Source organism: Manacus candei, unplaced genomic scaffold, assembly GCF_025592945.1.
Source record: "Manacus candei isolate 608988 ecotype Guabito, Panama unplaced genomic scaffold, ASM2559294v1 h1tg000063l, whole genome shotgun sequence".
Taxonomy (NCBI): domain Eukaryota; kingdom Metazoa; phylum Chordata; class Aves; order Passeriformes; family Pipridae; genus Manacus; species Manacus candei.
The window spans coordinates 3,892,333-4,030,391 of record NW_026138111.1 but is presented as its reverse complement, the minus strand read 5'-3'; the positions used below and the strand labels follow the sequence as shown (position 1 = coordinate 4,030,391).

General features: G+C 39.1%; 1 protein-coding gene across 2 annotated transcripts; it reads right to left on the bottom strand.

The window, feature by feature from the left end:
- Positions 1 to 16,444: 16,444 nt before the first annotated feature.
- CPNE8 (copine 8) lies at positions 16,445 to 124,552 on the bottom strand. Of its 2 annotated transcripts, none has more exons than XM_051805021.1 (20): positions 123,736 to 124,552; positions 110,282 to 110,322; positions 103,638 to 103,684; positions 93,269 to 93,372; positions 92,739 to 92,778; positions 90,594 to 90,670; positions 85,101 to 85,164; positions 82,398 to 82,501; positions 80,726 to 80,830; positions 78,765 to 78,806; positions 72,224 to 72,299; positions 69,541 to 69,594; positions 66,712 to 66,773; positions 63,006 to 63,052; positions 62,164 to 62,345; positions 60,102 to 60,229; positions 56,525 to 56,627; positions 53,691 to 53,748; positions 50,954 to 51,027; positions 16,445 to 17,294 (listed from the first exon to the last, which is right to left on the bottom strand). In XM_051805021.1, exons 1-20 carry the CDS (start codon positions 123,873 to 123,875, stop codon positions 17,253 to 17,255), a joined length of 1,590 nt encoding a protein of 529 aa, XP_051660981.1. In that variant the 5' UTR covers positions 123,876 to 124,552; the 3' UTR covers positions 16,445 to 17,252. The 2 variants fall into 2 exon arrangements, with proteins under 2 accessions (XP_051660981.1, XP_051660979.1); XM_051805019.1 differs by lacking the exon at positions 16,445 to 17,294 and adding an exon at positions 43,961 to 45,924.
- Positions 124,553 to 138,059: the final 13,507 nt, after the last annotated feature.

Sequence of the window (138,059 nt, the reverse complement as noted above, 5' to 3'; positions counted from 1 at the left end):
TGTTGGACTTTTTAGGTTTTTGCTCCCAAGGGATTTGCTTTGGTCTCGAGTATTGGAGGACATTTTCACAGAGGCTTTTGAGGAAGTTTTAAAATTCCTAATAACAACACCACACACAAAAGTCCATCCCTCGTTGTGGTGACGAAGATACAAGTCATGGGGAGGAGGAGCACAGAAACCCACACCAACATTGAAGCACATGAAACTGCATTCAGCTGGCTCCTCACTTTCCCTTGCAGGGAAAAGGTTTTGGCACCAAAGGAAGACATTACTGATTGGTGAAAGGCAAGATCTGCTTGCAGTTCTGGTTCCCAGTCCCCTGTACTGAAATCACTGGGCACAATATGTGGGTCAGTGGCCTGGATTGTTGTCCGCTCCCATCACTGGGAAACATCCACTTAAGGCAGGTGGAGAAACAGCTATAATTTTGTTGAAATTAAGTTTGCTTGTTTTTTTTTCATTCAAGGTAGGATTAGACCATCCAGATTTTCTTGTTCTGCCAGTGAGAAATTTTCTTGGAAAATATTGCTAGGGGAGACTCTGGATTTATTGTAAGCAATGTATTAATCAGCAACAAATATGAATAATTAGTTTGCTGAACAAATCATATATGTCTTTACAGGCAACAAAATTGCTGGTAGAAATAAAACAGCATAAAAATGTATGAAAGACCTAATGGAAAAGAATGAGTACTTTAATAAAGCAGAGGTTTACTGCATTCAGGAAGTATTTATATTATTAGACATTAGTAAAGATGGGCTGTATTGCTTGGTTTAATTCTTCTTCAGTTAACTAAAAGAGTCAAAGTGGAATACTGAAAGTTGAAAGTGAGATACTGAAGGCTTATGATACCTGTGAAAGTCTGAAGCCAGACTGACGGTTTGCAGGGAGGAGGCCTTCCCTCTGCTTTCCTGCAGCATCAGAAAACTTATCCTCCTTCTTTTTTTTTATTTTTAACACCCCCTCTGCAGCTCCTACAGTGATTAAATTCCACACAATTCTGAGGGATTGTAACAATGCTGTGAGAATAACAACAATCAGTATATCAAAAATGTGCTATGGAGTACTTGGAGGTAGATCCAGGACCTGAGCCAGAAAAGGACCATTATATCTTAGCTGTTAGATACATTTCCCTTTACAGTAAATAACCCCCTAAGCATTCTAGGACTTAAAAACTCTGGGTATAACTTTTCAGTGTGTCTGCAGTAACACCAGACCCCAAACAATTGTACCAACTAAAGCAATTTGCAATTGAGAACAGCCACCAGCACATAAGCTGTGATTCTAGCATCAAATAAATATTTTCTCATGCTCGTTATGCCCACCAGGCTTGCAAGAAACCTAGCCATAAAGGAAAATAAGCTGATGCTGTTGTTTTTACTAGGAGCAGGAGGGACTGAAGGCGAGAGAGCAGGGACTGGGGAATCAGATCCAAACCATTTTTGCGTGCCAGGTGAGCAGGGTGGGTGTTGCCCCAAGCTCTGATGCTCAGCTAACAGCTCTCAAGGAGGGCTAGGTCACTTTCAGGTTACTGTGTTTCTTGTTCCCACAGTTTCCTTGGAGAAAGTTTCATGCTCCAACGCAGCTGTGTGACTCTGACCAGGAGCCTGACCTCCCCACCTGCTCCTTATGCTTTGTGTTTCCCCAAGGATGTGCATACAGCCCTGCTAATCACATATATCTCACTGGTGGTAGAGATTTTGTGGCCATCACAGGCTCTCATTTAACCCGGTTAAAAATCAGCAGATGACCATATTATTTGCAGGTCAAAGAGGCTTTTTGGCAGCACTGGGAGTGCTACCCAGAGAGCAGCTGCGAGATGGGGAAGGCAGAATCATCAGCCAAATGTCAGACTTCACATCTAAGGTGATTTGGTACTTCCCTGAAACTAGCACGCTCTGGCTTTGAGGGAAGGATCAGGAAGTGGCAATTTTTTTTAAATAACAAACTATTTTTGAAAGAGATCTTCTGTAAAGAGTGAATGCAGCCAATGGTGTCAACGGGATCTAGGAAACATTGACAGGCATAGTTCCAGCTATGAGTATGGAAAGATTCAAACGGCAAACTCCTTCCTGGGAAGCTCTTGTACCCCATTTTGTGCTTTAGCAACAGTTAGGCGCATCTGATTCATGATCTGACTTTAATCCCAGTGATGGCTTAGAGGCTCTATAGATTTCTTTGTTACTGGTGGCTGCTGTCACAGGAGATGTGGATGTGACATTGTTCATTAGCCTGTACAATGGCTGATGGTGTGATGCTGCATCTCAGTTGCTGAGCTTGGGCATGGAGCACCTTGATCATTATTTAGCTCTGGAGAGACTTGAAGAGCTGCTGTAGGTGTTTTTCCTCCATTTTCTAGCTTCCACCTTGATGGAACATTCAGATTTGTGTCTCATTACCCAACATTTCTGTTGCTGCTGAGATAGTGGAGGGCTTTGGAGGGAAATTGCAGAATGTTGTGAGTACTGAAGCCTTCTTTTCTGTCACTCAGACTCCTCAGTTTCCCTGTTCTACCGCTGTTCTCTAGTCAAGGTGGTGATGACAGTGCTAAGAAAAAGAGGTCTATGGTAATGGAAAGGGTTGGGAATTGCAGCAGTAGTGAAGACAAAAACATTCCAGTTTTGTCTTTTCTTTTGCTATCTTAAGTGATACCACGGTTCACTGGCATGGATTTAACTGCATTTTATCCCTTATAGCTGGTCATATATCTAGATATAAGAAACAATGGAGGAATGAAATCCTGAAGTGCCTGCATAAGGAGTCTCCAGCGTAACAGAAATACAGAAAAATTGTTCATGCTTTAAATTAAATTTGGAAATTTGGTCCACCCCTGTCTTTTATTTCCCAAGATAATAATTGCACAGTACAACTGAGCTTTTGCCAGAATCCAGTTTTTAATCATCATTGACAAGTTAATAATTTCCCCAATTTTAGGATCCTGCACAGTATGCCTCCCTTTCATGGCGGCCTCCTCTCCCAGCCTCTGCTGCAGTGTCTCAGTTTGGAGGAGGCACTGCTGCCGGTGAGTCAGCGCACAGCAGGTACTCCTCTGTCAGGAAGAGTGGCTCTCCCCCACTCAGTATTCAGGTTCTCAGTGAAAGGAAATGTCTTCAGTGGAAGGCTGAAATAAGACATTTTCTTATTCTAATGAAAAAACAGGTGTCCTATTCCCCAGGTGAGAGGCAAGTCCAGTAACCGTAGAGGTGGTACTGGCATCCCAAAGGCCATCTTCTAGATGTGCCTTTTCTAGCTGCTTTTCTTTTTTTTCCTGAATTCTATCTTGGATGTGAGCCTGAGAGAAGAGTACCTGTTCAAAAACAAGGCCAGAGCCAAGATGCTGACCTGTGATACCACCATAGCTGAGTTGCACAAGAGGAGAGTTGGATGAGACTGTGAGGCCGTGGCTCATCCACATCACCTCTGTCCCCTTTGCCCATGCTGTGCCACCACTGCTGCCTCAGCCTTCAGAAAGCAGATAGGAGAGGAGCTCTGGATAAAGCCGGTGATGGACTGCAAAAACAGAGGCAGAAGGGAAGTGCCTCAGCCACAGAGGGAGGATGAGGAACTGAGAGTGACTTTGTCAAGAGTACTGCATGAACTACCTAAATGCAAACCAGGACCAAGAAATCACAACAGATATTTTTTCCCGTGTGTCACGATTTAACCCCAGCCAGCAACCAAGCACCATACAGCCACTCACTTACTCCCCCCTAAAAAAGGCTTTATCAATGTACACCTTAGGGAGCAAAGATAGTAGTTGCCTACCATGAAAGGGATGAATGATGGAAATGACCCTTTGGTAATCTAAAACCTCTAGAAAATCAAGGTGTCTCCCCGTGGATAATGAAACAGAAAGAGTCTGTCCACAATTTAGAGGAATCCTTTGGGCCTCCAAGGTATGAGTATGCTCAGGAGAAACAAATTAGAATATCACACCAGCCCTCAACCAAATGCAGCAGGCGAAGAGATAGCAAGAGAATGTAAGAAAGGTCATTGAGCAGTGAGTTCAGGGAGGCTCCCTTTCTGCTCCACATTTGGGGAATTTTTAAGAACTATGGAGGAAAACTATTGAGAGAACTAGCTCCAAAGAGTTTTGCAGCTTTATCATTTCAGGTCAAAAAACCCCCAGGAAACTAACATTGTCTCTTAAATCTTTAAGATGTCAGTAAATAAATGATGTGATTTTCAGAACTGTAAAAATCTCATTTTTTCTGCTGACTTCAGCTGGTGCACTGGATGCTCAGCACTTCTGGAAATAATATCATTTGTTTGCCAAGCCATGGGAAGAAAAGCTGAGCAGGCCGACTTGAAGTTCTTGTTCTTGCAAATATGAATATGAAGCAGGATATAAAAATACAAACTGAATATGAATTGAATTGGAATGTGAAACTTAGTAGTCTTCCCTCAGGAACATCATTCTTTGGAAAAAGAGAAAAATGCACATAAAGACAAATTGGTAAACACCACAGGAAAGGAGGAAGGATGGAACTTGCTTGGCATTATCATTATTTCCTGTCTTGGAGCTGGTCTGCCTCTGCCTTCACTTAGTGGTATTTGTTGTAGTTCTGCATTGAACTAATTGCTTCCAGCCCTGGGGGCTGTCATGGAAATGTAGGCAGTGCTAATGCCTTGACTGTTAATTAACATGATAGCAAAGTGGTTGAGGAAGGGAATAAAATGTCAAACAGTGGAAAAAAACGAATATGAAAAATGCTGGATTCTGGTGCGTGAGAAGGGCAGGAGCAGGCTGGCACTGCTGCCGGAGGAGAGGGGCTTCTCGGCGGAGCTCGGACTGTCCTTGCCCCCTGCAGCCACGTGTCAGCCTCCACCAGCCTGCTCTGCACAGCACGGGTGACATTCTGAGGGTACTGCACAACTCTTGGTCTCTGTGACGTGTTTTTATCAAGAGTTGCAGTTAATAGATAAAAAAATTAAGCAATGAGTACATGCAGATATGATGCGTATAACGTGGAAGGGGTTATGAAAGTGTTTCACTCAACTTGACTTTTTCTGCATGATTTTTTCTTCTGTAATATTCCATAGGAAAACAAAATCCCTTGGTCAGTTAACCTGAAATAGTCTTGATTAATTTCCCTTCCACTGCAGTGTCCCAGTAATTGGGAAAACTTGAAATGGGACATGAGAGAAGTAACCCCATGGCATGCTGATGCCAAAAGGTAGTAAAAAGAATGTGAGATCCCAAAATATGTTTTATCTAACCTGATACCCACTGGGAGAGCCAGAGACTAGTGTCTGATGAAATGAAAACCTTTTGTCCTGGCCAACATAAAATTAAGTTCAGGAATGGTTGATACATTGATTTCTCAGTTCTAATTTGGAATGAAAAAAGCGTCAAAATGACAGGCTCTCTACAACACAAAAATATGATGACAATATTTTGGTCATTTCTTCAAAAGATTGGTGTTTTCTTTTTTTCTGAGCAGTAATTCACACATTTTAATTCAAACATTCTGATAGAAAAGTGTTTATATAGATATTAATTCTAAGAAGAGACTTCCTACTACAGACCACCGCTCAGAGTCCCTTTGTTGTATAGTTTGCCTAGCAAAGCATTTCATCATGCAGAAGGGAGAAATGCCTAAATATACTTTCTGATGAAAAGAGAGAAAAATAAGATTCAGAGGCTGAACAAGATGTCAACACTATGGGGGAAAAGAAGTCATCAAAAAGCTGCTGAAGAAGAATCGCAGACAATACAGTTGAAATGATCTGTGATGAACTTCTACGTAGTTTTCTCATTACTGCACTGAAAAAAACTTTACAAAGGGAGGCTGATATCAGTGTTTCAGGCAAGGAAAGTAAAGTGGAGGATGGTGACTCTCTGTCTCACCGTGTGAGCCAAGAGCAGAGCCCAGGCTTGTCAGGCACAACTGAATGTACCTTTTACAAGACTGGGTCCTTTTCTTCTGTGACATGACATGAAGCCTAGAGTGGCTTTTCTCTCTGGATCCTGACACAAGACATGAGTCAGAATGATGAAAAACAATGATCCATCATATGGACTTCTTTTGTAAATCAAGCTATGCATTGCATTAATATTTCTGCAAACCTGTTTGGCAATGCATTGTGAAGCCTTGACATATGCCTAAGAGATAAAACACACAAGCTGTGGACTCCATGTTCCTTGTCCTGAAGTACTATCCACAGTGATATATTGTGAGCTGCTGAGTTACCTGTGAGATCACTGGGCTCTAAATGCCAAAACACCAGCATATCCCACCACTTCCAGCCGTCGTCAAGGGAAGAAGGATTTAATGAATTTGAGAACTGGATGCAATAATACTGTGAATTTAGGGACAGGAGGGACCACTGTGATGTTAGTTGACCTAATTGTTAATTGACACAATTTCACTCAGTATCAGCAATGCATAAAAGTACTGCTCTTGCTCCACAGCTGATCACCATCAGGCCACTAACTTGCAGCTGAATGGAAGGGCATCTTTGGGAATAAGGCTGCTTAGCACTGTGTTCAAAGATGCTGTGCTGATCTGTTTCCAGAACTTAATGAATTTTCAGTTTTTTGAAATCTTAATTCTCAGTCTTGTTTAAACTGTGGTTTCTTCTTACCAACCTCCAGATGCAGGTGAGCCTGTGAAATACACTCTCATTTCTATGCTCTGTAATACAGTGTAAGGTGCTTAGCCCAGAACTACATCATGTGAAACATTGCTGTAATTTCTAAAAAATTATATTTATGTGTATCTGCCTATTTTCTCTTTTGGCCATTTATGTAGAATTATGCTGAAAGTGCCTTCCTGAAAGGTACTAACCATTTTTTTAGTATGTGTGTCAACAGATCAGCTCCTGCCTCACACTTTCCCTTGAGGACCTCATAGAGAGCGGCTGCAACAGCCAGGCTGAGTGTTGGGGCAGTTCTAGACATCTGCTTTGTAAGCAGGGAATTGAAGATGCTTCACTTTGCATAACCTTTGCCTTATGGTCAGAAATGCTTTTTTTTTTTTTTTTTTTGGAAGCCAGACATGGTTGTTCTTCTGTGACACTGTTCATATTTAAACCTCCCACTCAGGAATATATTTGGGTTTATTTTAGTGAGCATATTGTTAACAGAAGTTGCTCAGTAACAACCAACTTTCACATCCAGCTATGCTTTCTTTATTTCTCAATGCCATGGGATTTCACATGATGTGTATTTTCATGGGATTAGTATCAATGTGATTTTCTATATCCCTAGTGTATCTCAGCTCATTATCACATTTACCCAACCCTATTACCCCATTTCATATCTAACTTTCTAAATTCCTTAGCTTGTTTAGACTTCCCTCAACACTGGCTTTCTTTCTATTTAAGAACATTTGCACCCTGGCTTGAACAACAAGATACACCAGACGAAACATCCTTCAAAACCCAGACTTTGGATGAGCTCCAAGGATTGGATGTGCTGTGACAAGGAGGAAGATGAGGAAGAGGGCGTCCCAGAGCCACATGTCCCAATTTCCAGAGGGATGTGCCAGGGGGAGGATCTGGGGGGGAATAAATCTGGGATTGGATGGGATCATACCTTAAATTGTGGTTTAAGTTATGATAACCTGGACATGTGCGCACGTCTCTGTACCCTCATGGTGGAATGCCTTCTATTAAAACTACTCTATTATCCTATCTCCATAAAAGAGTATGACGTAATAAACACCTGAAGAAAAGTACCAAGATCAGTGCTTACAAAGCCATAGTGCTGTCTACTCTCTTATATGGTTCCGAATCATGGGTCATCTACCGCCACCACCTGCGACTCCTAGAACGCTTCCATCAACGCTGCCTCCGTACAATCCTAAACATCCACTGGTCAGATTATGTGACCAATACATCTGTTCTAGAGCAAGCAGCAGTCACAAGTATAGAGGCCATGTTGCTGAGAACACAGCTGCGATGGGCAGGACACGTCTCCAGGATGAAGGACCACCGCCTCCCTAAGATCTTGCTTTATGGTGAACTTGCCACTGGTTGCCGCATGAGTGGAGCCCCAAAGAAAAGATACAAGGACTCCCTGAAACAACATCTCAGCCTTGGCCATATTGATCATCATAACTGGTCTACTCTGGCCTCCAATTTGGAGGCCTAGAGACACACCATCTATAACGCTGCTGCTTCAAGAACGCCCACAGGATCACTCTCGAGGAGAAAAGACAACGCAGAAAGAACCATACGTTGTAGAATATACCACCTAAGGAGTCTTTCTGCTGTGCCTTTTGCAATGGACATGTCTATCTTGTGGCCTTTTTAGCCACCAGCGTGCTTGTAATAAATGTGGATAGAGCCTTTCCCAAATCTTCGTTCGCAAGCCCAGCCATGATTATCCTATCTCTATAATAATTGCCTGGTAAGTCTATTGTCTGGCTCCCTCGTGATTCTTTCAGGCAACAGTTTTTGGCTTTCATTCATTTTGTAAGAATGTCTCTTGCCTTCTACTCAGAAGAGGTATCCATTTGTGTATCACCATATTCTCACTCCCAGAACATGGAAGAATTCTCCTGCTATTTAGAAGCCAACTCAAATGTAATGGCTCTTATACCTCCATGCTAATATCTATCTGCTAGATCAGCTTATGATGTACCTACTGTAAAAAGCAAGCTGAATGCTGTGCCCTAGAATCAGACTGTCACTAATTGGTTTTGTATTTGTTTGCTATGATTACATTTTCCTCATTTCCAGTATCTGTTTTGAAACACAATATTAGTTCATTTATTTCCTGTGTCACAAACCAATCTCATGGTGAACATTGCTTTGCAAGTGTATTGACATAGTATTTCTCATGAGAGCTTTGTCCTGCTGTTATCTTTGTGCTATTTTTTTTAATGGTAGAAGTGTTACCCTTTTATAAAGTAAGTTGCTTTGATTGCAAATAGAAGAATTTGCCCCTTGTGCTGAATATATTTGCATTTTATTGTGACTGTTGTCCTCTTGTTTATGGCTTCTGGACCTAGCTGTGTGTTCACCCTGGGCTCTGTCTTTGTTTCTCCTTAGGTGCACATCTGCACTGCTGCTGTCTGATGTCTCGGGAATCACATCATAGCTTTCCTTCTGTAATGTTTCAAGTCAAGTCCCTTTCTGACAGTGCCTTGCTGATTTGTAATGCCCAAAGTACTCTCAGTTCTAGTTAGTCCATGTGGTAACATAGCTCAAACTTTGTGTGTCCTTTACTATCCTTGCTTTGGCTCCCCAAGGGCTGTGTACTGGGGAAACTGTGGGAGTGCAGGGACTTAAATGGGATTTTTAAAAATTAATATGAGGAGCCTCACTGCCTCTTCCGATGCTTAAGTAACTTTTGAAATCTGTCCTCTGACATTAGTTCTTCTCATTTAAGTGTTTTTGAGAATGTAGTTATTGCACACACAAGGATTTTAATCTGCGAAGTTTCTCTCCTGTGCCTCTCACAAGCTTTGAAAGCTCACAGTCATCTTCTCAGCGGCTCTGCCACCTGCAGCTTTGCACTAAGCAGTTCAGAGCATCCTGTTGTTCCCTTTTTATCTGAAGGCTGACCTTATTCCGGAGTAGCAGAGAGAAGAAGTGACACACAACGAGATCGTTGGACACTTCCCTCAAGCACCATCCATCTTGCTCCGTTCAAGTTTTAGCACTTGGTCTCAGGGAAATCTTATCCTTCAAGACTACAAGGGATCATCTTTATTATCTGTAATGCTCTTCACACACAGCCACGGGATTTCAATAAAGAGTTTCTGCACCTGCTCTGTGTCTTTCTTTGCAGTAGAAAATATCTAGACAGATACTAACTTTTGATTTAAAGCTTTCTGCTGAATGGGATGTTGCTGTGTTTCTAGGTATATGTTTCCAGTGGCTAATTATTTTCACCTAAAGATTTACACATGGTGTCTTGCCTGAGGACACAGCAATGCTTCCAGAGGAAACTTCTGACGCAGAGGCCAAGAACAAGGCACAGGCAGAGGTGACGGATCTTTTTGCTCTAGGGATGACGCTGGTCCTTGGCCCTTTCACTCTGATCATTGTTTTTATTGAGCGGGGGAAAATTCTTCTAGTGTCCCAACACACTCCGTTTGAAGGTGTAATGGTTTGGTCTAGGCCTCTTCCCGGCAACCAGGTCAAAACTAAGGACATATCATATCCCAGTATTCCATTCTATTTCTTTATGTAAACAGACATATAAGTAGAAGGGGAGAGAAGGTTGAGCTCTTCTTCTCTTTCAGTGTACTTGGAGAAAGCAGCCCTTCCTGTGGCTCCTCCAGCCGTGGGGGTGTGGGCCTGTGGTTTGTCGAGAGGCTACTGCCTTCTTTCCGAGTTCAAGAGGGAGATGCGGTGACTGAGAGGTTTCTGTTTTTCTCAAGGAAAGTACTGAGATTTTGTTTTGCTAGTTCTTTATTGTCTGTGTGGTTTTGGGTTTTTTTTCTTTTTCTTCTTTTTGTGGGTGTTTGGGGTTCTCTTTTTATGAGTATATAGTATTATAACTGTACATAAATGTAATATATGTAAATATATATGTATATATATATTGCATTAGTTCTGTTATTTCGGTTCTCTTGGGGTTTTTTCCTTCCCCTTGGTTTGAGGGGGGGAAGTTTTTGCTATGATGTTGGGGACTTGGCAGGGAGTCAGCTCCAAACTGCCACAGAAGGTCTTCCCTGGAAGCAGGAATTCATGCCACCCCCTCAGAAGGTACCTTGATCCCTCCATGGATTTGACCAAAGCCAGTGTTCTCCCCCTCTGGAGATTTACAACCATGGGCAGAAGCTCCATGTCTTTCCTTTCATCACTTTCAGCAGCTGCTCCGATAGATTTTGCTCAAGGGGAATATAAAGCAACTGAGGAGAAAAAGTCTCCAAGTCCATGTAGACAAAGAGCATGTTCTTCCTTAACCTTACAACATACAATTTTTAAAACTGAACTTTTTTAAGCTCTTATCAATACACTTTTTAAAAAAATTTAGTTATTCTTGAAAACATTTCATGTAGCCTTTTGAAAGCACTGAACCCAAGATTCAGCCAAGCATAAATCGTGGTGATCCACCAAGTGAATTTGGGCTGCCAGAAGGTGTAAGGAGCTCTGTACAACTCTCCTGTGCTCATCAGACTTTCTCAGGAACACATCCAATGTTTTGGGCATATTTTTGCATTTCAAAGTTATTAATAAAGATATGGAATAGCAATAGCCTAGGCACTATTCATCTGGGAGGCCATGAACCATGTGTACCTCAAGCTACAGAGAGGAGATGGTGGCTTTTGAGGATCTGGATGGTCAGGATTATGTTTCAATTAACAAGTGAGACAGTGACAGAGCAGGCGCTGCATCTACATGTGCACATCTCTTTCTATGCTGGGAAAGTTGCTGTGCCCATCTCAGAAGTGTGCTTCTGCCAGGGTGGAGAGCAGAAACTGTTGCAGGACATGCATGCTCCAAAGTTGGAAAGTCCAAAAAAGAAAAATGGGCTGAATGTTGCCATTCTTCTTCAACTTGTAGAGCAAAATGTGCAGGTGACAGTGAAAGTGTTCCATAGCTGGGTAGTCCTTGCTGTAAAATTCAGTATGGGATTGTCCAGTCAGTCTCAGCTGAGTGTCCAGTGAGACCCAGGATGGCTGCTGGCTCTGACACTGTCTGCAACTCTCTGCTTCTGCTTTCTGATTCCAGCACTCACCTGACCTGTCCTTCTAGACCTCAGCAAGAAATGACAAAATCACCATATGACACATATTGTCAGGTGGGGATTTGGGATGGAGGCTGCTTCAGCACCACATGAATGAGTGAGCCTCCCATGTCAGAGCGTGTTTCTTAGTTTAGATGTAACAGGCTACAGTTGCTCCAGATGTTTATCCCTGAGCCTCTGTGCTCACTAGAAAGCCATTTGCTTTACTGCTTGTTCTTTGATGCCCTCCTGTGACTTTCTGCGGGTGACTGATGGCACCACAGGGGCACCAGTGGGTAAGGAGGAGTTGTGTCATGAAGGGAAACATTTACACAGCGTGAGCAGGCAAGCAACATAAATTGCTTTAGAAACATCACTGCTGGTGCTAAGCTACAGAGCTTGGCCCACATGTCATGCTTGTATCACAGACGTATTGCCCAAATGATTTTGGAATCAAGGTCTTTGAATGTGTCTCACCTCAATCAATGCACCTTAGGGACTAAAAATTCACTCATGTTATTACTAAATTCTGTTAATTTTAGTAATGGGTCTTAGTACCGAGGTCCCACTTGCTAGCCACTGAAGCAAGAGGTGATGATTTTCTTTTCAAAGTGAAAGGATGTGGTAGGACTCCTAAATAAACCTCCTCAATCACTACTAGAAGTGGGACCATGACAGTGGTCAGATGTTCACCGTTACATTGGTTTATGATAACAACAGTCTCTGCCTGTTGTTATCTTGCTGCACTTTCAGACAGGTTAATAACAAACCTACAGAGCAAGCCTTGGAGAGAAAGAAATGACATTTTATTATTGTTATTAATTATTTTCATTATGATAGCTTCTAGCAGTGGAGGCACAGAATGGGTCCCTGCTGGGGAAAGCACTCTGCAGGCACAGTGGAAAGGCAATCCCTGCTCCAAGCAGAGTAAACATTAAGCAAAAAGATTATGAGAGCAGAGACTAGGTCTCAGTGTCATAAAGCTCTTATTTCTTTCTGCAAGAGTGAAAACATGAAAATCAAAGATTATTGCCTGACAGATGTTTCCATAAAGCAATAAAACAAGCAGGGAGAAAAGCAGTCTTGCATGAAGACAATAATTTCCCTTTGGATGCTCAACTGCTGCTTCACTGGGAAGTTTTCCATGTCCTGCTCCACCCCCCTGAATAGTACCATTCTTTGTGAGCAATTTCTTGAAGCCAATGAGGGAAAACCATGAGACAAGAAAACCTTTGGAGTGAGAAATCTCCACAACACAACTCTTCAACCCTGTGCATTCTCTGCAACCTCCTCTGCCTCTTGTGGGGAAACTGCTCACAAAGGACTGTTTCAATACTCAACAAAAATAACTTCTCCATGTTCTCTGCAAAGCCATGTGTCAAAACTACTCCAGGTATTTTACTAATGGCACAGTGCCCATGTGCAGTGTAATGTTGGGTCCAAAACAAGCTCTTAGCCCCTCCATACCAGCAACAACACTTATATAAGGGTGAGTAATGCCCTAAACAGCTAAAGCTCTCTGGTGCTATTTTCTACTCAATACCAGTACATGTGAGCTAGGGTCTGGTTTCGGAGTTGAAACTGCTTATTTCATCCCCCAGCATTTCTGTGGCCAGTAGGGAAAAGGCAGTAATGCAAATTTCTCTTTTGTGGTATAAACTGAGGAAAGCTTCATTTAGTAATGTCCATGTATTATTGAAACATTTATCACTTTGGTCTTTCTCAGAACTGGTTCTCATCAATTTATGATGTGCCTTACATTTTGCCACCTACATTTTCTTACTTTTGGTAAATCTTTTAAATGCAACCTGAAAAGTTAAAATACCAGTCGCAAGCTACTTTACATGTCCCTGGGTGTTCGAACGACTCTGCTGATCAGGATTGGGAAAATCGTATCTGAAAACCCCAATCCCTCTCTTCTGATGGTGCTGATCCCAATTCCACCACCCTCCCTCTCCACCAGGACACCCAGCCACAGATCAGGCACTGAAATAAGACCTGAGGGATGTGGAAAGAAAACAGTTTTGGGTATCTCCCTCTGTCTCCTCTGACCACCTTGGCAACCAGGCAGTAGACAGCACTGTCTGGGGCACATGAGGTTTGGAGCCAGCCAGCATCTGACTGCACGGCTGTGGTGAACGACTGCAGCAGTGGGACCTCCTGCCTGGATAGGGGGTTGAGATGTGTGGCAAGTGCTGCGAGCTGCTCCTCTGGCTCTGATATCGGAGTCTGGATGGTCTGAAAAAGCCTGACTGGACCCTGGCCAGAAGAAGCTCCTCAGCCACCCTCCTTCACCCCCTGTGGTTGACCAGCTGCTTCCAGATACCATGAGGGCAGTGAACACCTAGAAAGTCAGTGAGGAAGGATGGTGTTTCTCCCTGCCCCTCAATGAACACTGCTGGCATGGGGACAGCTGGGGTGTGGCATGCTTCTCATGTCCATCACCCCAACAGGTCTCACTCTGCACCAAATTCCAGATTTGAAGATTTAAGAGCTGCTACCCCCCATCAGGAAGGAGTTGGTTCTTTACAATGTATGTTTTATTTATAGATTAACATTAGCATTTGCAAGAGGAATGACTTGGGCTCTGAGTTATCACTTCCTATTAACCTGAAATTATTGAGTGTCTGAAATTCATGAGGAAACTTAGTGAGCAAAAGGTATAAGAAAAATGTTCCTCTCCTTCCTTGAAACACAGAGAATAAACAACCTCCTCCCTTTGGAGAGCTGTGCACAGAAATGTCAAACAAAAATGTCGGCAACTGTCTTTTAAACAAGCATTATCCATTTTCCACCTCGTATATGTACAGCTCTTAATATATATTGCATAACATGTACATTATCAGATTCCTATTTGCCATTAATAAATTATTTATATTGCACAAAAGGGCAGATCCTGCAGTGCTCTGTTGTGCTTTACTGCCCTTTGTCCTATGAATGTGTTCCCTCCAGCAACAACACAGCAGCCTTGGGGTTTTGTTTGAACAGGTTTCGAGAGATCTGATCAAAAAAATAAGTACCCTTTCAGCTACACAGTGCTGGGCATGGGGATGAGAGAGGCTGAATGGCTCCTTTGCCCCACTGCTGTGGGGCCAGCCCCATTCCCATCCTCAACAGTGGAGTTCCGTAGTGGCTTGCAGGTTGCTTGGGCCATAGGGCAAGGCTCATCATGCCAAGTTTAGACACTTACAATTTAGACATCTTCTTAATCTGACTGCCAAGGTCCCTCCTTCATCCTGCCTGGGTGCCAGCTGCCCCACACAGAGATGGCTGAACAGTCAATAAACAGACGGGCTGAGCTGCTCTCCCATCTTTCTCAGTGATAACAGGGAGAGCTCCACTGACTAGCTCATGAGATAATGTTTAACTTCTTTTTAGGTGTATAATTGATCCAGCATGAAGCTTAGGTTGTGAGGAGGATGGCAGTCCTCATACCTCCAGGGTAGACCCTGCAACCTGTAATTTCACAGAAGGCCCCTTGCTGCCCTTGAGCCCAGATACTGGGGCAAGGCAAAGGAAAGAAGCTTACTCTCATCTTATAAACGCTACATCTGAAATGCAATATTTTTAGTGCCTCATTTTCAAGCATTCTTCCTCTTCATTCAGCCAAATCAGGAATAATCACTTGCATTTATATAGCAACTTTTAGGCAGAAGTCTAAAGTGCTTTACAGATCCAAGATGGCTCTTTACATTGCTTTTTATTTAATCCTCCTTATGCTCTGGATAGGGACAATCTGGTATCAATCAATTCTTTCTGCGCTTATGAACTTTCATGATCTCTGACTGACAACTTTAATAATCATCTTTATGAAGCCTAGGCAGCATCCAGAACAGCACCTAAATGGACCCCAGGAGCTGTAATTAAAATTAAGCCGCCCATGGGTTGCTTTGATTACAACAGGGCAGGCCAGCTTAACCTTCAATTTATGCTGACTTGAAAGATGGCTCATACGGAGAACCTGTTTGCCAGACATAGATTTGAATTAATTATGCTGATTCTCTGGTTTTATTTTACTATTTGATTAGGCTTACAAATGAAATCACAGTCCCATCCTTCACAGGGGCTTTGGTGTGAATGCCAAGTCCCAGCAGCCCACTGTGGGGTACCTGTAGGCTTTCTATCTGTTCTCCAGGACAAGGGATGTGTTTGGGCATCTGTGGGAGGTGGTGGCCAGTCACGCACCCACTGCTGAGCTATTGCTGGCAGCAAACACAAAGCTCCTAATTTGATCTCAGAACTGATGGACTGCAAATGTGTACTCAGCATGAGCAACCCTGGCAAAGCCCAGCTCAGCCTGATCCACTCATTCCTCCTGCTTCTTACAAACTGAGCAGGTTTTCAGACATTCCTTGTCTTTCAGCTGCATAGAATAGGCTGTTAATTAGCAGCAACAGTATCTGAAAAAATAATCAGAAAATATGATTTCTTAGGTAAGGTACTTCTGTGTACCACAATACAGCTTCACATAGGGCATTTTGCATAAGTTAAACCAGGTGTCTCACATGTTGTGTAGCTTGAAAAGCCAGACCTGAAACGTGGTGGATGCGTTTCAGCAAGGCTATAATTTTGTTATAGTCACTTTCCGAAAATGTCAAAACAGAGATGTGAAACCTCCCCATCAACAAATTTACCAAACCCACAGGTATCAGTCGAGCAGCATGTAGCATTGATTTTTATGAAACTTCTTGAGTTAACTTAATAATTGTATTTTTCTTTCATTTTCTGCGGAGGTCAATAACTACAACGATCCCAGTGGAGGCAGAAAACTGGAATGCTTTATTGGACTCACAAGTTCATATTTAAAGGGTTTAGGATCTACGTATTCAACACGGGGTTGTAACTATTACAATTAATTACAAACGGGGGGGGGGGGGGGGGGGAAGGGGGGTTCAGGGAATGACATAAGGGAAAAACCCGGGTTAACAAACTTGGGGTTGTTTCATCAAAGGGGAAACCCTATTTTATCTTGGGGGAATTACAAGGGAAAAAAGGTATTCAGGTTTGCAGAATGCACAGGATCCAGGGAACACAAAGGGAGAGATAAAACACAAAAGGTTTTCTGCACAAGTTTGATGAGATCAGGGTATGGTCTCTCTGGCTTGGGCAGGGCATGTGATAACATCATGCAAGGAGTCTTTTCACATTCTGCTGGAGAAGGCAGGAAGAATCCACAGGGATGAGGTCAAAGAAAAAGGGGTTTTCCCAGCTTCCATAGCCCATGACTTTTTGCAAAGACCACTCAAATATCTCTCTGCAGATACTGTATTTTGGAATCCAACAATTTTCTTTTCTAAAAGCCTTTATCATCACCAACTGAACTACAGTCTCCCTTATACAGTATTGCTTTCCCACAGCTTGGCAAAGTACATGGAGCTAGGGGATTTCTTCAAATACCTGGTTGTCCTCTGTGCCATGGTTTAGCCCCAGCTGACAATTCAGTCCCATGCTGCTACTCACTCACTCCTCCACAGTGGCATGGAGGAGAGAATCAGAAGGGTAGAAGTGAGAAAACTTGTGGGTTGAGATAAAGACAGTTCAATGGATAAAGGAAAGCTGAACACACAAGCAAAGCAAAACAACGAATTAATTCACCACTTCCCATGGGCAGGAAGACATTCAGTCATTTCCAGGAAAGTGGGGCTCCATCATGCATAGCAGTGACCTGGAAAGACAAACACCATCATTCTGACTGCTCTCCTCCTCTTCCTTCTTCTTCCTCCAGCTTTATATGCCAAGCATGATACCATATGATCGGGAATATCCCCTGGGTCAGTTGGGGTCAGCTGTCCTGGCTGTGTCCCCTCCTTGTGCACCCCCAGCCTCCTCACTGGTGGGGTAAGGGGCAGAAAAGGCCTTGACTGTGTAAATTCAGCAGTGGCTAAAACATCCCTGAATTGTCAGCACTGTTTCCAGCACAACTGCACAGTATACCAGCTATTGTGAAAAAATTAGCTATACTTCAGCCAAAGCAACCACACTGACAAAATATTATCCTTTTACAGCAGCAAAGACATTCCATGTACTTTTTCTGCATCTGTGGTAGACCTAGACTGTGTTTTTCATAGGCATCTTTTAATGCAGTACAGATAAAATAAAGCTACTATGCTCTTTTATCGGTAAGCACGGCACAAAACAGGCTTGAAGTCTCTTGATGCTTCTCATTAGTTCATGAACAGATGTGTGGGTTGAGATCATAAAATACTAGACTGGAGTGACTGCCAGTGCCCAAGACCATGTGTATGTTGTTCCTATCACTGTTGATCCCTGGGATACTGCTGTCCCCAGCTGCCTAACTCTGGCTTGCCAGGGACTGGCTTGCCAGGGCAAAGCAGGTACTTTGCACCTCTTTGTGAGGCAGTATCCAGGTGTCCTGACTTGAGGAACCAGAGGAGAAATTCTTATCTCTCCTTGCATCTGCAAAGTGGCGGCTGTCAGAGATGGATCCCTCTTGAGGTTAAGGGCATCCTGTGAGCATCCCACAGCACCAGCCCAAGGTCTACAGTACTCCTGTAGAGGATAGGAAGTATTGGCCGGGTCCCAGCTTATTCTTTGCACGCAATTTTTAAAGTTTCCCCTTAAACTAAAGGCTTTTTAAAACAGTGCTCTTGCAAGTTGAGGTGGTTGATCTGATAATTCCTGCTGCTCTCCTGCTGAACTGAGGATGTCCTTATAGAAAATTACTTCCCATCTTTTGTAAGGTTTTTGGTCCAGCACCCAAGCAGCTTCTTCAAACACAACCTTAAACACAGCAGAGCGGTGAGTGTTTTGGTACGAAGGCTTTGGAGAGTTTAAGCCCAAAATTCCTCTCCCGTCAACTTCAGGCACTCAACTCTTGCAGCGAGAGCCACAGGGCTGCAGTTGGAGTACGTCTTACTCTGAAAAGAGAATCAGGACTTTGCCAGGTATTTGGATTATCCTGTACTGTGTTCCCAATATTTTAGGAAGGCTTTATATATGGGGCCTGAGCTTTATTTCTTCATTTCCACAGATTATTAAACTGTCAGTCTTCATATTGCTGGTGAAATCCTATTAAAAAGTTTCAAATTATCATTACAAATTGAATCTTCTCCCATGTGTCTCATGTACTGTGAATTAAAGCCAGAAGGATTGGTATAGTAATTAGTCCTTGAAATAATTTTATCTGCAGTGCTTTGATGCCTTTTAATATTTGGTGAGTTAATGACAGAGCTCTTCCTAGCAGCTTTTCTGTCTCTGCATTTTTGTGATGCCATTTGAAATGGGAATTGGTTTAACTGGGAAAGGCCTGGGTACAATCATCTGCAGTAGGTGAGGAATGCCTTTGGATGATGACTATGAAGATAAGGAAAGGAGAAGGGCCAGGCTTTGCCTTGCTTTCAGAGACCCTTGCAACCTGCCAAGCCTGCCTTCCCTATGCCCTTCAACAGCAAGGGAGGAGCCCAGAGCTTGCCTTTGCCTTACATCTACATGACCTACATGACCTCCCAAAGATGTTTCTCAGTGACTGGGTACAATCCTGCATCTTCTGGGATCATGTTACCTGCATATGTCACCCTTCTGCTAAGTTCTGACCTATGTCAGCCTGGACCATGTCTCATTTCCAGGGCAGCTTCTCAAAAACATCCCCTTCAGTGCTGACTTGACCTGTAGAAATCTCAGCCACCAAATCAGGCCTAGTCAATGAACAACAAATTTCAAAGAAAGGCTTAAACAAGCAAGGCTGTGAAGGGAGGAGGAGAAGGAAGAACCACGGCTACACAAATTTTGGAAGCATGAATTTTCCCCAGTGACAAACCTATCATTAGTAGCTAGCTGCTAGTGTTTCTGGAGGTAGGCAGACTCTAACCCCTCTTGTGGGGGTTCTGCTTTAATCCCAGTCTTGTGATGGCTCAGGGAAGGTGGGAAACTGGTTTAGAAGCTTCACAGGCATGATGGTTGGAAAGCCCTTCTGGAGGCATCCAGGCCATCCTTGAGGACAAGTGGGACAAAGCACAGTCAGGCCCATCAATCTTCCATCTACCCGAATCTTGAAGATCTCCATAGATGGGGCTTCCACAGCCCCCATGGGCAGCCTCTCCATCACTGATCTGATGAAGAGTGCAGCCTTACCATGGGTGACATGCCAGGCAGCAAGGCTTGGTGTGTCCTCTCCCACCAGCACCACTTCTGCCACTGCCATGGGGGATTTTGCTCCTCTGCTTTGAATACAGAGAGTTGGGTTTGACTGCTAAAGCTGTTCTGCACTGCTACTGGGAGGCAGTGCTCTTGGAGGCTCAGCTCTTGGAGGTGGTACAGGGATACTGCCTTTTTTCCCTCTGGATGTCAGGAGAAGGTAAGGCTGCAGTTGTTACCATTAAGGATGTGAATATATCTTTGCACAGGCAGGTTAAGTTTTAGTTTACCTCCTGCTGTGTCAGTGAAATGTTAGGAAGATAAAGTGCATTATGAAGCACCACATAGAGCCCAGGTAGATGGGAGAGGTCAGTCAATAGTTCAAGTCCACTTGAAATCTTTTAAGTTTCATTTTATAATTCAAATTAATATGGTCATTTTCATGGCTGCTTGTATTATGCTATTGCTTTCTTCCTAAAGTTCTTTCAGCATCATCAGTGTGCAGTTGATAGGCTGCTGTTAACTGCTAAGGGACAGATTATTATGTGTAATGGCCCTTAGACAAAGAAAGCGGGAGAACCGAACCAAACAGAATTAAGTCAATTGGCTTCAAGTAACAGATTTCGGTACCCAAAGAAAGATAATAAATAATAGTTCGTGAAAAAAACACTTCAAAACGCTAAATAGTTCAGGAGAATTGTCAGTTCCTTGTGCCAAATGATGTTATGATACAATTCTACCAGCATGTAGTCACACGGCAAATTGTAGCAGGAGACCGATGTGGATTATTTCAGCTCTTCAGTAAACTCATACAAAAAATAAGTACAGAGAAAATGGGCATGAGGTCAAGTGAGCAAGGACGAATATCAAAGGACAGCATGTGCTGGAAGGGAGAAAATCAAATTCAAGAGAAAAAGAAATAAAGAATAGCAAACCCCACAATCTGTGGAGTCATTACTGGAAAGAGAAATATCAGAGGACACATTGGTTCACTACTCACTGCAGAAGAAAAGCTAATGGCAAGCGGTACTGAGGAGACAGAATGCCTTTTTTGAGAGTTTTCACAAGAGGCTCCAGTAGTGATCAAACAGCTAATGTAACAAAGGGGAAATGATACAAATTCAGGCTAAAAGGAAAGAACAGGAAAGTGAAAGATGTTAGAAAGTACAGAAATACATAAAATATTTTCAAATTATTGAAGCCTGATGGAATTTGAAAGTTGGATACTCTCCAAGGATACTTCAAGAACTGCATATACAATTTCAGAGTAGAAGTGAGGAACCAAGAAACTCCATAAAAGAAAATTGTATCTCTCACTAAGAAAAGACAGAAGAAGGGTCTAGTAAAATGCACATAATTTGACTTATTTCTGAGTCCCAGAAGAAGCACTGAAACAAACAAACATCCTATTTTTAAATGCTTCAAATATATCAAATATACAAGTAATAGCCCCTGTAAATTTGTCATACACTAATTGTGTGTATTGATGTGTTTGATACCATCTTACATGGGGTTTTCAGTAGTGAGCTAGATGGATAACACCTAGAAAATGCTGAGAGTGAGCACAGTCCTTCTGGTCAAAGGAAAGGAATTTGAAAGGGCCAGTGGAACTTGACAAATCAACAAATGGTTACAGGACTGGTGCCACAGGCAGGGGTTTGGTTACTTAGACAGTGGTCCAACTTTGAGAAACTTGAACTACTGTGAGCTGATGGTGCCTGAAGGGCAGTACAAAGGAATTCCAGCCATTCCAGCCAGTGAGTTGCCTTAATTTGGGGCCCAACTTAACTACCTCTTTGCAAATCCACCCACCAAGGGGGATAAACAAGCAGAGTTAGAGGGGGATGCCTGCAGGGTTGTGATCTTATTGGCATCGTCATGGAATCGGCATGTCATGGAATGGCTCCTGTGGTTGGAGTGTTGTAATGGAAGCATAGAGGCTCCTTAGGAAGAACAGGCAGGAGAGATGAGGGGAGGGTGTTACCCTCTATGTCAATGACCATCTGTCTGGGCAGATAGGGATGTTCTCACACTCAAAAGTCCTGATCTTCATGGGGGACTTCAACCATCCTGATATCTGTAGGAAGGACAACACAGCAATGCATATCCAGAAGGTTCCTGGACCTCTTCTCCTTCTCCAAATTATAGAGTAGCCAACAAGGAGAGCTGCTATGCCGGACCTTGTTCTAACCAACAGAGAGGCTGGTGGAGCATATGAAGCTCAAGGGCAGCCTGGGCTGTAGTGACCATGAAGTGGAAGAGTTTGAGATCCTTGGGACAGTGAAGAGGGTGCACAGCAAGCTCAATACCCTGGACTTCAGCAGAGTAGATTTGGCCTATTCAGGAATCTGTTTGGTAGAGTGTCAGGGGATAAAGCCCTAGAGGGAAGAGGGATACAGGAAAGATGGTTAATATTCAAGAATTTACTCCAGACACCTCTCCTGCCATGTGGAGTGGGTATTACCAAGATATCAGCAAGTGCTTGTGGCAGCTCTTTGATTTCTTCCACTGCTGATGTGGAAGCAACTTCAAAGGGTCCAGGCCAGTTCCCTGTTTGTACTCCCTCAGCACCTGCATCCATGGGTACTCCAGGAGGGATCCCTCTGCCCTGATCTCAGCTGTGGCAGCTCTCCCACTCCCTACCCCAGCAGTACTTCTCCTCTTTGGTGTGGGGACCAGCATGATCATGGTTGTAGGCAACCTGACCAGTTTTGTTCCTGGAGACACTAAAGAAGTAGACAAACAAAATATAACCAGTCCAATGTGGATGTAGGTGAGACTGAGACAAAAGCTGTTGCAGGGCATATAGGAATTAATTCAGGTAATTGTCAAACACCGTCAATAAAATGATGGAGATAAAAATGGTTTACATGCATCCTGCATAACAGGTCTTAACAATCTGGCCTTTTCTTCCTGGTTCATTTTTAAGAGACATACAAGGAATTTTAATCCTAGTTAGGGTACTGAACAGTGTCCTTCAATTGATTCTAATTATCATAAACACTGTCAATGTTTTCCAAGTTTCAGTACTCAGATGCAGTGAGCAAAGCCTGCTCCAGAAAAAATCAGAAAATCAGACTGAACAATGTGAAAATTAATTCATGATTGCTGTCAAGGAACTTGGATATAATAAAGGAGGAAGAAAGTGTTTCTTGTAAACCTAATATTAAAACATTGTTCCTTTCTGTTCTTCTGCAAAGAACATTTTAATGGGACTCTGGAGGTGAAAAATGCATTAAAAACAATTATCTCTGTAATTGCTATCTTGCTTCTCTTGACCTCAGAACGCACAATCTTGCACTCACTGTTGGGGAATTATTCCTGCAGATGCCTAGGTAAATGGGGTCAAATATGTGAGACATTTAAGATTAGCGGATAATAGGAAAGTAGAGTGATCAGAGGCTACAGGTACATTTTTACTTGTAGAGGAATTGTGCAGAGGTTGAACTCCCAGCATTTCTCACCCCATCACCCTGAGCACTCACACAATCACTGTGTCTCTGGCACTGAACAGCGGATATTGAGGCTATCTGATTGCAGCTGTACTCTGAACTACTTCCAAACACTGCATTATTTACGATTGCAATTGAGCACACACAAGCAACTGAGGCTGGTTCCCACCTACTGGTACCTGGCACTCAGCCCAAAAAAACCTGACAATGGCCTTTGTGTTAGATGATGAACCTCGCCACAGATTTGCTGTGCAAGCTGCCAATTTCCAATGGGAGATATATTAAAACAACAAAGACAAAAGCTTAATCCCACCCTTTTAAATATGACTAGATTAATATTTGTGGCAATTGAATTACTGAATTAGGATTCAGGATTCATTCTTCAAACTGTGCTGTTGGAGAAGGGCTCCCCAGTACTCTCATGGAAATCATCCAGTTGAGTTAAATGAAAGCTGGTAGCAGGACTTCTTGGAAACCTAACCCTTTTCTGCTTTTGCACTGAAAAGTAGGGAAGTATCATCTCATTTCTTTTATTTCAGTTCTTCTGGCAGGATGGCTCTCGATGCTCAGCCACCTCAGCACTGGTGGCTGCATCCCTGTTGCCTTGCCAGCTGCAGCAAGGTGAGGGAGAGCCAATGCTTGTGCAACTGCTCTGTGCACCCTGAACGTGTAAGGGCAGATATGGCTCTGGTTCTGTCCACTCAGCTGGAGCTGTCACAGCATCACTGACACACCTGACACAAGTGTCATGGGGCTGGAGGCAGCTGAGGGCAGTTCAGTACTACATGGCTGTTGGAAGGATGCAAACGCTCAGATGCTCTGACCTAGAAGTTGCCATGAGCTATCCCCATCACAGCTGCTATTTTTAATCATTTTAACCATTGCAAAGAATTCAACAAGAGGGGCTAAGGTACTCATTAGCTGTCCCTGGCCCATGGTGCTCAACTGGAGAATCTGATGATGAAAAGCCTTTTTTTTCCCATTATAAAAATGGGTGTCAGGCACCGAGCTGCCATAAGTGGCCCAGGGAATCTCTTCCCACACCTTTTGCATAAGACAAATAGTATTTCTAGATCTTTTTGACTGCAAGGCAAGTATGGAGAGTACTCTGAAAAATATACCACTCTCCCCCTTAATTTGCAGAGACCCAGAAGCACCAGCTTGCGGCATATCCACCAGCCTGGGACAGTGTCTACCACATTTACCTGAATGGAACACTAAATGTCATGTCTGGCCACGTCACAAGGAGCTGACCTGAGAAGGCTGGAGAGGGTGTCCTGTTTCTTTCTTGGAGGTAAGAGTATTAAGCTATACCTAATGTGCTAGGACAGACAGGGCTGAATGCCCTGGAGAGAATTAAAGCCCATCACAAACAGGGAATCAGGGACCATACAGGGAAAGAGGGACTCTTGGACTCTACTTTTGACTTAAACTGAGAGGAGATGACTGAAAACAGCATGTGAGTCAGGGTTTATCTATAGGTATGACAGCTACCTGCAAGTAGCTCTATACTAATAAGTGTGTCAGCTTGACATGACGCAGTTACAGCAATCTCCTCTTCCATGTAGACAAGAGAAACTGCAAAGGAAATGATCTGCCTCTACAAGATAAACTTGTAAGAATCTCTTTACAGGAATTGAGTGTAGACTCTTTAGAGAAAAACTCCTGCTGGCTCCTCCTCAGAAGGAGAAATGACCTGACCTCCCAGCAATGCCTGTGCTGCCTCCAGCTGAATCTCTAGCTCCCAGGCAGAAGAGAATTAGATGGCCAAAGTTACAATTCGTGGGTCATGTTGGCAGTGAAGCTGCTCTTGGATGGTGTCAACTGAGTTTGCCAGAGATACGAAATGTGTATTTGAGATCAGTGGGTACTAGCAGGTTTATTGGGTTGGTCTCACTCCTGAGAGCTTTAAGGATATATTATTTTATTTCTGGTTGCACTTTCAATGCCTCTTGCTTCCAGAAATGGTTTTTCTTTCTCTCTGCCTTGCAGTGTATTAGTCAGAATCCTTTTCAGAGGCTCCTTTATACATTGAAATTGGTTTTAGAAGCAGGCACCTTGCCAGTTATTTTTCTCCCATTTTCTTGGGAAAGGATCAGACATTCATTGTCCTTGTATTTGTAACCATGGTAAAATATCTTACCTTATCTTTTCTGGTGCTTATGTGGTAACACTGCTGTTTTCTCCTGGAAGTATGTCAAGTTGCCTCCCCAAGCTTTTAAGTCTATTAACATTTTCATAGGTACTTTTCCTACAGATATATATGAGTTGAACTACACAATCTTCTCAGCAGATTTTGGGCATTGTGTTTTGTAATGACATAAGTTCTGTGCTTACATGATCAAGGCTGGAGATCAGTGATTTTTCTTGGTAGATATAAAAGAGAAAGGAGAAATAATATTCTCCTGCCCAAGAAATGTGAATACCTCCAAGCAACGCTAAATCCCTGGGGCCTATCTGCTGCAGAGAAACACACTGTATTTTCTCCAGAGATGTGCCAATCAAAAAGGAGAACTTTTTGGTGCTGAAAAATAACAGCAAAGTATAGAAAAATAGGAAAGTATAGGTATGTGGAAATTATGTGAAAGAATAAAGTATTGTATGAGGAAAACAAAGACTGTAAGAAGAAGTGTAAATGTTCTTGATATATTACCAGGCAATGAGGACTAAAAGAAAATATATTGGAGGGGTATTGCAAACTACTACCTCCTGTATTAAACAATTATCTTCTATTAAGATCTTCAACACAGCAAATTTTCTTGCTTAAGCCTGTGACCCCACTCAATTTCAATTGACTAAACACAACTAAATCAGTTTAGGACATCTTTAAAAATGACCTGAAAGGGAAAGAAGCCACACCAGTTCTGCTTCATTACCAAGTAAGCACCCTTTTCTTAACATCACACAGAAGGGTATAATACTTCCTGTTGGCTTTTTATTTTTTGGTTTTTCTTTGTTCTTTGGGAATTTCTAATTGATTTTCACAGGGTATTTTTGTACTTTTAGGTGTGTACATTTATAATCAGATCATACAAGTAATTTCTCTGCGAGACTGGAGAGCAAATGTGTTGGTAATACAAAGAAAGTGACATTTGAACAACTGAGAGAGGTAGAAGCTTTTAGTTAAACTATTTTAAAAGGTTTGACTTTGTTTTCAGGGTTTACTACCTCCAGCTTCCCACAGTGCTGTTTGTATCAGCAACAGTGTGGCCAGCAGGACAAGCACAGGGATCATTCACCTGTGCTGGGCACTGGTGAGGATGCACCTCGAATCCTGTGCTCTGTTCTGGGCCCCCTCACTACAAGAAAGACGTTGAGGTGCTGAAGCATGTCTGGAGAAGGGCAATGGAGCTGATGAAGGGACTGAAGCACAAGTCTGACTAGGAGCAGCTGAGGCATCTGGGGGTGTTTAGCCTGGAGACAAGGGGGCTCAGGGGAGACCTTACCACGCTCTACAACTAGCCAGGCGGGTGTTGGTGTCTTCTCTCGGGTAACAAGTACTAGGACAAGAGGAAATGGTCCTAAGTTGTGCCACGGGAGTTTTAGATAGAACATTAGGAAAAATATCTTCACTGAAAGGATTATCAAGTGCTGGAACAGGCTGCCCAAGGAAGTGGTGGAGTCACCATACCTGGAGATATTTAAGAGAGATATCGATGTGGCCCTTAGGGACATGGTTTAGATATGGGCTTGTCAGTTCTGGGGTAGTGGTTGAACTTGATCTTAAAGGTCTTTTCCAACTTAAACAATTCTATGATTCTGTTGTATTGCTGTCTGCAGGCAGAGGTAGAGCCCAGTGAGCTGGACTATGAAAAGATCCAGCATTGCAGGCAAGCACAGCATCTCACTTTGTCCTGGGCCCTTCACCCCGCAACATAGCCCACATCCTCATGCACCTGCAGGGAAGGTTCAAGCCTCTTACATTATTGGGATGGTTGGTTTAAGATTCACTATTTTTAACTAAAATTGAGGATGAAAGAGAATGACATGAGCTGTCTTGGTAGGGATGAAAGACCCAGAGCTGTCAGAGGGCAACCATAGTCTACATTGTAAATACTCACATCTGAACTGGTCTTCCTTTATAGTCACCAGAGAGAAACAGGCACAGCCTGTGTGAACACTCCATTCTAATGAAGCTGCCTGAAATAGTCCAACTGAGTCACACCCTATAAGAGTCCATTTCTCACTCTTCACTAGAAAGGGAGCTCTGGGTGATGGACTCATCTATAGATATTTGCACCACAGACATCTAACATTAGGGCAGATGAATCCTTTGATTCCTCTGTAGCTGGCTTCAGTTCCAACACCTCCTGCCTCTATGTGTATTTTTTCCTGTCTTCAGAAGTACTGTATGACTTATAAGCTTCTTTGGGAAAGAACAAATAAAATTGATCAAAAATGAACCATGCCCTCTTGATACAGCAAATAGATTTGGATGAAATGAGATGAGATGAAAACCTGTCAGTATTTAAAGCCCTTGTAAATGGATAATTTTGGCACAGTTGTGCTAGTCTACAGCCTGTCTGCTGCTGTTGAGTTCAGAAGTGGCCTCTTTCTCCTTTTATAGCAGACATTGATTTCTACCATGGTACAGACATGCAAATTTCTTTGCCAGAGAAATTGATCTTTGGAGGTGTGCAGGGTCCAGAAAACCTATTGACTGCTCTGAAAATTGAGGTCACTCAAGTTGTAGCCAAAACAGGCTCCCAGAAGCAGTGTTCAGAGCTCTCCCAGCAGTTTTCCTTTCCCTGGATGTTTGAGTCTAATGAACATTCAAGCTGGTGTTAATGATCTTCTAAAAGTGTTCATGCTCTGAATATCCCAGCCAGCAACAACTCTTTAAAGAGGTAGGCAGTGACCCAATACAACAGAACATCCTATTCATACAAGCACTTTCTTATGTTTAATTTCCTTCCACAGTGAGTTGGCTTTCATGTTTGTCCAGAAGGACATTAGTTTTGGTGATTCTCCATCAGCTCTGAGCTCTTTTCTCCTTGGATGTTGGACTGTTGGTACAACCAGTTTGGCATGATGGGACCAAAAGCTGAGAGAGAGAACAAAATATATGGTATGTGATCCAAGGTCTTTAGAAAACAACTTCACAGTTATTTTACTAAGAAGTGGTCTGTGGTCCTTGGTCCATTACAATCAGAAGGAAATCTTGTAGGGCTTTGGGATCCCAGAGGAGAAATTAAAACAGATTCAATCAGTAAAGGACAGCTTAAGAGTTGAAGGAAAAGCCACGTTTTCCATGGCTAACCACAAGCATGAAAATTGTGTTCACAATTGACTGGTGGCACAAAGGTAGGACAGGAATAGATCATTTAGCACAACTGGTGGAACCTGGCAAAATCCAGATTTAAGCAAAAAAAAAAAAAAAGTCCAAGGTTAATAGAGTCTTTAAACTAAAAGATCCCCATCCTTGGTGCCAATGGCAGACAGTGGGGCCCTGTTGTAACTGAGTGTTTTAGGTCACTCAAAGAATTACCAGCAAGGGTATTGGCAAAGCAGGTTTAATATAAAAGGGAAAGCGTAACAAAGTGTGTTGGCAAGGTTCACTCTACTACTTACTAGATGGCTAAAGCACACAGAGAAAAATCAGACTAAAATAAAAAAATCAATCAGTCTAAAACAAAAATCAATCTAAAATGATCTACATGGAGGCTGAGGATGGGAAAAGGGTAAGGATGGGAAAGGGTAAGGATGAAAAGGAAGGAGGGAAAACCTCCTGCTGAGTCACAAAGTTCAGAGTGGACCTCCTTGCCAAACTTTGCCATGGACTTGACCAGTGGTTCAGGCATAAAGGTTTTAACAACACTTAAACTTCATTACATTTTATTGATAGCCTAACTTAAACAATTTAACAAAAGATTCTGTGGAATTTACTATAAGTACAACAGTAACTCACTTATAGGCCTAACTTACTTATGAATCTAACATACTTAACAATCTAAGAGAGCAACATTCACAGTACATTTGCTACAGTGTATTCACACTTGCATGCACACAGACCTGAAGGAGTTTATTCAAGGTGAAAAATCCCCTGTGAAAAATCCCTCTTGCATTCAGTGAAATACACGTTAGATGCCTTGCCTCTTCTCAATGGGCAATGGGTAGAGCCTCAAGGAGTGGGGGTATCAGCTCAATAATCACTTTTCAACAACAGTCCTCCAAGTATGGTAAACTTGAGAATTCACTGGCTCTGAGAAGTGTCCCACTCAGGGGTACATTGCTGGTTACACACCACTGCAGTCCAGGAGAGCTCAAAGGGTCTCACTTAAGACCGCTATTTATAGAGTTGCAAGAGAGCTGGCTTTAGTCACAGTAATTTTCCATCCTGGCTGCAATTTGGGTTGGTAACTCTCTTTGAAAGGTCAATAACAAAACTGTTGTTCCATTTGGGTTGTTATTCAGACTAGAAAAATTAGTTCCTAAGGCTGTTTGTGAAAACCAGGAGCCTGTTTGACAGATCTAGTTTCTGGGAGAAGACAGTGCTTCTGACAAGCTCAAGACCAGCTTAGCCCAGGTGCCGAGGCGTAAGGAGCATTTCTGAGGTCGTAGTGTGGCTCGAGTGTGGGGGGTGGTTGTGCCACCACAGGCCAGAAGGACCATTTTCTTCTCCTGCATGAATGGCCATGTGCTTTGGTGAGTGGGCAAAGCAGGCATCACCCTGCTGGGGATAGTGGGGCTCACAGGCTGCAGGCAAAGTCTTGGTAGCACTTTGGGAGCAGTGAGCGGCAAAGATTTATTGCCTAGCCTATAAGGCCTATTTTCTGTTATCAGTTTTAATTTGGACAGGGCTTGCATTGTGCTCTTTCACTGTATCATCCTGTCCTTTGGGGAGAAGGCTCACAGAAGCACCTGATTTATCTTCCCTCTAGCACTTATTGCTTTGTGCTTACTGCTGCATCCCCTTCTGTGTCTTAACTAAAGCCTAATACATCCAACCTTCTTGGTCCCTTCACACAGCAGTCCCAAGATGCTGCTAATGAGAACAAATTATATTTTGGCATTAAACTTTTTGAGATCCAGGGGGACGCCTAAGGTACGAGAATCTAGAAGACATGTACCATCAATTTGTGCAATGACATTAAAATGGGACTCTAGTGACTGGAAGCTGATCCTGGATAAATTTAAGCTAGCAGGAAAACAAGGACTTTCAACATCATAATTCATCAGTTAATTGGCTGGGTTGGGATGATGAAATATACTGTGTATATTAAAGATCAGATGTCCCCTTTTGGAGGAGTGAAATGCTTGAATTTCTTTTCTGATCTTTAAATCTATGTGGGAATTCTCTTTTACTGGCTTCTTTCCCCCCCGGGTTTGCATACTTTGGAAGTTATTTCTTCTAGTGGAAACACCAATTATCACATGGAAGTCCACAGGGAAGTACTATGGTGTAGGCCATGCTAAGGGGAACACCAGACAGTTGGTATCTCTCTCACAGACTTGTAGGACAAGTTTTGAGTCTATGCTATTCTCTGTATCCTTCCTGCTGTTCTGTTTGCATTTTAACCTCTGAGTATCCTGGGTAAGATTCCTACTTCATGGCCTGGGTAAGCTAGAGCTGATATGTTGCATTTCAGCAACAGCAAGGGCTCTAGGGAGTGTGTGATGTCTACAGACACATGGATCAGGTAGCTGCTTTTGAAGGTCCATCTTCATGTCCAGATGCTAAAACACATGTGACCCTGCTTGCCCTATGTGCTGCCAAACCTCAGTGCTGCTAAACCTCAGTGCTGCTGATCCAGGAGTCACCCAGCACCTCGGGCATAGAGACAGATAGGATCCCTCGATTGCAGTGGGTTTGTGCCTCACCTACTCAGAGGATGTGTGTTTGTTGACATCCCTGGATATCAACATCTGGTATTTGGTGTGCTCTTGTTGGAAAAGCAGGGAGGTGAAGCAGCGGGGTCTGGTACCACACTCTACCACATCCCCCACATATATCAGAGCAGCAGTATTGTCCTTTTCCAGACTAGGGAAAGTATCTGCTCCCAAATACTCTTCTGTGCTCTGTTTCTTGGCAGTGTCTCTGGCAGGGAAGATGGTTTGGAGAAGAAATCACATGAACCTGTAGCAGGTCCAGCTGATGGATATTTCTCATGTGCTCCACCAAAGGAATCCTCCTTAAGACAAAGGATTTGCCCTCTGCAAGCCAGAAAGTGCCTGAACTCACTGTCAGAGTGAGCTCAACCAGCATTTGGAAAGCTCTGGCCCTGAGCTGAAACCAGTATTGAGTGTCAGGATTTCAGAAGGCCATGGCTGTACTTGAGAAGAGTGATGGAGCACCATTTCTTCATGTAAAGATTTTTAATCTGTCTTTTGAAAAATATAGCACACTTCAGCCTGCACCTGTTGAGGATGTCTTAGGTACCATTATAGGAATTTTCCTGACCTGGGTTACATACAGATCAGGAAGTCTCTTTACTATGACAATAATATCTCTTATAGCAACTCCTGGCAGACAATTCTATGGGTGGAAAGAAGACAAGAAAAGGCACCTTGCTTCATCTGGAGGTTTGGCAAAAATCCTCTGGTAACTACTATTGGTACAGTCACCACTGCAGCCAGGAGCTGGGAAGGCTTCCCACTAATGCACAGACACCGCTCTCCAAGGCAGCCAAGCAGAGCAATGTGTCCTTTCAGTGTCTAATATCACTGGTGAATAAAAGATAACTCCTAAGTCCTTCCTAGTTGTTGGTGACATTAAACCTGGCCCAGCCCATAAGGCTCAGCAAATGAGCCAAGAACCAGCTGTCACCTGAAATATATGGTAATGGCCAAGGGCAGCAAACAAAGTACAGTGTCTCACCTGACACCTTTGTGCTCCTGGATGACTCCTGATTCTCTAGACAGAGCTGTTGAGTCTTGTTCACCAGCAAGACATTGGAAATTCAATATGGTTTATTACCATCTGTCTGTTGTCTATTACGGCATTTATAACCAAGGGAAAGGCCAATTTTTCTGTGAAAGTAAATCTACGCCATGGAACAGAAGAAAAAGCTTGTTTTGACTTGTAATCTGAGCAAACCTGACAAGATGGGAACAGAAAAGTGAAAGAACAAAAGGCCATTTTTATAGTATTTTTTTAAAAAAATAAATAGCAAAGCTGAAGTAAGGCAGCCGAAATGTTCAAAGTGTTGCTGCTAGAGCACTTTCCTCTCAGTATTTTTCCAAAGTCACCTTCTAAATAACTAATGCAAGTATCACCTCTGTAATCATGTCAAAAACACTTGGCTGTTTGCTTTCAAGCACTCTGGATTTACAGAAAAAGACTAGTGTATATGAAATTCATTCTCAAAACAGTTAAAAATAATCTAGCTCAGTCTAGGGATTCAGGATTTCCAGTGAAACCCACTGAACAAGGCAGTAAGGTGCAACTAGCCCTGACATATCTGCTGCATCTCATATCCTTCACCTCAGTATACAAGTACTTCCACTTTTCAACATTTGTACACCCCAGACTGGCTATCTTGACATGCTTTTGATCCCAATTAAAACTCGAAAGTATACATGATAATATATGTGAATTTGCCATACCTGATGCAAAAGGTAATACTGAATTTCTACCTGAGGCATTCACTGGATGAAATGCAGTTTTAGTACAGTAGAGAAGATGCCCATGAGATTTGAACGTGGTCTTTGAAGCCAGCAAGCTGGTCCCACTTGAGTGCTTAAGTTACCCAGTCCTTAGTTAACAGCTTATGACAGGGACTGCAAGAACCCGAGAGTCACCAGAGGTCCATGATCTCTAGCTGTGACACATCAAGATTGGCACACACTCGGCTTTCCCAGCTGCAGCCAAAGAGACATTCACCACTGAAGCTTGCTCCAGAAAGTTATAAAGTTATTATCTCAAAACCATCACCACCCCACGCCTCATGCATATCACGGTGGTGTCAGCGCCGCATTTGACAGGCTTGGCTACCCTGTGAAGAGTTGCCAGGGGAGGGAATTCTGATGAATGTATCCCATTAAGGTTTCTTATATCTGGCTGATATACATGGAGCAGTCTCCATGTATTGCCCTGTTCAATGCTTCTCCTTGCTTTCTTAGTCACTGTCAAGCAGGTTTTCTCAAGAGCACAGAAAAGAGATCAGGAACAGATCCCTTCCCCAGACTGGAAATTGGGGTTGCTGCTGCTGTGGCACATGCAAAGTATGCAGTCGTGCTCTCCACCCTAAATCTTCCTCTTGCAGCAGGAGGGCAAGGCACTAGAAGTGCTGTGGCGCAGATGGAACCTCAGTGGCACTGGCTGTCATGCAGTCTACACAGGTGAGAAACCTGTGTGAGCAGCCATGGTGAGATATCCATCTAAGCCCTGGTCTGCCTCGGCATCAGCCTGCTCTTAGTGGGGATTGCCCCTCTGCCCTTTTCTCCTGACAGTGAGGTAAGCAGAAGGCAGGCAGTGAGGTACAGTGCTCCCCTTGCTGCTCCCAGCTCCTATGAAGAAGAGTCTGTGTGGCACGTGGCCCTCACTGCTACCCAGCAGAGACAACTGCAAGTCCAAGTTTAAGAGCAGAAGCTTTGCAGCCTCTATGGGTGAAAAATCAAACAGAGTAGACTAAATAGATTACGCTAATTAGGAGATACAATATCCAGAGAAGAACAAGACAGTACTTTCTTTGGGGGACATTACTTGTTGCCCAGGTGAAAAATGAAATTTTCCCAATGGATCTGTCCTGGCTAATGTCCTTGCAGATATGCTTTGGAATAAATTATGCAAAGTCATTGGTTTGGGTATGTATCTGATCAGTTATCCCACATCCTCCAAGACATTTCCTATTTAATTTCATTCATTAAAAGAATGAACAAAAAATACACTTAGTAATTGAAAGGAAAACTAATGCTGTTTTCCCAGCACTTGGGAACATGGGATGCTGTCTTGCATCCAGCTAAGTGAGAGCTAAGTCTTCTCATGTAACCACAGTTGCAAGAGGTTTTGTTCTGCACTCCTCTGTCCAGGAGGCTGCCATGGCTACCTTCAAATTCATCACTGTCCAATGTGATTCATGGCATTACTGGTGCAGACCGGGATTCAGCCCCTCTCAGTGCTGCAGTTGCTGAGAACTGTATCAAAATGGCAACTGCCGGTGCCAGTGACATCTGCCACCACTCGTGCTTAAAAATGGAACAGCAGGACCTGAGAGCAGGGCAGGCATGAGCACTGGAGTTTGGGAATGAAACAGCACTATCAGGAGTAGGGCAAAGAGCTTACTGGTGCATCCAAGCCTATTTAACACTTCTGGGTGAGTGGCAATGCAGTATATTGCAAGCAGATAAAAACTACTGAGATCTTTGGTTTGTAAGTTTTAGTGCTGGAAATCACATTGCACTTGCCACAAACAAATGCTACACTAAGGGACAAATTAGGCTGAAATCCAAATTACTTTTATGCTGCCTCCTGAACTTCTCGAAATATTAGAAAATCAGACTTGGCCCTGTCAAATCATCCCTGTGGAAGAAGAGTAGAAGGATGTTGCTGCTGGCAGTCCCACTGTCAGGCTGTGAAAATGCTAAGGTCTCCTCTCTTCTCTCCTGCTGCCCAAACTGCTGGGCTCCTGGCCTCCTGGAGCCCCCAGACCTCTGCCCACACCAGTTGCCCTGGGTGCCTGGGGGTGCCACGGCACTGGAGACCCATCCTCAGCCTGAGCCACCAGCCCCCAGCCACCTGGCCCTCGTGTAAATTGCTGTTCACAGAAATGATGTGCCTTCCCCTTTGGGCTTGGTTTTTCCTTGTGCAGAATCTTCCCAATTAGTGATGGCTTTTTGGCTGTTTAGTAGATCAGTCCCATGCTTATGTATGAAAATTTTCTTCAGCCTGTTTGTTCCGCATCCAAGTGTTTAATCAGCGATTATGCTTAAGGGTAGTCTGTGTTTTTATTATCTGCTTAATCAGATGAAAGAACGCTCTTTTATTTTTTTTTTATTTATTCTTAATTAAGAAAATGCCAAGACATTGCATAAGAGGAGTGCAGCCTTGTACCTCCTAGGCAGGAGCAATGCTGTCAGGGGAAATATCTTGCACACAATCTTCCTTTCAAATCTGGTTATAAAAAGTAGTGGCACTGACTTTTATCAATTTGATAAAAACCAACTGCCGACTTACTGAACCCTTCACCAACCCTGGACAACTGAAAACACACTTACTAGAACAGTTTATCCCTGTTTATTTTTATAAATAAGTATATAAAGTATAATCAAATAAAGTAATATATGTATTTAATACACAAACACCTCTTTTCTTTGATTCCAGTGAAGCATGAATATGCTGAAAAAGAGAAAAAATAAAAAAAAAATAAAATATATGGTTAATTGAAATTTCAAATCCCCTTGAACAAGTCCCTGCTCTTCCCAAGACATCTGCTTCTCAGCCAGGGGTCTTCTGCTCTTGCAGGAGCAGCACATACCTGGTTGCAAACCAGGCTCCAGGAGAAGGACCCTGTGTTACAGCAGTTTCCCCACCACTGGTTTTAGGTCACTGACAACTCATCAGTTTTTTCCCTTTAATACATTTTTCACAGCTTTCCAGCTCCAGTTCAGCTGCTGCAGCACAAATTTCTTGCTCTCAGGAGGCGGAGACAGAGCTGCGGGGTCCAGGAGGTCAGAGACGCCTCTCAGGACAAGCTTTGAAACAAATTTCTGTGATGTCACTGTTTATGCCCCCTTATCTCCTGGGCTGTCTGTGCCCACTGCCAGAGCAAGACCTGCCCCATTCACCTGGCTAGTGGGGCTCTCCCAGCCACCCAGCCCACAGGTCTTGAGACATCAACTTTTCTGCTTCTGCCAGATGGATATTGGAGGAAACAAATGTGTTCTCAAAGATAGTGCCTCCCTGTGTGGCTCTGAACAGCCGTGTGTCACTCATGCTCCTGCTGAGTCTGGCTTTAGGTACAGCTGGCTGCTCTGGGTAAAGAGGGCTATTATTTCTTCCCAGAACAGACTGTCCATATGATAGACATACAAAATGATTCAAGCTCCAAAAAACCTCCAAAACCCAGGAGAAGAACCAACCCTTATGGCCAGGGCAGAGGCAGCACAAGGCTGTACTGGCCAAATGGGAGTCCAGCAGGAGGTCACTGCCAGCCCTGCTCCCCTCATCCAGAGCCCACCACGCCCCACTGAGGCTTGCTCCCTTGGGCACCTGCATGTGGGGCTGAGGTGGATGACCATGATGCACCAGTGGGGTGGCTGTCACTGCAATGTTCCCACACCCCAGCCCCATGGGCAGGAGAAGGTTCTAGACAAGCCATGAGGTCAAGGGGTGAAAGCCATAGTAGGAGGAAAGAGAGCAGAGTAAGGTGCCCCTATTCTGAGTCTCTGCTGAAGCTCTCCTTTGAGGTTAAACACAGCACAGAAACTTAAAACAAGCAGGTGGGAGAGTTTTCAAATCATGCAGAGACTTTGCCCTCTTCCTCAGCTCTTGTGAGATCTGCTGTGGGAGTGTGGGCACAGGCACGAGCCAGCAGGGAAGGCAAAACAGCACATGCCCAAACCCCTGCTCTTTGACTCCTAATGAAATTCATGCAAATTTTAGATTGAGATGTCTGGAGCTTCCTCCACCTGTCACTGGCTTATTTCTAACAGAAGCCACAATGAGGCACCTGGAGGACAGGATCATTTCGTTTTCATTACAGTAATCGCAATTTAGATGCTCTGTAATGTAATAGGAGCGAGAAGGGAACAGAACTGGAAGAGCTTGCCGGTTTGTCAGGTCTGATGAGCTTCAGCACAGAGGGCAGGCAGGCCCTGTCCTACCATGTTAGGAACACAGCTTTGCAGTCCTATCTTGCAATAAAACCTGCCTGCTGTTGTTCTTGGGGGTTGACCATGCTGGCCTGAGGCACAACCACCCAGCATCCGAGTGCCCTGACTGCCCCTCTGCACCTCTCAGAGCACGCAGCAGCTGAGCACACAGCAAAAGCCAGCACCTTCTGGAGACAAAAGCAGCTATTTCAGCTCCTACTAACTCATCTGGGCCTTTCCCATGGCCCTTGGTCTCCTGCATATGTGCCCAGTGTGGCCAGAACACCCTGCAGTGCTGAAGCCAGAGTACAGAGGCATGTTGGCCCTTGGGGAGCAGGCATGGAGAGCACTGCCTTCAGGCTGGGAAATCTTACCTAGAGACCGTCAACACAGAGTTTGGTGCACCTGCTTATATATTTTAAGCACAGACTTGCCTGCAGCTGCCTCTGCAAAGCAAAGCCCCTGGTGCCCTATGTTGGCCAGAGAGCATTCACTGGACTTCCTATGCATCTGAGCAGGGCTGGTGCTCCTCCGCTAGGCAGGAACTGCAGCAGCATGTGCCTAACATACAGCACAGAGCTCAGCCAAGCTGCACCCTCACCGACTCCTGCTCTGAAAACCAAAAAGTCCCTTTTACTGATTGAAAGACCAGAGAATAGGGCCTGGCCCTTCCTCCCCTGGAGCAGCTGTTAGTGCACCATGAATGCAGGACAACTCTGTTGCTTTACTCTTTTGTCATGGGTGGGTATTTTCCCCTTGCTTCTCGAAGCTTTCTTTGATTCACTGATACTCCTGCTGCTCCAGGATGGCCTTACAGGGAGTTTTCTGTGAGAAAACCCATGGAAACAAAGATTATAAATGGTTGACTTGTACCTTGTTTGCTGTGATGCACCTGTGAGAGTCCTCAGACCCGAGCACTGTCCTGCCCCTCCCAAAGCAAAGCTGGGGCTGTGTGCTGCCCAGGTCACCAGCTGCAGAGTCCTGCCAGCTCAGGATGCCCAGGATACGCATACTGGGAGAGAAATGCTGTTCTTAAGTTGCCACCCAGCTTCTGGGACATGACTTGGCAGATATGCTTGGATGCAGCGTTGTGCTGGCTGGTGTCCGAGCTCATTTAGCACCTCGTGATCTACCCCTGCCTGAGCAGCATCTGGCTCTGCAAATGCTTCCATCGCTGTGGGGAAACCACGGGCAAGCAGGGAAGAGGGACTCCTGCCCCGTGCCCTGTGATGCAGCACTTCTGTGGCACCAAGAGCTCAACATTCATTTCACGTGGTCCCTTTCCATCAGTCCCAGACAGCTGGTGGGAGGGGGTGCCTGTGGGGGTCTACCCACCTAGCATAGGGTAAGGGTAAATGCCCACGTAGAGCTAATGGGAGGGAGCTCACCTCTGCAGTACGGGCTTGGGGATGGAAGAGAAGATAGGAAAAGGAGGGAGAGGAGGGGAGTACCTGCCCACAAAGTACAGCAATAGTTTAAATATGCACTTTTCCCTATTTCAGTCTAATGAGTTTTAAATAAAGCAACCATGGTTTTGCCATTGTGAAAAAGAGTTTTTGGAAGCCTGGTACTTCCTTACAATGACAGGTAAAAGACAGATCTATTGATAATGACACAGTGCATACACGAATGAGCATTTATAATCCTTCTGTACTGTGAAATACCTAACAGTGACAAAAAAACCCACGCTAACACCATGGGTGTGTGCTAAAACATATATTTCTTTTCTTGCTAATTCTTCCAGGGCAGTGGGAAATGTTGCAGTGTAGCTGACAACATCTCTCTAGTAATGAAATGCTGCGATTCAATGGTTTTCCACACTCACAGTGGCATTGCCTGCCTCCTGTTTGTATTCCTCCAAGAGGCTTAGCAAGATGAGAAAAGCTACTTCAGAAGCAACTGTGGTGTGTCTGCAATTGACCTGTGAGTTTGGGGCTTTATCTGCTCTAACACCTCTTCCTATGCTGGAGGGCATTTAGCAACAGGTAAATAGTTAATTTCATTAGCGGATCTGACTCCTTCACAGTGTGAGTTCGACTGATTGAGTCACACAAGTAAAATGCTAAAAAGGAGTTTTATTCTAAGCTTTTTGTCAGGCTAGCAAAGTGGTATTTGCTGAGATTTATATAGGTCCGAGCTATAGAAAGGTGACAAGTTTTGAGGAGGTCTAGATGGGAGAAAATGACATGACTCATGTTTAAAACCAGTGGAGTTTCTTTTATCAAATACTTATCAGGGTTGCAACAAAAGTGAGTGTCTGAAATTCCAACTGGAGGAGCAAACCATGAACTCAACATAAGGTCAGTGGGGAAGAGCATTATTAACTGACAGCTTACATTGTAAAGTAATGCCTCCACACCAAGGAGGCATTTATCTCTGAATTTTAACATGATGAACATGCAAAGCACAGATTTAAGGGCATCTGATAATGTTAATCCAATTATGGTTTTATTCCAGCATCCCTTAAATGCTTCTTCAATTCTTTTATCCAGAGACTTAATTGTCTATTATGAGTAAGTGAATCAGAGATACGAGGCAAATACCAGTTCTCGTTACTGAAGTTATGAATCCTGAGGACCCAATGGTATATTCTGTGGCCTTCCCTGTAAAAGGAATTGTAGGGAATATTTCTGGGTTCTATTGGGTTTTGGTTGGTAATGATAGCTGATGGAGTTCATCCAGCCAAGGTGTCATGACTATAGAATTGACTGTACTTAATTATCAGCGTGACAGTTTTACTGCTGCTCCAACACCTTGTTGCAGTTATGTTTAGAAACCTCAGGTGTGCAGACAGGGACTCCTATCTTGCTGTCCACTTATACCAACTCTCTTGGGATGTCTTGCTTTTCACCTGACCTTCACCATCCCGGTGTGACCACCATGAGACTTTTCCCTCCTCGTAGCCTTTGGTCACACACAGGGGTTGGTCATCTCATCTGCCCACTGAAGAGAAGTCTCCTAAGAGTCTCTCTCCTCACCAGCCTGTTGAGTCCATTGCTTTGGAAACGGGTGACTGGAAGCACACATGTATTTCAGACAAGATCTCACCAGGGCCCTCTTCAGCCCTCCTGATGCCTTCCTACCCACCCACCCACTCAGCCCTCCTGATGCCTTCCTACCCACCCACCCACTCCAGTCCTCCTCTCCCAATGTATTATCCTTGCCTCTATCTTAATTAGGTCACCTACATTTGCAGGACTCACAGAGGTGCTTCAGGAGGATATTTAACTATTCAACGTATTATTTCCCTGCTCAGAGGGAGGCCGCACAATTAGGCCATCCTTAGCAATTCTCCAGACTGCTAAGGAGAGAGATTTAGAGAGAATTGTTCAGAACAGTTTCTAAGACAGAGATGATGTAATTTCCCTGAGATGCACTAGAAGTGGCCTCCAGTTAGTTTGGGAGGTTTGCCTATCCACCCATATAAGCCATTCTTGCTGCCAAAGATGATAACATCATCCGTCATCTCCGACCTTTGAGAATACAGCACCCCTTGCACAAGCACAGAGTTTATTACATTCCTTCTGGTAATCTGAATATGAAACATACCCAAGTGCTTTAATTTTTTCCTCACAGGTTAAAAAACATCTTTTTTTCTCTACCAGACTCTTTCAAAATTGTCAGCGCCCTAAAGTGTGGCCCTGTAGACCAGACACAGTGCCAAGCTCAGGCTTCAGAATGGTTTAACCTGGAGCAGTGATTACCTCCCTCCCCCTGTGAACACAACCGCTGTTAGCATCTTCCAGGCTGAACTTTGCTTTTTATGCAGCATTGTCACAATTTGATTCATATTCTGTTTGCAACCCAGCTGTAATCTGCAGATTATTAAGTCCCAAACTGTTGCTTATCCAGGTATTTTTCATTTTCATTTCATTTGTGCTTATTTATTTCCCTCCTGAATGCAGTATTTTCCACTTTTTTTTTTCCACAGCAGCTTATCTTACTGACTCCTGACCTCCCTTCCAACTAACCACTTTTTAATTTATTCAGGCCTCCCAGCCTGCAGTCCTGGTGAGCTGATACTTTTGTTCGCTTTATAAATGTAGCCTCTACCCCTTTGTTAATTACATTAATGACAATATTTGCCTGAAACAGCCATGACAGGCTCCTGCTGGGCTCCCCTCCTTTCCTCCAGATTTGATTACCTACTGATATTTTCCATTCCCTCCTGCTCAGAAAAACCATCAACCAGGGCTGTGTGGTCGCTCCTGTTCTTTCAGGGGCTTTCTGCCAGTACCAGTGGAAGCATTTAATCTTCTCCACAGAGAAGTTCACCAGTCTGTAGTAGCCCTGTGTTCATGGAAACTAGCCAATTCTCTTCTCTCTGAATTCTCTCTTGCTGATGATTGCATCCTGATGGCCCACTCAGTTGAAGACACAGCAGTTCAGCACTAATCACTTTGCACATTCAGTCAATTGCTTTGATTTCATGACCAGCCTGAAGCAAAGCAAATTACAGAGCTGCCTGTGGCAGGGGGACACACAGGCCACCCAGTTATTATGACAATCATGTTTCTCTCAAGGATGGGCAGAATTTTTGCTCCCTGGGGAACAGAGCAATGCAGAAGTGATGAAATTGCTCAGTGCACAGGCACAGTCTGCTGTGGCTTGGGAAGGCTGTCCCACCACCAGAGGCATATACTGCACCATGAACCACACTGCATGATTGCAGGACAGGTGTCTCACAGCAGTTGTACACCTTCTGCAGGATGGGATATCTATAAGGATACTCAGTCACTTCAATGCCTTCAACGGTTTGCAAAATAAAATCATCAAATAATAATTCCAATGATGAAATTAATTATTGTCATGTTTGGCTGTAGGCACATGCACCCAAATGTACTCTATAAATAGTACTCTATACCCTTTGGTTAGACGGCCAGCTTGAAAATACCAATCATCTACAGTCACTTGCACTCTCATGGTAATTCACAATACTAGCTGGAAATAAAACCTGAAATCATACCCTACCAACCCAGTGGCAAAGAAACAATAATACACTGTGCAGCACTGAAGAAAATGTGTACTAGTGCCATAAGCCAGTTTGAAAGAGAGAGTATATTTCACATAAAAATGTGAGCAGTAGGAAACAGTAACCAAACTGTTTGGGAACAGACATGGTCTATTCTTCCTGAAAGTATTTCTGCTGCGATGGCTTCAACCTGCTTCCCCACACAGTCATCCAGTAGGGCCTGTCCTGATGTCACACAGTGACCCTTGCTCTGGTAGTTCACTGTGGTCATCAAAGAGCTGGAGATGACCTCTGGCACAGAGACCAACCCCACAGAAACCTTCCCAGATCATCTGCCCAAATTGTTCCAGCAGTCCTCGGTGCCCCAAAAGTCCTCTGAGCTTTTCCAGTTGACCCATAGGATATTTAAAGTCTCAAAACTGGATGTGGAACACTAGCCAAAGTCTTAATATTTCAGGTGGCCTATGTTCAAAACTTCCACTTAGACACCTTCCCCTCAGTATCTATTTTGGGATCCCCTATAACCTCAGACACTGTTCTGCAGAGTTGCTGTAATTGTGTGGTAGGTTTTAGTTACTTTAGTACTTTTACCTATTTGCCCTGATTGAATTTGCTCCTCTTTCAAGTATTTTTTCTAATTCATAACTTTGAAGTTTGAGTCCCATCTGTGGAACTGATTAAACTATCTGCAGTTGATATAATCCATTAACTTAATAACCCTATTTTATAAATGGCTTCATCAATGGAAATGATTGAGTAATACCAAAAGCAATACAGGTCCCTAAGGAACATCAATTGTTCTATTTTCAAGTTTGATGATGAAACAATGATAGCATTTTTCTGAACAACTTTATAGTATTTCATAACATTTCAAATGAGGCTGTTATCTTCTGTTTTGCTTTTAAAATGTTGTGTTAGAGCAGTGCTTTCTCTGTTTTATCCTGAAGCTCATTTTATTGCTTTTCAATAAAATTGTTTTAAAACTGTACATTAGTAATAATTTTTTATTGATAGATGTAAACCCAAGCCTCATTTATTTTTAATTTACTATTTAATTCAAGGATTATCCCTCTTCCGTGAAGCTTGAAGGAAAAAGACATTGAGTATTTCAGTTTTCCCTAATTTACTAAATGCACATCATTTTGTGTGTAATTGATTTAACTTCCCTTTCTAGTAGAGGTTTCACTAGGCTTTAGCAGTCAATTTTTTTTGTGGTTTTCTGTCCTTTTTCACACATGTCTGTGCTCTTACATTTATGCATAGATACATATTTTCCCTGTCTATTCTTGTTGATTTTTCTGTTTAAAGAATTTATGGTACAGTTATAATGCCCTCTTATTATAATCTCTGGTTTCCCATTGCATTGGCATAATTTGTCATTATGTGTCCTTTTATTAGTTCTCAGAGATGATAATAATTTATCATTCTGTCTGTTTCAGCCATTTTATAAAGTATTCTGGAGTGCATTTTATCTACTTAGGTAAGACATTCCAGCTTCTCAAACTTTTCAGAGAATACTGCTCTCCTGAAACCAGCTCCTCTCCTTCACACACCTACCTGGGGGGAACACAAAACAAACCTTTTTGTATAGAGAAGTGAACTGATTTGAAGTCCATGTAAATTCTATTGTATAGCTTTGCATCTTTGCCTAAAATTAAAAAATTGTATTTTGTAACCAGGATCAAACCCCTTTCTTCTTTCAGATTAGCAAAATTCTCCTCACTAGTCTGAATCAAACCTAAAGTAGTCACTCTTGCATTATATCCTCCATGAGTTGTTAAGTTAGTTTTGAGGCTAATCTTTAGATTAATAAAAGGTGCTGCCTAAATGAGAACTAATAAATTACTCTAAACTGAATGAAAGAAGTTTGTATTTTGGTCTTTGAGTCAAAAACTGTTAAATATGTGGGTCACTGGGAATCAATACAAGTATCAGCACAAGATTTGTCTAACCAAATGAAACAACAGAAACATAGCATTACTTCAGTTTTTTCTAAAGCGCCAACACTATAAGTGCAGAAACTAATTCAGAAGATGGAAGGAGAACACCACCACCAATAAGTAGATTTAAACTTACTCTTTATGATGCACTTTCATCAAAATTTGTAGTTGCCAAGTATCAAATTTCATTCATGCAACATCAATCCACTAAGAAATACATATTCTGGAGAGAAAATTAAAGTCCATATTTATGTAAAAACTGTTTTGAAATAAAAATAAAACAAGATCTTTATTTTACAAAAAAAAAATTATTTTTTTTACTAACAGAATAATTATTTGGAAAATGTAATTTCCCACATGAAATAGTTAAAGGAAGTTAAATATATTTAAAAATGGAAGATTCTGCATTTACATAGTTATATGTCATTAATATTGAAGATATGCTTTCTGGCAAAAAACTTCTCATGCTTAAAAAATGCACCTTAGTTTTATACTGTACATTACAACATTCAGTAGTAAGAAACAGAAGTAGTAAACAGGTCATATGCAAAGAAAAAAAGTTACATATACAAGACAGTTACAACTGTGACACAAAAAAATTAAAATGTTCAGTTTTAACAGTATTTGAAGGCAATTCAAAATCATTTCAGGAATTCTGTGAAATTTAAGGCCATTAGTTCTAAATAAAACGTATCTGACACAAACTCACAAAACTGTGTATTTTGTACAAAATATACATGCAAAACCATTTTATAATTATATATGAACAGGCATATACTAAAATTTTTTGGGTAGTTCTGTACACAAAATTGTGCACAAAGCAACATAGTTGTGCAATTTTTAAACCAGTTAATTAACATTATCATTCATGCACCCTGAATGAAAATGTGATTAAATGACAATATTAAACCCAAGTATTAAGAGTCAGCATCCCTTTGAACGGGTAATCTAGACAAAAAAAGGTTATGATTTTAAATTTTTAAAGTTTAAAATGGTCCATTATAAAACATCTGCTGTAATCACTTCAAAAGACATTTCTGATGCAAAATTTCTAGTGCTTTAAGGGATGCATGATATGATTGAATGAGCTCGATGACTCAACTATAATACTCTGATAGTTCTGAATTGAGGTAATTTTCTTTAATTAATTAAAGCAAGTAACTATTCTAATTTGTTTCAGTAGCTAGTTTAAAAATCTGTAAACTTAGATAAACTTAGAAATTGGAGAATCTCTGAAAAAATACACACACCTCCCCCTCAGAGTTTGGAGTTAGTTACAAGTCATATGCAATTATATTATTCACATTTCAGGAGTTTATTCTGAAGCTGTAAGATGAATGGATTACTGAGCACTGACTGAAGCAATTCAGTTACTTGAAAACACATAGATATATTTGTCCTTTTCTTAGCTTTCATTTGTATTTGTCTGGACAAACATTCAAAGAGATATTGCTTCTCTTGTTATCTTGTGACAAACTATTGCAAGCTAGAAGACATGTGAATCAATATTCCAAACTTTTATTCTTAAGAATAGTTATAAAAGTACTGAAATTTAAAAATAGTAACATGTAAACATTGATACAGAGTAATAGCATTCCTATACATTTATATACACACAGTATTCAGAGAGGACACTATCTTCTGAGTTGAAAACCTGACTTGTGCTTTCCCCCTCCAATAAATACATCAAAAAAGTAGGATGCTTTGTAAAAAAAAAAAAAAAAAAAAGAAAAAAGGACTCAGATCATCAACATTTTACTCTTCGCATTTAAAAGCTTTCCAGTTGCTATGCAACTATAGGAGAATTTTGGTATGTAAAGAGAATTTTTCTAGCTCCAAAAAATTATCAGAAGCTACTGCTGCATCCAGAGACTTGTGATAAATGCTTCAGAGCAGTCATATCTGAGTCTGTAACACGTGAATTGGAGGTGTGTAGGGTGGTGGTGCAGGTAATGGCTTTATTCCTCTGACTCTCATGTAGGACAGAAACTGCTCCGGAATTTCAGCCAAAACATCTTTAGCAAGTCTTGCCATGCTTAACACGTGGTTACCACTTCTGTCAATGTAATCTCGGAATGGCACAAACTACAAAACAAAACAGATCATTAACAGATCATTCACTCAGATCATTATGCAAACAGAATACATCTTACAACCTAAAAATAAAGTTTTATCGAGGGAACTGAGAGATAACCCAAATATATCAATGAAACCTGTCTTGGGCAATCTGAGTGAGCCATGGCTTATGTGAAGAGGTTCACCCACAGTGAAAGCATAACGCTGTTTCTACCACAAGACAGATTTTAAAAAATTGAAATACAATGAATATATATGTAAAATATATCATATAAACCACAACATATGTACATATAAAACAGGTAAGGTAGCATATTAATGTACTCTGTCTCTCAACCCTTTTCATACAAAAAGGTACTTTTGTATCAGAAAACTATCCTTAGCTTACATTCCCTGCTCCTGGGGCTCTCCTACCAGGCTACCTCCCCTCTGGCACTTTGTGAATAGATTTTTTGCCCTCTGAAGTGAACAAAACAGAAAGGATGGCTTTATATTTTTGACCATTTTGCATTACACCTGGTACAACTATGAACCACCCGAACACTTTTAATATTATACTAACAGATGCATAAAGAATCTAAGCAAAAAGGATTGGATTCAAACAGGAACTTTTTATGTGATACTCAGATCTGCAACACCTAAACCAGTTAGCTACCCAGCTCTGGCTGGGATTTCATAATACTTTATGAGATGCTTGTGCTACTGGCATAGAAAAAAGAAACAACCCAGGCTCCTAGATTTTTATTCATAACAGAGAGCACACAGCAAAGCAGTGGGTTAAGTTTGCTAATAGATTATGCCAAAGGAAAGCCTGATTTGAAATTCTGCTTCTTGATCAGATTCTGGAGGCTATCTCAGGGTAACAGCTGGATGACAAAATAATTGGGATTCAGTGTCCCAAACCAATTCTGGTGCTGATATGCCAGGCTATGCTATGGTGCCCTTCTGCTCTCTCATCCCTCAAAAAACCCAAAACAAACAAACCAACAAGTAAATTGTCCCTATTTGTTTGCTAGTTGTTGTACTCCAGGATAAAACTAGAACTGATTGTTAAGTCAGACCCACAGATATTTCATCACCTGTCTCAACTCTCAAATCTTTTGCCCATTATACCAACCACACAAATTATGCTTTCTTGGATGCACAGCAACCACAGCCACAGACTAAGTTCCATTTTTCTTAAAAGCATTGAAGTTTTCAAAATTTAGGGGTTACAGTGTTACAGTGAGTTACAGTAAAAGTTTAACCTACACTTAATTTCTGAGATCCTGAGAGTTTCCCAGAAAAGACAGAAATATAAGAAATCTAGTAAATATATTAAACAAAGAAAAAAACACCAACAACCTCTTAGAAAAAAAAAAAAAGGGTAAAAACATCCAAACTCAAAGTCAACATTTCAGGAATAATGAACTTAAATAACTTTTACAACAACTTTGGAAAGCACTTCTCACCCTTGACTTATGGAAGCCATCTAGGCATCAATCTCCTACTAAAAGATGTTTAGAATTCAAGCAAGAAACTATTCTCTGCATAACTTTCCTGAAAAGGATCTCAAGCTGCCAGAAAAAAAGGCTTCCAGACTTCGTATTTTAACTATGTTACATTAAACTGAAATAAAATTAAGTGTAACCAGCTACTGATTAGGGCATGCTCCCAGGAAGCAGTATATCTGCAGTTTCTCTGAAGATAATGACTCAGTTGCAAGATTGTTGAAGCTAGAAGTGCCCTCACAGAGGTCTTTTAGTCCAACCTTGCTGCTCAAGCAGAGCCAGCGAGCACAGGCTGCCGCAGCCAGCAAGACTAAAAGAGTAGTACTCCAGACAGAAGCATCCTTCATTTCTTCAGTGGGTTGTGTCCAAGAGCGTATCAGGCATAAGGGCAGAAGAACAGGCAAAAAGGAACCTAATTTTAGGGTATTAAGCCAGGAAGCAAGATATCTGCAGTCCCATAATTAGCTGTCTAAACCATTTCTGTGTTTACTCAGTAACTTCTCAAAATACAAGAGGACAAGCTTCAATACTGTGACATTTACTAGAACTGACTACTTCATTTCATAAAAAACCTCTATCGGTTTTCAAAAGCCAGCCCAGAACTGCCCTGTTTCAAGTGGTTGTTCCTTCTTAAACTCTTGTTAACTTTCCTGTAAGAATACACCTGACTGTCCCCAGAATCATGGAGTTTGAAGAATAACGAAACAAAACAAAACAAGCATCTCTGTAGCCTTCTGGTTTACACGTTCAGTCAGGATGGAATCAGCTTGGCGTTCATTTCCCCCTCATGTTATTCATTTTCTAATGCAATGTCTGTCTTATGTAAAAAGCACATGCAGTCTGAGTTAAAGAACAAAATGTGTCCCATCCCAAGAGCTCACCTTACCCATTAGTCTGCAGACATGAAATCTCACACCACTGTTCTGTAGCAAAGTGAGGCTATTTCAACAGTGTAATTGTTGACATGCAATTATACAATGTAGATGGCCTGATTTAGTTCTCCCTCCCTCCTCGGTAGATAGATGTTGGAGGAGCTGGAGAAACTATGGACAGATAACCAAACATGGAGATGCACAAGGACAGCAAACATGTAGAAGAAGTAGAGATGGCAAAGGAATAGAATGAAAGATCAAAGGGAAACCAAAGGGAAACTGAAGGAAGGTCAACTGCTTTTTCTATAGTTTAAGGGTTTAAATAAAAAGGCTAATATGCAAAATTTTCAAGACAAACAACAGGTACATTACTACAAGTATTCTCCTAAAATGTCTTAAACAGCAAAAGTACAACATAAAGGAGCAGAAACGAAATAAACTGAGGAAGAATTGGTATACATGAAGTAGGGTCCTTGGGGTATGTATATATACTAGTGAGGAAGGAATAGTGAAGGATGTGTCTTTAAATGAATTGCAGTCAGTAGTAAATATAAGAGATGTAGTGACTCGCTGTGAACAGGCAAATTTTTCCTTTACTAATTTAATCATAATATTTGACAATACTGTTAGAATTAATAGTTAATTTCGCTAGCTAATTTTAATTAACTTAATACACAAAAAAGATAACACTTTTTTATATTTGAGCTGTTAGTTTTATGAAGGCAAGTCAGTTTTATCCTGCTAGATATAAAATAAGGTCATACCAAACTTAAAGGGTTTGACATTATCCCTTTTTATTTATTTAGCTAGCCTATGAAGTATTTGTTAGTATTTAGACAGAAAAAGAGCTCAAAATAATACTGCCTTCAGGTAATTCAGTATGGCTTGGGGCAACATTCTGATTTAAATATGTTAATACTAAATAAATGTTTTATTACATTTCTGACACGCAATGAATTCTAAAGAAATACCAAAGGGTATTCATTCTAATTTTTAAATTTATTTTTCAGTGGAAATTAGTATATCTCTGATGCAAAGCCTTTTCACAAATCTTGCTTAAAACACTTTAAGAACTCTATTAATTTATGCTCTTTGAATGTAAAACCTGCAGATTTTGGGACACTGTTTCTTGGGAAAATTATGTTGCTTATATTTAAATGCATTTAAACATAAGTGCAATGCATTCCAGAGATACCTGAATTAGCTTCAAAAAAATCTGACAAGGCACAGGCTTTGCAGAAATACTAGTTCGGGGTCCATTCCACATATTGCTCTGTTGAAAGCTGTGACATATGCAGCATAACAGATTAGACAGCCCCTCTCCATCCCGATATGGACTACTAAGGAACACTACAAAGGCTTTGACAAAATGAGAAACATTCTTTCTTGTCTCCTGTTCAGCTGTCCTACATCATCCCTACTTTTATAATTACCTTTTTGACAACACTAATTAAAAAAGACAGCATGTTTTACTCTTCTAAGAGTTTTGTATGTCGTTTTCCCATCACTTGTTATCTCTGTATGTTGTAAAATGAAAAAAGTCTCTTTTTCAACTATTAGAGTTCAGGAATCCATGACTTTCTTTAATGTATAAGAGTTTGAGGGTAATTTAACTGTTGTCATCTTATTCTCATTTCTGATCCCCATTTAGAAAAAACAAGAGGGGAAATTTTAATGTAGTGTTCATTGCTCTGAGAATCTTTAAGACTGGAGAAAAAATCTCATAATTTTAGTTTCCATATATTTATGTACATTTATTTCCTATTCTAATAGAAGCAAATTATAAAATCAGCAGTCATACATGTTTTGAACACCTCCTTGGATTGAAATATTGTATCCACTGTCAGTCATCAATCAATCCTTAAACATTCACATATCAGTATTTGTAACATTAAATATTTTGAAGTTTCAGTTCCTGCAGGTGTCAATGAAAACAAATATACATATTCCAAGGTTCATCAGCTGCAGTCTGACCTTAATCATCATGCAATACAAGCTGTTCATGTAGCTCAGTTATTCTCTCTCTATGCATATGCTACTAAACAACAACATAAAAACCCAACCTGTCTTGAAGAGAAGTGAAAATAAATAAGAGGAAAAATAAGCGAATACTGTTTGACAAACAGGAGGAATAAAGGGAGAAGAAGAAATGGCTGATTTATGGTGAGGTTTGAATCTAAGGATGCCTGTGAGTGTTTATTAAGAGGCATTTGGATAATGTCCTGTTTTAGTCAGTCCTGTAGTGGCCAGGTAGTTGCACTAGATGTCTGTTGTAGGTCCCTTCCAACTAAAATACTCTATTTTATAAATTTATTCAGCCACTTTCAGGAAAATAAAATGCCTTCCATAAAAGATTTAGACAGATACCATTCTTTTTACAGATACCACGTTTCTCCAAATTTTCAGTACCTAACTCTTCTCCCACAGATGTATAACACTAAGACTTTATAACAGTGTCTTGCCAGTTAGGGGTCATTTCCTAATGAATGCAGATCCACTACTGTGTGTTACACAAAGGCTTAGAGGTATCGCAGAGAGGTTCTGAGTTTGTTATGAAAACTTCAAGATAAAGTATGTCTGTGCTAAGGTAAAATGAGAGGCAGGAATACAGTTAGAAACAAGAATTCAAACCAAACAGGAACAGTAAAATATATTAGTTCATATTTTCTCTCCCACCTGTACAATGTCTCTTTCTGCAAATTTTCCTCTTGAAGAAATTCTGACTACATCTCCATCCAGTTCTTCCATAGCTACAAAAAAAAAAAATGAATCTATGAGTTCAGGTACACAACAAAAGAGTCTTACGGAGAAAAAGTTCAGACAATGTACACTTTAGGGCACCAAAACCAACAACTGTTATTTAGGTAACTCTTTAAGGTCATTTGAACCATAAAATACCTCATGTTTTGTAGCTATTTTGCACTTTTCCATGGTGATAATACATACTTTTTGTCTTTATTGTCATCTTCAGAACAAAACAGATCATGCTTAAAGTCCCTATCCTTCCAGCTCTCAAACCAGCAAGTATATCTGTTTTTGTAAGGCTATATTTATACTTTCATAGGTGGAGAAGAATTCATCAGCAGCTATTGTTACAGAAGCTATGACAGGATGCAGCACAAAGAGGTAGTAAGTCACATTCATACTGAAAAGGCAGTATCTGCTAATGCATAGGAATGAGGAGCGCTTACAAAAATTTCTTAAATTTATCGGGTAATTTTTCTTGTATCTTCTGAGCAGGATCCAGGAAAACTCTCATATTTTCCAGATACCTGGAAGCTATTCTAGGTAGAAAGGCATAGCCACCCTCTGGTAAGTGTAGAGATGGATGGATTTGGGATCTCAGATTATTGCTCAGACATTGGATCTGCAATTCTACAGAGCTTCTTTCAGTGTATGCTACGAAAATCAAAGCCTTGCATCACTGAGCTTCTTGGGGGGTTACAAACTGGGCTGAATTCACCAAAACCAGCATTTCAAAACCTAGTTCTTCTGAAGCAAGAACTAGAAAGCAAAAATGACATTATCAGGACCCAAATTCAAAGTAAGTGATAGCATATTTGTTCAAAGAAAAAAACTATTAGGTCTGTAGAGCATGATGCCCAATGATGCTGTTGCAAAAACGTGTTCAAACTAGGAGATTGAACAAGTATATAAAGGAGATTCACTCAAAATTTCCAAAACAGATATAAAATACATGCTGTTCAGAAAATCAAACCTAAAAACAGTATTCAGAGAAGTATCCTACTTGCCTAGTCTGTTCTTAACGTTCTTTAGGAAGCCACCCATAGCCATGTTAGATACAGAACACTGGGCAAAACAGTCCCCTGAGGTGACCTATTACAATCATCCTCACATCCTTAAGTAAAGCTCTGCCAAATGTATGTGTCATCTACCTGAGGCCCTGTGGTAGCCCCCAGGGACTGAGAGATCTAAGGAACAGTGATATCATATCTGAAGAGGAGTAGCTTAGTCTCTCTACAGCAGAACTGAAGCTTCAGTGACACCTGAATTTTAAGACAGTCTGCCTGAACATAAACCCTCCTGCAGACACACTTCTTCAGCACCTACATCAGACATGGAGTCCATTGTTTTTTCCAGAAGGAATTTCTTGGGCACTGCAGGACTACAGACTTGGCATACACTTAATGGGTGAATCTCACTGAGGCAGCACACTCAAGGATTGTGGATCCAAACATGGAAACTGTATCCTGCAGTACAAATATAATTCCAGCTTCAGAAAAGCGGTGGGGATGACGCCCCAAGAACATGTCCTGACTGAGTTAAGGAGAGCCTGGGCAAACCCAAGGACTAGACAAACAGTAGAAAAGGGAAAAGGCAAAGGAGGGTGAGAGAAAAGTAAGTAACACAGGACTAAATTTGGGAATTCTCAGGAGTAAAAATTAAGTTTACCAATTTCTGTCATATGCATTTATGAATATAAACTATATTTTCTCACTGAGTGTGGCATACAATCATCTGAAGTGTAAGTGTCCACCTCAACAATTTCTTCAAGGAATAAGATATTTAAAACTATCACTAATATACCACTTGCCCCAAAAGCATTAAGAAAGTCAACTCCCAATAATTTTTTTTATTTTTTCCTCTTTTTTTCATACTTTTAGAATATTTGTAGGAGAATTAACATGTCAAGTCATTAGTCAACATTAAACATCTGTGGCAGTAGTACTAAGTATACTTAATGTACAACAGAAGGCATACTGTCTAACCAGAAGTACTAGAATTAAAAAGAAAGGATTTAGGACCTCGAGGAACAGACATACACAGAATGTCTACACTTCACAGTGCAGTGATATATATGATGGCACTTAATAAATTAGTACACATAATGGAAGCAGCTTAGTTATTGCAATAATGAATGGTATTCTGGAATATCATATGAAAGAATATGTAAATAACCTGGTAATTTCTCTCCTGCCTTAATATTCTTTCAATGCTGCTACACAGTAAGACTCAATCCTCTTACCAAATTAAACCCCAGATCACCTCAAATGTATCTATTTTTTTCTCAAAATTTTATTACTGCAGTAAGATCAGTATTTCCAGCCTTCACAAGGCATCCAAATATCCGTGTTGAAGAAATTCAACATTACTTGATTATACTTAATTACTGCATTGGGGTTTTTTTCAGCTGATCTTCTGGAGCTCTGTAAATGCTGAGCCTCCATATGGTTATGTGACTTGAACAGAGAGCCTGAGGGGCTACACAGCTCCACATGGTAGCTTGTAATCACACTGAGTTATCAATCAATCCAGCTGGAAATGTCAACAGAGCATATTGCTTGTTTCATATTATGTTCTTCTAAAGAACAATATTTGAAAAGCTGCATATTACTAAAATGTAAGCAAATACAAGAAAAAAAAAATCTAGAAAGAACACTAGAACACTTACCATCAAACTCTGCTGGTCCTACCCCCACTATAATTATGGACATTGGAAGCTTTGAAGCCTTCAAAAGATGAAGAAAAAAAGGTTTAATGCATTATATAACCTCTGCCAATAATATGAGAACAATCTGAATAAAAAACATGCATAAGTTATGTTTCAAAGAGCAATTTTTTTTCCCCTAAAAGGCTCAGGGGTGTAAACTGTCTGCTTAAGTGATACAAAGCATCTTGGATAAAGATAGAAAGGCAGATGATTATTTTAATTTATCTTTTCATTACCAACTCTTTGAATCATGTAGGGTGCTAATTAAACAGAACAAACTATGTTCTGGTTTAATACTAATATGACAACTAAGAGGACAAATTTATGTGGGAAACTTTTGTAAACTGATGATTGCAAATATGTACCTAGTGATAGTCTGACATTTATTTAAATGTACTTTGCTGTTTCTTGGTATTACACAGATGCTTGGTACTATGGGATACTATTTTTTACATTGACTTGACGCCAATTTTAAAAAGGAAATAACTAATCTATTTGAGCAATATGCATCTTATATTTATATCATTAATGAAATTTTATTCAAGTTAGTCATCCATGTCACAAAGCAAACAAGATATCAAACTGGCTTATGGTAAGATTTTCAATTTTATTTATTTTTTTTCATTCAATGAAACAAGTCAAAGATGGTATCTGGCTTTCCCTGAATAAACTCTCTATAAAACCTTTAAAATTATGAAGACAGTGTTATAAATATTAGACTCTCCTGCCCTGACAGTAGCACCAGTTTACAGAAATAATCTGAAACTGCCTCTGATGAAGAGAGTAACAAATAAAAAAAACATCCACCAAATGTCAGGGTTGACAACTATTGCTTACTGAGTTATTCTGATGAACCATGAAATGTCTACAGTCATTTTAAACATTAAACAGGAGTACACACTGGCCAAAAAAATCAGAGACGTACACCTTCTGATCTCTTAGAACAGAACACCTCCTGTTTTTCAGGTGTTTTCTAGAATCTTATTTCTTGATTGTAAAGAAAACATCCTTTAAAGAGATTCCTACTCACACAGACACAGATTTATGTGATACAATGATATATGAAACAGTAAGTGGCAAGGACAGCATTAAGACAAAGAGTTAAACTCTTGCAAATAAACTTAAGTGTTGGCATTTCCTGAATGACAGCATAACCTTTAAACAGTTTGGTAATACAGAATGTGTCTGACATATATGCTGTAATGAGAAAGATGCCTAAAAGCACAATTAGTGTTAAAAATTGAAATATATTCTTTTTGAGTTTTATACACATCAAGTTGCATTGAACATGATTGCCCTTTTTAGTATTCTGGATATTATTAAGGCAGAAAAACTGCTATTGAATAGCATTTAATTAGTTCTGTCATGGTATACCGTGCTCACATTTCAGGAAGTATGCAGAAAAATGAAGGTATCTTCATAAAAAGTAAAGACAGCAAATATTCCCAAACTTCCAGTTATTCCAACCTACAACATACCTGCTGTATTTCCAGACAGTTGTAGACTAATAGCTATTATTCCTGGAAATGAACTATTACTGGAAACAAGGTTTTTCTGTACGTCTTAGTGGTAAATGAATTAATCTTACAAGATATCAGTCAACCACACTTGCTGCTCTCTTATGGACTTCAAATGGGGGGGGTGAAGCAAGAGCTGCTCTTTTTTCTCCACTGAGCCTTTTTGTCACCTAAAAGCAGCTTATCTAAAAGAAACTACATTTCAAACTTGTGGGCTGGACTAGAGAACAAACATCCAAGCTAAAAGCTTGTTTATCCCCTCTAGAAGTGAGAGTCACTTTATCCTCCTTTAATACTGGAAGGTGGAAGATAGAGGAAGTAAAGTGGTGCCTTTGAACATAGTTACAGCTTTGGGTGTAAAAACTCACCAGGTGGGCTGGTAAGTTTATTAGTAAGGTCAGAGTCCTTACTAATACACAGATTTTGCTCCCCAGTGAAAGACCAAACACTGTGGCAGTATTTTCACATGCACTCTACTAACTGGAATGGTATCGAATCTCTGCAGGAGGTAGTGAAGGTGGGTCTTCAGAAATATGCCACCTAATTCTACACTGTTCACTTTGACATGATGTTTAATTACTGTAATGTAAGCTTTTCACTCACCACTTTGCTATTAACTAGATCCGCTGTGCTATGTTAAAATCTATTGGTGGAGATCTTTTCCAACCCTGTCTAAAAGTGTTTCTGTGTGTACTTGCATCTGAAATTTTCCAGGGCCAAAAGCAAAACGGAACCTGTTCATGATACAGAATATTACTTATATACATGGCAGTTTTGAAGAGAAAAATATTGAAAATAATGAAGAAATTGAGAAACAATTAAGAATTTTCTGAATTCTAAGGGGCTATTTAGAGGGAAATCAGATGACTGGTATGCTTGTCATTTGGGATCAGAAAGCTGGGGACAGTCTTCAAAAAGCGTGAGGATCAAAGCTGTCTGCAATTACAAGAATGATAAAGAACAGTTCACTGTGCAAAACCGCATGGCAGGATGTGCCTGAGAAAGCAAGAGGCAAGAAGTAGATGGGGAAAATCATACAAATATATAGTGCTAGAGAGAAGAGCATAATTTCCCACAGAATACTATCTATTTAGGCTGAGGTTCAATTTTTGCTTTCTTTTTGTCTTTATGCATAACAAACTTTTGCTGTTTGGTAAAGATGGTTAATTACGGCGCAAATATAGTGCCTGACATATTAATAGATTTACTTTATTGCCTAAAATATGAATTCCTAGAAACATAATTCTTTTAAATTTCAACATTTTGAGCAAAACTTACATTCACTATGGATTCTTTTGTCTGAGCCATATCAGAAATAACTCCATCTGTAATAATCAGAAGAACAAAATACTGGGAGCCATCTTTTACTGAAGCAGCATATCTAAGGGGAAAAAAAGCAACATTATAGTCATAAACAAAAGCCCTTAATAAAAGGAATTAATATAAGTTGTATTTTTAAAATTTGACTACTACATAATGCAGTGAATTTCAAAAGTAAAGACATTCATAACTATGGTTGATATTCTACTTTTAAATGAAGGCATTGAAAAAACACAGCTAATACAATATTGATATTGATAATCCACATCTGTTGTATCAGTGAAAAATGGGAATTGCTTCACTACCGAGAGGATCATGGGCAGAATGTCCTTTATAGAATCATGAGTCGTTAGAAAGTCTTAGTTGTTTAACAGTTATTACCTCTGGGGAACATAGCTTGGTATGAAGGGCATACACTAATATTGAACAGTTGGATTTATAGCATGAATAAAATTTATCAGGAATTAGCAGATTGTGGGGTTTTGTTGGTTTTTGGTTGGTTGGTTGGTTGGTTTGGTTTTTTTGTCTTAGAAAACCAGGTTACTTATTGTTGACCACACTTGCAGATTTACACATTTATGTGCACATTTGTACAATGGTTGAACATGAAAACCTGCAACCCTGGCTTAGATATTCATCTCTTTGCACCACCCACCTTTCAACACTCAAGCTTCTCCCTGTGCTGTACATGAATGAAAGATAAAATACATCAACTGCCATTCCCACCTCAGCTAAGGGACCCAAGAAGTCCCTGTTCTATGAAAACGAGCAGCTCTTGAATATTTGGAAAGTCTCAAAAGAGAGCCCATAGCAGCCACACTGAGCTCTGTGGCCTGCAGGTCAAAAACTAATACCTCAGTTCATTTATCTTTCAAATCCAAAGGGTCAAAGAGTCCTGTATAATTAGAAGCTTTTTTTGTGTGAAGCTGGCTGCTCCACATGACAATGGCCACTATAGTTCCTACTTTTATGAAGGCTCTTGGTACTGTGAAGAAGTCAAATAGCAGAAGTTTGTCATAAAAAAAGCAATGAGTAGTGTGGAGAGCAGTAAAAGAAAAAATCAATTGCCACTACTATTGAATACTATTGCATACATGGTCAAATACATAATATGACTCTCAAAGAACTAGTTTTTTTGGTCGCTGAACATGAAAGGCGTGGGTCACTGAACAGGATATGATCTAATGATGGTCATGATGACTGCATATGCCCAGAAAATGCAGCAAGTAGTGCTGATAAATACGATGCTGTAACCACAACATTTATAGAGTTTGGAGGAAGTTACAACTCAGAGAAAGCCATCACCTTCCTCACTTGTCCTCCCCGAAATACAGATGGGTAGAGAAGCCACAGAGACAGTGAACCTGCTGAATATCATCTGTTTGCAGGTTGGCTGTAGGGACTGATAGTTAAATATCAAGATTAGAAAGACCTAGTGTGGAATACATTTTCACCACAATGCATAGACTTCTTTTATCTCATTTTTCCACAATGCTTATAATCTTCAATCATGATTGCAATGACAAGGGACGATGGGAGAGTAAAATAAAAATTTATTATCCTTTCTGAGCACTTAATACTGTCTACATACCTACACTGAAGAAATGGAACAGAAATTTGGTTATTTTAAATTTTCCACAGACTAAAATGTTCAGAAGTCTTTTACAAGAAAGATCTTGTATGTGGAAGGGAGATGAGAGAAGAAACTAAGTTGCATCTAGTGTAGTTTAAATAATTCTGTAACTGGGGGAAGGATAATAAACTCATTATCTGTTTAATGAGCTTCTCATTAAACTCTCTGAAGAGTTCTGAGATCACAACAGGACAGTAATATCTGACATTGTTTCCAGAGATTTCATCAGAGTCAGAGGCATATTTTTAAGTGGGAGGGATGCACGAAGAAGAAATTTCTTTGAGACTGAAGATAGGTTCAAAGAGTAACTGCAGGCCGGTACCACATCTATGGGAGTCAACAGAATTGAACCTTAAAGGAAAAAAATGTTACTGAAAACTGGACTGATATATAGATTGTATTAAGGATGATCATGCAGTAGAAGTCCTTGTGGAGACACTTAGCTTTCCCACTATGGTGTAGTGTGATTTGCTACCAGGAGGAGTTCCCAAAGCTTGCAACAACTTGATATTTTAACAAAAGTTCAGTGGAAGGACTACAAATGCTGCTGGACAGGTTCCTGTTACTCTGCAGAAGTTGACAAACATTCCTGAGAAACAACTGGGGAGAAAAGGAACTGAATTTATGCCAATGCTTTGGTAACACTAGATCAGAAATTTCAATTTTTGCAAGAAGTAGGAGGCTGGAGGTTAATTGCCAAGTTCTGAGCCAGACACCTCAGCTGATATGACCAGCTCTGAAGAAGAAGAAAAAGCCAGAAAAGTTGATGGGTTAGATTTTCAGATAACATGGCTAATGCAGATGCCAAATGCCACATATATGGAAAACTGCTACTGGAGAGATCATGTCAAAGGTGATTAAAGGTGATAGCTACTTGCGAATGACAAGCAATTTAATATGCATGTACATAATTTTAATGGGATGATCCGAAGATGAAATAACTAATCCTAATGAAAAACCACTGAAATCAGCTATCTAACCATCCACAGAAAATTCTTTGCACCACAGAATTTACAAATTATTTTTTTACTAGTCTGTAGAATTAACAACTGCAAAACCAGATAGTAAATAAATAGCTACAACAATTAGCTGTTTTGCAAGCTTATAAATAAAACATTAACAGTACAATTATTTACGCAGCCCTACTGCCTTATTTTGTAAACATTAGTTCTTTCTCTGTGTCTATAAATAAAATCAAATCTGTTCAGGTAGTTACTCGGCTAAATCATCTAAGCCACATCACTTTCCTATATAAATTCATGGAGGTATTATACTGTCGAGATCTTGATCTCAAGATTCTAAGCCAAGATCTTATCTGCCAACATAAGGCAACATTATCCTTCTTAAGAAACTTCTATAACACAAGAAGGGTTTTACTTTCAGAAGTTAGATGAGGTGTTGCATAATACAGCACCACTGCTCCCCAATGGTGACTGCTGTACTATTGCCTTAAAAGTACTGCTACCAGCTGGGAATTGTTGGCACAGAGACCTTGAAGATTTTGTTGACGGTTTGGACATTTTGAGATTAGAGGAACTATGTATGCCTAAAAAAACTTAGATTTTTAACTTTTTTTGATAGATTCTTGCATTTTCTGTGAGGCAATAACTCTGTGCTCTAAAAGACAAAAAACAAACATGACAGAATGATCTCAAAAATTTTCTTTCATTATGATTTCTGCTAAGATCAACTGGATCACTTCTATTTCTTTTTAAACAGCCATGGAATTCTGCATAGCATGTGGTCTTCAAACCTACTCAACAATACGAGTTAACCACGTTCAACTGAATAAACAACTGTAAATACTTTTTTTCAGTGTTTTGCATCATGCAACTGTCAGGCTTTTATATGCTTTTATAGGACAGTAAGAAGTTTCTGCAAATTACCTGTGGTGATGCTTACCTGGCTACATGATTAATTACAGGAGCAAAGTTTGTTGGTCCATAAAGCTGTACAGATTTTAGACTCCTGTAATATGCCTCCATTACACCATCAATTCCATGGCAGTATGGATTTTGAGGGTTTCCATTCTAATGAAAATAAGAGATTACTGAACGTAATTATGAAGTAAAAATTATGTAGGCTAATGAATACTACCCAGTGTGCATTCTTAAAAGGCAAAGACCTAAGCATTCTAGGATCTATTCAGAGAGTTCACTACAAATGCCCAGTGTAAGTGCCACGCCTGCTTGTGAGTGCTAACTATCTAGGGAAGGTGGTTCTAGCAGCCTCATGTTACATGCAGTCTGAATCACTGGGACTGGTTCCTAGACATAAATAGCATCTTAAGTGTAATTAAACACTCTTGCATACACACAACATTAACAGGCATTTTCCTGTGCGGATTTAAGGTATGAATTACAGGTCAGATGTAAAACTAGAATCATGTTTAGGAGCACAGTTCAGGTTCAATGCTTTCTTATTTAAAAATGTGAATAAGCAGAAATGGTAGCCATACCCTAATGTTCATACACTATGAGAATGTAAGGTAAACTATAAATTCCTCATTGTTTTGGTACAATATTTCTGCACTGGAAAAATTATTTTTGACCTAGTATAAGCAGAAGAAGACAGGAATTTTCTCATTAAGAGCCCACAAAATGGCTGTACTGTAAATTCTTAAGGTAGGCATTTTACTATCGATCTCCATAATGACTCTATAATGAGGATACCTATTTACAGGTGTCAATACAAACCTGTAAGCTACATTCCAGATTTATGACCCATGCCAGACTAGACAAATGATCTATGTAAGGCTTCAAAATCTTTCAAATCACCTTACTCTCCTTCAAGTGCCAACATCTCACTGGTTTAGTGTGCCACTATCTCAGTCTGAGGCAGAGTGTACCTGCCTCAGAATCTAGAAAACCAAAGTAGATTTTTCATGGAATTGGTCTAGAACATTAAAAGAGAGAGCTGAAAACACTGCTTAGCATTACATTGGTGATACCTATATATGTTTACATATGGAGGAAGGAAATATATATATATTGTGTATACATATATAATATGTATGTGGTGTTTTTTCCTCTGTAAAAGCACCACAACAGCACATAAATTGACTAAATCAATTTTAGAAACACCCTTAGAACTGAAATATGTATCAATATATTTGAACTTGCTACACAAAGTCCAAAAAAAGTCAGTGATTTAAATGAGTATCTGCAATTGCACCTGTTTTAAATTCCTATGTGGAAAACCTTTCCTTGAGGTAAGATATGGCATTGTTTTCTAGTACAGGCTGACAGAAGAAATATACACCTACAGTTACCAATCTTCTGCCATGTCTTTGCTGCTATCTTATGAAAACTCACCTGATACACCTACATTTGCTGTAATTCTGACAACTTTGTCCTACTCTGAGAAGAACAAAAACCTCCAAATAAGCAAGTAGATAAAATATCCACACTAATCACAAGTATCAGTTATACCAGATCAATCTTTCTGGCAAATCCTGGTAAGATTTTAGGTTTGCAATTTAACTGACACATGGATCAATCTCAGATTTGTTCTTGTCACCTCAGCTAACAGTCCACTTAGCTATCCCTATGTCTCTAAACTAGCAGCCTGTCAAAGATAAAGAGATGCCAGAAAACAAGGTAGAGCAATAACAACGATAATGAAATATTATCTTGGCTCATGATTTGTTCGCTTCTTAAGATAGATTAGCTTCAATCTGAAGTCTTTCGAGTGTCTGTTTCTCATGCTGCTACAGCTGAGGTTAAAGATAATTACTTTTCTTTATTACCATTTTTGGCCTACAGGGAGTTCTTGACTCTGGATTTCTCTCAGTAACTTCACTATGATGAAAAATTCTGAAACAACTGCTTAGAGTTAGCACAGAATAATTATCACAATCTCTGTTCTTTACTTGTCCAGTGACTGCTCAAGAGTACAGCCTTAACTCCCAAAAATTTGTTGTAGTAAAGAAATTCTAACAACATATAAATATTTATTTACTTACCAGTGCAAATTCATGTGATACCCTTCCATCAGGAGGCAGCCTAGCTCCAAAACCTAGAGCTGGGAACATTTTATCACTATCATAGTCCTGAATTATTTCACCAACAGCTTTCAGTGCCATGCCATAAGCATTCAGCTGATAGGGATTCATGTAGTGCAGTGAAGTCGGCTGTGAAGGGTTACCTGTTGAAGCAAGGATCAGATTTACTTTTAAATTGAATCACTTAAGAATTTTCTCTCTTAAAAAAGGTAAGTTGTATCAGGTAAAAATGCAGTTTTCTGAATACATTTTAATAGTAGTCGTTTTTCAGTAGTTCTGAATACATTTTAACAGTAGTAGCTGTGTTTCAGCATGGAAAGGGTAGCAAGAAACTTGTAGATTTGTGTCATTTATAACATGATATACACTTTTAAGATGAAATTTACTAAAGTATTATGACTTTCTGAAAGCAGCTTTGGAAGAGGATCACAATTTATCTCTGCTTCACCCCACTTCAGCCTCACTCCACCTGAAATTCTTTTCTTTTGTCCATCTCAATGGCATCCTATAAGTTTTCTCTCAGTAGTTATAAAGAAACAGAAAAATAATAATCAGAAAGTACACAAATACTTGCAAACAGCTCCTACTTATTCAATTTCATATGTAGCTTTTCCAACTTCTATATATTTTGTTTGCCCCGCTTTTCTAGATGGGAATTGGCCTCTAGTCTATTGCTCAGCAAAATGGAATCCTGAGTCCAGGTGGTGCCAGCTGAATACTGATACAGACACAAACACACACAAAAGTACACTTAAAACTGATGACAGCACAAACATATACAAGACGTTTATTTTTATTCTTACCATTTGAGGCTGTGAAATCAATAGCGACTGTGAAATTGATTTGGGTTCTGTAGAAAAAGCAAACACAAGTCTTATTAACAGTTGTACTATTATGTAGGAAAATAAACAAGAGATGGGAACATCATTTGTGGACAAACTATAGGCCACTGACTTTCTAACACAGGAAATAAACACTGAAAATACTCTTATATAAGGTTCCAGCCAAGGGTTACCCAACACTATTTTATTAACACACTGAAAACAGTTACCTGACTCCATCCTTCCTTTTTTCATTTTTTATGAAAATTTCTAAATCACTAATAAGATAATTAACTTCCATATGATTTAACTCATGTGCATTCAGATTAAACATCAACAATCTGACACCTGTCCTTGCAGTAGTGGTTTTACTGTTCAAATAACTTGATGTGCCCAGAGAAAATACTATTTATTTCACTGAAAGCTGTGTATGAAAAAAGATTCACACAGAATCACCTTATCATACTGATCAAGGCTAACACAAATTAAGTTGCATTATGGGTGGACTCTGTCTCCAAAATTAAGCAAAAGCCTACCAGTGCCCACAGTATCAAGAAGAGTCCTCGGAACACTGGAATCCCGAAATACGTCTCAAAATGCTGTGACCTCAATACAGACTTCAACAACAACAAAAAATAAAGCCAGTGAAAACTGCTTCAGTCTCTGAAAAGTTCAGAGGCCTGAGCTTTATGAGAGAAGTTTTCTGCTAGTACTTCTGCATCCTACTTTATGCAGTTTCACAAAAAAAAAATTTTAATGGCATGACAAGTCAGATTTTGTTTTATATGTACTCACATGTCAGACCCCGTGGCTTCCTAATCACAATGTCCTTCTGCACTGTCAGTTAGACGTAAGGAGAAAGATTTAGGAAGCACATGTCAACTAGTTTTCTACCACAATCAATATACTGTGCAGAAAAGTTGTCTTCCTCAGGTAAGAAAAATTTAGGAAAAACAACAAAAAAGTCTAGTATAACATAATAATAACTATAATAATTAAGAGCTATAGTTATTAATACAACTATTATTATCATAACACTAATAAAAACTATGCCTAAATTTATGCTTAGAGTCATGATTGGCATTGCCAAGAAAAACTGCTTTTGGGCTATTATCTCCCTGTACTGAAATTTTAAGAGCTTCAGTGTGGTGCAGTGTTTGAAGAGTAAAACAAGACTACTCCAAGCACTACATGTCAGGTACATCAAGTACAGAAATCCTTCAGCATGCTGAAGAATGCGTCACTGTGAATTTAGTTGGTATAGAAAGACATGATCTACTTCATCAGTGGACAGGTCATTTTACCCTATATTCCACGAGAAATGAAGCAAGTATCTTAAAAGGAACAGTATTCCTTGCCTCACAACCACAGAGCAACCATTTTGTTTGGTTTTTTTGAGAGCAAAGTGAAACCTATCGTCTTTCAATAGCAGCTCCATCAGCACTGATATGTATAAGGGAACAAATTAAGCTTGAATGTAGCTTTTGACCAGGCTTGATAGCATTTGTAATGATTACGGGTTTTTAAACAGTACATTGGAAAGAAACATGGATTTTCTCCCATGGCTTCAGAATGACAACCAGCTGGTCTGTAAGCAGGAGGGAGCAGCTGAAGGTCTGAGGATCACTTACTGTGCAGAACTCTGCAACAGGGCTAATGGAGTAACTCACACTACCAAGAGGCTCCATTCTCCCCAAGGCATTTAAGTCCCTAGCAACAGTTACTTTACAATTTCCCCTTTGCAGATGCTTGTTTGGCCAAATGCCATATCAACATACAAAAGATTTTTAAGATAAAGTCTCCACAAGATTTTCCTCTTACATAGTCTTATTACTCCTTAATATTCTCCCAGAAATACATGGCAAAGTCTCCAAAATACAAAGCTATGGCAGCCCTTGCTGTGTGACCATTTCTCATGCCAGGTCTCTTCTGAACATCAAATATGCATCCCATTATGTTATATGGTGTACTCTCTGGATTAAACAGCTGTCATGAAAGGAGTTCTGAGTTTCCATCAATGATTCAAGACAGTTCAGGTAAAAATGCATGTCCAAAGCCTTTTGAATCCAAACAATGCATGGGTATTCATTTCCAAAAACCTGGATGAAGGTAAGGCTTTAAACATGATGGGAGGAAAATACTTTCTCTTATCTTCCACTATGCTGGGACAGAAGAAATGACAATATTTTTGAGCTGCAAAAAGATTCAGCTCCTGAATTTTGTTGATTTACAAATGCCTAGCTCACTTCCTATTCTAGTAAGTCAAACAGGCCAGAAACTTCTGCACAGAAATATCTTTTCTGTCCACTAAATCTTGGAGCTTTGTGGCTCCTGGTGTCTCTTTCTCTTCTAGGCAAAAAAAAGAGCAGACTATAAATTAGGTTTGACAGTCATTCCTTAAATTCAATTGCATTTCTTTTCAAGGCTGTATCCCTTACATTCCTGAGCTTATTCATATATTTGGAGGTGTTTTGATAGGAATATGTTATTAACTGCTAAGTGGCAGGAGAAATATGATTTTGAAATATACATTATTTTTAGCACAATGTACCTATTTTAAATGTGGGAAGGTCACTGTAGCAAAATACGTGAGTAAGTATCAAAATGTAAGGAAAGCCTGCTATTAAGATGGCACCACTTGATGTAACATTCAGATGCAAAAGAGACATTCACCTCTTTCCCACCATACTGCTATAAAATCCAGTCGTATGTAATAAAACAAAATAAGAATTTATGGACAAACTTCTATTTCATTCTCCAAAGTTCTTTAAGAAAACAACTGTCATATTGATGATACTGATAATGGAATACCCCAATTAAACAGATGCAGACTCGAAACATAAATGAAATCAATACTGTACTCCCAATTTGTTACAATTAAAGCTGTCAAGGTTTCCACTAAATCAGTATTAATTCTAGACACCTCAAATCAATTACAGTAAAAGTTCTGAACATGAAGTGTTTCATAAGCATCCACTTACGTAAGAGCAAATATTGTGTCTATTGCAGAATCAGCATTTTCTAACTAAATGGAAGAAAACCAGGGAACTAAAAAAACAATTTTGGAGGATATACTTGATGGGAAAACAGACTGAATAATGACAAAATCTTCTCTTCCCTCTTCCTTCAAAATCTGTCAACTGGACTGCAACTGATACACAGTAATATTAAATCAGACAAACAAAAGAAGGGAGAAGCCAAGAAAATAACTGACTCTGAGTCTCCTTGTCATGTTTACATAACTGCATATATTGCAGAAAGAAAGGTAAGATTTTATACAAGTATTTTTATAGTTTTCACTGAGATGTACATAGAAATAGTAGTATGAATCACCAAAGAAGATTCTGTATAAGATAAATAAATGATAAGTATTACTGCTCATACTTCTAAACACAGAGCATTCTACTGAATTATATTCATTTTTTGTAAAAAGAGTGGAAAAAAGCTTAAGTGGAATTTCTCTGGCCGATCAGTCTTTATCAATACCAATTCCAACATTTTAAGTGAGGTTCCATAAAGTCAGTAGCTATCTACAGGCTCTATGTAGGAAAGTACAGCCTCTAAAATGAGGAAACAATACTCCTTCCAGATACCACTTAGAGCGATCATATGTGAAGCACATAAAAAAATTATTAGTGAACTATAATGAGACTGTGAAAACAAGAAAGGTTTGATGCCAATCACGTACCCGCCTTTAATATAGTCAAGGAATGAAACTTCTGTTTCAATTAGGAAGGAAAGCAATGTCACCTGAAAGCAAATAAAAGAGAGTCAGACATGAATTATTGTGTGTTTCCCAGTTGAACAAGTAGAGACATAAGCACAATGTTTTCGGAGTTTTGTCCTTAAGATGTAATTTCCTACAGTGTTAGGGGAAAAAAGAAGATTAAAAAAGATATTAAATAATTTCAATAGGTAGTTCTTGAAAGGGAATTCTACTACAGTTGCCTTTTTGATTTTTTTAATAAGGAAAGGAAAGCAATGGAAGATTGTATTCCAGAGCAGGCTACCACATACATATTTTCTGATCACTGTGTACTACATCTACAAATGAATATTAGAGGTTAAATGAAAATGCACCTATTTTATGAGCACTTCAACACTGTTTAAAGAACTCAATTACAATCATTTATGTAATTACTCATCTTGCATTAAAAGTGGCATTGAGTATTGATGCAAGCCAAGGATGCAAAAATCTAGTAAATTACACGCATATATGAAACATATATAAAAATTTTAAGTTTATATATATATAAATACAAAGATAAGAAATTTCTTCAGTTACAGCGTTTATCACTCAGAAATTATATAGATTCAAAACACAGAGATCCATCTAAAGGTGTTGCTGGCATTTTCAGCAATTGAGTCACAGAAGTGTAATCTCTAGTGAAAAAGATCCATCATTTAAGATCTTCATATCCTGTGCAGTATTTATGAAACAAAAATTCAAATTATTTTAATTTTATTTACAGAGTGACACAAAACTCTCTCACAGTGTAAGTCCAGCAGTCAGGCAATGAAAACTGCTTAAGTAACTACTCAAAGGAAATCCACTGATAATGATACAAGGAATAGAAATGAGATGGAAGTTTGTCACCAAATTTGATTTACCTCCACATGCAGCAAAATATAAACATTTAAAATACTTCTATGTTGTAAACTTAGACTCAGAATGAGATTTTGTCTTCTATCCTACTTCCTTTGCCACAGGTCCTCTGATTTTTAGGGACTAGCAAAGTTTAAAATGATCTAGTTGAGAACAGAAGACCAGGACAAAGTTCGACCAGGCTATCAGTAACACAGACTTGCATATAAGACTGAAATTTCTATGCATTTTCCCACTGGGCACAGTAATATTAACAGTTCATCTGTTCTTATTAATTTAAGCAAATGTTTTCAGTGTATCTGATGTTAAAAGGTAAAAAATGGAAAGAAAACAACTCCCAAAGTGGCCAAAGGGTTTACTTCCAAATAGAAAATGACTACCAACGTGTCAAGTTTTATCCAGTGAATTTTTAAGTTTATTACTAGGCTTTACTTGAAACTAATCCTGCATTCTGAAACATTTCTCCTTAATATGCAATTTGTCTGTCTCAATTTAAAATGACCCCATAAATAATAACAAGTTGAGATGTGTACTGTATGTAAAGCAGCAGTAAGATAGCAGTCAGTGATCTGTATCCACTTTAAGCTCTCCAGTAGTTCACTTCCTATTAGTGAGAATGATAGTCTTGGTGCCTGGCCTGAAAATTTAGAAATCTGTGGGATGAAGAATATCTTGGGTGAATAACGAGGAGAAGAAAAACAAAACTGCAGGCAAACACGAAAGGAAGTGACCATTTGGAGAAGCATAAGGGAAGCCTGAAGGACTAGTAGAAGTAAGGGTAAATGAGGACAAAAATCACTTGATAAAGAAAAAGACCAACAGAAGAGAACACTGGAAGAGAAGGACAAAGGAAAGAAAATTGCTAACAATTGTTTATTGGAAATTTTGATGTAATCAGAAGAAAAGAATAACAAGATTTTTTCTGTTCAAACATGGGTAAAATATGTTCTTTCAAACAGAGACAGATACATGTGAAGATGTTAAAATATCTTAAATCAAAATTAACTAAAAAATTGAACATGAAATAACATTTTTTGCCCTTTTGTACCCTAAGCCAGATTTCATACCTACAATTTTGAGTACACTTTTAGCGTTGGTTGAAAATAATCACTTTACATAAGTTTTTAACTCACTAATTTAGCATAAAAGAACTTTATTTTAACATGATAGGTTTTAGTAAAAGGAATATGCTAAAAAAAACGAATTAGATACTGCATGGTAAATTTTAATGGGCAAGCTGTTTCTGCCTATTTTTTACAATTTAAAGCAGAGATGGAAAATCAAGTATTTATTTTCCTACTGATGAACAGACCTACACAAGAACATGAGAATGTCAAAACATTCCTTCAAGGCTATGGTTCTGTGCAGAAGTAGCCCTACTGACTTCAGTGGAACTATTCATGTGGAAGAAACCCACATGCTGGATGTGTTTTCAAAAAACATATATCTGATTAGGTTTTTCAACATACAAATCTTCAATTTTTATCTTCTTTTTTTTTTTTGTAAATTGTGTTCTGAATATCACGGATACCAGGAAGTGGAAGATGAGAAAGTGCTGAAGGGAAATATTTGCTTTGCTAGCAAATAGTTCATAAACATGAGAACAGAACATGCAATACAAACAAAAGGACAATAAACTCTCATCCCAAACAATACTAACAGATCTTTCAACATATATTTAAAAAAAAAAACTGTTGCCATTAGCAACTTAAGAGCACACTTGGACACATTTTTTATCAGACTCTTCAAATTAAAAAAAAAAAACAAACCTGAAAATAAATGCTGTATACCACTAAATAGTTATTGTGGCATTCACAAAAGGTTCTATTCTAATCCTGTTGAATTACAAGTCAGCTACACTGTTTCAAGCAAAAAGAAAAGTATCCAGTAACATAAAATATATTTACTTACTGTTCCAGAATTAACGTACTTTTTCTTTTTTCCTTTTTTCTTTGGATTTATTACCTAGAAACACAGATACAAACATCAAAGCAGTGGGATCTAACATAAAGATAAGTGTTTACAATATTTTCAAAGCAGAACGTAGTCTATTTTCAGTGGATTCTCAGTGTATTTTTACATAAGATTGCATTACTTATGCATCTCGATGCTGGGATATATGGATGTTGAAAACCAGCAAATTTATTTTCACAGTACCTGTCAGGTAAGTCCGTGCTGGTGTTCACATTTGACAAATAAGGGACTGGGGCAAGAGAGGTGAGGATGTTCATTATATCTGAGTGCTCAAACACTTTGAATTTTCACAAGATTCTGCATTTTTCTGCATTCCTCATTCCAGGGTTTCAGTGTCCTGTGTCACTACTTTGTCATTTCACAATGCACCTCTTCACAATCCAGTTAATCTATTTCCATCTTCTCATCAGTATTATCTGAGAAACATGTGAGCTGTTCTACTCCCAGTTTCTATATCTGATGCAATGACAGATCTGCTGACAGGAAGAGCCATTGGGGGCACAGATCATACTGTGTCATAAGTCATTTCATGAAAATGGCAAAGACCACCTGACTGTGGAGTTGTGGGGGCTCAATGCACTCCCCATACACAAGAATCTTCATAGAACTGGACTACAAAGCATTAAACAGTTTTCTTGAATGTCTGGAACCTACACCTATAAAATTTCTCATTGTAGCCAACAATAAAAATTGTATTCCTTATGAGTACCTATCCATTCAAAGGCAAGTCTCAGACAATTTCATTACATACACATTAAAATGTACTCCTGCATTTTTCAGAAATGCACATGGAATTAGAAGTAAAACATTATTTTGGTAATTAGGTGGCTCAACTGTATAACTAGGAAACTTAAATCCTTGTGGCTTACTGCCAAGTTTTACTGTAAACTACTCGCAGATGTTCTGCAACTGATAAGGAATTAGAACATTCCCCATTGAAATGTTAGTCACTTATCTGCTGTAAAATACTTAAACTATTTTGCCTGAAAATGGAAAAAATAGAAATACATGTCTTCCAAAAATTCTCACCTCTTAACCAAAACGAAATTACATTTAAAGATCCTACTCCTTGCACAACACAGAAAAGCTGTGAAACGTAAGGCAGGAACAGATAACTATCATTTGAGGTCTTCCCAAAAATGCTAAACGAGTGACTCTTTCTTTCCCTCCAGTATGGCACACTGTTATACAGTAAGTATTCTTCAAAGTTTTTACTCCCTTACATGCATATAAGCCCTTTAACACTTAAAAAATCCCAAGTAACTCCTCCCCTCAATTTAACAGTGCTTTGACTGGCAAGCAATGGATTATATCTGTGTTATTAAACAATGCAGTAACTCTTGTTGAACCAAAACCTTAGCCAGAAAGTGAGTCCTGCTGACAATTGTCTGGAAGAGGGAAATGAAGGTAACAGACTGTCTGTCTGCCCTATGGCAGTTCATTCACTGCTCTCCAGAATTCAATGGTCAGGCCTGAATTAGCAGCATATTGCTTGCCAGCAGTCATTAAATGCCAAAAAGGAGATTCATCTGAACTTTCTGCTTCAGGTAACTTGACAACTGGTTTCTTAATAATTGCAAGGAACTACACTAGAGCTTTGAGTGAAATATATGGGAAAAAAGGCATCTACTTGGGAGCAAAGATGAATTAAACAACAGCTTGTTTCTCTCCTATAATTCTAGGTACTCTAGTTGTTATAATATTGATGTATTTTTTCAAATTTCAAATAACTTTATAAATTAAACAACATTTTTTAGCCTCTGAAAGTCTTACACCCCTGCAGGAACCTAGGAAGCTACATGAAATCTTACCTATTAAAAAAAGTTCAACTAAGAAGAGCTTGCTCTAGCAGATTCTTTCTAATCTGAAAATATGGGACACTAAAACACAAACTTCTCTACCTGCCTTGGGTCAGTTTGTAAATGCAAAACATTTTAAAAAGAATTTGTTCAGTCTCTTTTATTCTGATACTGTATGGACTAATCAAGTAGAAGCAGTACATGGAGGACTGCAATGTAGGGAGGCAAACATAAGATGCTCAGGAAATGTATGCTGATGCTGGGAGTATGATATTGATCCCATATTTAAGAAACTGAAAAATTACTTAAGATGTTATGGCAGAATGTTCATAGTAGGGTAGGAGTCACAACACAAGAGGACATTTCCACTGCATACAGTAGTCTGTGTTGCGACACTATCCATAGGAAACTTCTGTAAATTACAGTAACTCTGGGGTTGATCTTGGATCTAAATAAGAAAAAAACCCCATGTCTTTGTCCTGCTCTGCACAGCAGCACCTTTGCTCATCTTTAAAACAAAATTGCAGCACACAATTGGAGCACCCTCCTTCCCTTCCTCCCATTAGTGCTTAACTAAACCATTTGTCAACCATTATGAAAGCTGACAAAACAACTAGGTTTAATGACAGTAATATGAGACCAATTAAAGGATAGCTTAAGGAATGACAAAGATCTGCACACTATACAGAAAAAAACATGCTACAGCCACATAGGCTTGTCTTCTCATTATTGGCAAGAATATTTTTCCATTGTTTTCAATGTTTTCCACTGTTGTTTTCTCATTCATTTCCTGAAAGAGAGCAAATACTTACAGTACTTACCTCATACACGTTGAACTGAGATTGCCCTCTGGACAGCTCTCTGTAACTTGTTGTGAATTCTCCAATGAAATCATGGCTGTATAAAAAAAGAGGGTTTCAAATACATAGCATTTAGTAATTTAAACATGTATTTTAACTATTTATGAAAAAGAGAAGCACGGCCAATATGAACCGACATCCAAGAAAGAAGCAATGGCAACAGATAAGATTTGCTTAAAAATCTCTATTTCTCCCTCTGTTGTGTGTTCATTCTATCAGTAATACAAATGTAGAGGTGGAAAGTATTAGATTAAATCTTCTTGACAGCTTTTGGTCATTGCTGCACAATGAGGACTATGTTGTATATCAGTGATTGACCCCAAAGTAAGCTTTCAGATTCTTACAGAATCTGAAAAAACAGAGTGGGCTGCCAAAGACTATCACCATTTCCTCACTGGCCGACCACTGGCACTACAGACTCTGAACTATGTGTGAGACCACGTGAGAGAAGGGGATTCCAAAAAAAAGTAACTTAAACCAGAAAAGATCAGCCCTACCAATTTGTGTAACATGACATTTGAATGGTACCCAAATTTAAGGGAAAGACCCAAAACTTATTTCCCATCTGTGAGGAGAAAAGCAATCCACTGAGGTTACTCAGCTTATGGTATTAGACAACACTGGAAAGCAGATCTTAACCTAATAGTAAAGCAGTGGCTATCAAACTTCTTTCTAAATTCTACTCCTGCTCCAAGAATACATTTGGCACTCCTGTACTGTCATCCACATTTTGAAAACTGCTTTGTCAACTCTTAAACAGGGGCTGGCATGCTGCCAAGGACCCACTGTGAGCAGAGTGGCCAGAGGGAGTGTAGTGGATGAAGCATTGCTGAGAAAGGCCAGACTGGGGTCAGGGAACTGGGGCACAGAAATCACAAGGTTTGTGTGCCAGAAGTGACTGATCTGCGAGTTCATGTCTCAGGTACCTGGAGTGGAAGCAAATGCAGGGGTGAGTACCTAAAGTCAGCTACACACCTTCCAGCAGTCATAGAATCATACAATCAACTGGATTGGAAAAGACCTCTGAGACCATCAAGTCCAACCCTTGATCCAACACTGCTGTGGTTACTAGACCATGGCACTAAGTGCCACATCCAGTCTCATCTTAAAAACCTCCAGGGATGGTTACTCCACCAACTCCCTGGGTAGCCCATTCCAATGTCTGATTACTCTCTCTGTAAAAAATTTCTTCCTAATATTCAACCTAAACCTCCTCTGGCACAGTTTAAGACCATGCCCTCTTGTCCTACTGCTGATTGCCTGGGAGAAGAGACCAACCCCCACCTGCCTACAACCTCCTTTCAGGGAGTTGTAGAGAGTGATGAGAAGCCAGGCTCCAGGCTAAACAGCCCAAGTTCCCTCAGACACTCCTGACAGGACTTGTGCTTGAGTCCCTTCACCAGCCTTGTTGTTCTTCTCTGGACCTGCTCCAGCACCTCAATATCCTTCCTGAACTGAGGGGCCCAAACCTGGACATAGTACTCGAGATGTGGCCTCACCAGTGCTGAGTACAGGGGAAGAGTCACTTCCCTGGTCCTGCTGGCCACACTGTTCCTGATCCAGGCCAGGATGCCATTGGCCTTCTTGGCCACCTGGGCACACTGCTGGCTCCTGTTCAGCTTCCTCTCAAAGTCACCAGACCTTTTCCCATTCTCCACTCTGCCCAGCTGAACTTTGCTCACTGCTGCTCCAAATTTTCCCAGCTGTACCCTAGCAAGGCATTGTATTTCCTCTACATGCTGCCTTCACATCTGGAGAGATATGAAACTAACTTTTTTACTTTCCCTCCAATGGTAAACTACAATAGGAAGTCAAAGTTTTATGACTTTGTGACTTGTAAAACTTGTTTTTTTAAGAAATGCAGCGCACTTCTAATTAAGCTATAAATATTAACAGCAAATTTAAATAAATCTGAATGTTGCAAGAAGAGGAAAAATGGAAACAATCCACAACAACGTGAAATTTCTTTCACTTTGTTCATAAAGAAATGAAATTAAATGAACAAAATCACACCTCAAATATAAATCTCATTTTCTGAAATCAGCATGAATCACAAAATATGGAAATCAAACAACTGAAAGGTCCAGTCATCATGCTAATGCACACGAAATAAGCAAAGCATTCTGTAAGTAAGTTTGTGAAATACTGTATGGTGAAGATATTCCTGATCAGTCAGTTTCAGAATGGACCACCTGCCATGAAACACTCCCCTTTCGGTTTGGAGATAAGGAAATTGCTTCCAAGACAGACAAAGACTTTTCTTAAGAAACATATTTTGATGAAATGCTCTCCAGACTGCAATGCTATCTAACCAGGGAACAGAGGAAGCCATCCATACATGCTATGGTACTTGAGTTTTATGTGGCCTGGAGCACATAAGGTGTATTTAACCTCGGGTAGCCATGGTACTGGACAAAAATGCATGTTGGTTAAACCGGAACCTTTCCCTTTTGTAACAGTTCTAACCTTATATTTTCAAGAGAGCTTGTATATTTCGAAGGCAGAAGTTCAAACAATAGCTTAATGACTACCTACAAACATGCTGTAGCAAACAGGAAACATAAGCAATTCTAGACAGGACTGTCTCTGGGGAGCCAAAAAAATCAATACTGCTTAAAAGTCATTGCTTCTTTAATTCTAAGAGACACCGGAAAGTCTCCTTTCCTCGTGGTTATATGCAAACACTGACAAGACCTGGGCTAGAAAGACATAATTCCTCTGAAATAATCACATTAAAAAGGTATGAGCATATAAAAGCAGTATCAGAGTACTCTGCACTTAAAAGATCATCAACTTGGATCTTAACACTCGGTATTCAGATGGATGTGTGCCCCTTCCCTAGGCTGGCTCTGAAGGATGAGTGCCTGTTGGGCAAAATTTGCCTTTGCCAGATGTATAACTCAAAGAAAAACGAGGCACTGATGCCTCCCAATATCAATGATCACACTTCACCAAGTGGATCTCCTTATTAGTCTCTGGATTGAGAATCCAAAATAGTTATTCTCTTTGTCCTCCTAACACCAAATAATCCTAGATAGACAGACTTTTGTCCATGAATGGTATATCAGAACACTGAACCAAAGACTCTCAGAACACAAAAGTATTGCTTGTAGCCCATCTCCCTAAATCTTCCACTTTTAGCCCTATGTTTTGAAGTGCTGAAAATCACTTTCAAACTTGTATTAACTTTGAATTTTTTAATTATCTAAAGGGAAAAAAATAGAGGAAAGGACAATCATAATCAGAAATATGTCAATGAGTAAGGGAAAAATGCAATAATTTAAAAATCAACCATCTAGTTGGAGAAGGAGAATGAAAAGGGAGGACAAAAAATAAGGTGAAAGAGCCTAGAATCTGAGATTTAAAATCTCTCCTGCAGTGTTGAGATTCTCAGATGAATGGTTCAGTGGCCCCAGGTTAGCACAGCAATATTTACAGCTTTAAAACTCGAGAAAAACCACTTCTTGTACGTAACAACCATATCAAGACTATGAAATGGCTTTTGCACCATGTATGCTAAGGAATATTTTTTTCTGAAGTTAAGTGAAAAGGCCTTCAGAGAGAAATAAAAACATCAGAGTATAGATGATGTGAAGTTGCACGTTATCTTATTTTTTCCTTCTGTTATACCTGTCTGCAAGTACTTCACTGATAAGGACACTCAAAAAAACCCATGACTGTTTCACGCAAGTGGGTTTGTCCAAAGTAACAAAACTACCTTTTGTGACTTCTTACGGCATCAAATATTTTGGGTTTTGTCACAGCTCTTAGTGACAATAAAAGGTATCAATTAGAACAAGTGGTCCACATTTTGACAATTTTTGAGCAAAAATTGGTTTGAGACAAAAAAACTTTTAATATTTAATAGTGTTAATGTTACAAAGAGCCTGTATTACTTTCAGTCAAGAAATTCTAAGTGATGTTTGAAAATAAATGAGTTATTTGATAATGATATTACATGATGACAATTACTGTTAAGAATGTAATTTAGGAACATGACAGTAAGAAGCTCAACCCAAAGCAACGTGGTACCTCTTTTTTCAAAACACAGATAACACAGAACGGGGAAAAGGGAAAAAAACTCATTAGTCAAGAAGACTCTGGAAGTCAGAATCAGGTCAAGACAAGATTCAGAAATCAAGTATATACACAGTAATGTTTCCTTCCTGATTGCAGAACAGCCTGCAAAATTCAGTATAATTTGCTTTGCTATCTAGAGAGCAGGCAATCTTTCAAAGGTTGTCCCTGCCCAGTCTGCACATTTTTGGGGCAAACAGATTCAGCATAGTGAGGTGATCAGTTAGTATAACAACTGTTTCTAGAAAGAGTCCATCAAAAATGGAAATTAATATAAACTGAGTAACAGCAGACTTGTACAAAAAATTGTTGGAGTAGTTCTTGAATGGGATTCATTTCAGATACACCTGGCAATGAAAAGTTAAATTAGGCCTTTAGGTTCTCACTATGATCACTAGCAAGTGATAAGCACCACCAGCTGCCAACTCATTCCAGGTAGGATGGATTCAATCAGACCATTTTCCCCTGTAAGCTACTGAAGTAGCTTAAATGATTAGTTCAATCTACTTGTCTGATTTTTACATTGTCTGAAGTTACATGAGATGAGTGCTGTCTCATCTTTCAGAGGAATTTAACATATAGGATGTCAGTGTTCTGCCTGCTTCTAAATTGAAAAAAGACAGAAAGTAAAAAGCCAAAAAAATTCATACAATTAGAATAAAAAGGAACACACGTAAATAGTATCCTTCACATTTTGTTTTTATAGATATTAATTTTATAGGTATTCAAATTGTGATATGAACAAAAGCAGATAATCTTTCGAACTGTTTGAGAGTGGAGAGGCTAATGATTGCCTAAAATCCACAGCATGTTGAAGATTTCACTCAGAATTGCAGTCACACTGTATTATTTGTCAGATTTCTTCCTTTTCTTCTTAACTTTACCAATTTTGGAAAAAATGGGACAGCATATGGGGCTTGATATCTTGAAAAAATATAATCCTTATTTTTAATTAACTTGGCAATATAATTAACTTTTCATTGTTAGTTTATTTTCAAAAAATATTGTAGCTTATACACAAAAGTACAAATATATCAAATTTTCAAGGATTTGGCAAATATCAGTGAGGAAAGGACGTTAATAGAAATTCTAACAGGGATGCAGTGATTTTTTGTATATGCCTTTGTTAATTTAAATACACTTATTTTAATTGACAGAATATGTTATTTTTCCTCTCCAGGGAACATCTGATTAAGAAGGACGAATTTGCACTAGTAGGTATTTATAGAGGGCAAACATGTGATAAGAATGCTTATAAATCAACAGGCTTCATGACGGAAGAAAAAAGACAAAATCATAATTTGAGAAAGCTAAATATGCTTTTGGATCTTGTCAGCAAGGAAATGAAAGGTAGCACAGGATAAATTTGCCTGTTATGGTTAAAAGATCCATTGCCACAGAAGCACAATACCATTATCTATAATACTAGAAGTAAATTGCATTAGTAGTATTAAAGACATTACTGTAAAATAAATAATATTATAAATGAAAATGCACGTGCATATCCATATATTTTAAAATATAAATTAAGATTAATAGGAAATAATTAAGATAGACCAACTTAAAGGTAAATAGAAATCAACATATTATTATACTACTCTTAGTTCTAGCACCATGATTTAAGAGTTTCTAACCAAAGTATTAAGATACAAGCTCAGACATTTTTAAAAGAATAGGAGGTATCAATACAGTGTGTTAAAAAGTAATTCTACCTTGTTTATCAGAATAAAGGCAATTTGAAAGGCTAATTTCTTCAGAAAAATATGTACAGTCAGTACAGAATAATAGCAGATATCCCTCCAGAATTTAGTAACAGAAAATCCAGGGATATTCCACTGTCCTCTTTCCAGCAACTTAGTTATATAAAACCCAGGTCTTCCAACTCTAGAGTTTATAACAACATTTTGATAAAGATGGACATTGAAATGAACATTCAAACAGAATGTGAAATTAAGACAATTAATAGGTGGCTTCTACATTGCAATATCTAGGCAACCATGAAGTAGCAATTGCAGGCACATGCATTTCATCATACTTGAAAAGCAACAGTTTATAAAGCAGTGTTTTAAGTAAAAGAAAGTAGATTATAAAACAGATGATGCCTCTCTTCATACAGGTACATTAACTGGTAACATAATGAGAGTCACAAAACTGATTTTACAGATCATAAAGCATTCCATCTTGCTTGTTCCATGGAAAAATATATACACACAGCATGTTTGAAATAGGCATCAGTATTTACCACAACTGGAAAATAAAAAATAACTGTATCACAGCAGAACTCTTTTCGTAACACCTGTACCCCTAAATATTGGTAAACAACATTCCCTAATCCTGTTCTGGACACTAAATATTTACACTTTTTAAAATGTGCATAAGTATGCACAGATAACCCTAAAGTTTAACAACAGAACTAATGTCTTACCTTCCATCTCTATCCCAGTCATACACTTCTACTTTAATTGTCCTGAAAATAAAAAAATAAATCAGCAACAGGACCTTATTAAAACATATGTTAAAATGTACCCACATTGCCTTTAAGTTTAATGGCATATGGATGCATCAGTTGTGCCAAATCCAGAAAGCAGAATTTTTCAGTCATTTCTCATAGGGCAGCAAATAGCCAATCACTCAGGTTATGCAACACATCTTCATAAATTACTAATAAAATACAGTCGAAACTAAGGAAACACATTGGAAGTTTAGCCAATATATTTTGCTTGCTGATGCTCTGAATTTTCTGTTTTTTTAATAAATGATTCTTTAAAACTTAAAGTATTATCACAGTTCTTAAAAACACATTTTGTCTGTTTCCTTATGAGTAATGTGAACCTCTGAGGACAGCTCTAACTATTCTTGCTTCAGGGATGACTGGGAAACAGACAAAATGTAGAAAACAAAAATTTTCCATGTAAAGGTTCAATCTTACTTTACATAATTAGCTGAAGGTTTACTGTGATATATACTTATCTAAGGACATTACTCCCACCTTTTCAACGCAGAAAGAATCGTGCCTTGCAGAATACACCATCTAAGGAGTCTTTCTGCTGTGCCTTTTGCAACCGGATATGTCTGTCTCGTATTGGCCTTTTTAGCCACCAACACACTTGCAACAAACATGGGTAGAGCCCTTCCCAAATCTTCGTTCACAAAGCCTAGCCATGACTCCCACTTTTTACATCTATCACAGCACCTGGAGCACCAAAATATGATCTATAGAACTATTATTATCTGAAAGAGACTTTTGAGGTTTGTGTTTTTATGTATTACCACGTTGATCATAGGAACATAATCTCTACCTTTAGAAAGAAAAGTTTTCAAATTAAAAAAACAAACTTTGGATGCTTTCTCTGGACTATCAGCAGATACTAATTTGAATTAATCTGACAGCTAATGAGTATTTCTTAATTTGAAACATGATTGTTGTAGGTGGGATTAGGAAGTTTCATGGAGCCTTTATTCACAAGAACATTATGTTCAAAGCATACAAAGCAGAATCAACATGGGACAATGTATCAACAGATACACAACAGTTTGAGGAGTGCTATTATGCTTTTTAATTCTCTTTTGGAATGCTGGAGTTATTCTAATATACCTCCGCCAAAATATCATTTTTAATTATTATGAAAACTGTTTTTCTTTAGTATGACAAATAGTGCAGTGTCCAGAGACTAGCTTCATGAGTACTATTTTGCCTATGCATTATGCACATAAACCTAACCTCAAGTTAAAAATTCTATCTGATTAGAATGTACTTATTATGAAATTGCTGCATTTTATTGAACCTAATTGAGAGAGTAACCAACAAGGCCATTCTTAAGAAGTCTAAAAATATCCATCGTTACTCAACTAATTTCCCTGTTACAACTGGTAAAATATTGATTAAAAACATGGTATTACCATTCAAAGATGGATCTTTTTGCATGGGATCACTGAAAACTTCAAATCTGGAGATGATTACCTTCTGTGTTTCCCATCTGCTCACCTACGTATTTTAAAGGCTTTCATTTATTAGCATTCTCTGACATTACAATGTCACTCAAGGAAGACAGACCATCATTCTTTCTCACTGAAATATTATTAAAAAATACTTGTGCACACTAGTCACAGTGGCCATTCTTTAAATTAGTCTTTTCTTTCTGTTTCTAAATCACACCATATGGAGCAAAGAATTTTTTCCAGAAATCACCGCTAGCATTTCCTACAGATTTAACATATTTGCTTTATTTGTCCTAATTCTTTAACATGACAAATGGTTTTGAACACCTATTATCCTTTCAAAATGTTGATTAAATAACACCAGGAACTGAAGTGTATAGAAAAGATCATATATAAAAGAATACATGAGTTAGGGGTGAAAAAAAGAAAGCTTAAGCTATAGCTTACCGGTCATAATCTCCATTACACAATGCTCTGACAGATATCTTGAATGCCTGCCACACTGGATTTAATGTATTTTTTACAACTTCTGTTTTGTGGCAGATTGTAAAACTGTAAGTAAAAAAAGAATATATATTGCATTTATTTACTTCTTTTGTGTCATCTAACATGGAATCAAAAGAGCCGTAATCTGTAATAATTCATACAATGTCCATATAAAATTTAAGATAAGAAAAAAAGAAACACAGTGAAATCATGAAGGGCATACTGAAGAGGACAGACTCATTTGAGAGAGATTACAGAGTAGAGTGCTAAACAACTCTAAACCTAAAATGTTTTTACCCAAAACTTCAACAAGAATTAAAACCAGTCAGTGAGTTATTTCAGGCAAGAGCAGTCTCCATCCCAATTGCTTAAACAGACCTTGTACAGCCAGGAATCAGTCACAGACCCAGAAAGAAAGTGTCTTGTAAGGATCTGACTCTTGCTTAGCAGATTAAGAAACTGAGCCAAGGGAGTGATGGCTTTTGGATTCTTATTCCCTATTTTATGTCCAAGATTTTTTTAACCAGGGCTGTCTCAGGTAAAACATATAAGCTTCTGTGAGATCCCATGATCACCTTCTCTCAGGTGAAATACAGTGAAGTGGTTTAATGCATTCTGCTTTCTCTAAATGACGCAAAATTGAAATTCATCTTTTAAACTCGCATCTTGGGGACTGAATTGTTCAAAACAAAACAGGAGGCAAGGTCACTGGTGAAATCACTACTGGTGAAATTCCTCATACAATTGCAACTAAAGTTGTCCTTTGGGGGAATATCCTCCTCACATTCCAAAGGCCTATGTTTTTATCCTGGCTATGATTCAGAAGACATGCCTGATGATAAGAAACAGAAAAGGAAGCATCCCTCTGCCACAGGTGCAGAATTACTGTCCCAACCCCCTGCTGTTTTCAGGAGACCAATGAAGAATCAGCAGCTCAACATTCACCTTTTGGAATGAAAGTGGAGAACCATGGCATGCAAGGCCAAGAGAAATTGCATATACCAGTACTTCCAGAAAAGTTCCACCACTGACCTTAATACCACTCACAAAGGAGCCATAACTCCTCGAGGCTTGCAACTTAAGATATTCAGTATTTATTTATGAAACTGTTCCTAAAATCTGCCTCCGAGAGGAAAGGTGCAGGGAACAGACACACATACCCATATATAGGTTTACGTAAACAACATAAGCTTTTGGTTTGGGGTGAGGTGAGGACTTTCAGTTTCCAGGAAAACTTAACCTGCCAGTAGAGACCCACATAGGCACTGTGTTGACCAGTGCATGTCAAGTCTTAGCAGTAGAACAGAAGAGATTAGTCTACTTTAACAAATTAAACCATGAATGTAGCAATCAGTCATTTGTAAAAAATAAAAAAACCTTTTTTAGGGTACTTTTGAATTCCATTTCTTAGAACACTGTTAAAAAGTTAAAAGACATTTCCAAATTTGCAGTATAAAATGTTTTTATCAAACAAAATTTCTAAGCATTAATGTGTTTTGCATCTACAATTTTCTTGGAGAATTCTATTTAATTTAAAGGCATACTACATCTTAGGAAAAGTAACACTATTTAGCTATTTTATTACAATTAAATTGTTTAAAGTTTAGCAGCAAAATACTTAAAAGGTACCTACCTGCCATCTTCATTGCTTCGAAGAAATACAAGGAAAGGATCAGATTTCCCGAAGAAGTCCTTCTTGTCTAGTTTGTTTGCACAAAATTGCATTAAAACTGAATCCTGAAATGGGTAATACAGAAAAATTACATACAGCATGCAGTTTACTATTCCAAAAAAACCCCTAAAAATCATTGACCAAACTATGCAAATAGAAAACAAAATAAATGAGGGTATCTGTCTTCTAGATGATCTCTAAATATTTACATTCGTGCAATGTCCTCATAGTGCAGTTTGAATGTCTGGAATCAAGAATTCCTTTGTAGGGGGCTGCAGAGAAAGAGTAATTTTCTATGCTAAATGCTTCTGGATTTTTCCAGTATTTTCTAATATTCAATGTTGTGTTCTGAGGGAAGACACACAGGCAAGAAAAGCATATTAGAATTAATTTTAAAAACTCCAGGAGACACAACTCATTCCTTCAGTGGTTTAAACCTATTGTCTGCTCCTGCTGTATGTAAAGCAAATGGCTTAGCAGCTTGCTACTAAAGAGTCCAGAACCTTCAAGAAAATGAGCCTGGATGGAAGGTTACCAAATATGCCCATTCTGACAACAAATAAGGAGAAAAGTTTCTTTGCTGTGGTCAGGCAAACTGACAATCTCACATGGTCACCTCCTTGGGCAAAGTCAAGAATGCAAAAAGGATTATAAATGCCAAGATAAACCTGCAGACTCACCAGCTGGGCCTGCTGGAAGACTGTGTTCCATAAACAGGTCTGCAGGTGTAACATCAGCAAGAGGATGACTAGGGAAAATGTGGCTCACCACTGAGTGGGGCATGGGACCAGGTGACAAAGGACATTGCAAACTCCATGTTTCTCATAGCTTTCTGTGCCTTGGTCTTTACTGCTAAGATCTGCCTTCAAGAATCTTGGAAACCTGAGACCCAGACCTGAGAAAGTCTAGAACAAGGATAACTTGCCTTTGGTAGAGGAAGACCAGGCAAGAGAACATTTAAACAGACTAGACATACAGAAGACAGTGGGACTTGACAGGAAGCACCTGAGAGTGCTGGTGGAGCTGTTTAATGTCACTGTGGGGCCACCTTCAGTTATCTTTGTAAAGTAATGATTTTCAGGGGAAGTTCTTCTGTCTTTGAGAAAGGACAAGAGGATCCAGGTCAGTTTTAACTCAATCCCTGAGAAGACAATACAGCAAGTAATCCTGGAAAACATTTCCAAACACATGAAAGACGATAAGCTGGCTAAGAGACATCAGCATGGATTTACAAAGGGGAAAATTCATGCCTGATCAACTGGAAGCCTTCGTTCATGAAGTGAGGGGAAACTAGTGGATATTGTTTTTTCATGACCTTAGCATGGCCTTAGACACTGTCTCCCACAAAATCCTTGTTCACAAACTAATGAATTACAGACTAGAAAACTGTCAGGAATGGGCCAAGAATGCTGAATATCTGCATCAATGACCTGGATGATGGGACATGCCAGATCCTCAGCAAGTTTGTAAACAACACAAAACTAGAAGCAGCAGTTTATACAACAGATGGTTGTGCTCCCATTCAGAAGCATCTGTACAAGCTGGAAAAACTAACCAACATGAACCTCATGGAGCTCAACAGAGGGAAGTGCCAAGTACTGCACTTGGAGGGGAATAACCCCGTACACCTGCACAGGCTGCAAGGCCAACCAGCTGGCAAGCAGCACTACAGAAGAGGACCAGGGGGTCTTGGTGAACATCAAGTTGACCAGTGTGCCCTTAGCAGCAAAGAAGGCCAACAGCTTCCTGGGCTACCTTAGGAAGAGTGCTGACAAAAAGTTGAAGGAAGTGACTCAACACAGGTGAGGCCACTCCTGGAGCACTGTTCTAGGCTCCTCAGTACAAGAAAGACATGAACATACTGAAGCAATTCCAGCAAATGGGTCACTAAAATGATTAAGGGATTGGACCATCTCTCATCTGAGGAGAGTTGGAATTATATAGCCTGGAAAAGAGAAGGCTCAGGGGGATCTTATGAATTTATATAAATACCTCATGGGAGAGAGTAAACAGACTCTGCCTAGTGGTATCCAGTGGAAGAACAAGTGGCAATAGGTACACAGTTGAAATGAAAGAAATGCCATTTAAATACAAAGAAAAGCCTTTCTACTGTGAGTATGGCAAAACACTGAAACAGAGAGATTGTAGAGCTGGCTTGGACTTAAAACCCAGCTGCACAGAGCCCTGAGTAACCTGCTCTAAGAAGAGCAGGAGGGTTGGGCTAGACAATCTCCCAAGGTCTTTTCCAACCTCAGCAATTCAGTGATTACAAAACTCTTTGCCATTCTGAACATGAGCTATAAAAGTTTGACTAAAGTATAAAAACCCAGAAGATCAGATAAGAATTAATCCAAATAATAAATAAACTTAGGTAGGAAAATATCACAGACAAAGTATGTGACACCTGGTGAGAGGCTGTGAGAGAGCGAGTACATGAAAGAGCATGACAGAGAATGCAAAAGAGAGCGAGAGACTGAATATCAACTTCTGCTTCTTTCTGCTTCTTCCACCTAAAATTAAGAGCAACTTCTACGAAAAAGGTATCCTAACTTCTACATAAATCACAGAATGCAAATTTATACATTACACCATTGACAATCCAGTGTAGCATAAATCACAAAATAATTTCCATTTTGGTTTTGAAAAAGTGACGAACACACTTACTCGGCAACAGCCTAGTTCCTCTGCTGTTACTATGACTGTTCCACATTTCTTCCCAGGAATTCCCCTGCAAGAAAATACAACTACATCACCTCAGTTCCTTAATATCATGTATGAAAGTCACAACTGACACAGCACAAGGTAAGCTTTTAAGTCACAAAGCTGATGGCACAAAATAAAGTTTCCCTTTTCTGCCACTTGTGTCCCATTGATGTTTCATTTAGAGATGACTCTACAACTGATTTGTGAAAAGCATCCGTTTGCAAATTTTCATTAAACAAAATACCTAAAATATATTTAAAACTATACACGAGGCTTATTTTACAACATTTATTCTGAAATGTCTGAAATCTCTGGAAAGGGTTACACATCAGGGTTTTTGAGGTAATAATGAGGCAAATTTGTATTGTATAACCACTGTCAACTCCAACACTCAGTGCCAGTGACCTGACACTCAGATATAGAAAATGTGCCATTCTAAGTGTGACCGGGCTGGAAACTGAACAAATATATAAAACAAAAAGCAAAGAACATCTACATTTCAGTGGGTCCTACTGGTTTGAAAGTTCAGAACCTGTAGGTTCTCTACAGTGATCACCTCTTTTCAGAGACTATTTGAGCAGGCAAATAATTTGACTGTTAGAGGAACAGAACAGACAATCACTATCAAATGAAAGGTTTTCAACAATACCTGCATGTCTCTAGAAAAGACACAGTCTTGAGGAGTAATTACTGTCTCCTTAGAACAAATGATTCCACAACTGAGACACCATATCTGCAGCACCTAGAGAAGTTTGAAAGGACACTCTGAAGGCTACTTGGGCTTTCACAAGGACTGAAAGGAGAACCTTTACAGAGTTGGTGAAAGACTCAGAGAAAGATGACAATTTATGTGGGAATTCAAACCTGAGAGGTTAAAAAGAGCACTCAGTTTTGCAATGAGGCAGAGGATGGAACATGTTTCAGATCATTCAAAATTTTACAGCCTTACCCCTGAATTTACAGAGCCTAGCCCTCTGGCAGTCGCACACGCAGATAAAAGGATAGGAAGTCCCAGTTCCAGGATTCAGATGGTTTTTCTATCAATTATGTCCACAGCAAGATGACAGGAGAAAGAACTTCCCAAAATAGGCCAGTTGGCTCCAGTACAGACTCATTAGCATGCAGTGGCACTCAGACGTGAATAACTAGCATAGAATGCTCATTAAGCTTTGCAATGGCTCTGCCTCCTCATTAAAGGGAATCCCTACAGGAATGCACTTAGTAGATCCTGAAAAAGACATTGCTCAGAGTTATAAATGTGGCTAGCATCTTCTCTCTAGGAAGACAGAACATGAAAATATCTAATTCTGGATAACGTCTGAGCAGGGGACACTCTCTTGAGAGAAAAATGAAACATAATTTCTGGAAGTAGATGTATCTGCACATTATCCTTTCATGGTAATACAACTGCAGTATGCAAGGCCACTCAGAGTAAATCTTACATATGGAGTTTGTCTTGAGAAGGCATTTAATGAACCTAGTAACCCAACAGGTAAACAGAGCAAACATTCCTCTTAAAATATCAGATTCTCCATTTCACTTGCTTTGAATTTACTAGATTTATTTTCCAGGAGAAATTATGCAAAGCAAATGTTCACCTCTGCACCTGGCCAGTCTGTTAAAGTGCAACACTAAAGTACATCCTTGAACAAAAATACTTATAGTCACAGAGATAACAGGCTACCACACTACAATACTGGGAATAAGAGTCTTCTGTGACAGACTGTATTGAATTCAAAGTCCTTAATGGTGTCAGAAACAGAGAGAGAGGTTGAGGAGACATCCTCATACCTGCTAAGAACAAATACTGCCAGGTTCACACAAAGAGGCGTGATCCACCGGTGCTTGTAATACCAATGAAAGTGCAACTCTTGCACATCATGAAGGCAAAGAAGAAAAACATGCATTGTGTATCTTCACTTTGGTACTTGCCATGAAGACTAGTGCAAGGTATGTTGCAGCCTGCCTGACAGATCACTGCAATTGTGACCCTCTAGGCTTGAGATGTTTTACCTTAAATTTTATGAAGGACAGGACTATCCTTTCATGGTATACTACCTAAGGGAACTTTTCAATCTGACTTGGAATTGGACAGCTCACGGCAGCCATGGAATCCTGAATTGTATACGAGTTTTGTAACTGTCCAAAGTAGACAGATCTGAAGAATAAGCTTCAAGTCTTCCCAATTTTCATTTCAAAAGAATGTCAGAGTTTATTTGAATGCCAGTCAGAGAATGGAATCCAAGCTTCTCAAGCTGATTAATTAAAAAAGTGCCACTTCTGTAGGGTAGCTGACTGGGACTAAGACAGCACCAAGCACTCTATTCTGTGTACATCCATTGACAGAGAACAGAAAAGGCAAAATGTTAATGAACTTTAGAAACAGGGTGAAAAGAAAAGGTTTTCTTATTTCAACTCAAAGATCATAAAGAGCATTCATGTTATGTGAACACAGACTTGACTTTGTAGAGAGAACAGTAAATTCAAAGCAGTAAATATCCCTAAGGAGGGAAGACATGCACTATCATCAATTGAATTCTTGTTGTTTGAATATTAAGAGACATTAAACACACACCTATAAGCAAACAATCCTAAAATGCAATGCAATTGTTGAATGAATAAATTCAGACAGAAACGTCTCCTAGACCCCAACGTATTCAAGACCTCCGAGAGCCCAGAGTGAACAGTCAACCAGGCAGAGTTGTTTAGCCACTGCACTGCCAAAAGCAGCAATGTCAAAAAAGCACTATTGACAAAATAAAATCTGAATGCTGTGAAGAACTGATAACTAGTCATAAACAGTTGCTCATTAACTGCACCACATACAAAAAAAGGAAGCTATATTTCAAAATCTTTCAGGGCGACAACTGGTTTTGGTTCATTTAGTAACTGCCATATAACAGAGTATCAGAAGTCAGACCTGAACAATGCTTGTTTACCCAAGAGAAAATGTATTACGCAGGCCAACACAACTGTGAAATAAGACCTTTTTTCCACAGAATTTTCACTGATATCTTTTCCATTCTCACAGCTAATTTCAAACTTTAAACTTCATCTGTTGCTCATTTCAGACTTCACTTAGCCTGTACCAAGCCATAATGAACTGCCAAATGGATGATTTTTAATCTACATGTTTCTGATAAAATTTCTGAAATTTATTTAAAAAAAATGTGTAGTGTGCCGAATAATTTAGAACTTTGAGGGCAGAGCTACAAAGACCTTCAAGAAGTCAGTAAGATTCATTTTAAACTTAGGATGGGTGCCTTCAAAGTCAGCAGCTTTGTCTAAACAAGTCACCACAAGCTTCCAGTAGAATCAACTGACAGCTAGTCAAACCAGTCCATGGGGTTGTGACAGTGCAGTTTGCTGTGGCACTTAGCACAAGTTAGGCCTAGACAGTGAAAAGTCAGTAAACTTTGTTTTAGTAGAAGTAAACAAAATAGTGCCAATCAACGAGATGCTGTTTCTGTGCTCCAGTAGAAGTCAAACTATGCAGCCAACCTGCTCTCCATCAAGAACTGAAAACACACCAGAACAAGTAGTGAGTGTGTGTTGCCACCCCATGGTGCTGAGGCTCTGTGTCTGCTGGGACAGCCCTGCAGCTGGGCAGGGGCTACTTCCCTAATTGTGTTACTGGAGTTCCCCTGCCTGCCTGTGATTCTTTGAGGGTGTGGAGGTGGGATTCAGTGAGCTGATGACTTTCCTGGGATGGGTCTGGAAGTACCCAGGGCAAGGTATTACTTGAGCTCCCCCACCTGCTATTGGGACAGTTTTCTCCCTTGTTTGCAGACAAGCTTTTTGATGACACAACCTAACACACCTTTTCTATTATATTACTGTACTGTACAGATTCTCAAGGCTATTTCCTGGACAGCTTTATCCAGAATGGGATTAAGAGGAAAATCATAAAATACTGTTGTATAATAACCACAATATTTGCTAAGTAAATAACTTTGTATGATTGTATTAGAAATCTGGTAATCTGATCAGCTAATTCTTCACTGTGTCTTTGTGCAAGTTTTTTTTGCAGGAACTACATTAAAATTACGAGTTTCCTACTGTTTCGCATAATCTACTAAACAGTAATTTAGCAATCATAATATTGATGCAGTAAATTTTAGAGTTTATTTGGGTTATTTTGGGGGGGTTGTTGGAGTTTTTTGTTGTTTTGTTTTAGTATTAAGTTTTCTACAATATTTATTTTATTGCAGACTTGTGATTAGTCACAGAAACTGAAGGACATCTTAAAAGTTAAAGTTCATCTGCAAACTGTATGACAACAGAAAGTAATGCGGTTTTAGGGTATCTTTCTCTAGGTAGTTTTTTAGGTTATTTAAGGAAGTGATACACTGAAGTAGTATTACTTCTGCCATATATTATGTGATTGTGTGAATAACTGTGTTTTTAAATCTAAATAGTGTTTTTAAGAGTTTTCTGAATTATACTGCAGATACTGAAACTTGCCTCATCTGTAGAATTGAAGAATTTATTTACCCTTAAAAGGAAGTCGTTCCCAGTGTCAATGAGCACAGAGAAGGGAAATAATAAGGAATATAGAGTGATATTAATAAAATTGTTTATGTATAGGACAATTAAGTTCTTGATATGAAAACAACTAATGTAAAAAGTTTTGGTGTAGTCCTTGGGGAGAGAGGGTGAGGAGGGCAAGAGAAGTTGCAGAGGGAGCAAGGACTAGGGACTTGGCATAAAGGCAGTGATCAGGTGTCTGAATTATATTTGGAAGCTCTCAAAATTCAGAAAAAAATGCACTTATGTCCAAACTCAATTCTGAATATTAAAGACAACATAAATCATATTGCTAAAAGAAGTTGCAGCAGTAATGATCACAGCACTAAACTGGGTTTGCAGGGCCAGGTTTTGGTAGTGGATGGGCTGCAGAGGTGGCTTCTGTAAGAAGCTGCCAGAGGTTTCCTCCGTGTTCAGCAGAGCCAATGCCAGACGGCTCCAGGATGGACCTGCTGCGGCCAAGTCTGAGCCCATCAGCAATGGTAGTAGCTCCTCTGGCTTAACATATATAGGGAGCGGAGGACAAAAAGCCCTGTGCAACACCAGCAGCACTCAGAACAGAGACATAAGAATATGTGACAGAACCAACCCTGCAGACAACAAGAAGGAGGAAGAGGAGTTGTGCTCCAGGCACAACTCCCTCTGTTGTGGTGCAGATGATGATGAGACAGACTGGCACCCTGCAGCCCCAGGTACACTGTGGAGCAGAGATCCACCTGCAGTTCATGGAGGACCACATGCTGGAGCAGGTGGATGTCCAAAGGAGGCTGTAACTATTTATTCTCTCTTAAAAGTCATGTTTGTCAATTCTGTATATCAAGATACCTCACAGCAAAAAAAAAACCAAAACCCATCTCAACACTAACCCCAATTCTCACCTCAGGAAGCAATATGTATTCATCTAACATTCAAGAATGACATACTTACACAATTGATTTTTCCAGTCTGCTCCCCTGTGATCCAACTATTTCTCCCAGTGTACAAAACATTTGTCCCAAAAAATCCTGCAAAACAGTAACATAAAAACTCAAGATTTATATTTCATGCTGAAAGAAATTTGGTTTCCCATTTATCGAGGCTGTTCACTACTGAAGAGCACATTCAGCTGAACACCAGATCTTACTAATAATAATTATGCAATAATGAATTACAGACTCACTACTACATATTTGACATAACACTGGGTTACATTTACAGAAGTAATTCTAATGCACTACGTTTATTGTTTTTATATTGCCTTTTTCACCAACAAAAATAAAGCCAAAATGGAAACAAAATTAAAAAACATTTAAAAACATGATTATTTCTATTCCTCCTTTAACTGGAGCATTTTAATAAATTTCTCTTTTATGAAGAGATTCTACACTGATTTTATGAATTATGTTGGCAGAAATTCAAACCTGTGTATCATTTGTACAAGCAACCTGGATTTACAATTATACACATGCATTGGTTTAATGACAGGCTTTACGTCCATGCTTTATAAGTTTAACTATACCACTAAAAATCAGCTAATTTTCATATTATATCTCCCTGTAATGTAAGTGATATAAAAATATGAAGGGAATTTTCAAACTGCATGTATTGAAAAAAAATTATTCTACAGTTCCAATCTTTATCTTGCAAGTGAAAAGAGCTTGCTTGCTCGCTCTGTTCTTCCCAGTGTCACTGCCAGTAGTGGTAACAGTAGCTTGTGAGATTTGTTCCCAAACAGTAATGAGAATGGAGACACTCTAATTCCTATAAAGCAAACCATAAGTTTGTGATACTGTGTATAGCAGCAAATATCTGTACAAGCAATTCGGAATCTCCTTTCACTCCAGGCCTTTCATTCCCATCTCTCAACTGTGTCAGTTATGACTCCATATAGCAAATTGGATCTGGGAACTAATCCCACTGAAGAGGGAAATAACCCTTCAAAAAATAAATCTTTGAACTATGTCCTTTGACTGATCTGACACTGCAACACTCTTTCCATAAAGATTAAATAATTTAAAATGGCTAAAATTCATCTGAAAATACTCATCTCCTAGTTCATTTTTAAAATCATCAGGCCTTTATCTCAACTCATGAACCTTTCATTATATTTTCTCTCTCCTGCCCAGCAGAGGAGGAGAGCAATAAGGTGGCTTTGGTGGACACCTGGCATTCAAGCCAGACTCAAACCACCACAATACTCTAGCCTTCAATTCCTATTCCAGTAATCACACAACAAAATCTAGTGTATATATTTGAAGATATATTTTTTGCACTTTCATAATGACTAACTTATGTCTTATCCTTTTTCTTAAAATTTAAATATGAGGGGTTTATATGAAGAAGTATGTTTCAGGGTAAAAATAGAAAATAATTCAGAAAAACTAGTTACTACAGAAATGTAAATAAACTTGGGCAGAAGCCCAGGATCAGACTTTATCCTGGCTGAAGACAGTTAGGGAAGACTTCTATTTTCTGCATCCTCCTAGCCAGCATTGCAGTTATTCAGATCACCTTTCCATGATGACAGAGACAGAAAACAGTTTTCCAGGGGCTTTAAATCTTTACAGGGAGGATCTACCTGAAGATCAGTGGTCTTATCTTTTCACTGTGAAGCACACACAGACAGCATTCCTTCCATTATTTTCTTTTCCTTTGTTCCAGATTCTCAAAGGTTCCCTTGCCAAAGCCTTCCTATATTTATTTTAAAAAATTCACTAATTCACTGAGAAGCCTCTGAATTCTACTCTTGCATCTCTAAATTTTGAAGCTACTATTTAATCACTACCCTTACCAATACCGAGGCACAGTCAAAACATGCTTCAATTTTTAGGACCCAAAGAAGTATCAACAAAATGTGTCATATCACATATCTGAAAAGGTATACATGTGTGCTTAAATATGCACTTTACTGGAGAAACATCCCTTTTAAATTATATTCTTAAGCATTATCTGTGTTATTAGCCACAGCACAATCACTGCATTTGTCTCTATGCATCTGGCATTACATACAGGCAAAATAAAGTAAATGTATTTAGGAAATGTAAGCATTTCAGCACAAGGAAGAAGGAAGTATAATAGCAAGGAACAACTTACATGCTTTGACAGGTTAGGACTCTTCGAGTCAACATCATAGCTTAAAAAAAAAAAAGAAAATGTATATTAGAGTTGCCAGTTGAAAGATCTGAGAACAATTATGTAAAGAAACACATTTAGATGCATAGTGGCATTTATTTAAGAATTTTTTGTACAATATTTTATTTCTGGACAGTTTGTCCATATCTCTTTTGTTGGCAATGCTGCAAGAATATTTTAATATTTTGACATCCTTAGCTTTCTAACTATTTTCTAAAAGTAGTAATTATGAGTATAACTGTACTTTGACTAGTTAACACCTGCCAATTGGTGTGACCAATGACGAATAACGTAATAATGACCAATAATTTGTTATTGGTTATTATTACGTTACACATTTATTTCTGAGGAAGCAATGCTAAATCGATCAGGTTTATTAAGGTAATTTATTCCATGTCAATAGATACCATCTCTTTTCAAGTTAAGTTTATGCTGGACAAAACTTTATACGCTTACAGAGCCTGCATTAGAGTCAAAGATTGTTAACTTACAAATCAAATCGCAGATTCTCTCTTTCTTCAAAGAAGTAGTCCATTATAAATTTTCTTACAAAATCTGGATTTAAAGTATTATCAATTACCTCTGTTCTTCCAAACTGTAAAAGAAAAGTATAAGTTTAAGCCAAACACTATAATGAAGTATAATTAAGTAGACAGGCAATACCAGCAATATGTGAGATATGTGAGAGCCCAGAAAAAATTCTCTTAGATGTCATGGAAGAAAACGACATGAATAGATCAGTTATCTGTGGATGAAGATAGAGTGGCAGACCTCATATTTCAATACAGAGATTGGTACACACCCTGAATCGTACGACCTAAACTTTATATATAAACATCAGCTCCCAAAGCCAATCAAAATCCACAAAAATTTGTCAAAGAAAGTCAGTAACATAAAAATCTACTCTTTCTGTAAAAAAATCCACCAAAACCACCAAAACCAACAGCAAGAAAAAGCTTGCATATGTTGCCTATTTCAGACAGCTTTAAATATTATGGAACATGGTCCTTCAATTAGAAGTGTATAATTTTTGCACTGTCCAGTTCCTATTTCACCTCAATTCAGCTCTCTCCATCTCTCCTCTGAGTTTTTGGCAAACTGCCTTTTCTTTCTTGTTGTTTATAGGAAGAATCTCAGCTCTCATCAAGCTGAAAATATTTTAATTTAAAAAACCCACCAATTTTGATTGACTTCAGCTTATATACATTACAGATATAAATGACTGATCATAAAATATCACTGTGATAATTCTGTTCTTGTTTTAGCTATTCTTTCAAGATACTCAGAAAACAAAACAAAAAAAGAAGAGTTATTATTGAAATGACCACTTCATTTTGTCCTACACATTGAACATATCAACAAACATTTGAATATAGCCTATGGAAAAGCTTTTTGACAGTCTGCTGAAAGATCATCATTAAGGAATCCTCAAAACTGCAATTTAAAACTAAAGACTTGTGAATGACTCGAAACTACCAACCTCTTCATCAAAAGGACTCGACTAAATCAATAAACACAGATAAAGAAAGAATAAACCTTATTGTAACTAAAGATTTTTGAGACATATTTCCCAAAAATATTTTCACATGACAGATGTGAATCTAACCACTATAACCTGCATAGAGCCTCACAGTCTCCAAAGGAGTCTCCCTATCCCAGCCATTACATAATTTATGTGGTATGAAAGGACAGAGCATACTCCACTCTTTCATCCTCTCAAAAGAAAGAAACTTCCTTTCGTTCCTTGATTCTTATTAAAATAAATGCTGAAGAACTCCAGCCATATTATTTGTGAGCTTTAAAGAAACTCCATTACTGTCAGCAACTCTTATCCTCCTTTGAATGACTGTGCATTCAAACTGCAGGGGATTGAATCCAAAAAAGCAAAACACCCACCCAAAGGTCTCACGTACAATAAAATGTTCCACAAAAGTTAACACATCTTCAAAACACAGCTCTATAAAGTCTCAGGAAGAGGAAAAATTCTTGCAAGTGACACACTAGTGATTTGCATCTTTGCAGAGTGTGCTTGAATGCTGTCAGGTACCTTCACTTTCACTACACGGTGAGATGCTCAGTTGGGACAGTGTCATTAAGAGATCTCCATATTCTAGCAGTTCCCATCAAAGACAGAAGCAAAACCATCTTTCCAATGAACGATTCCATCTCCGAGTAAAAAGGTAAATAATATTTAGCATATAGTGTCAATTAGCATACTCCTTTGCCAAGACTTTACATCATTTCTTAAAACCTAGGTGGAATGATTCCCTGATCTCATTGGAACTTTGACACCCTCTGCAAGAAGGCTTATGACTATGTCCTAAGGCACAAATTGTTTAGAAAGCAAGTTTACTCATTAGCAATTGCTATTTCTTCATCTCTCCTAAGCCGAAGCAATAGCTATGGAAGGGGGAACATTATATGGAAACAGGAAGGAGAAATCTCAAGAAGCTCTCCAGATTGATGAAGATACTGGATATTCAAAATAAAATCCCTGAGTCTCTTGAGAACTAGCACAGGATGAACACAATCCTGAAAACAGATCAGAACACGAACAAATAGTTTGATCCTTTGAATAGTTTGTTTTGGATTAAAAAAAAGTCAGTCTCTTGAGAAATGGTTCTGGGTATTCCCCTAAATGTTGGGATAAAGTTGACAGTCAGAGTCTTGTAAAAACCATTCTCTTGAGCCAACACTGGCCACTGACTATTATGGCCAAGTAATAATCAATGACAAATGATAACAGGAGTATAAAGTTGGCATTTCTATGGGAATAAGTATGGCTGGAATAGTTGCCTGGACTAAAGGGCTTTTCTTTCCCCTCTGAATGGCAGTGTTCAAATTTTATGCACACTCAAATTTCCCAGGTCAAATAAGTCTCAGTGTTTATAAATAAAATCTTCCCCTGTCAGCTGCATGTTTTATAACATTCAATAATACTGGTGCCAAGAAAAACTGAAAGCTGAATGGCTGATAAAATGAAATATATAGCAATACCTACGCATTTAGTACTGTTTGAAGGTATGCACTAAAAGTGAGAAGCCTCACTCTGACACAAACCAGTAAACAGCAGCTCATCAGACACAAGAAATAAAAACAGTAGGTCACGAGGACCATTCATTTGGCAGTTCTGAACTGGAATATATCCCACCTGTGTAATTTTCTCCCTCAAATGTCCTGTTTCTTCCATTTGCCCTCTTACAGCAAACTGTCTAAATTCTCTCAAAGAGAATCAGCTGCATAAAGAGGGGATTTACCCCTAGTAATGAAATCTCACCTACACTCATCTACTTTAGAAGCAAATGACTCTGGGCCTTCAAAAGAGGATGACTGCATTCTAACTGGCAAAGCCATCATAGGCACAGCAAGTAGGCAAAGCACTTGCATTAAGTTGTGGTAGTCTCTCACACCAAGTCCAACAGAATAAGACACACATATGCAGAGATATCCATGAAAATATCTCCAAGCCTGTGCCGATTCAGCAAATTGGCCTGGGAAGCTCCTTAATCACTAGGTAGGAAAAGTTACTGCGGTTCTGTGAATACTCAGATTAGGACATGCTTGAAGGAGAGTAACAGGATCATGTGGGACCTACACAAAGCAACAAAGAACCCAGGTAGCTGCAGTTTAAGAAAGTTTTTCTTCTCCCAAAGTCATCATCTGAGGTAGAAACAGACACTCACCTCAAACAAAAAACGCCACCTTATTTCTACAGCCTTACAGAATCTCCCACAAAGATCAACAAAGATAAACTTGAAGTCCTGTAGTGCTACTGGGGACTGAGTGGTGGGGTATGAGCTGTGCAGAAAGGTGCTGCCATCAAAGTTTAACAACATATTGCATTGTATTAAGGTCAGCACAGCCTGCAGATGAAAGGCAACAATTATCTCCCTCTATTCAATGCATGTAGAGCCCTCACCATAAAAATGGGTACGGTTTGGGGTTCTAACTACAACTGAATCAACAGACTGGAGGCAGTTCAATTAAATGGACCTTAAAAAAATAAAATAAAAATACACCCACAAACAATCAGCAGGCTGAAGCATATGACTTGAAAAGCCAATGGAGCTCAGTTAGTCCAGACTGGAGAAAAGGTTTAGATGAGATCTGTTTCCACTACCATCCTCTACTACTTAAATAGCATTTAGGTAGCATAAAAGAGCCAGGCAGTTCACAGAGAGCACAACAGAAGGACAAGTTGCAATAGTCAAAAGTTGCAACAAAGGAAATTATGAAGGGATACAGGGAAACACTCTTCCAGAATGAGTGATTAAGCACTGGAATGAGTTGAGCAGTCTCTGTCATTACAGAATTTCAAACCTTAGCTGGGAAAGGCCCTGAGCAACCTGGCCTGACTTTGGAGACAGCTTTGCATGAATCAGGAGGACGAACCAGACACAGCAGATGAATAGGAGGCTGGATAACACAAAGGTCCCTTTCACCTAAATTATTCCATGATTATGTCATATTTCGTATATGGTGGGTTTAAGTTTTATAGATCCATTAGAAACAGAACTATGTATGAATTCATAGGAAAAGTTACTTCAAAAGAAAAAAATTATAAAATGGCATCAGTTGGTTTTTTTAAATAATATAACATCCTAAATATATAAGTACTTTTCCTCCCTTCAAATCTGTACTTTTTCAATAGACAATATTTCACTTTACACTACAACCATGTTACCCTTGGGAAATCTTTCAGACCTCATTTACAATTCATTACAGAAGTACATCAGTAACAGAAGATAAATATGCAATGTGCTGATGATCATATTACACTGAGATGAGAAAAGGCCTAACTGAATACCCATTACACTGCCACCTTTATCTTTCATCAGTTACACTTAGATTGTTACAAAACTCAAGAGAGACTGAATTTAGTGGCACTAACTTTTATTTAAATTATTTTAAATTACTCTTTTGTTTTTTAATTGAGGTTTCAGGTTTTTTGTCTGTTTACTTTTTTCCAAGGGCTACACAAATGATTCCTTCACATATGGTTAGACTCCACGATCTTAAAGGTCTTTTCCAACTTAAACCATTCTATGGTTCTATGACTAAACCACTGTAACTAATTACTTAACTGACAAATTACTAAGAGAATTTACCTTGTTGATGACATCAAAATGCTGGTCTCTAAAAATCACCAGTCTACACTTTTCAGCTAAATTAAGCACTTTTTAAAATCTGTTTTCCCCATTAACTATAGTCTTTTTTAAGCAGAACAGGTTACTTCTATAATCCAGTCACTTATGACTAATAACATAGCTACTAATTAATTAGTTCTCCACATGGCCTAGTTTCCCCACTAGCAGTTGTGCCAAGCTAAAATCTTAATATGGCCAAGAAGCAAATACCTTCAGAAATTTCATTCAGGAGATAACAGAATTAATGTAACTATTTAAAGGAAAAAAAATGTTCAAATAAGAAAATCAAGAACAGAACTTTATTCTAGATTTCCTGAGATGAAGGGTCTTTGTCATCTCATATTTGCAAGCTCTCCTAGTAGACAGGGATTTTTAAAATTTATTTAGTCATTTTAATTTTAGAGCATCTCAATCTAGTGATCCAGTCTAAGAGGATGTGAAGTTAATGGAAAATCATAATCTTCATTTTAATATCTTTTGAACCTTTCTGTAACTTAGGTAGAAATGTTTTGCATTATGAAATTTATGTTCTTAGTATTGATAGTTATAGTTGATGACAATTATCCTTAGTTCAGTCTTTCATTAGGAAAATAATTTGAGCCTAAGTTTTTCAGTGTAGTATACATTATTTGATCTTTTAATAATTCATTGGTTTTATGTCTGGTCTTTTGATTTTAAAACATCTTTTTTGAAAGGTGAAAAGTCAGAACCAAGTATTCTGTTACAATTCTAGGAAACTAAAGAACTGAAAAATGCTTTAAACGATCACTTGATTCTTTTTAAAATTCTTTAGGAAGCTCCAGGTAACACTTTCTATTGAAATCACTGAACAAAACGGATACAAATGCTCAACAACAGATAATCCTCAGAGTTTGTAATCTAGCTTTACTACATGTGAACAAAACAACTAAGAAACTTAAATAGTGGCAAAGGAAATGCAGTACCAATAAAATGAGCCTGTTAATAACAATGATTAATAGTCTCAAATAATCAGAATTACAGAGACTCCAAGGAGGCAAGGATTTCACAATTGCCAACCCCACACTAAAAAAAGCATAGTCATAACATGTTCTACAGTGGTTTTGTCCTAAAGAAAGAATAATGTTTTTAATACATAAAATCATACTAATTGCCAGAAAACCCACGACATTCCTCTAACATGCATGCAGGCACTCATATGAAATCTGTACACTGCATGAACATATGATGTAATGCTTTTTAAGTGATGGCTGTACAACCATAAGTATATAAAAACTAGAAAAGATAACTCTTTTTATTGTGCTTTGGTTTTTTTCCGCTGTTTTGTTTGAAAGAAAACAGGACTTCCTTGAAAAGATAATGTTCTTTAATTCCAACTGTCTTAATTCCATCAGACAGCTGGTTCTTTCAAGAAATCTGCCAGAGAAAGCTTTCCAGTGAACTGAATATCATACAACAGCAAAATTTGTTTTCTTTTGAACTGGGACAGTATAGGCTTCTTCTGTTGCTTCCTTGTATTGAAAATTGTTCTACTAATCTGTTCAAACTACATTTCTATTTATGTTTGCCTATTCCTAGACATGTTTGTCTGCTAAAGAAGATACAAGCTGTTGTTCCAACAAAACTTCAACAGTACTCTAAACCCCCAAAAATCTAAATCCCAATCCTTTGTTACTTTCATTAGATAGCCTTCAAAATCTACAAAGGAGATTCAAAAGCATGTTTTATTATGGTTCAAGTGGTAATCAAATTGCTGGATGCTGCAGTGAAATGTTCAACCACTACACACATGAGGAAGCATCTATTTTGAACGAAATGAGTCAGATTATCATAGAATTTAGGATATTAGGAAATTTTTTTTCATCAAAAGGGTGGTCAGGCATCGGAACAGGTTGCTCAGAAAGGAATGGAAACACCTGAAAGTGTTCAAAATGTGGCACTTGGGGAAATAGATTAGTGGTGAACTTGGCAGTGCTGGGTTATAAATTAGGCTCAACGATCTTGGAGGTGTTTTCCAACCCTAATAATCCTATGATTCTATGACAAGGACCAGTGAGAAAACAGATTTCCAACAGGTATAGAAATTTAATTTGCATCCAATGCACTCCTACAGTAGATGGACCAGAGGTTCAGAGCATCGCTCCATAGGCAATACATTAACACTTTCCATTGTTGGACACTGCCAGTAAAATGGCAGTTGATTATTTTACAGTGTCTATTATTTACTTAACATTCACCTTTTAAGTGCTCCCTCTTGTTTTCAGGACTAATGTGCTCTTCAAATTGAAGAACTTCAGATTCTTTCACTATATTATTTCACAAAAGCACAGAATATGGTGAGTTGGAAGGGACCCACAGAGATCATCGAGTCCAGCTCCTGGCCCTGCACAGAACCATCCTCAAGAGTCACATCATGTGCCTGAGAGTATCATCCAAACACTTCTTGAACTCTGTCAGGCTTGGTGCTGTGACCACTTCCTTGGAGAGCCTGTTCCAATGTCCAACCATCCTCTGGGTGAAGGACCTTTTTCTGATATCCAGCCTAAACCTCCCCTGACACAACTTCAGGCCGTTCCCTTGGGTCTTGTCACTGGTCACCACAGAGAAGAGATCAGTGCCTGCTCCTCCTCTTCCTCTCAATAAGGTTTCTGTAGGTAACAGTAACTTATACTTAGTCATATTTCAAATGTGTCCTCAAAAAGTAAGGGGAAATAAAATTTGAAAACCAAAGCTCAGATTCTGATGATGTGTTTGTTACATATTATACTAATTGAAATACCTAATGATTGCACTGTAAGTGAAAAGAGAATTTTTTTTAAAAAACAACACCCTACTACATTGAGAACAAAACACTTTAATTTTCTGCTGAGGTTTTTGGTGTGCAATAATAATACCAGGTTAAAACACTGGAATTTGTGCCACAGATAAACAGGAGTCAGCTCCCAGAAAACATCTACCCTTCATTAAATGAAGGGTTTGATTTAACTATTATATTGGATCCACCTGCATAGCTTAGCTGAAGGGAAAAAAAAGCACACTGCTAGAACAGAGTGTCAGGGAAATTATGACGATTATGAAATGATTTGTTGTATTCATGATCCCCAAGCATTTTCTACAGTGTTCAAAATAAAGTAATTAGGCAAAAGAAGGAAGAAAACTATGCATAAAAAGACACAGAACAGAAACAACATAAAGTATGTTGCCATGACTTAACATCATTCTTTAATGTCTATACATATCATCAGGAGCTTATTATTTGTCTCAGTTTTGTATTCTCCAAACAGTTCCAGGTGAATTCCCCCTATACAAGCTAGCAAAGTATTAAATGAGTTTTCAAATGCAACAAAATGAACTCATAGCCAGAATTAGAGCATTCATCATTGCAGGCAGAAAAAGCACAAAAATAAAGATACAAGATTACCCATCTAATACATGTATCAACTGATCTTCTACCTACCACCTTATTTATTTTTTACCACTGGTATAAATACAATACACCACAACATATAAAATGCAACCTTGACTCAGCCCCTCTATAATGCCAACCTTTCAATTTTGACTGTCATAACTGCTACTAGGAATGGATTCTACTAACTGAACTTTACATGTGATATAGTCAAAAGGGTAGGCTTTTGATCATCACTTGGAGGCATTTCTAAAGAATGATTCATCTGATCTAATGCAGACATCTAAATTAGGTCTGATGAACTGACCTCAGGATGTTATCTGTTTCCACTAACTATAAAAAGTCAACTGAATTGTAAATACTTATACCCGGACCTTCCTGATAGACTAGACAGAGATAATTATGGTTTAAAAGAAAAAAAAAAAGTAAGATTTTCTAGCAACTGCAATGTTAAAAGTCTGTTTCAATGCCTGTAGTTCCTAAACTGTCATATGATATACCATAACCACATACCAAAATGCATCCCGCAGCCAAGATACTATCTAAAAGTTCAAAGATGCAATACAACAAATAGCACTGAATGCTGCTCTGTTCAGGTGGGTTTGCATTGGTCAAGGAGATAAAACTGCAGCAGACAACAGAAAGCTGTAAGGTGGTGACACACATTACAAACTTGCATCTGTTAAAATCAAAAGCAGACAGAATCTTTTCAATCACCTCAAAACAAGCACATGAAATATTTTCTAGGTAAGGTGACAATATTATAATTTTACCATCAAGACAATTATAATATTAGAAATGGTAAGTACTTATTTTAACAGTTACACAAGACAAGTAAGAAAATTCCTCAGAGTTACAGATGCACCTTAGACAATAATAAAAGCCAAAATTCTGACAAAATCCTCTTAACCCTGGACCAGAAGAGGACCTGAGTGCTTTAGTGATCTAGGCTTGACTACCAAACTCACCAAGCCACCCAGACATCTGAATGTCTGAAGACTCCTCTGTTTTCAGAGTTTGCTGTCCAAACATTTAGAACTCTGTGTATGTCCACTACATTTGCCAATTTAATTAAGATCAGTGAAATCCCATGTAGAATCCCTGAACTGACATTTCTTCACACAAATCATCAGAGGAGTGCAATCCAATACATATACTGAGAGGATGCCTAGTCCCAAGTTAAGAACAACAGAGTAGCAATTTAACTTAAAACTACAAGTAAAATAGGTAGAATGTTTCACGTATTAAACAGTTAAATGAGCTCTTTCCCCAAGCACAAGACAATTTCAATTCCCTCTTCTTGACAAAACATCCACCATGTTTCAGCAAAGCAGAAAATATACTTCTCTGGTCAACTGGCAAGGACACCAAATATAAAAGAAGAGGTCTGTTTTCTGTGTCCCTGGCCACCTCTCACTGGAATTTTTACAATATAATCACATAAAATATCAGTTTTGAAAACAACAATATCAGACCTACTCTCTTTTACAGGGAAAAACAGTAAGATAGTATATTCCACTCTTGGCTCTAAAAACACAGAGCCACACAGCAATCCACCTGTAATGAAGAACAGTTCCAGCAATCCTCTCTGTAAAGCAGGTAAATAGTGCATTTTATCAGTAGAAAGATGACTACCCTTCCCCCAGTGCTGTCAACTCTTTCAAAGAATAACATGAAAGGAGAAAAATTAGATGACTAAGTACCAGGAGAGAGTTCCAGGCTATGCATGTTGATCTGCTGCAGATATCCAACTCAGAGGTACTTGATTTAGTATCTTAAGACCTGTCTCTCCAATGTTTACACTGATAGGTTAAGAAGACATAGTCCAAGCAATGCATAACATTCTCTCTTCTTTGTTGCCTGACGTTTACTCTATTCAGCAGCATGTAACTTCTCTGAAACACTACACAGAAAAAGCAGATCTTTACCACAACTACAGGTTAGTTTTTCTGGCACTGACCACCACCACAATTGAGTCCTTCCATAGATTTTGTACTGTTTGAGTGTCTTCCTCTTTTGATATCCACAAACCTTATCCAGATTGATAGCTAAGTCTGATTTAATTTATCTCAAGGAGACTGTGAAATGGGAAACTCATGTATTTTCTCTAATTTTGTTTTCCCTTTTGATGGAAATATGTGACACAGATATGGAAATTGAGATTAACAGGACTATATTTTAAGTGTTTGCTGGTACACAGGACTCCCATAGGACTCACATTGCTTAGCATGGAATTCAAGAGGCTATGACATGCCCTCTTCTGCTAGGACAAAACAACAGCCTTAAGTATACTCAAAAAGTTTATAGATCTATGGACACGTATCTTACCTCTCGCCATTCTTTGTTTCCAATTGCTTGTGTGTACAAAACACAGACTGTGAAAAGAAAAAAAGAAGTTTGGTCATTTTCAGATTTTAACATATCCTTAAATTAAGTGAACTAATTCTGTAGTCTCTTGTGCTGTTGAAATTAGTAACTAGGACAATCAAATATGTTTTCCCTCAGTGTTAAGTATGTCTAACCAGATTGGAGACAATATGGTCTAGCTGTCGAAGAAACGAGCAAATAAATGGCAGTGGTTCTAAAATGGGAGGCAGCACTTATGGTTGACCCCCAGCAAAGTACTTGACAATCTTCAGCAGTAAAACTGGATAAAAGCAGGTCTTCTATAAGTGTGGATGGTCAGGCAATTCTAGATAATCTAATGCATAATTACCCTAAAATATGCTTCCTTCAAGAGAGAAGAGCATTAAATTAAAAACAAATGAGGACTCAATCGAAAAAAGACAAGGGAAATAAAAGTTGGAAAAGGAAAATAAATTACTTCTCAGGTTTTCTTCCTTAGTTCTGCTTCAAATTATTTATATAAAAGTATCTTGCATATACATACTTTATTTTTTTAAACTAAAACCTAATAAAAAATTGAATCAATTGAGCTTTTGACCTAAGCTGTTTTTGAAAGACCAAGCAGAACAAACCCACAGGTGTCACTCATCTGTATTTCTAGTACAGCACCCACTACAAATTTATCTGCAGTTTTCATCACAGGGGACTGGTGACAGGTACAGGTCTTTTAAACACTATTATAAGTACAGATCATTTGCACTAAAGGAGCACTAGAAACTTTAATTTCTACAGTCTTGATCTAGTTGCAACTACCATAACCAAATTTTTACCTGAAACTCTTCTACAACCTCTTTCTAAACAATGGAAATACAGATATTTGAACGCTTTTTTTCCTCAACAAATTATTTTCCTGTGCCAATCATTATTTTTTTAAAAGAAAGTTAAAAATAATACTGGTTTAGGTTGTAGCCTTGAACAACAAAGGTAGAGGTCTGGTTTTGTTTGCAATGAAGTGAGAATCATCAACAGACCAAGGTAGAAATGAAGTCAAGCTTCAAACTACATTTTCTTCTTACTTGAAAAGTATTTGGTCTGCACTAAAAAAAAAATCCCCTTAGGCAGTAGCAAATAAGAGGAGGAACAGAAAAATGCAATTTCAATATTTTAGCTCACATAGAAGTTAAAAGTTAACACTTTTTTTTTTAAAATGTCTAGTAGATGAAAAAAGCTTTTACATAAAAAAAAAATATTCTCTGGAGATGTCTGTCTTTCTCCATTTACTCTAAATAAACCCTTGGCAATCATGTGCTCAGCTTTGGTTACTGCTTATGGTAGACTGAACCCAAACCAAAAAGACTATTTTTACAGCACACTGTGGAGCAGACTGCTGAAGTACATTACATGATGAATGAAGTGAAATGGGAAAATGTGAGAAAACAATGAAATGGAAGCTGTGAAATCAGCTACAGGAAGTTCTGAAGGTTACTGAAATTCTGACTAACCTTTACATCTAGAATTGTAGAATCATAGAATATCCTGATCTGGAAGGGACCCACAGAGATCAAAGTTCAACTCCTGGCCCTACACAGGACAGTCCCAAGAGTCACACCATGTGCCTGAGAGTGTTGTCCAAATGCTTTTTGAACTCTGTCAGGCTTGGTGCTGTGACCACTTCCCTGGGGAGCCTGTTCCAGTGCCCACTCTCTGGGTGAAGAACCTTTTCCTAATATTCAACCTAAACCTCCCCTAACAAAACCTCAGGCTGTTCCCTTTGGTCCTGTCACTGGTCATCACAGAGAAGAGATCGGTGTCTGCACCACATCTTCCCCTCCTGAGGGTGTTGCAGAATGCAGTGAGGTCTCCCCTCAGACTCCTTCAGACCGAACAGACCAAGTCACCTCAGTCACTCCTCATATGGCTTCTCCTCTAGACCCTTCACCATCTTCACAGCCCAGTCTAGTAAGACCTATGTCAAGGTAACACTGGGAGAAGAAGAAAATAAAAAAGAAAAAAATATTCTCTGGACACACCCCTACTGCTAACATGTAGGTTCTCAAACATTCCTTACACTTTCCCCAGTGGAAACATTTTTTTAAACTAATGTTACCAGTTCTGCAGTAATGAATATTTTCCAATTTTCAGCAGTGGTTTCCAAGAATGCAAATGTCTTACCAACTGCAAAAGCAGAGAGAATTGTGAATTTTATCCATTTTGCCAAGGGCTTACATCTAAATTTTCAGTTAGAAATTTCTCATACCTATAATCCCAGCTGAGAATAAAACAGAAGAGGAAAGGTCACTATTTACAGATAATATGCACTTTCATTATTCAGATACTTGTACAATTCAGATCTTTCTTGAACATAAGTATTTTTCACTACTGATTAGCTGCTTTATTTTTTGTACTGCATCCTGCCCTGTGTATCAGTGTTAATACAGTAAACTAAGTAAAACCTGCGCATTGCAGCAAGAACAAAAATATTAAAAAATTAGAGATTTAATACTGAGGAGAAGAAAGAAACAACACAACTGTAAAATATCCACTACCATGAAATAAAAAAAAAAAGAAATATTCTGGCACTACTTTATCTCCCTAGTTTGTGAAGCCAAATAAAAGAACAGCTGTGAGCAACAACTGTTACATCCACACCGCCCATCTCAGTTTTCGCAAACGTAACAAAACATCTATCCCATTTGAAGGAAGACTTATCTACAATAAAGCTGACCTTTTCCCCATGCTGCCACAATCTTTTTATGGTACTAGTTTTAGCAGGGCTCACCATTACTCTTCACTGACCAGTTTCTACACCTTCTAGGCAGAGCTTCCCTAAGGTGTTTTTGTCCCAGCTGCCACAAGATTCTTCTCATTGTCAGTGTCTTCCATGGGGAGGTCCCCTGGAGGAAGAGTTTTTATGTCTTCAGTCTTTCATATCAGATCCTTCTTATGCCTAGACTCAGGCATCACAGGGTTCCCAAAGAGGACATTCCATCCTGACTACAGCGCTGCCACCACAGCTACACAGGGGCTCAGCTTGGCTAACCAGAGCATGGGAAGAAAACAATTCTGCCTAACTGTCATTAGACAGAAGAAATATGCCAAAATCATTAATCTGTATCTCCTTCGCAGGTCTTATCCCTGCCTCATCAGGGAAGCACTACTGTACCTCAATTCTCTACAAGAAAGTAACAAAAAAACCTACCCCCATAGGTTTTTTTCAAAAATATTCCTAGAAAAAACACTCTCCAAACTGGAAGAGCCGAATGGTCCAAATGCTACAATAAATCAGTATATATGACTTGGTTTGACTTCACTGAGCAGAAAGAATTGTCAGTAAGAAGCTTCAGTATTGTTTAAAATACTTCCTGGACAAGGGCTATCCAAGTCTGTCCCATCTGTATCTAACATCTCTACTCTACAGTTATTTCTGTAACTTGCCTCTAGGGAAGCAAAGTGACAGATTCCTCTTGGCATGAATATTCTAGATTGCAGGGAAGTGGTCAGAACTGGAATAAATACTGAGCAGCAATCACAGTATCAAAAAAAGGCCAAGTAAAAGCTCCGAAGAAAACCACAGAAATCAGACTTCCCTTTCTAATTTCAGGAGAAGGCTGTTTATGTTGATATGGAAGTCAGCTATATTCATGTGTGTCCCACTGAGAAAAAGACCAAGAAAATAAAATGGGATTTTCACTATCAGTATGATCCTTAGATAACTGTGTGAGAGTATGAAAGGCATACTAGAATTGGCCTAAGCAAATCCAATGAGACCTCAACATGCAGAGTGACTCTACATGGTTCTATCTCATATGAGATCTAACAGTTGCACACTCAGTGGCTCTAAAAGTGGATCTTGTGAAAGTGGCCAGATGCTGGGTTTGACACCTTTTTAGCTACAGGATGAAGTTACTGTATATACAGAGCAGCCTAAGAATGGCCTTTGTTCGAGCAAAGAGACGTCGAGGAAAGTTATCCTGCCTTACTTCCAACTCTACACAAGAACAGCATGGATAAGCAATGTTATGATACTTTAAAAATATTTCCATATACTCTGAATCCATTAAAAAAAATATCACTAGTTTACTTCTCAGAAATATTTTAAAGATAGATATTAAGATTTCTCTAGGTTTTCCTGCCACTTTGTTTCCTTGTGTCCCTTCCCCAGCATGGGTCACCCACTAGCCACAATCATCTGGGTTTGCTCACCTGCTCTGGTTTGGGCTCTGTACAGGCTACAGAGATGTACTGCCTTTTGCATGGAGCATCTCTTTCCAAGAATGCATCTCCAGCAGTGCATCTTTGGAAGTGCAGCTCTGGCAATATCTTCAACGGCTGTGTCTCTAACTGCTGACCCTTTTTTACTAAAATATGTTTGAGCAGGGGGCACTGTGTGCTCCCCTGGCTGGTAGAAGTTCTGGCAGGCAACCGCTACTCACATGGTTTTCAGAGCTGACTGAAGCCAGCTGTGACAGTCACAGGGTGGCTCATGGCCTTCTCAACACAGGTCACATTGCAGTCCCCTGCTACTCAAACCCCGCAGTTTATGACTAATACAGTTCCTGTCTGATAAGAACTTGAAGCACTTGCCCTTAATAATATTTGAGCTTAAAAACTAGACACCTTATCGCTTCTGTTCAAAGGTATCTTGATTCAACGTAAGAGACCTCCGAAATCAGTCAGGGCAATAGGTCACTGAGCACTCTTCAAAACAACTTAACCTACACAACAGGGTCTTTTTTAGCCAATTAAAAATTTTTAGTAATACGCAAAACACTCAATTCTGCTTCTGCATGATCTCCCTACACCAGAGGCATGGTAGTGCCTATGCCTCCTCTTAAAAAAAAGAAAGTTTTATAGATTAGAAATGTCAAAGGTAGTCCTAACTTCCTGAAGCTTTTCCCATCAAAAGGGTATTGTGGAGTATCTCTCAATAAATTTTTGTTAAAGAATGTAAACACATACTCTCACAGAAGTACTCAAATGGAGTCACACTGTCACATGACTCAATATTCAAGTATATCCCATCAGGACATGGTTGCATGTCCAGACACTTGATAGAAGTATATGTGTCCTGGGTTATTTCCAATGCCAGTAAGCACAATACATGGTAAACTAAGGAAGAAAAGCTCAGGTTTAAAAAAAGAAAATTAACTTACAGATAATAGCAAATGGAGAGTCGTAGGGGAGACAACATGACACAAGACACCATAATCTAAGGACCAGCCTATTAACACTACAGAAGTACTTTGATTAAACACTATCAGGAAAAAAAAGGAATTTTTTTGTGGTCTCATGTCCTTGATAGAAGTTTTAGAAAGTGTCCAGTACAGGAAGACAGTCACAGATTTTTTCATAGGCAGGAAACCTTTCGGTCACATTTCAACACAACTTATGGGGAAAGCATGTGTCACTATCTTAAAAATCTGAAAACATTAATTCATAAATCATCATACCACTCTTGATCAGGAAAGGTTGTGTTTCCTACAGATGAATTAACTTAATTTCACTTTTCAGCATCTGATTCTAAGGTCAGTGGACACCATGTGTCAGAGACTGAAATGGTTTATGATTTATGCATCCCAGGAGTTTGCAGTCTTTGACTTTTGCCCTAAAAAGGCAAGGAGATACCTCAGATGGGTAGTTGGGCCCATCCCTCCAGTGCTAAGCCCTAAAAAGGCAAGAAGATACCTCAGATGGGCTAAACCCTAAAAAGGCAAGAATATACCTCAGATGGGCTAAGCCCTAAAAAGGCAAGAAGACACCTCAGGTGGGCAATTGGGCCCATCCCTCCCTCCAGTGCTAAGCCCTAAAAAGGCAAACAACTCCTCATCCCAGGGAGGTGCAAAAGCATGCTGAGGGTATATAAACTGACTGGTGACTTTGGGATTTTGGGAGTTCTCCTTCTTCCCCACCGCCTGCGAATCAAGACCGTCACTCTCAAGCATCGCTGGATCCAGTGGGCGGTGACTTTTTTCTTTTGCACTCTCAGTTTCTCTTTTCCCTTACTCTCATCCTGTTTTTCCTCTCCCCTAAACAGTTTATCCCCCCCAAAAAGTTATCTCTATGTTGCATTGTTTTATGACAACACTCAAAACACTAGCATACTTGTTGATACAAAATTGTTAAAATAAACTTTGTTTTCAGACAATGATTATTTAGCGTCATTTCACTTCAATCCACCCCAAGGGAATTATTGATAAAAACCTGAGTTAGCCCCCACCCTTTTCCTGGGGCGGGTCGTAACACTATGTACTAGCAGCAACAAGCACTTCTTATTTATTTAGAATTTTGCTTAATAGCTTTGAAAAAGATCTGGAACAACAGATACTAAAAAAAGAAAGAACGACTCAACTTTCCTGCATTTATTAATTTTATGAAACTTTAGGTTGACTGCTAAATAAGGGACTATTTAGCTCAGGAAAGCAATATTAAATGCAATCTTTAAAATTGCAGTTCACATAAATGATGTGTAACTTATTTAAGTGTAACTTAATTACTCTACGTAATTGTCACAAAGACAATGTGCACCTAACTGATGCTGAAGAAAATCACCCATCTAATTTTTAATCCATTTTTTTGCACATTTGCAACACATAATGAGAAGAAATGATAAAATGCTATATACTTACTTGGATCAGATTTAGAAAACGTATCTCTGTCCAAAAGATTTCTACAAAAAAAAAAAAAAGACAAAAATAATCTTATGAATTAAAAATTCTGAAATATGTAAATCAGATACCAGTGTATATATATTTTTAACAGTTTTAATCAAGAGTCAGCTTAGTTTTCTGCTCTCCTAATATGCAAGACTTACTCAAAGTCAGTCAGCACTAACACTTGAATCTTCTTACATTTCATTTTATTATGCATTTTGGACTTGAGTAAAATGTGGCTCATTTACTCCAATACCATGTACTCCAATACCATGAAGTGAAAAGCAGCCACAAGCACAATTATATATAAGATGAACATCAAGAACAAAAATACCTTTAAATCACAAATATGTATCAGAGATTAACTTGCTAGTTGAACCCAAAAACTTTAGACTATACTTAAAATAATGTCTATGAGATTTCAGAGCCATCAGGAAATATCTGTAAGAATCTGTCATGGATGAGAACTAAAGCAGACATGGGACACAACAAAATAAGGAATTTTCTAATTACCTACAGAATACCTAGGAATAAGTAGTAAGAATTAATTTCTTTGTTATGCAGTGCAGTCCCAATATTGTAGCCACACTTCAGCCAACTGAGAATCATACACAGATAAGCAGACTCAAATTAACAGTAAGTCTAAAGAATCAGGACTGAACAGAAAACCAGTCTTAAAACAGTTACCAACATTTCATCATTCAAAAAATAAAAATTTAGAATAATTAAACTTAAAAAAATATCTTGACAGACTAGAAAAATGTTCTGAAACCAGGATGCTATTGAATAGGGATAAGAAAGAGCTATTAAACTTAGCAAGGTAGTTAGGTATTAAACTTAACAGTAAAGTGCAGCATAGCTACATGTAGTAGATATATAGCAGTTCTGTCAAAAATGGTTCTAGACATCACAGTTGACCACAAACTGAACGCAAGTAAGGGGTTTTTTACCTTTGGGGAAAAGGTAAACTGGAATATACGAACAAAAATGCCACTTTAGACTAATTGTCTGGTTTTCATAATATTGGTAAACACTCAAGTCAAGCAATAGTATTTTGGACACTCCAGTTTCTTGCAATCTAAGACAGACATGGAGCCTCTGGAGCTCAGCAAAAGCAGAAATAATCAGAAGTATTTAGACTACATCTATGAGAAAAACACTGTTGCAAATTGAAACTGACCTTGATGTAGACAGAGCACAAAGGAACACCTTTAATCCTAAATTGAATCTTCTGTACCGCAGGCACAGAAGTTGAACTTTATTCCGTTGCTTTACCGCCTTTCATTGTTAAAGGTGGTCAGATATGATGGGAAATCTCCACTGTCTTCAAGAACATGTAAGGTAGTTACAATTTCTACTAAGTCCTTTGCTTGTACCCCAGAGCAAGAGGAAGGATTAAATAACCAGTTTACTTCGCTTACAACTTATTATCTTTAATAATTAGTAGAGCCTCTTCAAAGGTCACCATTTATTACTCTCATTCAGATCTAAATCACATTATTTTTTGTGCTACTGAACAGTGTTGAAAAGTGTATTAATATTTTGTTCAATATAGGTGTTCTAAGTGGTCCACTCAGACTTCAACAAGGAAAAGATACTGTATTACAAAGTTAGGTATTGGCAAGTTCACATTTCAGAACAAGCAGTATGAACAAAAGATAGCTTTAAATGAATATTGGATGGATCTGTTTTATTTAATTTAGCCAAAGTAGCACTAGCATTAAAATTATTACTTGTGAATGAACCTGAATTCTGCATGCACTCATTCTTCAGAACTTCTGTGATCTATTTAGAAGTGTGATTTTCATATATGCAAACAATTATACTAAGAGAAACTGTATTCTACCTTAACAAATATTAACAAACCCAGGAAAATCAGCAAATTCAAATCAGTATTTGACAAAAATCACTACAAACTGCTTTAAAGGACAGTACAGGAAGTTCTGTAATATCAGAATTACCAATCCAAAATGAAAATTGCCTCCTATGCCTCTATGTATCTACCTAGATACACCATTAATAAATGGTACATAGAATTGGATTATCTGAAAATGAATTGCTATAAAACATCAAAATTAGAGTTATATGAAAGAAATAGTACATTAAGGTTTGGGATAGGCCTCTCATATTCACCACTGGAATTCCAAACAATTTTAATTCCTCTGCATAATGACTATGCAGTGACTTAATAATTGGTATGTTAAGTGTTTGCCACCGCAAATTAAAATTAAGTCATCTTAATCATTCTTATAAGAAGATAAGGTGCTTTGAGTTCTTTAGATATTTCCTACTCTTATTGTGTTCCTTTTTAAGTTTTTTCCCTGTTTTCCAATGCACATACTAACATAAAGACTGGCCTGGTACTGTAAAGCTCAGTCTATCCTGATACTTTTATTCCAGCAGTTGCAAAAAGCAGCCACCATGGGAACAGCAGAAAAACAAGGTAAGAATCTGTAATACTTCTGAGAATGTTCCTGGTCTTCAACCATTAGCTGCTATTAAGTACTTCTTGAATTAAGAACATTTCTACATAAACAGTATCCTTGAAAGGATTGCAAGGGTAGAGATACCAAAGTTTAATGCTGTAATTCAGGTCAGTGTCATCAGTTCACAGGTTTGAACTAATACAGCTTGCAATATCCTCAATTCAACCCTTCACACATTTTCCCATAAATAAACAATGTCTTCAGCAAAGTTTGCAGACATGCCTGATCATCCAAAACATTAGTAGCCAACCAAAATAGTAACATAAGAACTTAGCAAGCTGTTGAAGCAGTGCAGCCAATTTCAAAAGGAACTTAAAAGATCAGTGCCAATGGGAAAAAAACTCTAACCAATCAACCAAAAAAAAAACCAAAAAAAAAAACAAGAAAAAGTGTGATTTGTCCACTAAATCACCTAACAACTCAAGAGGCTGCTCAATTTCATTTGTGCATTTTCATTTTAAGGGGATAACAGTCAAAGTGCTCCTTTAAATATGCAAAAACTGCATGGTACATAAGCACAGGACAATCTAAACTCACAAGAAATGGTAACAGCAAAATAAGAAAGAAGATCAGATATACTTCTAGAGCTGTAGTAGTCTTCATACTCTTAATTTTCAATGGCACTTTCTGTATAGGCTGAGCGATAGAGTGTAGTTTTTCCATTTTCCCTGAGAAAAGCATTCTCTTTAGAAGTACACTGGTTTGTTTCAGGAAAGCTCATACACTCAGAAACCAGAAATATCTGAAACAACTTCTTCTTTTTCCTAATCAAAGTATCAAGAGAAACAGACCTGCATTTTGACTGAACATGGTGAGTACTTTTTTTTCCTACATCCATTAAACCTTTAAGATAAAGAATGCAAAAAGAAAAGGAATTGCTATCAATTATGGGGGGGGGGGGAAGACACATGTTTTTATCTGGAGAAACATGCACATCAAACACCCACAGCAAAGAAATGTATCGGAATATCTGTGCAGAAAGCATTATTCTATCAACACAGATCCTGAAGGAATTCATTCTGCACCTGCCCATTCTGGAGTGCAACCAAAATAGTTGCAACAGCATAGATGACTAAGGGGAAAAAATTAATAGGAGCCATGGCAATAACACCTACTTGGTCTAAAGTGGAAAGCACAAGACAGATTAGAAATGCTGCAATAATTTTTTTTCTGTATAATGAGAGCAATATCCCCGGAGGGGGGAAAGAAAAAAGGTAATCAGTAAATAAGATAAGTTAAAACATATTTAGCTATGCTTCACAGAGTCACACTGTTCACACAGTTTCATGAATGTAATAAAAATCTATCAAAATAACAGTTTCTGTCCAGTGCTTCAGAAAGTTTTTTAGAACAGAGTGTTTCACTTGGAAGGAAACTATAACAATCATCCAGTCCAACTGCCTGACCAACTCAGGGCTGACCAAAAGCTGAAATGTGTTGTTAATGGCCCTGTCCAAATGCCTCTTCAACACAGACATCGATCACATCTCTGGGAAGTCTGTTCCAGTGTTCGACCACCCTCCCAGTAAATAAATGTTTCCAAATGCCAAGTGTCCTGTACTATGTTAATCTAAACAACTATACATATAAATCATGTACTTCAAGATTCGCTGATCCAGTTAGCAGTGGCAGCTAACCAGACATCATCACAGTCTATGTTGCTTCACATCATCTCATGTACTCTATGTGTTATACGTATGTTGTTAGACATACACTAGAAAGTAGCATTTACTCATCTTGTTCACATACACTTTACTTCAAATTTTACTTCATTTTAATGATCAATATCTGAACTGCCCTCTCTGTAAGTTTTTTGTTTTAATTTAACCCAACTGCTAAGCAAAAGTAAATCCAATTCCCCCTTCAGAAATGACAGAAATCTTGCACAGTAATACAGAACTAAGTAGCTTAAAATCTGCTTCTCTACTTTAAGAACAAAAAATCTGTGTTGACTGGAAAAATACTTATTTGTACATTGCTTTCAACAACTCTGAAATCCTTAATGATAAATACGTAGTTTACTTCAAATTAATTTGTCAGAATCTCTCTGCGCGTTACACTTTTATGTTTCTCTTCATCTCTAGATTACATCTAAGTGCATGCAAAGATTCTTAGGCTGGGAAATAAAGCACTCAGCAGTCTGCAAACACAGAAGTTAGTTACCTGTGCAAAGTTATTTTTAATTTTTAGAAAATACACATTTTCAATGTGTTTTATTCTCATATGAGTATATAGTACTTCTCTCATACTTGTATCAGTCCATGGGAAAAGAAATAGTGCTTAGTTCATTAAATAAATGCATTTCTGTTTCCCTTATTCAATAAAGGGCCCATGCCCCTTTTTCAAGGAAGATCCTGAAAAAAAAAGAAGCGTCTCCTCACTTTTTACTGTGCAGAATAGTAGCCATTGTACTACTAATTGTAACATTAACCTAGTAGTCACTGACCCTTAGTTCTAAGTGATATTATTGAACTTGCCAGGGTCAAGGTAAGATGACACATGATCCAAAGAGACCTTCACTTGAGTGAAGAGCCCACTTGACTTCCTGCAGAGTAATTTCACAAGCAACTTTCAGCTGTAGTGCCAGTTTAAGTAGTCACCCTTCCCCAGCTATTTATTCTCTGCTTTTGTATTCTGTCAGAGTATAAAGCAAGCTATTAGCCTTCAGATCTCTAGATTCAAAACACCCTGGACTTAAAAATAGATCAGACAACTTCTCGGAATTTTACCTTCTTGTCAAAATAACCAGTTCTCTTAGAATAGGCTCACAGGTGAGAAAACAGTGGCCCTACTTAATAAGAGGCAATTAGGATGACCTCTGTCTTTCTGTTCAGATTGTCTTCATTCTTTGGGGCACTAGAAGTACCAGAAAGAAAACAAACATCTCTGATATACAACCTTAAGAAAACATCCATAATACCTCTTCATAACCCTTGGAGAAGTAATTCACTCTTCTTGTTCAAAGAAGACAAAGAAATGATTTTCAGCCTCCCACTAACTTTCATTGTCAAGTTAAACATATATTGATTCAGAAGCCGTAAGGGAAAAAAAGAGGGAGAAGCAATAAGAAGGATTAGACTAGCAGTTCCTCCATGAGTTTTATGACAACCCACAGAAAGCTTTCTCTGCCTAGACGTATGCAAACAATTTTAGGATGAAACCTCAACTGATGACTACTCCTGGTGTTAAAAACAAACAAACAAACAAAACAAAAACAAAAGAATTGCCAAGTTTATTCACCTTAACATAGCAACGGTTTTGCAGGAATTCTGTTGAAACAGACAGGAAGTAGTGGATTATGAAAATACACTTTTGCAGATGAAGCAGACCTGAACACAATCGTGAACTATTCCTGTTTAAATAATAAAAGTCCATTTAGGAATATCACAAACTGGTGGAACTCTGCTTCAGTACCAACCAAATTATTATTTGAGACCAACAGAATGAACCATCCATATTTATGTTGCTAAGTCTTGGCAGGTAAACAGCCTCTGGCTCTGAGCTACTGGTGATGTATCCTGGGGGATAGCCCTAAGGACTGCCAGTGTCAAAACAGCTATTCAATCTAGTGTCAACTCACCAGCCCTTTCCAGTTACTTTCATCCAGACCATCCAAATCCATAGATATGCTGCTTCATTTGAGTTCAGATTTTTTTTAGGACTGTATTGTTGCATTAATGATTTATATGTTTTTATACATACAGATTGGTTTTGCACAGTTTTTCTGAAACAATTCTTTAAAAGGTATACATCAAAGAAATAACTTACAAAGCAAATGAAATAGAAAATGAAATAAAATTTAGCTATGTTAATTTAGCTATGTAAGTGTGACTTTGCAAAATGTAAAACTGCTTAAAAGTTTCTGCCCAAACTGTGGGCAATTAAGATAAAATAGCTTAGAGAATAGGGAAGGCTTTTTAGCACATAGAGAGGGGTGGGGAACCTGAAACTGTTTGAAATGCTAAAACTTTATGTAACTACTCTATAATAGTAAGAATAGGAGGTAAAACTAAGTGTCTATTTAGATAAGACAGACTGCAAAAAGAGTGTGTATATAGATAATTTTAAACTTGCTACTTTCAAACTGTATAAAAAGCTATGGTATTTCTTTGCTCAGTGGAGTGCACTGGGGAAAACATCTGCCCCTTTGCATTCCCCGGCCATAATAAAAGTGCTTTTCAGATTATTCAAAGGTTTCTTTGAATCAAAATATGTACCATCAATGTAATATTCATCCTTTCTCTGTTATTGCAGGACTGTTAGTGGTGAACCACTGCTCAGATGGACAGAGAAGGAAGGAAAATGATGAAAATAATGCTACCACGGAAAATCTTCATAAAAATACACTTAAAGTCACTGCACACTTGCTTGTATCTGGTCCATTTCCTGCTGTCAGGCTTCCCTTTATCCCTTCTGAAGCCTAAGACTGTTGGCTTCAGCTGTGGGAGGGTGTTACAGTAAGCCACCCATCAGTGTCCCACATCCTGTCCAGGGAGAAGCATGAAGTTTACAGTGGTGGCAGGGGCAGAGCAGATGGTCTCAGAAGGAGAATGATGTTCATGGCTTCTTCCTCCCTGCTCCGAGGACTCCCACATGAGCTAACATGTTCTTACTTCATCCACCTGCAACTCCATTTCACATCCACATTTACTGTACACTCTATGCAGTGTGTATAACATCTGCTTGAGACTTGCTCTTTCAGCTCTTTTGGATTTGTCTAGTTCCCAGTCTTCACCTCCTTAATAACCACTGGTAACCTCTTTACCGCACTAGTGGTCCCCAGTAGGGGGGGCATTCCAACCCCCCTCTTTTCACCCTCTGCTCCCACACCCAGCATAATGTGTCCCCACTTGCAAGGCCTCTGCTATCACACCATGACAACAGTCCTCTGTATTATATCATTCTGTGAGAGTCACAAATACACCATTACACACAGAACAATTACTTGCTACTACTATCTGTATAAAGAAACATGGTTATACCACACAATTACACAAGGACAAGCCAAGTGAAACTAAGGAGTAGCCACCCAGTTGCTAGAAAAAATCCACTGGGTTTGGGTTTGCAGCTAAGCAAAACCAAACAAAGCTCCTTGTCGACAAAGACAAGTTTAGACAAAACCTGACAAGTCCTGAGACTTGCACAGTTACTGTGAAACCTGGGGCCTGTGTGAAAGATTGGAATGTTAAAGGTTAATGACTCTAACAATTAGATTTGCAAAAGTAGTAGGGTGCTTTGCTGAGGCCAGGTTTGCACCCCCTGTCAAAGGGGAGAAGGAGAGCTTTTGTGTGTGTGGTGGTGCAACCTCTGGTCTGCATAACAGCCGAGGTGCAGAGGGGGTGTATTCCCACCACCAGAGGACAACCACACAAACACACCTTTGTTTAGTGACAAGATGGTTTTTGAGCCAGATAAGGGAAAAGACCAAAGGGCCCGTAAGTGGCAGATCCTGCAGGTGGGATAATGCTTTTAGTCAAGCCAATGTCCTCACTCCTGATAAGGCTCAGCTGTAAAATTCCCACCGGGGGGAGGTATTGGGACATTCACATATAAGTCTGAAGGTATTCATCCCTTCTGATAAAGCACAACTGGCTCAACTATGTAGGCATGAAAAACAGTGGTCATGTCTTAGATGGTGTCACAAACCATCGAAGACCCCGAATCACCCCCAGACTCATTTCTGGGGCCTTCCACCAGAGGACTGTGCATGATTCACAGCCTTGCGTTAGACTTTGTAAAACTCTCTCCCCAGGAGAGGTACCTGGACTTTCCCACCCGAACCTGAACATATATTACCCCATTGAACTTTTGGTTTCAAGGGCTTCTCCACCCCCAACAGATCAAGACTGCGCCCATCACCTCAACTGAGGGACATCAAAATTGCGATCATCAGGTATCATTGCTGGATCCACAGGTGGTGATACCTTTCTTCTCCACTATCTATTCTTTTTTCTTTTCCTTATATATTTTCTTAAGCGATATTTTTATACTTTTATACTGTTATATTTCTCTAGATAATAACCAAAATGACTACATACCTCCTTTCCATTGCAACCAGTTTGTTCTAAAATAAACCTGCCATATATGAATTACCTGCCACTGGTCATTCAGTGTCTTTTCACTCTAATCTGCCCCAAGGGATCTACTAACAAGAACCTCAGTTACCCCATCTCAGGGTCAGGTCATAACAGCCTGCCCCAACAATCCCAAGACTGAATTTACAGGGCAAAAGATCTGCCTTAAACTCTAGAAGTCACATGGCTTCATGCTTAAATTTCAAACAATATAGACACATAGGTGAAAACCAAACCATGGAGTCTATCAGAAGTGTATCTCCATGACTATTTTGAAGGACAACGTCACCCCTTTATATTTTTTCTCACGATACAGTAATTTTTCTCAGCTGAAGCAAGCTGGTTGTCTAGGCAGTTTCATTTCAAAGAAAAAACATGGAAGATCAACCTTCTGTTGCCAGTCACATAACCACTCCATGGACTTTTAATCCAATCTGGAAGCACATACACAAAGAAAGCAGGAAAATAAAAAACAGGTTTATAATCAGGATTAATTTTATATTCTGTATTTTCTACCATACAGAGTTACAAGCTCAATAATTTGTTATGATTGTTATGATTTTATCTTTTTTTTAATCATTGTGTCTTTCTGTGACAGGGACTTTCAATGAACTATTAATATTTCAGGAAAAAAAAGCAGAAGGTAAGTATCCTGGCTGGAGAGATATGATCTTGCCAGAAATCAATGCCCAGGACAAACAAAGATATAATTAAACATACTTTTAGGTACTGCAACTACTAGGAAGTGGCTGGTTAAAACTTTCAGACTGCCAAAGAAAAGGGAAAGCAAAAATTCTGAAGTAGTATGCTTTATTCCTCTGTGCAAGAAACTTGAAATTAAATTATCTTAATTACTGAGAATAAGGGTTGCTTAATTCCATTCAGCTCATTCATTCATGTTAGATTTCCGTACAAATTGTGAAGCAGCATAGAATTGATCCAAAACAGGCATGGACAACCAATTGTATTTCTGATGAATTAACCATGATAAGAAGTTTATGGTGCCTTTATGCACATTATGCCTAGTGTGGGAATACAGTGTAGACCCTATCCAGTATAAACCAGAACAATATGGACACACCGCCTGACTGAGCATAAAGCCTTTCAGAGTGGTAGCAAACTTCTGAATTAGCAAAGTGACCCTGTACTGTGTCAATATTTTATGACACTGTTACCATCTTTCAGATAATCATGTCATCTCTGATGCACTACTGGAAGTCATAATATTATAAAACTCAGCTTCACTTTCCTATAGATATTAAAAAAATTGCTCTCAAGAAAATAATTCTGATTCATAACTTCTCATTCAGTAAGTAAATAAACATTAATATGTAAATTAAAACTCTTCGCCTTTTTTCAAACATAAGGTTTCAGAATGGCTGTGGCTTAATCAGGTACTACAAGAAAAAAACTATGTTGGTCCACACAGTAACCATGATGAGAAGAAATCATCATTATATAAATCATAACAAAAAATAAAAAAACTTGAGCCCACTGAACTTCACTGAACTTTAAGTTCACACACAGCACAAACATCACGATACGTGATATCCACCATCTACTTGTGTTCTCAGCACTAAATGCACTAGTTCAGTCAACACATAGTAACTGCACTCATACTAGGGAAGATAGGAACGGAATATGAAGTTTTTCCAAGATTTAACTAGATTGGAATCGGTGAAGAACATCACCAGAGGGAAAACAGGATGACAGGTACATGGCCTGAAGCTTACCTGAAACTCACATAGGAGCACAAACTTACACACACAGCCGGTAAGAGAAGATTCAAGTCTAGGCACAGGCCCAAAATCAGTATCCAGTGCAAACACCCCTCTAGAGGAAGAGGAATCTTTGGGCTGGAAAACAATAATGAAGAAAAAGAGCCTATATCCTCTCTTCCATACTGACTGGAGGGAAAAGGTCTTGGTCCTTCACCACATGATAACTGTGCAAAATTATGCCAGGTTGAAACTAATAAAGATTACATGGCAGGTGACAGTAAGATTTTCATCAAACCACGGATGTCCTTCAGGGCATACAACAAAGGGAGCAACAGGGCACAGAAGGAGATGGCTACTAGAACAATTGATCCAGACAATAGTGGACTACTTCCAACACCAGATGATCCTCTGGGATGATACATGGAAGTTTTTCTGCCATATTAGATCTGGCTCTTGAGCCAAAGACTACAAATTCCTGATAAACTACATCTTACAGAGTCAGAAAAGAATTGTGAACTTTTTATTTGGTAGGCACTGAGTAGTAATAGCTAGAATTAAATTAATTTCTTGCTTTTTCTAGCATTTGTAAAATTACAGCCAATGCTGGTGTTCAATAAGCTATGGGAATGATATCAAAAGCTTTTAGTCATAACAAAATCGCAGAAAGAATATCACCTGATATTAAAAAATTTCCTGGATTTTACAATTTTGATAGACAATTTTGCATCCCATAAGATGCACATTTCCTAAAGGCTACCTGATGTTCCCCTGAAGCTAAACCAGGCTGGCTTGCAGAATAAGAAGTAGTGCAATTCCATCTGCATAATTCTGAACCTGGCTACTTTGATAACATTGGCAGCATGAGCATGCAGGGCAGATTAACTCGGGAAGCGCTGACAGACTACACAGAATTAAAAGCTAAGTGAATAGAAGCTCTACCCTTATGAATAAGACATACAGAAAGAAGAAGACATGAAAGAACATTGCCCAGAGTCCCAAGTTTATTTTGTGGCACAAACAGCCTGCAGTGCTTCATCGACCACCATACACCACCTATACAAACTAGAAGAACTTCCCTCATCTCCTATAATGAAAACAAGAAAAAAAAAAGAAGAAGAAAAAGCTAAGAAGAAGTAATAGTTATCAGCTAATAATTATTGATGTTAATTTGTGACCAAATTGGTTCTACAGTTCTTTGGTTATCAAGGAAAAGAAATGTCATGACCCAAACTGTTATAAAAACACTTCTCTCCAGGTATTTGGGAATACACAACTGCTAATTATTAAAGAATTTTCAGCATTCTCTGAACTTTGCAGTTTGCTCTTGCAGTCTTTCACAATTTAATTTAACACTACATTTCACAAGCTTTAGCCAGTGAATGTCTTTACAGATGAATCACAAACATGTGCTAATCAGTAATCTCTGCCCCAATGTCATTCTTTTTACACTCCGTTTTGAAGCACAATTTTGTAATCAAAAGCTGTCATCCAGCACATAGAGAAGGAAGGAATCACCATGGAAATTCCCATCCTCCTACCCTTGACATCAAGACATATCAGGGAGACTCTATTTCTTAAACAAGAAAAAAAAAAGGCAGTTTTAACAACAGACATGTATTTTGATGATATCTACAGAGAAATTAACAGTGTAAACTATACACTGAAATTAGTTACAAGTGAAGTCAGAATTGATTGACTATGTCCTATAACTACATTTCTTTGTAACTACCTGATGGATTCTCAAATCACTGTAAAACACTGCAGGTATATAAAAAGAATACCTGGAATGAAAGGTACACCCAGAATAAGGGAACTAGATCAAAGCCAGCATAAGAGTTCTGACATCTGTAAGTGTGACAGGTTATTTGAAGAAGCTAAAAGTAACACTAAAGGTCCTGGATTGCTTTTACACATAGCGGCACACCTTTCACTGGACCAGGGTTGGCGCCCGTGAACTTTGCAGAGACAACCAGTAAGTACATCAGGCTGTTCATATGACAGCCTAGTGACTGTTTCAGTATTAGAAATTCAATCTTACTCTATTTCTCATTGCTTCAGCCTTCTTTTGAAACGCACCCTTGATTAAACATCAAATCATACTTTATTTACTAAGGAAAGAGAGGGAGTGGTCTGACAATTCAAGTTTAGAGCGCTGCTGTTCTGTCCTAGTAGAAGTACTACTAACAGCAGCAACTCTCGGACAGCTACATTAGGAAATGATGCAACGGACTGTAGCGGAAACTTTGTCTCATTTCCCAGCAGCAAACAACACTAACAGTTCAAATTTTCCGCTAGAAGCTGCCAATTCTGCTGGTGAAAGGAACCGCCGCCCTGCAATTACTAGGGAATACTTGAGAAGTTGCGAATGTGAACGAAGATAAAAGCCCACAGATAAAATTATTTTTAGACCTCTAATAGGAAATTCTATGCGCTATGTGGGAGAAACCACGATTTCTGAAATACCAATAAACAAATGTCGAGGAACAAACCCGCGTATACTAGATTTGGCGTTACGGGGTGGCATTTTCGTAATTTCTCGGCACCAGCGTTACGATAAAATGTGACGAAGCAACAGAACACGCCCGCTTCCGTAACAGTTTTGCAAGAGCGCCTCGAAGAACTTACGACAGGATTTCTCCAGACGGGAGTTCTCCGTCCCCACCGCGGCACTTGGGACAGCTCCAGAAGTTAAAATACCTGCCGGAGAACGCTCTCTGCGCGCTCCTCGCCGCCACTCCCGCTCCCCCGTGCCGGCAGCGGCGCGGGCGGGATGCGGGGCGGCAGCAGCTGCTGCCCGTCTCGGCAGAGCCCGAAACCGCTGCGGGAGCGGGCGCTTCGCCCCGGGGTCCGCCGGCAGCTCCCTGCGGCGGGCACGCCCGGTGAGGGACAGCGGACTGCAGCGGGCTGGCAGCCGGCCCCGGGCTGCTCCCAGGCTCTGCCCAAGGCTGCGCTGACAGCTCGGCAGGGCAAGAGGGAAAGCGCCTCGCACAGCGCCGGGCGTGCGGAGGGCGTCCCGCGCTGCCCCTTCTTCTCCCCGCTCCGCTAACACCGCCGGGGCGAGGGGCGCCCTGCCCGGCGCACCGCGGGCACCTGCCCGCCCGCCCGTCCGCCCCCTCCGACGCCGCGGGGCGAGCGAGCCGCCGCCGTACCTGCAGGACACGGAGAGCTCCACCTTGGTGGCCGGGATGCTGGAGCTGAGCACGTTAAAATCCCCCACGGAAGCCATCTTCGGCAGCCCACCGCTCCTGCCCGGCTTCTGCTGCCCCGCCGGCTTCTCCAGCCCGAACATGGGGCAGCGCGGCGCGGGCGGGAAGGAGGGACGGAGAGAAGAGGCGGCGCCAAGCGGCTTCCACAGCGCGGCGCCGCCGCCCGCGTCGCGGAGCCCGTGAGCGCGGAGCCCCGTGAGCGCGGAGCCCCGGCCCGCAGCGCCCCGCACCGACCCGCACCGCCCCGCACCCGCGGGCTGCGGCCGCCGGCGGGAGCGGCGGAGCGGGAGAGGGGCGCTGACGTCACCGCGAGCGGGAGCCGCGCGTGACCGCGCCGGGCGCGGGGAGCCCGACGGGCGAAGCTCGGGCACGGAGCGGAGCCCCGCGGGGGGAAAACCGGCACCAAAGGGTGCGGGGCGGGGAAGGACCCCGGTGGAGGCAGAGCCAGGGAAGGTGCGCCTCCCTCGTCTCTTCCCCTTTGGCCCCTGTACGGAAACTCCCGTCCCGTCCCGTCCCGTCCCGTCCCGCCGGCTGTCCGGGGAATCCCCTCCTCCTGCGTTTGTGAGTGAGCGGGTCCGCACGCGGGATGCAGCGGCTGCGGACAGTGCGGGAGGGCCGCGCCCCGGCCGGTGACGTCCCGAACTTCAGCGCCCTGCGGCGAGGCGGGTTAATTCTCCCGAGGCCGGGACGGCAAACGCGCCCAGGCAGGAACGCGCGGGGAGTTTGCGGGGACCGACGGCGCGACACGGACGGGGCTGCGGGGCGGGCCCTCCGCCCCCAGGGGGCGCGACCGAGCGGCCCCGCGGGGCGGGCGGGGCGGGGCGGGGCGGGGCGATGCTCCGCCGGGAGTCACCGGGAAAGGGAAACACCTCCGTGCGGATGGCCCTCGGAAAGCCAACAGCCGCTACAGTTGCAAAGACTGGAGGGAAAAGAGGTGGGTTTGGTTTGGTTACTTTGTGCATTGAGACATGAGAAACGGGAATTTCACTCTATCGTACCCGTGTAGGCCCTTTCCTTTTTTTTTCAAGACCACCAGTTCAGTTGCCCTGAGTCTGTTCATAATGATTCACAATAGTCGCAACAGCTCCATCATCTTATATGTCATGTATTTAATTTGCATCCATTAGAATGGCATCACAGAATGAACGAGGCTGGAAAAGACCTCTGAGATCGAGTCCAACCTTTGACCCAACACCACCTCATCTACTAGACCATGGCACTAAGTGCCACATCCAGTCTCTTCTTAAACACCTCCAGGGATGGTGACTCCACCACATCCCTGGGCAGCCCATTCCAATGCCCAAATCTCAGCAGCCCCCAATATTCATTTTTCATCATAGCAATTTGGAGAGAGATGGAAGCTCTGCCATCGCCATGCCACAGGTGGGAAGGTAAGGCACAGGCAAATTAAATGCCATATCTGTAGTCACACAATATGTAGGACAGGTCAAAGATCATACAGTATAACCCCAAATCATGTACTGAAGTCCTCTACTCCTCTGTCTGTTAATAGTTTTACATGTAGAAATAAAGAAGTTTAATGTGTTTATTTGTAAAAGACAAATGTGACTCCAAAGGCACAAACATTATCTGAATACATCCATTTTGAATTTCATTTCTAGATTTTTGTTGCTATAATTCAAGTTCAATGCATGATCCTAGGTAGTACAACAAAATAATGATGGTGAGAGAATCCAAATGTTGACACCTGGTTAGCTCCTAGCCAAGGGAAGGAGCAGCAGTGGGAATTCAGAAGACAGTAATGTGTTCTTCAGTACAGGATAGATACTCCCTGTGTGCAGCACACATCTGAAACAAAGCTCCAGTGGCAGAAACTCAAGGAAGAGATCACTGATATTTTTATTCAGAAACTTCTGACCACACCCCACTTCTAATCTTCTGGCTCTTTGTTGTCAGAAATTTATCACCTGAATCTCTTTTCTTTATTTTCCTTCTCTTGTCCAGTTGCTAAACACAAAGCAATTTCTCATCAGGTATTTCTGAGGTATTTCCTCTTAAACCAGTCTGTCTGAAGTTTTCAGTACAGCCAAGAAACAACATACCTTCACAAATATTCTAGGTATGTCTTCAGGGAACCAAACCAGTAAGCCTACAGCTGAAATTGCTAAAAACAAAGAAACAAACAAACAAAACCACAAAAAACCCCAAAGACGAATTTAGTTCACTATTGTCTTTGTCCATACAGCAGTGTGAAGGAATGGGTGAAGGACCACTGGTGTCTTGAGAGGCTAATGCCAAGTACAAACAAGCTACAAAAAACCTAAAGAACAATTATTAAGAAAAAATTTATATAGTACATCACTATATATAACTGTTATAGTACTATAGGTGTGAGTAACTTAAAAGTATATCGTGTAAGTGTGATATGATCTTATATTATGCCCTACTAATCCACTTTACTTTTGGTTTGGTGGGGGTGTGTTTTGATCATTTTTTATATTATCCAATCTTAGTGCCTTATTCTACTTAGAAAAATGGAAATAATTGGTTATGGATGATTCCATAAATAAAGCATCCTATGAAAATAATGGAGGAGTTAAGGAAATTCAAATCTTCAGTATTGCTGGGGAGATATCTATCTTCTGTCATCATGGTTATAAAGGCACAGCTATTTTGTCTTCTATTGTTTTGCCTTTGAGTAAGTACACAGTTCTCATGCACTGAGTGATTTATATGGGAAAGAAAGAAACTAAAAACTAAATCAAGTGGTAGACAAAAGATGTGCACCAATGGGGCTAAATATGCAATATTATAATTCCACAGAGGCACCTTGTATTTTCTCATTCTTAAATGGCACTGAGGTGCAGGGACTGGAATAATACCCAGTTATTAGGACAGAGGCAGTTTTAGTATCTGGAATTTATGTGTAAAATACCTATCAGACTACAGTGCAAAAGAAACACCAGGGCTGTGTGTGATATATGCTAAGCTGACATTTGAATGACATCAGTGAATCTGTGAAAATTTTGCAGTGGAAAGCAGGACATATTTTCTTTGCTTTCTTTTGTGATTGTTACTTTATTATTGTTAGCTGTTGCTAATTATCAGATACCTACATAACTTGTTTCAACATCTGCAACCTAACTTAAGGAATGAGAGATAGACTTGCAGTAATTATAGCATAAACTAAGAACAAACTAGAGAATCCAGAATAGCTGTAATGCGTAACACCGAATGATTACTTTAAAACATCACTGCTTCCAGGTTTCAGGAGTATAATTGAAGCCAAATGCCACAGGATGCAAACATTGATTACTCCCCTCCACCCCCTCAGCTCTCTGCCTTGCAGATCATTATTAGACATCTCAAGAAAAGAAGTTTTATGATTAAATCTTTGCACTCCTGAAAAAAAATAAAATAAAAAAACTGCACACAGAAAACCAACACCAACTAATCTGTAGGAAGTCAAGGAACTGGAAATGACATCTTTTCTTTTGTAGATGTGATAGAGTATGTGGAGTGAGCTTAGAAATGAGCTTCAGCATTATTGGAACAAAACAACTGTGACTATGACACAACAGCATTTTCATGATAATGGCACACTTACTGAGTCTGAATTTGTAATGAACATACCATATTCTCTGGTTCTTCTTCAAATATTTGTTCAATAATTCTCTTAAGTAACATCCACTAAACATCATATTTTTATCCTGGCTGCTACCAAACAGTTTCTTTCAAGAGCCTGAAGAATGGAATGAACTCAGCCATAGCTTGGTCCTTTCTGATAGCTGAACATAGTACTGAAACAATCCTAATGCACACTACAGTTTGAAAATTGTTATATCATTCGTTGTTGCCTTTGATTACTATACTTAACTTCCTTCTTCTTTACTACTGCTGATTGTTTCAATTCACTGAACAAAGACAAGAAATTTAGTATTTGCTAGGATAAGTGGAACCATCATTACTGGAATCATCAACAAGCACTGTGTCTAATACTGACCACAGGCTTTAAAAACCATGTGTGCTACAACATGCAGATGGATATGTTTAGTCCCTTTATTCTTCTAGTGTGAATTATCTCCTGTAGCTCCATGATTTTGTAATCTTTCAAAACACAGAAATACTGATGAACTTCTATTTTTGTGACAGTAAAGTGTAAAGGAGGTGTCAGACTCAGAGGTTAGACATAAAGAAAATGTCTCTACTCCTTCAAGGTTTTCACTTTAAATACTAGTTTTTCAAGGGCTTATGTCTGCAGCCTCACAGGTGTCAGTAAAAAGTGTCTTGGCCTTCTATGTTTAAATGCCTTTGAAACCTATCCTCACTGTCTGCATGAGAAAAGAGTGCCTTGTCACCATGGCATAAGCATGAGGAAGGTTAGTGAGTCATCAGCTAATAATTTCACCATTTCTGTACCATGAAAAAATTAGTAATGCGTTTGTATACCTCTCTACTGATTCCATGCAGAATAAACTTACAAATTATATATACCACTTCCCTTCTTCAAAGACACAAAGGACAGCTATCCAACAAATATTCTCGTCTCACTATATTATATTTATCTACACCAGATTTGGCTGTGCTATGTATCAAAGCATCTTAAGCACTAGGTAAGTTTCCTGGATTATTTCAAATTTTCTTCCAGTTAGATCCAGGCCAGAGGAGAGAGATCAGCAACACAACCATATCCTAAGGTAAGTGTCCTTCCATAGGATCAGCATAGCCATTCCACATTAAGTAGCATCAGCTCCTGATACAGTTGTCAGTTTGTTCAAGAGCTCTTCAAAATGGCAAAGACCCCTGAAACACCCTCAGAGTCATCCAGGAGGTGTCATGGAATCCATTTCACATCTTAAACACAGCACTGCATAGTAAGGTCTCTACAACTATGAACAGAGGAATTTCATTTATGGACAGGCTGCCAGAAAAATGTAAGGATGCATTTAAAGCAGTTTTTCTAGAAAGACAATTCATGATCAGCTCATGGCAGCAAATTTCAGGTGCTGCTAAAGGGTGCTTAGTATGGCAGAAGGGATGGTAACAAGAAAATTGTCTGCATACAATTTATCTCAGAAATTCTAAAAATGTTATTTTAAATGAACATAAGATCAGATAGCCCCAAAATGAAACCTCAGCATGTTCGTCACAAGGTCAGCTGAACACTTAAGGAAAGTATTTTATTCCCAGAAGAGGAAGAGGAGAATCTACTTCTTCCTCTTCAGTCAATTCCCATTCTTTGGACTACTCTTGATGATTGAAATTATTTTTTCCTTCTCTACCATGCCCACTCTCCTCTAGGCTTTTCATATTTCTAAGAAATACCAGCTGATTTGCAGAAAATATTTGACTGTTACCAATTTTTTAGGAATAATATACTCCACAGTTTCTCTACTTAATCTCTACCCATATATTTTCCCTCAGTATGCTTCCAGAATATTCATAAAATCACTGCCACCATTAGCAACACATTTTTGGAGACCAAGTCTTCATATGTAAAAGTTGCTTTCTGAATTGGCTAATGAAGAAGAAATTGGCATATTTAGCCTCTACAGCTAATAGGTATATTATGCAGTTGTTTTCTTCATGGCAACTGAAGTCAAACTCAGTTCTTTTAGGAAAAAATCATTACAGCAATTCTGAACCCAACAGCAGCAACACCCAAGGTCCTACATTTGAACCATCCTTCTCCATCCCTGAGGTTGTGGCTTTCATTACTCATGCATATGACTTCATGTATTTCCTGATAACATTGAGGAGACATCAGGTCACACTGTTTCAGGCATGGAAGAAATCAGTAACTCTGCCAAAATAGGCACAGATTTAATCTTTAAGAGTAGAGTCCAACACAGATTTCGTGAGGGAGCACCAATTGCTGATCTATTACCTACCTGTAAATATTCAGACAAATGTGTACATGGTGAGGGTGATGACATGGACTAATCTGGGTAGATATTGGATCTACTGCCTGTCAAATAGTCACAAACTTGAACTCACATAAATATATAATCTGTATGATATATCAGATTCACTTATCATTTCAGCTTCCCAGAAGGATCCCAGTGAAGTCAGGGTAACACTATGTATTCTAAATAGCCAGCAAGAAGCAAACACAAACTTTTCTGTATATTGCTTTTAAGCAATTTCTTTCATGAATCTCTCACTGTAAGCCAAGATAGTAGAATTTCAAAAAAGCTGTCACTATATGTGCCCATACCATGTCTATGGCTTCCTAATTCTGAAAAAAATGAGGGTGTTTGTGTATTCCTTCAAAGATCAATGAAATCCAAGCATGTTGCCAGGTCCCTCCATGTACTATTTTTCACGCAGTCAGGCTTACAGTGAAGCTCTGTCCTAAATTAATTTTGAAAGCTGTGTTTGATTTACTTTATTTGCTTCTTGATTATTTTTTACCCAAGATTGTACTTGTTTTGTGGAAGAAACCAACAAATGCCCTTCGGGCAAAAAGAGAACATGGTTCTATTTTTATAGAGGAAAAACTTCATGACTCCTTAAGACTCTCTGTCATATTTGATAATCCACTGTTAGACACGGAACCAGAAAGTGCAACCTCTCCCACAAACTGGGGTCCTATTGTCTGGGTTATAGAAAGTGAAGGAATTGTGTCTGGAAAGATTTCACAATACTGAGAGGATATAAAATATTCTGTTTCCCAGCTGAAAGACTTTCTTGAGAGGGTAACAGATCCTACCAGTACTATCTGTGATGTTGATTTGGCTTCCACAATTGATTTTATGTCTCCACCTACAAGGACTCAAGTAACGATAGCTGAAATACTAGGAATATCATTAAACACCTCCACTCTCACAATTATCAATCATTATTCCTCGATAGGAGCTTCAAGGTCAGATGCTCAGTCTGGTGAAGCAGACTTTAATCCGTTAAATCACTTTGGCTTTCACCTCTAGCAAGGGCCTCTAGCAGTAGGGGCTTTTTGTTCTGATACTCAAAGAAAGTTTATAATCTTAGTGTAAAGGTAATTTTCTGACCTACTCAGTATGGTTGGGTTCTATAGAGCCCATAGTTTCCTCCCATTGTGCAGACACCAGGTTTTTGGGCAGGGAAGGAGCTGTGCAGTGGTCTGGGTTGCTCTGCCCCTCAGTGTGTGGGGTGGAAGCCTGGCTATCGCCTACACAGCTGGGAGATCTCTGCAGCAAAAGGGGGTCCTTGTACACAAGATATTTTGTGTACAAGAAATACAATTACTGCAGGGCATGGTCTTCTTTTTCTGCCCATTTATCAGAAGCAAGATCCAAAGTGAATACACCAACTCTCTGAGAAGCTGATTTTAATCACTCATGACTCATTTATATATATGAATTAAATTTTCCAACTTTACATCATTTATTTTGATTGCATTTTATAATGACAGTTACCAAACACTATTTTTTGATATAGTTTGATTTTGCCTTATTAATGAACTACCAAAAAGGCAGTGTGACTTATAGGAATGACATTTAGCAAGTCATTAAAATATCTAGAGAAGAAATGAGAATTTCAGAGAGTTGTTTCTTTTCTTTTCATGGAAACAGAGAAGAACCTCTGATGGGAAAGTGAATTCTTACTTCTTTTTCGATCCTCATTTATTCCCTCATTCATGAATCTTACTTTTATTTCCATGACATTAAAATATGTTAAACAAACAGTTGACAGCATGTGGATTGTCTTTTGGGAACACTGTCCATTGGATTTTCTTCATTTCATGGCAACATTCAAGCAATTAAGGTTTTAATGAGGCTGAAAATTTGTAGCCCAAATAATGTAATGAATTTGACTGTCTTCCAGAACAACTGTGGCACTAATGCAGGAACGCATTTAACCATATGCTTGAATTCATAACTGTGTTGTTGGGCAGCAGCTGTCTCCCTCTTAAGTGAGGTGTAAAGCTCACACTGAACATTTGCTGAGTTTAGTGGATTTATTGCACTACTGCTTTGCCTGTGTGAGAAGTACAATATTGCCATTTGCTCACATGTCACAATCTGCTGTCTCAGTGTACTAACTCATATCTACAAATTACTCAAATGAGACCTGATCCATTACTTATTTTCAGTTTTAAAATACCACTTGGAATTGCACAATGTCTCTCAAAGTGGAGGTAAATTAGATTCTGTTATTAACAGAATATGAAAAATTAAACTGTATCAGCACCACAGACTTAGCTGTGCTGATGGCTGTCAGGACCTATAATTCTGTATCTGTGGTAAATGAGAACCTTTATTTTCTCTTCTTTTCAGAAAGGTTTTGCATCCCGATAAAAATAGTAGTTTTTTTCCTAAAGTAACTTCATACACATTATTTATCCAACTACAGAATAAACATTCATCTCCAAAAATAAAGAACTAATTAGTCTGGGGCAATTGCCAGATACCAGCAGCATACATTCCCAAATCACAGTAGCAAGAATTCTGTGAAATGATTCAACTATTTAGGTAACCACAGAACAGTTGTGTTAAAGGTTTCTTCTGCAAAAAACAGATGCTGGCTAGCTGCCAGCACAAACAGCGTTTTTCATAACCGAGAAAGTAACTTCATAAATACTTTTTTGTATGTGTGTAAAAAAGAAAAGTAAAAAGAAAACAAACCACCAAAGAATACTAAAACAAATGTAAAGAAAAAGTAAGTGACAGATTTGAAAATTATCACATGGGCTGCATTCTGGATTTTTCTCAGAGGTAAACACAAACCTCCTTGAAATAAAAAAATAAAATAAAATAATTATTTGAATAGTGTTTCCCCATTTCATATTTATATATTTGATTTTAACTATAAACATACAAAAAATTAAATTTGCTAGTTCAGTAGCTTTAAAAATGGTAAGTTAATCTTACTTTGCATGACTAAGAGAAAAATTAGAAAAAAAATTATTCTTGAACATATTGGTTTTTAAACAGCCTAGGCCAAATTCATCCATATAGGAACTCAACAGAACTGAAATGAACAATGAACTAATTAACCCTCTTGAATTTAACAGATAATTCAGTACAAATTAATATTATCCTTTAAATATTAACTTTAGATCCTTAATCATTTACAGTTTTGGTGTATCTTTTCATAGTGATATAATTAGCATAGCTATGCTGAGTTATATAGTAATTTTAGGAGAAGTTTGATTGCAAAATATATTTTTAGTCCAGTTTGTGTGTTTCCCAAGAAACATAAATAACCCTTTAAAAGGCCAAGGCAGTAAAAAATTGTGTACTTTAAAAAGTTTCCCCTTTTTAAAAGCTTTTCAAAAAATATTATACATGCTTCAATATTAATCTATAGAGAGAACAAGCTTGGGCTCCTAACACAAGGGTAAATTCCTTACACATAATTGCTAATTCTACATAATTGCTACACATAATACTAATCCTAACACTCAGTCCAGTTTTAGTCTTGCAGCATTCTTAATTCCAAAAACCAGCCCTAATTCAATACAGAATAAAATTTCTCTGCTACCTGGCACCTTGTAGAAGAAGACTCCCAACTCAAGTGTTCTCCTTGGTGCCACTCAGATATCAACAACTGGATCATGTACTATGTGTCAGAAAGAGTGACTCTCAGCTATAGCTGGGAACTCAGCATTCTTTTTGCAGCTTCATCAGTAATCTTGAGTTTACCTTCTGCAAGACTGTCTTTTACCTCGGCTTAGTATTGGCTGAGAAGCCACTCACACCATCAAAGTTTGATATGGCAAGGAAATTTTAGAAGTCATGCATCAAAACCTACTTTATCATCCCTTTTTAAATTAAAAACATGTTTTACATAGTTATTCTATGGTTCTAACATCTCTATTCAGTCTTGTCTTAATAGTCCTTCCAGGTAGTTGCACCTTAATGATGCAAATTAGTTATTCATTATTATCTAAAGCTTAGTTTTATCCAGCTTTTTAAACTCACTAGCTTTCATTTTACTTATTACTGTAGATGTTTGTCAAACTATAAATCTAATATGAACCTTAATTACAGCTTTGCATCACAAGGCCATCTCAGCATGGCAGCTAACTCAGCAGGAAAAGCACAGTTTCACAGTATCCAAAATGTGGAAACCTACTGGGTTTTATTAAAGAATGGTGGGATCGCTGAGATTGAAAGTGACCTTCATGTTTCATCCAGTCCTCCTGCTCTGAGCGTGGCCAACTTCAAAGCAAAGTGAAGTTGCTCTGAGCCTTGTTCAGCTGGGGTTTAAAACTCTCCAAGGCAGGGATGGTGCAGCTTCACCAGGTGGCCCTCTCCAGCATCTAACCATCTGTAAAATTTTGCCCTATATCCAGTTCAGATTTTCCTTGCTGCAGCTTGTGACTGTTGCCTGTTGTCCCTTCTGTAGTGCACCTCAGAAGCAACTCTCACGGATATCATAAGATAGCTCCACTCAGGTAATAGAAGGCAGCAGTCAGACTCATCCCTCTCATCTCCAGGCTACACAAGGAGAGCTGCCTCTGCTCTTCTTGCTTGTTATATTCTAATCATCAGCTTCCTAATCATCTTAATGATCTTGCACTGATGTGCCTCTGCACTTGACTGTCTTAATAGCAAGGATCTCAATGCTATTCACAGATGTGATCTGGGGGAAAAAATCGTGTTGGCTCTGCTATTGCAACTCCAGGTGTTGTTAACCTTTGTGGTGCCCAGGGTGACCTCTCTGCTTATTCATTTTCAGCTTGTTGTCTGCCAAGATCTTTGCTGCAGAGCTGCTGTCCAGCTCCTCAGATCCCCTCCTTCACCCGTGTCTGGGCACATCCACCCAAAGCACAGGGCTGTGCATTGGTCTGCATTGAAATGCCTGAGGCTCCTGTTGGCCTGGCATGGGAGCCTTTCTCAAACAGCAAAGCAACGTGATAAAAATCTTTATTGCTTATTCTCTCAAACCTGATCAGTTGTTTTGTTGGGGTTTTTTGTGTCTGGTGATAGCTTTTCACAGCACAACATAAAGAAATAAAAACTAGTCACAGTATAAAAATTAGCTCAATTTGTTCTTTTTAACTAAATAATTATTTTTTATCTCATTCATTCAGAAGTCCAAACCATAGGCAGAATGTAATGGTCTTAATATCAGCCTTGGCGCAACTTTCCAAGCACTCCGGGAACTTAATATACTAAAAGAGTCTCTGAGGTTGTAGAAACCAAGCCATAACCACCTTCTGCACCATGTCTGCACCATGGCCCTTGGTTTTCCTAAAAAGTAAATACAGCATAAGGATCCGTTTGAATTACTCTCCAAAACTTAGATATATATTTCACTACACAGTGAATCTTTGCACTTTACATCTGCCCTATTCTTTATATTGTCTGAAGCTGAATTTCTAATATTACACTTTTAGTACCCTTTGAAAAGCTCTCTCAAAATATGCTGTGCCTTTTATAGTTGCTTTCCAAAATAAGCTTCGTACCGACATTTGCTATCTAAATCGAATTAATTAAATTGAATCTTCTTTTGTAGTAAAGGAAGAGAGATAGGGTGAGAAATGCAAATACTAACACATATCACTTCTCCATCAAAGGCTTTTTTTCCCAGTGTGCTTTCTGAGAAATTGTATCTGCAATGCAAATGAAAAATAGTAGAAGTAGTTCTACTAAACAAATAGGAGATACACGTTTCTTTAATTCTCTTTTTTTTGATGTTTAAAACATTTCTAAATATCCTTTCCCCTTTGCAGAGAGAGGCCTTTGAAAAATAAATATCTCATTTTAGGGCTGCAGAATTGTTCAGATTTTAATTAATTGTGTCCTATTTCTTTAATCCTTTTTCTTTCTTTATGTCAATGGAATGCATATGCTTACAATCACAGAGAAAGAAATACTTTCATGATCTATTTGTCATATTGAGGAATAGATTAGATATGTAAAAAAGGTGTTGCAATAAGAGGGACAGTTTCTATTTTATAGACATAATTTTTACTGCACTTTAGAATTCCAGAAGTTATATAGCTAAATAAGTGGAATTATGACTACAGAAAAGAATTATATCTTTTAAAAATTATTTGCTTAGAAGAAAATAAAGTTAAAATTAATAGAATTAAACTGTGATGTGGTGATTGTTTACATTGCCACTGCTCCATACCATGGTTATTACATGAAAGTGAATTTTCAGACCAATGTTACACTCAAAATCCTGTTACAGGCAGGAAAGAAAACACACCTTATATGGGAAGCCAAGAATTTATTGTTAGTCTAATGAAAATCTTAAGACTAATTACCATACAACAGGCAGTTATTAAGATTAGTCTAGTCAGAACAGTTCTACATGCCACAGTACAAATTATCAGATTAATGCAGAATGACATTAGCAATGGAGCCAAAACTGTTGTACAAAGCCTTCCTACTATCTAGCTCTATCATTGGGCTCTGCCTTAGGATTTTGTGTTTGGTTCTGTGTTTGATGGCATCAGTATTGCCTGAGAAGAAGAGAGTTTCATTATGCCATCAGCATCTCATGCCCTTTTTCAGGAGCAGTGTGATGTTATTGATGGAGTTTCTTCTACTTCTTTGCTGGAAGGAGGTGTATGATATTGATGGTTTCTTCCTCCCTGCTATAAGAACCCTCACCTGGGGCTGTTTTTCAAACCTGCTCTTGCGAGCTCTCACTTTATTGGTCTGCAACTCCATTTTACATTCAAATTTACTGTATATGGTAAGATTTGCTTTTTCAGCTCTCTTGGATTTGCCCAGGTCTCAGTCTTCACTTCTTTACCAGCTACTGGTGACCTTCTTACAACACTGGGGTCCCCAGCAGGTGGGCATCCCAAGACCCTCTTTTCACCTGCTCCCACGCCTGGCATCACATCTCCTCATTTGCAAGGCCTTTGCTATCACACCATGACGATGCTCCTCTGCACTACACCATTCTGTGAGGGTCACAAATACCTCATTATATGCAGAATAACTACTTGCTACTACTATCCGTAGAAAAATTCTAATTATCTGTCTTTTCCAGGTGTCTGCATGTATATATGTTCCATTTAAGAAGTGTGAACCTCTAACATAGGCTTTAAAATTCTTAGAAGAAGAATCCTATAATATAGGCACTTCAGGATGTAACTGGTAGGTACCAAAGTCCTTTTCTGGACTTGGTGCTTCAAATTCTGCCCTGGCCAAAATAATGCAATAAATGTGAAACAACTAGATCACAACAGAGAGCTGAAGAATAGTTGGCATAGAGTTATTATTAGTAGTTCTCTGAATTCTCTTTGTGCTCTGCACTGTCTTAACACTGGAATTGTTCCTGCCTCAAAGAGATTAAATTAGGCTAAGGTTCAACATGTGGATTTTAAAGATAACTGCAGAAGACGGGCAACAGAGAGCACATAGAAAACAAATAATGGCAGATAATTACTTCTATTGATAAAATCTGTGAATGGAGACAATGTAATGTAATACATCTAGCTTTTACTAAAGGATTTGATATAATTTCTCACCAAATGATGTGTTGATTAAAAATTAGCACTATACAAAATGAATGCAGCACATGCTAAAAAGATTATGACTCAGAAAGTATTTCTAGAGAGTATTTATTATGATGTGTTGCAGGATCAGTTCTAAGCCATGTATTTATCCTTTACTGGGAAACTTCAGAGATGAAGCATGATGGAGACCATTAATAATGAAAAAAAGTAGTTCTATCAAGTGATTGGAATTTCATGGTAAACTGGATTCCCTGGAATAATGGTGCAGTGTAGTTCAATGCAAACACATAGAGATGATTCACCTAATATACAAAGCTCTATTTTAGAGAGCAGTGTGTTGAACATGGAAGTGGAGACAAGATGGATAGCAGCTGTAAACAGTTTATAGTGCTGTAGAATAGGAGATGAGTTGTAGTCCTTACCCCAAGCACAGATGGGCCACAAGCAGCAGATATTGTTTCCAAGGGACCTTTGGAAATACAGAACAGGAGTCTGAGTGTCAGCCTGAAACTCAGGGGAATTAAATCAATGCACCTAAACAAGGAAAATTTTTCCCCATTGACGTAAAATATTTTGCACACATGAGTTTAAATAATAGAAACTTTTAAGGGATTGGGCGCAAAACAATTTACAGCAGGTAAAACTACCCTCCCTTGGAGCATACTGGCTGCAGAACCCTCCTCCTTTAGTCATCCCCCACACGTCATCATATAATCCACCTAATCAGGAATCAAGCTGTTGTCCCAAAAGAGAGAGCTTGGCTGGTGCTGTATCATCTCACTATGTCACCACTCTGTGTTGGTATGGAGAAGCCAGAAAGGACCCTGTGCTTTAGGCTGAAGTTTGCAACTGCATTTGGCTGCTCACCACCCCTGTGCCCGCTGGGCTGGCTTGCAGC

Bases quoted from the DNA above. Each gene is read 5' to 3' on its own strand.
- CPNE8 (XM_051805019.1), bottom strand. From the start codon at position 123,875: ATGTTCGGGCTGGAGAAGCCGGCGGGGCAGCAGAAGCCGGGCAGGAGC. The intron at 93,373-103,637 runs GTAAGATACGTG...TTTCTTTTACAG, and splicing joins GAAACAAAGAATGGCGAGAG to TTTGGAAGAACAGAGGTAAT. The intron at 45,925-50,953 runs GTGGGAGAGAAA...TTTGTTTTGTAG, and splicing joins CAGAAAGAGACATTGTACAG to TTTGTGCCATTCCGAGATTA.